Source organism: Oncorhynchus mykiss, chromosome 28 (assembly GCF_013265735.2).
Source record: "Oncorhynchus mykiss isolate Arlee chromosome 28, USDA_OmykA_1.1, whole genome shotgun sequence".
NCBI classification, from domain to species: domain Eukaryota; kingdom Metazoa; phylum Chordata; class Actinopteri; order Salmoniformes; family Salmonidae; genus Oncorhynchus; species Oncorhynchus mykiss.
This window is the reverse complement of record NC_048592.1, coordinates 12,389,282-12,533,460: the sequence shown is the minus strand read 5'-3', so window position 1 is coordinate 12,533,460 and position 144,179 is coordinate 12,389,282. Positions and strand designations below refer to the sequence as shown.

General features: G+C 42.2%; 2 protein-coding genes across 2 annotated transcripts; one reads left to right on the top strand and one right to left on the bottom strand.

The window, feature by feature from the left end:
• Nucleotides 1-17,942: 17,942 nt before the first annotated feature.
• On the top strand, nucleotides 17,943-22,781 carry myl13 (myosin, light chain 13). The gene is made up of 6 exons (XM_021589161.2): nucleotides 17,943-18,176; nucleotides 20,731-20,758; nucleotides 21,455-21,604; nucleotides 21,872-22,045; nucleotides 22,301-22,378; nucleotides 22,490-22,781. The coding sequence occupies exons 1-6, from the start codon at nucleotides 18,075-18,077 to the stop codon at nucleotides 22,516-22,518; spliced, it is 561 nt and encodes a 186-aa protein (XP_021444836.1). The 5' UTR covers nucleotides 17,943-18,074; the 3' UTR covers nucleotides 22,519-22,781.
• A 7,967-nt stretch (nucleotides 22,782-30,748) lies between these two features.
• On the bottom strand, nucleotides 30,749-111,174 carry LOC110508566 (corticotropin-releasing factor receptor 2-like). Its single transcript, XM_021589160.2, has 12 exons — nucleotides 110,842-111,174; nucleotides 110,611-110,730; nucleotides 58,493-58,578; nucleotides 50,444-50,550; nucleotides 49,899-50,016; nucleotides 49,632-49,785; nucleotides 43,877-43,937; nucleotides 42,831-42,903; nucleotides 42,586-42,671; nucleotides 37,673-37,808; nucleotides 36,088-36,129; nucleotides 30,749-35,365 (listed from the first exon to the last, which is right to left on the bottom strand). Exons 1-12 carry the CDS (start codon nucleotides 110,960-110,962, stop codon nucleotides 35,225-35,227), a joined length of 1,245 nt encoding a protein of 414 aa, XP_021444835.1. The 5' UTR covers nucleotides 110,963-111,174; the 3' UTR covers nucleotides 30,749-35,224.
• Nucleotides 111,175-144,179: the final 33,005 nt, after the last annotated feature.

The window sequence follows — 144,179 nt, the reverse complement described above, 5'->3', positions numbered from 1 at the left end:
GCCATGGGGCGGACAGAACATGTAGCAGTTTTACAGCTAATTTCCTGCTATTCTTAATATGTTATTATGGGGTGGAAACAAAATGTTGCAGTTTTTTAAAATGAATTTCATGCAATTCTACCCATTTTGCCATGACTTATGCCATGTTCATATGATATCAGGGCCCCTGGGCACATGCCCTGTATTCCTGGTCATTAATTTGGCCATGATTACTACCAGGTGTAGATAACTGGCTAGACTAAACAACAATAAAATAATTGCTGACATAGGCTAATTGAGTGACTGTCAGTGACATTACAAGAGAAAAACTGCTGATGCACTACTAAAATTTTGAAATTGCACATAGTGTCATGCCACATAGTGGCCAAAAAAGTGCCCCCGCCCCCAAAGCGTCCGTTGCTTTTCTGGTTGCTTGGCTCTATTTTACCTTGTAGCAGTTGCGAAGGAAGGAGGACACGGGCAGTTAAAGTTCTATTTCACCTCATAAACGTTCGCTAAGTCCAAGCAAAATTATTACCTCAGAATTGCTCTCCAAGGACAGTGTTTTTGACGGTGATAACCTGCTGACTACCTGCTGCTTCAGAGGACCGAAAAGACTGGAAAGAGAACACTCTTTCTTTACCATACATTTGTCTTTATATAAGTAACCCCATGCCGTACAAATGTAATGTAACCGTGACATTCAAACGAGGCTGCAAAGAAAACTAATGGGACTGTAGTGACTGTGTTGACTTCAAAATCTAGGGTGTGTACTACGTTTCTATTCAAGCATTGATCGACATGGTAATGGCTCTATAGTATTGGAGAAAAGTTGGAAAAAACTGACCCTCCGTTACATTGTGACGTGTCATGCCGTAACGTACAGCATGCATAAAGCAACTATTTCTGTCTTACAATCTATCTCCATCAGGTATAGCACTTCTCTCATTGTTTATAAACAAGAAATGGACAGTAACGGGGATAAGGGGGGGATACCTAGTCATTTTTTGCGTCATCACTGTAAGCGATCGTCACTCTCAAAGCCGCTGCTAACTTCTGAAGATCACTTTAGCACCGCCCTAAAAACCCGATTCAAATTCGACACAAACCTTCAAATAGGTATGTAATGACACATTATATAAACTCTTTAGTGTTTTATTTACATTTTAGAGGTGATAAGGTGATAAGTTGGACAGATCGAGTGAAAAAATAGCGTTTTCCCACACATCTCCTCTCCTTCTCTCTACCACGCATTAGTTTCGCTTCCCCACCCGCCATTTTTAAAAAGATCCGAAGGAGCTCATTGCCTTCTTCAGTCATGCAGAAACAGGCAGCGTGGAGGTCTCGGCATGAATTCTGTTGGAAAGGGGAGAAATTGTGCTTTACAATGGTATTGACATTACAGTTGATCTGGAAGTATTATGTATGTTTTTTGGGCGCTAAAATAAGGTCAATTGTACGGACCAAGGCGATGTACAAAAGTGAGTGAGTTTACGTTAAATATTGTTAAAGAGGAAGGAATAATTTCTAGCTGTTGACGCTGGCTAGCTAGCTAGCAGGCATGCCAGACAGTTTTATTTAGCTAACGTTAGCTAGCTAGCTACTGTAACTGTTGGTTTGCACTTCAATGGCATCCCTCAAGGAGATTTTATTTTGTCTTTAAAACCAGGCGAAGTACTATGAAGGCACCACTGATCTCGACAAGAGGAGCAACATTCAGAGAAATTCACAATTCAGGGTAACGTTAAGCAGTTAACTACTATTAGATAACTGGACAGATATAGTATTTAGAAAAGTATTTAGTCAGCCACCAATTGTGCAAGTTCTCCCACTTAAAAAGATGAGAGAGGCCTGTAATTTTCATCATAGGTACACTTCAACTATGACAGACAAAATGAGAAAAAAAATCCAGAAAATCACATTGTAGGATTTTTAATGAATTTATTTGCAAATTATGGTGGAAAATAAGTATTTGGTCACCTACAAACAAGCTTTCAAGATTTCTGGCTCTCACAGACCTTCTTTAAGGGACTCCTCTGTCCTCCACTCGTTACCTGTATTAATGGCACCTGTTTGAACTTGTTATCAGTATAAAAGACACCTGTCCACGACCTCAAACAGTCACACTCCAAACTCCACTATGGCCAAGACCAAAGAGCTGTGAAAGGACACCAGAAACAAAATTGTAGACCTGCACCAGGCTGGGAAGACTGAATTTGCAATAGGTAAGCAGCTTGGTTTGAAGAAATTAACTGTGGGATCAATTATTAGGAAATGGAAGAAATACAAGACCACTGATAATCTCCCTCGATCTGGGGCTCCATGCAAGATCTCACCCCGTGGGGTCAAAATGATCACAAGAACGGTAAGCAAAAATCCCAGAACCACACGGGGGGACCTAGTGAATGACCTGCAGAGAGCTGGGACCAAAGTAACAAAGCCTACCATCAGTAACACACTACGCCGCCAGGGACTCAAATTCTGCAGTGGCCTAGCCAGTCTCCAGATCTCAACCCCATAGAAAATCTTTGGAGGGAGTTAAACGTCTGTGTTGCTCAGCAACAGCCCCAAAACATCACTGCTCTAGAGGAGATCTGCATGGAGGAATGGGCATAAATACCAGCAACAGTGTGTGAAAACCTTGTGAAGCATTACAGAAAACATTTGACCTCTGTCATTGCCAACAATGGGTATATAACAAAGTATGGAGATAAACTTTTGTTATTGTCCAAATACTTGTTTTCCACCATAATTTGCAAATTAATAAATTAAAAATCCTACAATGTGATTTTCTGGATTTTTTTTCTCATTTTGTCTGTCATAGTTGAAGTGTACCTATGATGAGAATTACAGGCCTCTCTCATCTTTTTAAGTGGGAGAACTTGCACAATTGGTGGCTGACTAAATACTTTTTGCCCCACTGTAGCTATGTACAACCAGTTTTCAACTACCATTTTTCATCTAGGTAGTTGGTCATTTACATGTTGCTAGCTATACATATAGTTCAGTTGAGGCTGATGAGGGGAGGATGGCTCTAATAATGTCTAGAAAGGTGTCAAACGCGTAGTTTCAATGTGATACCATTTAATTGCAAAAGTCACTGAAGCTGGAGACTTAAATCTCCCTCACTAAATATAAGCATCAGCTGTCAGAGCAGCTTACCTATCACTGCACCTGTACACAGCCCTTCTGTAAATAGCCCACCCAATTGCCTCATCCCCATATGGTTATTTTTTTGCTCTTTTGCACACCAGTATCTCTACTTGCACATCATCTGCACATCTATCACTCCAGTGTTAATGCTCAATTGTCATTATTTCGCCACTATGGCCTATTTATTGCCTTACCTCCCTAATCGTACTACATTTGCACACACTGTACATATACTTTTCTATTGTGTTATTGGCTGTATGTTTGTTTATCCCATATGTAACTGTTGTTTTTGTCGCACTGCTTTGCTTTATCTTGGCGAGGTTGTAGGTGTAAATGAGAAGTTAAACCTGATCAATCAAATGGATAGGTGTAAGCAATTATGGTGATTTAAAATGCTCTTCACTAGGTTTCTTCACTAGACAGACACAGAGAGAGAGGAAGAGGAAGAAAGAAAGGATACAAGGGAGAGAGGGAGAGAGAGGTGGAAACAGAGTGGAAGACAGACAGAGAGAGAGATGGAGAGAGAGAAACAGAGAGAGAGAAAGCCAGCAGTGCAAATGTACTTGGACTTGAGTATTTCAACAACTCCCCTTACAACTTGACAGGCAATCATATGTACCTACGGGGGAAGGATGGCCAGCCACACAGGAGGGTGATTTTTACTAAGGAGAAGGGGGGTTGTGCTGACCGAGATGCATGCTGGCCGTTTCGAAGTTAAGCATATGATTGCAAAAATCAACCTACACTTCTTCTGACAGGGGATTGTCAATGAGGTGGAAAGCTGGGCAAATGTAAACCTGTTGTTTATCAATCACATTCTATTATATCTGAAATTATTATGATTTAAAAAAAAATTCACATCAGAGAGCACACAATGTTTCAATTTGTCACTTTTTGCTTAAAGGTCAGTACCCTGTCTAGTTAGGTCAGTAAAGGAAGAGTACATGCTTTACTCTAAATTCCCTTCTGTAGCACATTAAAAGTAGTGCTTGGAACCAATAATAGATTTTAGTTTTGTTTGATACCCATTAAGGACGAGACTGGCGAAGCCACCTCCAAGGCGATGGTGGACAGCTTCAACACTCACGGGTCTCCTGAGGTCATCTTGAGTGACCGTTGTCATGAACGCTGGATTGAATGTTATAGGATTATATTCTGTCACCAATGGTTTGTTTTATTTATTTTCTAGCTTTTTGTTCATGGTACATAATAGGACATGTTTCAATATCTTACATTGTCAATAGATATTGCTTTCCTACCCCCTCCTCCAGGTTTAGTGAATGGAACAAACAGACTCTCAAGACCGCCATGGGCAAGACCCTTGATTTGTACCAGGAAGGGTGGGAGAACAATCTGAATGTAATTATTTTTGCACACAACAGCAGCATCCAGGCCTCTGTATGGACGGGAGCCGCAGCTGTTGACTGAGGTAAACAATGCACTTGTATATGCAATTTATTGCATACACTGTAGTCTTTCAAATTTGTGACCTGGTGTTTGTCTATTGCTATTTTTGTATAACGTACTTTCAGATCACTAAAGCTCCACCTGATGTGATGGAAGTTGTCGAAACAGATCAGAAAGCCTTTGAGGACCACCTTCAGGCACGGACTGAGAAGGATGTGGAGGTTTTTTATCAGATAAAAGCTTGAGCTTTGGTTGACATTTGAGAAAGTAAGCTTTGATTGACATTTGAGAAAGCAAGAAATGGTAGTTATGTTGAGCTTATAAAAATGTATCTCTTTGATTTACCTCTCCAAATGACTTTAAGACCATCGACTCTCCGAGCCCCCCAGGAGGTATCCCATCCACCAGAACCAGTGAGTTTGGATCAGTCTGATTCTCTGTGCTCTGAGTCGGAGGGGTACCAGCATGAGGTAGGCTATACCTTCCAAAAGTACATATCTCCCATTTATAACACTGCGCTAATCCATCACATTTTTTCACAGTAAAGTGTTACCTGTGTGTTTGCTTGTTTACATCTCCTACCCTGTTCCCTTTAACTCTGCTCCTGTTCTCCAGGACCGAGGGGTTCTGCCCAACGCCCAGATGTGGATCCACCTCATGTCCTCCATTACCAACCACCCTCCAACTTTTCATTACATCATCTACAGCTACTGTTATTGTCAAGTTGTCATTATCTGCTAAGAATGTTTCTTTGCTCTATTATACTGGCCACACAATATGTGAGACACACAGATTAACCAAAAACACTAGCACTGCAAACATTCAGAACAAAGGGAGCAGTATTGCCTAGACTTTGCCGTCTCCCTCTTCAAGTCCCACTTCTGAGGCTCAAGGCACAAGGAGAGACCCAGATTTTATTTATTTATTTATTTTACCTTTATTTAACCAGGTAGGCAAGTTGAGAACAAGTTCTCATTTACAATTGTGACCTGGCCATGCAGGCACAGGAGATGCAGACACAGGAGGCAGATGGTTGGAGTCTTACAATGTTTATTAACCCAAAAAGGGGTTTAAAAAGGGCAAGAGAATGGTTGTGTACAGGCAAAAGGTCAAAACCAGTTCAGAGTCCAATTGGTACCGAAGTCCAGGCAGATTCAAGGTCAGGGCAGGCAGGATGATCAGGCAGGCGGGAAAGTAGTCCAGAGTCAGGCAGTGGTCAAAACCGGGAAGACTAGCAAAAGAGAATAGAAAATGAGTATGGGGAAAAACACTCTGGTTGACTTGACTAAACATACAAGACGAACTGGCACAGAGAGACATGGATAAATACACTGGAGAAAATAAGCAACACCTGGAGGGGGTGGAGACGAGACAATCACAGGGACAGGTGAAACAGATCAGGGCGTGAGAGTACTCCCCCCCTCCTCCCAGGGACACATACCTGGCTGACCGGGGTGTCGGCGGTGGAAATCGGCGATGAGGGCCGGGTCCACAATGTCTTTAGCAGAACCCAGCACCTCTCCTCCGGGCCATAACCCCCCCAGTCAACCAGGTACTGGAATCCCCTGCCCCGTGGTCGAACCCTCAGGAGGCGTCTCACTGTATACGCTGGATGGCCATCGATTACCCGGGAGGGATGGTAGGGCCTGGAAACAGAAGACAAAGGACAGTGAGACACGGGCTTAATTCTAGTTTGCGGGACTCTACCTGCAGGGGCAGGTCCCGAGTGGGAAGCCATAAACTCTGCCCAATGTGTTAGTGGGGAGATGGGGTCCGGCAATGGTACCTGGAGTTGGTCTTGAGAATAGCCGCCCTGGCTCTTCTCCAGGTACGACGACAGAGGCGGACAAACATCCAGTACACTGACCTCCTGCTCCTGTTCTGGGAAGAGTGGAGGCTGATACCCCATGGAGCACTCGAAAGGGGAGAGTCCTGTGGCAGAACAGGGAATTTCCGGGCATACTCCACCCAGACCAGTTGATGGCTCCAGGTAGTGGGGTTTGGTTGAGACCAGGCATCTCAAGGTGGTTGCCAGGTCTTAGTTGGTTCGCTCTGACTGACCCTTGGTTTTGGGATTGAATCCGGATGACAGGCTGGCCGATGACCCAATAAGGGTGCAGAATGCCTTCGCATTGCGCCTCGCGAACCAGGTTCTCAATAGCCTAATCCACAGTGGCAGCAAGGCATGAGGTAGGGAGAATGGTTTCAGAGGTCAAGGGTGTGGCAGAGGAACTGTATAAGCGGGAGAGAGCGTCAGGCTTCACATTTTTTACCCTGGGTGGTTGGAAATGGTGAAGTTGACTCTGGTAAACAACAGGGCCCACAGGGCCTGCCTGGAGTTGGGGCACTTGGCTCTACGGAGATATTCCAAGTTTTTATGGTCGGTCCAGACCAAGAATGGCTGTTCTGCTCCTTCCAGCCAGTGCCTCCACTCTTCCAACGCCATCTTAACCCGCCAGGAGTTCTAGGTTGCCTACATGGAGACCATTTGGAAAGTACCTTGGGAGAGGTGAGTGCCGAGAGGGGGGCCGCCAGGTGCTGTAATCCCGAATTAAACGGAGGTAGAAGTTAGCAAAACCAAGAAACCGTTGCAACTGCATCCTGGACGTTGGTTGAGGCCAATCCACCACTGCTTTCAATATTCCAGGATCCATCTGAACATTGCCCTCAGCAATGACATATCCCAGAAAGGTGATAGTAGAGCGGTGGAACTCACACTTATTGGCTTTCACAAACAATTGGTTCTCTAGGAGGCGCTGAAGGAACTGTCTGACATGAAGTACATGTTCTTGGGCAGATCGGGAAAAAAACTGCATGTCGTGAAGGTAAACAAACACAAAACGGTTTAGCATGTCCCGGAGCACATAGTTGACCAAAGGCGTTGGTGAGTCCAAACAGCATGACATGGTACTCACAATGTCCACTGGCTGTGTTGAAGGCTGTCTTCCACCTGTCCCCCTCGCGTATCCGAACCAGGTGGTAGGCATTCTGAAGGTCCAACTTGGAAAACATGGTGGCCCCCTGGAGAGGTTCAAACGCAGAGGAGAGGAGAGGCAGGGGGTAACGATTTTAGTCAATGCATGGATGCAGGATCTTGTCCTTCTTCTCCACAAAGAAAAACCCTGTGCCGGTAGGAGATGCAGATGGATGGACGGCCCCTGTGGCCAGAGACTCCTCTATGTACTCCTCCATAGCTTTGGTCTCTGGTCCAGACAGAGAATACAACCGACCCCGAGGTGGTGTTGTACCTGGGAGAAGATCAATGGCACAATCATAAGGACGGTGCGGGGGAAGGGATGTAGCACGTGCCTTACTGAACGCTTCCAGGAGGTCATGGTATTCAGTGGGAATAGCGGAGACTTCCACAGTCTTGCTAACATCCTGAGGAAAACGACTTGGGGAAGGCTGTGCTGCTTGAAGGCAGTGGGAATGGCAAAATGGGCTCCAACTCAGGATGGAGCTTGTGGTCCAGTCAATCACAGGATTGGGCTTTTGGAGCCAAGAAAATCCCAAAACAACCGGAACATGGGGAGATGCAATGAGGAGGAATTGTACGGTCTCACTGTGGTTACCAGAAATCCTTAATTGAATGGGCACAGTTCTATGGGTGACTTCCCCTATAGAGTGGCCATCCAGTGCCCTAGCATCTATGGGCACAGAGAGAGGCTGAGTGGGAATACCAAGCTCCAAAGCAATAGTTGCATCCATAAAACTTTCATCAGCCCCAGAGTCAATGAGCACTTGAAGAGACTTAGATTGGTCTCCCCACAGCACAAAAAAGGGTGTGCGGGTGATGGGAATGAAGGAACTCCCAGTCTGACTCACCATAGTACTGGTACCCACTAAAGACAAGGGTTTCCTTATAGGGCAGGTAGCTATAAAATGTCCTGCCCCTCCACAGTGCAGACAACAGTTACTATTCATCCTCCGTGATCTTTCCCCAACTGATAACCTAGGTCTTCCCAACTGCATAGGCTCAGGAGTATCCAACAAACCCGTCGTAGATTCACGAGAGGGCTTGGGTGGCTTCGAATCCTCTCGGAAAAGCTGCTTTCCGGATTCCCTCAAAGGAGAATGAGCCATAGCGGGTGCACAAGGGTGCCTGAGACCAGACCTCCTCTCACTCTTAGGCGTCTATCAATTTGAATGGTTATGGCGATAAGGGAGTCGAGGTCCACCGGCAATTCCCAAGCAGCTAGCTCATCCTTATAATCCAGATAATCCGTGCAGAAAAGTATCGAAAAGAGACTCCGGATTCCAGGCACTCTCGGCGGCCAACGTGCAAAAATCAATCTGTCAATCTCGTAAATGGGTAAATGCCCATTGTAAGACATTGCAAATGGACAGCCGTGCACCAGGTTACCTGAACGGGTTACCAGTAGCACATTTTTTTTTGTAATGCCTTTAGGGGAAGGCAAGGGGTCCATGGCCGGGTAGGGAGAACCCCCCCCCCCCCCCCCCCCCCCCCCCCCACCACCACCACCACCTGTGCCCATCCTATAGAGGGCACCCCTGGTCCTTTTGGTTGTTTTTCAAAAAATATTTTAAAAAATCGACAGAGTCCCACTTCTCTCTCTCATTACACCAAATTCTTACTTCCTATGACTTTCTATGATCATACATGACAAATAGACCTTCTAGGTTGATTCAGGACTTAACATAGTGGTATATATAATTTGGTTAGTATAAATGCCATTTGGACATGGTTTACTGACTTTCGGGTTCGGAAGCTGACTTCCTATGATCATATATGGCAAATGGACATAACATCCTGATTTTCAATACTTATGTATGGCATTTGGACATTTCTTATGCCATTTGGCCATGGTTCACTGACTTTTCGGTTTCGGAAGCTGACATCCCATGATCATATATTGCAAATGGACAAAACATAGGCCTTATGGACAAACTCAATAAAATAAGACAGATGTATGTTCATATGGTTATTACATATGTATAACTGACAAAAAACTAATAATTGAAAAATGGTCCAGAAAGCACTTTTGTAGAGGGGGTTGTATTTTTTTTTAAGTATTAGATTTTCAAAATTTAACCCTTGGGTCTTGACTTTGTGACCATGTGCCATATGAAAATCTACGGTAGAGCACGCTCGTCATCTTTTGGATTTTTGGGGTATGACACTTGGCATCTGCCATGTTCCACTTGACATATGGTTTGGATGAACTGCAGTCCATTTGAATGGTATTTGCGATTGTGTATATTGTTCGCCCAATGGCGAATAAGTTGGCATTCATTTTTGTCCATTTCATGGGGGTCTTCCGTTCGACATTAACGCAATAATATATGCTATCTTCAATCGGTCTGAAGGAAACAAAGATGGCTGTAGCTCAAAAATAAGTGAGCACTGAGAAAGAAAACCCCTGCAGGTACCAGGATTCCCCAAATATCGCTCCGGAGGCGGTAAGCAGGGTTCTCGGGGAGCCGGGATAGGCTGTACAAACTCACCACAGATAGGGAAAAAATTACTGGGTGATTGGGGTTTTTCAGAGGTGGTAGGCAGCCTTTGAGCTAACTCCCTGATTTGTTCCATAATTGCCTTTAACCCATGGCCGTGGCGTACATCAAGGAACTGAGCCCTTCCAAAAGGACCTGAAACAACTCCTCATGTCTCCCAATGGTGGCTCCCTGCAGGGAGACAGCGTGGCGGAGCTGGTCCACGTCTGCTGGGTCTGTCATGGCCAGTTCGTACTATCAAGGCACAAGGCGAGACCCAGATGCAGACACAGGAGGCAGATGGTTGGAGTCTTACAATGTTTATTAATCCAAAAAGGAGTAGGCAAGAGAATGGTCTTGTACAGCCAAAAGGTCAAAACCTGTTCAGAGACCAATATGTATGGAAGGGCAGGCAGATTCAAGGTCAGGGCAGGCAGCATGATCAGGCAGGCGGGAAAGTAGTCCAGAGTCAGGCAGTGGTCAAAACCTGGAAGACTAGCAAAAGTGAATAGAAAATTAGTACGGAGAAAAAAACACGCTGGTTGACTTGACTAAACATACAAGATGGACTGGCACAGAGAGACAGGAAACACAGGGATAAATGCACTGGGGAAAATAAACAACACCTGGAGGAGGTGGAGACAATCATAGGGACAGGTGAAACAGATCAGGGTGTGACAATAATCTTAAAAATTGCCAAATTGGTTTTCACAGCTGTTTCACAAGGTGTTCATTATTGTAAGTTGTAATGTATCCTTTGATGGTATTTACAGTGCCTTGCGAAAGTATTCGGCCCCCTTGAACTTTGCGAACTTTTGCCACATTTCAGGCTTCAAACATAAAGATATAAAACTGTATTTTTTTGTGAAGAATCAACAACAAGTGGGACACAACCATGAAGTGGAACGACATTTATTGGATATTTCAAACTTTTCTAACAAATCAAAAACTGAAAAATTGGGCGTGCAAAATTATTCAGCCCCCTTAAGTTAATACTTTGTAGCGCCACCTTTTGCTGCGATTACGTCAAGTCGCGTTAAGTCGCTTGGGGTATGTCTCTATCAGTTTTGCACATCGAGAGACTGACATTTTTTCCCATTCCTCCTTGCAAAACTGCTCGAGCTCAGTGAGGTTGGATGGAGAGCATTTGTGAACAGCAGTTTTCAGTTCTTTCCACAGATTCTCGATTGGATTCAGGTCTGGACTTTGACTTGGCCATTCTAACACCTGGATATGTTTATTTTTGAACCATTCCATTGTAGATTTTGCTTTATGTTTTGGATCATTGTCTTGTTGGAAGACAAATCTCCGTCCCAGTCTCAGGTCTTTTGCAGACTCCATCAGGTTTTCTTCCAGAATGGTCCTGTATTTGGCTCCATCCATCTTCCCATCAATTTTAACCATCTTCCCTGTCCCTGCTGAAGAAAAGCAGGCCCAAACCATGATGCTGCCACCACCATGTTTGACAGTGGGGATGGTGTGTTCAGCTGTGTTGCTTTTACGCCAAACATAACGTTTTGCATTGTTGCCAAAAAGTTCAATTTTGGTTTCATCTGACCAGAGCACCTTCTTCCACATGTTTGGTGTGTCTCCCAGGTGGCTTGTGGCAAACTTTAAACGACACTTTTTATGGATATCTTTAAGAAATGGCTTTCTTCTTGCCACTCTTCCATAAAGGCCAGATTTGTGCAATATACATTGTTGTCCTATGGACAGAGTCTCCCACCTCACCTGTAGATCTCTGCAGTTCATCCAGAGTGATCATGGGCCTCTTGGCTGCATCTCTGATCAGTCTTCTCCTTGTATGAGCTGAAAGTTTAGAGGGACGGCCAGGTCTTGGTAGATTTGCAGTGGTCTGATACTCCTTCCATTTCAATATTATCGCTTGCACAGTGCTCCTTGGGATGTTTAAAGCTTGGGAAATCTTTTTGTATCCAAATCCGGCTTTAAACTTCTTCACAACAGTATCTCGGACCTGCCTGGTGTGTTCCTTGTTCTTCATGATGCTCTCTGCGCTTTTAACGGACCTCTGAGACTATCACAGTGCAGGTGCATTTATACGGAGACTAGATTACACACAGGTGGATTGTATTTATCCTCATTAGTCATTTAGGTCAACATTGGATCATTCAGAGATCCTCACTGAACTTCTGGAGAGAGTTTGCTGCACTGAAAGTAAAGGGGCTGAATAATTTTGCACGCCCAATTTTTCAGTTTTTGAATTTGTTAAAAGAGTTTGAAATATCCAATAAATGTCGTTCCACTTCATGATTGTGTCCCACTTGTTGATTCTTCACAAAAAAATACAGTTTTATATCTTTATGTTTAAAGCCTGAAATGTGGCAAAAGGTCGCAAAGTTCAAGGGGGCCGAATACTTTCGCAAGGCACTGTATATTTATTTGTTCAACATTATTCATTGTATCCTAGGATCTACAATATGTATCTACAACATATATATTCAGCCACAAGGGTGTACTAATGAGGAGGACTTACTGAAATAATATTATTTCAGTGTAGATAAGGGAAGGCCAGGTTAAAATAAAAACATTACAGCCAGACAATCTGGTGTATGAATCAGGTGGATTTACATAAGAATGGAGTGACAATTAGCTGACTTTTTGATCTGTAAGGTAAGTAACTTTGTGTCAAGCAGATTACAAGCAGATTGCCATTTCCGAAATGAAGCAACATTAAAGACATGTTTTTCTTATGTTGTAATGTTACCAAGGTACCCAAAAGTAGTTTGAAGTAAAGGTTTCATTTTATTAGCTAAACGAAACTTGTTTAAACAGCAAAATTATCACGGAGATCAGCCTTGTTTGCATAGCGATGATGAAAATAACATAATTTAGGCTGTAATGATATCCAAAATTTGAATCATTAGGTCATCACACCGTTGATATAGCAACGGACACTAATAGTTCATTAAATCCCATTGTGAAGCAGAGGGGGACACTTTTTGGCTGGGGGACATTATTTGGCATGACAGGCCCCCTAGCTGCTGCTTATATCCAGGGCCGGCCCTGGCAATCAAGGAACCACTTTGGCTTCAATCAGAGCCCTCAACTAGAAGGATCTGAGCACAGCGAGAATAGCTGCTGAGTTTCTAGGGCTCTCAGGCAAGGGTTGTGCAGGTGGTCTTTGTTTTGACATTTAATGTAGATTCAAGTTTGTTCAAGTGATGGCATTGTAAGATTGAATAGAGCTCTTGTAAAGTTTTCTTCAGATACTTTCTCCAATAATTATAATGAGGGGGTCATTTAATCACACTTTCATTTATTCAACAGCTTTCATTCATATAAAATTGTACAGCTTGTTCTTCATCTGTCACACAGAAAGTAAGTGGGTGTTGACTCCATCTCACATATTTAACTTTTTAGCCAAAGGAGGGCACTGTGGTCCCGTTTTTCCTGGTGACAGTTTGACAGTGTGGCGCTTGCCTCATAGTAGCAGGTTCATGTTCAGTGAATGTTTTTTTCTATTCAGTGCTGCTCTCTGTTGTATGGTTTGAAATGCTCATAATTACCAGACAATGTAATGTACATACCATACAATTCACTGTTGTCAGGGAGTTTAAAATGGGGATTTTTTTTATTAAAGAAAACATTTCTTCTTCATATGTAAATCTAATCAGGAATCCTGAGGTCTAGTCCTATCACTGAATGCATAATAACCCCATATTATTCGACTTCAATGGTCAGAGAGGAATAGAGGGGAAAAGAGACTATCAGACCTGAGCACAGAGTTCCTGTAGAAAGCATAAACTGACTGTACAAAAGATTAGACTGACCAGGTGAATCCAGGTGAAAGATATGATCCCTTATTGATGTCACCTGTTAAATCCTCTTCAAGCAGTGTAGATGAAGGGGAGGAGACAGGTTAAAAAAAGATTGTTAAGCCTTGAGACAATTGAGACATGGATTGTGAATGTATGCGATTCAGAGGGTGAAGGGGCAAGAATAAAGATGTAAGTGCCTTTGAACAGGTATGGTAGCAGGTGCCAGGCGCACGGCTTTGAGTGTGTCAAGAACTGCAAACCTGTGCTCCCGAGTGGCGCAGTGGTCTAAGGCACTGCATCTCTGTGCTAGCTGTGTCACTAGAGATTCTGGGTTCATGTCCAGGCTCTGTCTCAGCCGGAAGCGACCCAGGAGACCCATGGGGTGGCGCACAATTGGCCAAGCATCGTCTGGGTTAGGGGAGAGTTTGGTCAGCCGGGATGTCCTTGTCCCATTGCGCACTAGTGACTCCTGTGGCGGGCCAGGTGCAGTGCACGCTGACACGGTAGCCAGGTGTATGGTTTTTCCACAGACACATTGGTGCGGCTGGCTTCCGGTTTAATTGAGCATTGTGTCAAGAAGCAGTACGGCTTGGTTGGGTTGTGTTTCGGAGGACGCACGGCTCTCGACCTTCGCCTCTCCTGTACGGGAGTTGCAGTGATGAGACAAAACTGTAACTACCAATTGGATACCACAAAATTGGGGAGAAAAAAAGTGGAAAGAAAAAAGAACTGCAAACACCCGTGTGTTTCAAGAATGGTCCGCAAACCAAAGGACATCCAGCCAACTTGACACAACTGTGGGAAGCATTGGAGTCAACATGTGCCACTATCCCTGTGGAACGCTTTCGACACCACTTTCGACGTCCATGCCACAACAAATTGAGGCTGTTCTACGGCAACGTGGGTGCAACTCAATATTAGGGAGGTGTTTTATACAGTATGCCTGATAGAAACGTACTTCCAAATGTCTGATTGTCTTAGGGATGTGGACTGGAGACAATTTACAGCTCAGATGAAGCGTCAGACAAATTTGCTGGGAGAACATAAGGTACAAAATTGAATGGCTGAATGGATTCTGTAGCCTTTGTTTTAGTATGCTCTACCTTGTGTTACCATCCAACCCTTACTTTGTTAATTAAAGTAAGATTCAAAAGGATCAACACAAATCTATGTAGCCCGTGTTAGTTTCTGTTTTCTCGATCCAAACTGAGACCCTAACTTCAATTCATTTCTTAATAAAAGTACAGTAGCATGATAAGCACATTTGCTATTTTCAGATATCACAGCACACTGCTAAAAGACAATGCCTTTTAGAAAACTATAAAGTGATCCGGTATTAGGTAACTGTCTCTATTTAGACAACCGTTAGACCGTTGAGCTGGCCCTTAATAGTTTTACATTCTTTAAGTGACAGCATACAAGATTGCTTTCAATACTGCAGGTCTTCAGCAAATACATATTGTATATGATATACATTCATCCATGCTATGTTGTAACAATAAATGTGAATAACTTGTGAGTTCCATCAAAACAGTCCTATAGGAGAGGCCGATGGCAATTGGTACATTGCAATTGGAACACCTTGAATTACTCCAATCAGAAACAAGCAAATCCAAATACAAGACCACACTGACAAATAAATATACAAGAAAGTTAATAAACTCAGAAAGTAATATTTGTTCAGCTTGTTGGGTTAAACCTATAACATCCCTCAGGATGTGAAATTACTTTTTGTGTAATACTCTATCCTTTATTTTGAAATATGCTTCTTTATTTTATTTGTTTCTCTTTCAGTAAAGGACAATACACAGAGGAGCTGAGCCTTGAACCATGAGTCAGTTGTTTCTATGAGCACTGAAAGACCAATTTGGAGGAACAATTTTTCCAGAGGTAAATGCCAACCACATAAGGACATTCATTGTCATCAACATAACATTCATTCTGAACATGATGCGGTTGCACATGTGAAGGTTACAAAAAGTTCACTGAAAGTTGATCAATCTTAACTATTACCATTAAATTGCCACAGTAGGATTGCACATGATGACTATGATTCCATTATAGATGCCACCCACTAGTGTACTGCAAACTGTGCTCGTACCATCATTTCTTAGAAACTACTATCTGATTGGAGACTTGTTCAACATTATTCAGCAATGCATGTGTACAACATGCTACAGCAAGGCAAATTGAATTGTCTTTAAAAGTTTGTCAGCGCTATTGACCATTGTGACTCTCAATATACAAACATGTAAAACATGAGTTTCACATGAGTAAAATTAGTTTATTTCACTTAAATAGTTCTTCAGAAAATGTGGATTTCCGGTGTAGGAAAGCTCTAATTAGCCAGTCTCGTCCTGGCCATTTAACTATTATGCAAATTATTATTCTGTACAATAATCAACTCTCTTCCTCCCTGAGAAGAGGGCTACCCACATCCTGAACTTGGACAGAATTATAGCCTGGCGTGCAGCAGGGCAGAAACCTAATTTGAGTCTTCTGAATTTCCCTGATAAATGTGTGCTACACTCTTTAAAAAAAACATGTTACCTAGAACCTAAAATGGTTATTTGGCTGTCTCCATAGGCAAACCCTTTGAAGAAACCTTTTTTGTTCCAGGTGAAACCTTTTTTGGTTCCATGTAGAACCCGTTCCACAGAGGGTTCTACATGGAACCCAAAAGGGTTCAACCTGGAACCAAAAATGGTTATCCTATGGGGACAGCTAAATAACCCTTTTGGAAGAGTGTACAGTTGTTAATATACAGTGTACATTTCATAAATGAATGAATCTTGTGATTCCCTACTGGATTAAAGGAACGTTACTGTGTCTCATTCTCTTGTAATTGGATCCAACCAGTAAAGTCCAAACTAAGTGTATGTGTCTATACTTACTTATGACTTTAGCTTGCTAAACTAAACTGCCCCCGTTACAGCTGCACTGAAGGTTGCTTTGCTTTGTTTGGGGGTCAAATAACAATTGGCGTTGTAAATCGTCTGGAGCCTTTCCAAGGTACATACCATAGCGAACAACGGGCAGGCACCAAAATAGCAATCATGACAGGACCTGAATGTTTTACAAGCTTCCCATGGGGTGGACATACTGGGATGGTTGCATTAGCTGTCTTCAATGACAATCACCTGATATAATGTTCATGGGATGGCAGTTAGAGCTATGCAGGGCTTGATACATTTATAACCTGACTGACACACTGAGTTTCCATCTGTCTCTCTATGTAGGTTGACACTCATTGACTGGCTGGGGTTCTGTTCAAGTGCAAGTGCAACCAGCAATGACAATACTAGAGTTCATTACATCATTACATCATTTAGCAGACGCTCCTGAGGGCATACATCTTCATACTGGTCCCCCGTGAGAATCAAACCATGCTCTACCAACTGAGCCACATGGGACAGTTCATCATCAGTGTATAATGTTTGGCACAACAATGCAACGATTAATTATCAACGTTAAATTATATTTCATATTCACATTTTTATGGGTTATCACAACTGGTGTTAATGAAATCAGCAGTGTTGGCCTTAAAGGGTCAAGCAGCAGTTGCTGCATACATTTTTTTTGGAGGTCCATAAACTGCCATCTGAAAAGTCCAGCCGAAGAGAAATGTATATGCCGTCAGGCCCGCAGAGTGACTATTCAAATGTCTCTCCCCTCTGTCACTAACACTCTGTAAATCCCTGCAGATAGGAACATCTGTCCCATAAATATATAGTAATCTCACAGACCCGCCATGCTTGCCCGCACACATGTCCTCCGGTCCTGTCCTATCCTTGGGAGACAATACTCAGTCATTAGACAATATTTAATCTGAGTGTCGAGTATTTGCAGGGTATCATCAATATTACTATGGCAGGATCATTTGAGTCGCATTCACCGTCTGTTTCTCAGATGGTCACCTGCCCTCAGTGAACACCTTTAGCTCAAAGAACTGGTAGATCAAAGCACTTGCAACACTGTGATGAACTTTTAAACAGACCGGAACACATAAATGGACTCAATAGAAATCGCTGGATTCAAGGATGAGGATCCAGGCGCGGGAATTCTATCCAAATTGGTTTCCTAGTAGCCTTCTTGATGATATGCATCCGCAGCCTGTTGTAGGTCTTAAATAGAAGCACAAAGCATGGCCTTTTATAGTAGTCCCCCTATTGTTGGCAGCATTGCAGTCAGGGAGGGGGTGAAGAAAGAATAAAGGGTCCCAGACACTCCAGGACACCTCTACCCAGTGTGTGTTAGCAGTGTCATTCCTCCTGTGTGCCCTGAGTATAGTCGTGCATCGCAATGGCGCCCAAGAAGAAGGAAGAGCCCAAAGAAGCACCCAAACCCAAGGCCCCAGAGCCTGAGCCAGTCAAGATCCCGGAGTTTAACCCCACAGAAGTCGTGGTACAGAAGAACTCCTATTTTCACTGGTTTGCATGAAGGGAATATGGAAAATATAATGAGCTTTGGATGTGGGTGTTGGATGGGGGAAACATCAACATAACAATGTTTTTATTTGATTATTTGTTATCTTTGAACGTGTTTAAAATGATTTGTTTTATTAGGGATTTATTTAAGACTAAAAAGGTGTGTTACTCGTGTATTTGTTAGATGCTAAAATTGTAACTGGGCTATCCTACAGCACATAATTTCACTATCATTTGGGTGAGGTTCCATTCTTTTCATATTCATCAAATTGATAAGAAAAATGTAATACTGTTAATCTCAACATCAAGCCATCTATCCACTTGAGGACAAAATGGACCTTTCAAGGATATGGTAATAACAGTTTGGTCTTCCATTGATAGTCATCTGTGTTTTTCAAGAACATCAGAGACACCGTGTGACGTGAACAGTGCAGTGCATGCAAATAGGAGTCCTACAGTTTAGCCGTTTGGACAAGGTCCAATGCAGCCATTTTTAAGTCACTATCAAAAAATGTCTGTGTAACAATTAAGTATCTTACTAACCAAGTTACCATCCACAGTGTTTCATGTGAATGAAGTCACCGTAGATAAAATAAAATAATAAAATAAAAAAACCCAGCTATGATGGAAACAGGTAGTTTCGGCACAATTTTGAAAATGCCGACAGGTCATTTGTTCGTTTGACATGGTGGGATCTTTTTGCGTAGGTAAAATGTATTATGCGAGAAATGGTGGTGGAAATGCTTTTATGTGCAAATATTGATATAATAACCATCATACCAAAGTAAACTTGGAGTCACGCGATGGTATAGTGTGTGGTCAAACCACTATGACTAGGGAAACCATGCAGCTTATTAGGATACAGATTAGATACGTTATGATGAACTTCACAGGGTGGAGAAAGTACATGGTAATGAGTTTGATGCTCATTTTCAATAAATAGCGAGGGTCATATTCTGGTGACATGATGATTGATGCTTGACTGCCGTTTGACAAATAAACATATTCTTGTTCTTATCCATAATTAACTCACCATGTAGACCACCCTATATCTGCGAACTGTCGGCTATTTGACGCAGCAGTTTTTGCGACAAAACTATCGGTAGAGTTGAACATATGATGGAAACACATTGAACTTTAGATTTTAATTCGGTACATGAAAACATAAGCAAAAAATAATATATTGTGTGCACTATTTCATCACTCACTGACTTTTCCGCAACAAGTCAGTTGCGGAAAAGGCGCATATCTTCTTCATGCGGATTTTAGAATAGTCTCATGAAGATCTGTCGCCAATTGGATGGAAACCTAGCTAGTGTGACTGTTTTCAATTAAAATGCCCAAAAAACAAATCTAAATGCTTCTTAGCAAAGAGTGGTTGGACGGAGTGGGTAGGGGAAAATTGAACTAGCTGTTATTGGTATAGAGGTTTGGAACTCTCTTTCTTATTGGTCTAGTAACTAATTTACCACCTGGTGATGTCAAAAGTCAGGCCAAAACATTTCAGGCAGTCATTTCAAACAGCTCTTACACTAAAAGGGAATTATCATAATTGTCACAATTTCACAGTACTATTCCAACCTCATATTGTGGAAATATATATAAAATCAAGTTTTTTACTTTAAAGATAAGATAATACGAGTAGCATGACAGATTGAAGAGGAACAATGATAATTAACATGACAGGCAAATATCTACATGCATTTCAAGACCTTTATAGAGCATGTTATCTTCATACTACTATTTACATCGTCACAAGTCCCATTATTTTGTACTTAAGCAACAGTAGCTTGAACTTGATGGAGCTTAAAGTTGGGAGAATATTGGCTTACACAAGGCAAAGTTTGTTTCTTGCTGACTCTGGCCTCTTCTATATAAGTAAACATTTTCATGGTTGAGGGAACAGCTGTATTATGTAGTGAGGTTAAAACCACTCAATGTGATTTTAATTATGGCCATGCATAGCAGACCACCCAAATCGGAATGCCTTATTTGTGCACAAAAATAAGAAAGAAGTGCAAAGATAAATATATATATTTCTAACCAAGGCCAAATATTTTAAAACATGCAAAAATGTGGGATTTGAAAATATTTTCGCACAACATACACAATAGGAAAATCGTCAAGAGCGTTTACGATGGTGAACAAGTGCAAGAGGGACGTTCCTTTCCTATCTTCATTACATGAAGGATATCAAATGAATATACATAGGATTTTAATACAGTTTTAGGTTAGACCTTTGACATTGTTCAGATAACCTGAAAGGTTGGTGAAGCACAATTACATTTTCATGTCCTTCTCCGCCTATACTCCTCCATTTTCCATTCACTTTACATTTAGGTTCATTCCGAGTGGGGGATACTACTACCATCAAGGCCAAAGAGTCATGCCTTATGTATTTAACCTCCATTTTTTTAAAGTCATTTTCACTGTTGCTCACAACATGCAGTTAACTATGTTGTTGGCCATTTTAAATCACTACTTTGTGTCCACATCCTGAACCAAAATGTTATTTTTGTTTTTCCTTTCAGCTTGAATTCACTCCTGAGCAGATTGAGGGTAAGATTGAGATTGTAGTTACAGTTGTGACCTGGAATGGTACACTTATTATAATAGAGGTTGTTTTGGGGTTGTATTTTAGTATTTTTGAACATGAGAATACCAAGAAGTGCCTCATACAGTTGAGATGACTAATTGGAGACTATTGGCATTTTGATAGGCTGAGAGCTTGTTCTCTAGTCATTAGCAAATTAAATTGATGGTTTGTGGAAGTGTTCTGAGTGCAACGATATCAATTTACATTAATTTACAGTGGTGTGTGACAGATGACAACAATGATAACTTTTCTCTATTGACAGTATAGTGCAAGAGATAGGTCCTCGTAGCTCAGTTGGTAGATCACGGTGCTTAAATTGCCACGATGGTGGGTTCAATTCCCAGGACCACCCACATGCAAAATGTGTTCATGCATGACTGTAAGTTGCTTTGGATATAAGTGTCTGCTAAATGGCTTATATTACATACAGGAAAAAAAGTTATATATTGAAAGCAGGAGGCAATCCCCCTTTGATTTCCTCACCACATCAACACGTGGCGGCACACTGTTAGCATACCACAGATTGTGGCATTTCCAGCCTCTCCTCAAAGTGAGACCTGCCTGCTTTTAGGGCCCTGCCAGACACTCACTGCACTCGGAAAGTTAAGCGGAACAGATTTTAGACACACAGTGATACTTTCGTGTTGCTCTCTCCACAGATTTCAAGGATGCTTTCCAGCTGTTTGACAGGACACCACTCAATGAGATGAAAATCACATACGGACAGTGTGGCGATGTGATCAGGGCACTGGGGCAGAACCCTACCAACGCTGAAATCACGTACGTCCTTGGAAAGCCCAAGGCTGAGGGTATGTCCACGCAACAATCTATGATCAGTTTTATATTAGTGTTTTTTTTTTAAATAAAAACATACTGCTCAGTTTGCTTTCTTCGATGTTTCATCAATAAGCTTTTAACATTTAGCTATTATTACTTTTTATATTTGAAATTTAATAGAGGTAATCATACATTTAATATGTATTCTTTTAATTCAATCTAAGTCAATGTTATACATTTCTAACCCCTGTGTTGGTGATGTTGTGGACGGTCTCAATGACTTGTTGTTTCATACAAAGAGATGGCGACAAAGATGCTGGACTTCGACAGCTTCCTGCCAATCCACCAACACATCTGCAAAGCCAAGGACCGCGGCACATATGAGGATTTTGTTGAGGGTCTGAGGGTATTCGACAAACTGGGCGATGGCACAGTCATGGGTGCTGAGCTCAGGCACGTCCTGGCTTCACTAGGTGATTCCAACGCCTCAGACATCTTTAACATACACCATACAATAATACAAACAAAAATAGTTTGACCTTGCCATGTCCCACAATGTATGTGCTGTAAACAAGTCTTTATTGTCATACCGTTGACAACGTTAGAAGAGTTGGCTGAAGCACATTCATTATTGGACCAGGCTAAAGTAGGCTATAAAGGTTTTAGGGTAGACTCAAGTTCAACTGTATTATAAAAGGGAATTAAACTGTATTGTTGATTGGTTTAAGGTGAGAAGATGAAGGAGGATGAGGTTGAGCAGCTCATGACAAACCAGGAGGACGCCAACGGCTGTGTAAACTACGAAGGTTAAGAAATGATACCCTCTTCTTGCTATCGTTGACTAAACATTCCAAAACATAGCTTTTAAATCAATCAAGATTTCTGTATGTAACTCCCTCGTCTATTTTTCCTCTCAGATTTTGTAAAACACGTCATGGCATCTTAAAAAGGCTGCCAAGACAACCGATAGTTGAAGACGGGGGATTGTTCATATCTTTATGGAAAGTCCACACCATGTCCCTGATACCATGTGCTCATCTCATGTGCTCATCCAATTGGATTACAATTCCATCAGGTGACGGGACCAATTAACTTAAACTAATTGTTCATTGTTTTCATTTGCTCCCCATCTTGTTCACTCAAATAACAAATGTGATTGTACTATTCATTTGTGGATCAAAACGTGTGATTAAACAGAATGATTCATTATTGTAGTATTGTGCAATACTGTACTTCCGAATTTTACCTATCGTAACTGATGTTCATTAGTCGTATTTTCCTTGCCATGTGACGGTATACTGTACTGGGGTCTAAAGTCAATGCAGCCTCATGTAGCCTACATCCAATAGAGGGTGTCATTGGTCTAACTAATATACTTCACCAAACAATCCGCTCACAGTGATACATGAAAAGAAAGTGCTAAAAAATGAAATACAGAAAAGGAACAGGGAAACTCCGTGTGGAGGTCCTTCATAATCATACATCAACAATGACAATTCTTCATACTGCATCAAGTTAAGCTTCATGAACAATCTTAGGAAATCTTTATGGCGAAAAGAGATGGACTCAGTTGGACATGTGTGCTCTGACATGTAATATATTTCATTCACACACAGTCAGTAGCCATCGTAGTCTCTCTATCACGTACATTCACATTCCAGGCAGACACCATGTTCCACCTTTTCATGTCTCCATTCTTCTCTTCTTTGGTTTATCAAACCACACAACCTGTGCCACCTTAATGATGCCACTTGATGTTCCTGGTTGCAGACACAAGAGGGCAGACATGTATCAAGTACTGAAAGAAAAATGACTATTAATATGTCAGAGAAATATATATATAATATATATAATATATTATCAGGATGAATAAGAGCTTCATTTCAAGTATGAACTGTAAAAAAAATCAAGCCAGTTTATAAAAAGTAAAGAGTTTGTTTTAAATATTCCAATGTAGTGTATGTATAGGCCTACATTATAATAACTGGCTTCTTACCTTCCACAAATAGATTAAGCCCGTGGTCTGAAAACCATAGACCTTTCAGCATCTGTGTTTGGTTTGTTTAACTGATTGTTCTCAGCAGGAAAACACGCCATAATCACCTGGTATTACAAATCGGATTTAAGATGATTGGATAACTGTCCAGTTACAGATCAGTAGGTCCACATCAGTCACCAGTGTCCACATGATGTCCCCCCCCCCCCCCCCCCCCAATATTTCCATTTCAGTATACATTGTAACTTATTTACCTTTCGTGTGGATAGCGTCTTGCTAATTTGATTATCTGACTCCTAGGAAGAGTACTGTAGAGTGAACAGCAGTCTCTCAACTCATTGTCCTAATGTACTGTAGCACTTCGGACATGTTGTTTTAGCCCCAGTCCCCATGGCTCAACCCCAGGAAGACCCCCTGAATGCTGCTCTCTGTAATAACTAACATTGAGATTCATTAAGCCTGAATGACTTGATAGACAAACCTGCTCTGGATGGGACATCTCCCGTCACTCGTTTCGTGGAGGTACTATACGTTGTGAACCAAATACTGCTCTATAGCACATATAGTACAGTGTGCTACTATGACCTTAGTCATGACGTTGGCCTGGGGGGTAGGTTTATGACAGTCATAAATACCTCTTCCCCCCTGTTTCCTCTCTCTACCCTACTGATGTGACATTTGAAAACCCCTTGGTTAACATAGAGATTCTGGGAGCATCAGAAGGTGGGGGGTAATGAACTATATTCTGGTAATCCGACCAATTGAACATATGCGGTGGTACTTAATGAATATGATGTCGGTTCGGTCGTCATCTGAGACATTCTTATCAATGATAAGATGACATGAACTCTACAGTGGAAAGTCTGCACATTGTATTTATCGGATTCACATGGAATTAACATGTTCAATTTAAATGTTTGAATATAAAATTATTGGTGAAGAGATGAAATGTAACTTTAGCTTCCAAATGAGAGATTTGGGTTTTCATAAGGTTAGGGCTCTGCTCAATCAGTGGCCCACCCCTGTGAAGAGACATGGGTTATAAAACGTTTCAAACACGCCCTCCTCTCCCTGCCTATATAAAGCCTTGACGACAATATAACCTCCTGTTCCAAGTACGTGAGGTCTGCAGCCTCTGCGTTAAAAGGACTAACATGTCAACTACAGAACTAAGCCAACCTCAGCGTGAGCTTTGGTTGGGAATGGTATGAACTTTGAACTCTTATTCACTACAGAAGTGATACCTCCTAGCCGTTGAGTTAGCAACAGCAGCTGCAAATGTGGTCTAGGAAAGAACAGACAGAGTATCCCGTCTACCACACAGCGACGTTACTACAAAGTATTCAACTGACCACCAGAGACATTCTTCAAAGGACAAAGGACTCGGTTTGGCAACACGGCCTTCCATCTACCACCAACCTACCGAAGCGCAGCTCAGAGTAAATATTTATTGCATTTTCCTTTTCCAAATGGGCGGTAATTTAGAATGCATAAGATACTGTATTTACAATAGCACAGCTTCTCCCTTTGTCCCTCAGTCTTCCTGCTCTTTCACTCAAACCCAGCCCCTTTTCTTTGTGTAACCAGCTGTCATATCTGTTCCGCCCGCCAGGGAAGTTTTCCTTTATGACGTAATTTGTAATCAAGTGATGATTAATTATGTGTATGTGTAATTCTGTGTGATTAGTTTGGTATTTAGTAAATAAATTAAACCCAATTTTGTATTGCTGATTCAACTTGTTAGCTAGGGTTCGTGAAGATAACCAAGAATTTACAACTTTCAGATGAGGCTGAATAAAGGTGACGATTAATATTGACTGCTATTGATGTAAAATATTACTAGGTCTTTAAGAGTTTATTCAGAAGATAACATCTCTATAAATATTATTTTTCGTGGTGCCCCAACTCTCTAGTTAATTACATTTACATGATTAGCTCAATCAGGTAATATTAATTATGGAGAAAGGATTTTATAGAATAGCATGTCATATCACTTAATACGGCATAGCCAAAGACACGACACCTTTATACTGACTACTATTGTAGTGTTACAGCTACAGATGTCACATCTTAATTTGAGCAAGTTAGTTTGGGCTCCTGAGTGGTGTAGTGGTCTAAGGCACTGCATCTCAATTCTAGAGGCATCACTACAGACCCTGGTTCAATCCTGGGCTGTATCACAACTGGATTTGGCCAGGGTAGGCTGTCATTGGAAAATAAGAATTTGTTCTTAGCTGACCGGCCTAGTCAAATAAAGGTAAACATCATCACAACCTTTTCTAATTTTATCAACGGCCACCACCAAATCTCCTTTCACTACCACAGAACAATGATCACAAACTACTGTAGTTTGAAAGCATTTGTGTCTCACCATGCATATGTCCAGTTGGATTGCTATTCCATTACGTGACAGGACCAACTAACTTCAACAAACTGTTAATTGTTTTCAATTGTTCCCCTTCTTGTTGACTCAAATAATACATTATTGTACATCCCAACTGTTCATTTGTGGATCAAAACTTGCAATTAAGCATAATTATTCATTATTCTTTAGACAAACCTGCTCTGGATGTGAGCTTTTCCTGGAGGCACATTGTGAACCAAATACTGCTACTGTATATAGCACGTACAGTATACTGTGCCACTCTGACTTTTATACTGACTACTACTGTACTGTTACAGCTACAGATGTAGGATCTTAATTTGAGCCAGTTTGCTACAGCAGGAAAATAATTCTGCAGCAACAGGAAATGGGGGTTATTATATGTATTAAAATGAATGGAATTTTTTTAGGGGGTGATACATTTTTCGTTAGGGCAAATCAAGTCTGACATTTCAAAGTGGAAATGACAAACTTTTTAAAACTGTTTAAAACTGTCTGTTTAAAACTCAAATACACTACAAGTTGGCATGTCCTGTTGGGCAAGAAAATCGTCAGAAACAAAAGAGTGATCAAATTAAGATCTGTATGACTACAATTGTACTGCTACTATCATCATCATCATCACAACCTCTTCTACTTTTACAATTGCCACCAACAAATCTCCTTTCAATACCATAGAACAATGATCACAAACTACTGTAGGTTGAAGGCATTTGTGTCTCACCATGCATGTGTCTGTATGTTCATGCAGGCATGTGGCTGTGTGTGTCTAAAGCGATTGGATGATTGGGGGTCTTTGTGGTCACTTTTATATGAATTTTAATTCTAGCTGAAAATCCAGATCCAGATTTATTTAAATGCTGGGAGGTTAACTTAATTAGTATTGGTTGTTAACTGCGCATATTAAATAATGAATTTAACCTAAGGCAATTCAATCAAACTGGTCAAAGCAATGTTTGTGCGGTATCATTGTTTACAATCTGCACTACTGCTGATGCACACACACTTGTTCTTCTGAAATCTGGTAGTAGTAGTCATACATTTTTACCGTACCCACAAATTATATTTGGCTTAGGTGAAAACTAGCATGTTGTTGAGTAAAATGTTTGTTACATTTGTACAGGCCACATTTCAAGTTATATTCCAATGTTTTCCCTGTCTCCTTTTTCATCATCTCCAACCTTGCAATTGAAAAGGCTTTGGAAAAATGTAACACGAATAGACTGGTAGAAGACTTGATGTGTAGCTATATCAGTGTAAGTTAACTCAAATCATTATTCACACATCATGTGATTTAACAAGTGATTTTGGGACCTATTTACAGTCTAAAATTAAGTACAGTGGCTTGTGAAAGTATTCACCCCCTTGGCATTTTTCCTATTTGTGGTTTGTATCGTTTGATTTACACAACATGCCTACCACTTTGAAGATGCAACATATGTTTTATTGTGAAATAAACAAGAAATAAGACACAAAAAAACAGAAAACTTGAGCGTGCATAATTCCCCCCCCCCCCCCCCCCCCCCCCACACTTCATAGAGCCACCTTTTGCGGCAATTACAGCTGCAAATCACTTGGGGTATGTCTCTATAAGCTTGGCAATCTAGACACTGGGATTTTGCCCATTCTTCAAGGCAAAACTGCTCCAGCTCCTTCAAGTTGGATGGGTTCCACTGGTGTACAGCAATCTTTAAGTCATACCACAGATTCACAACTGGATTGAAGTCTGGGTTTTGACTAGGCCATTCCAAGACATTTAAATGTTTCCCCTTAAACCACTCGAATGTTGCTTTAGCAGTATGCTTAGGGTCATTGTCCTGCTGGAAGGTGAACCTCTGTCCCAGTCTCAAATCTCCGGAAGACTGAAACAGTTTTCCCTCAAGAATGTCCCTGTATTTAGCTCCATCCATCATTCGTTCAATTCTGACCAGTTTCCCAGTCCCTGCCCATGAAAAACATCCCACAGCATGTTGCTGCCACCACCATGCTTCACTGTGAGGATGGTGTTCTCGGGGTGATGAGAGGTGTTGGGTTTGTGCAGACATAGCGTTTTCCTTGATGGCCAAAAAGCTCAATTTTAGTCTCATCTGACCAGAGTACCTTCTTCCATATGTTTGGAGAGTCTCCCACATGCCTTTTGGCGAACACCAAATTACTTTGCTTATTTTTTTCTTTAAGCAATGGCTTTTTTTCTACCCACTCTTCCGTAAAGCCCAGCTCTGTGGAGTGTATGACTTAAAGTGATCCTATGGACAGATACTCCAATCTCCGCTGTGGAGCTTTGCTGTTCCTTCAGAGTTATCTTTGGTCTCTTTGTTGCCTCTCTGATTAATGCCCTCTTTGCCTGGTCCATGAGTTTTGGTAGGCAGCCCTCTCTTGGCAGGTTTGTTGTGGTGTCATATTTTTTCCATTTTTAAATAGTGGATTTAATGGTGCTTTTTTGGGATGTTCAAACTTTTAGATTTTTTTTTTATAACCCAACCCTGATCTGTACTTCTCCACAACTTTGTCCCTGACCTGTTTGGAGAGGTCTTTGGTCTTCATGGTGCCGCTGGCTTGTTGGTGCCCCTTGCTTAGTGGTGTTGCAGACTCTGGGGCCTATCAGAACAGGTGAATATATACTGAGATCATGTGACAGATCATGTGACACTTAGATTGCACACAGGTGGACTTTATATAAGTAATTATGTGACTTCTGAAGGTAATTGGTTGCACCAGATTTTATTTACGAGCTTCATAGCAAAGGGGGAGAATATATATATACCACTTTTCCATTTTTTGAAACAAGTAATATTTCTCATTTCACTTCACCAATTTGGACTATTTTATGTATGTCCGTTACATGCAATCAACATTTAAAAATCCATTTGATTTACAGGTTGTAATGCAACAAAATAGGAAAAAAATCGAGCGGGATGAATACTTTTGCAAGGCACTGTGTCATAACCCTTTCTTCCCTTACCACTTCTTGCTCCACCAAAATGGTTGATACGCTCCCTCTCCTGACCTTGTTTGGCTATCTTTTCCTCTCTCACCTGAGAAACATTTATAGATCATCAACATCATCATTTCATTTCCCCAGTATCTTGCATCATACAGTTGAAGTCTGAAGTTTACATACACCTTCGCCAAATATATTTAAACTCAGTTATTCACAATTCCTGACAGTTAATCCAAGTAAAAATTCCCTGTCTTAGGTCAGTTAGGATCACCACTTTATTTTCAGAATGTGAAATATCAGAATAATAGTAAAGAGTGATTTATTTCAGCTATTATTTCTTTCATCAAATTCCCAGTGGGTCAGAAGTTTACATACACTCAATTAGTATTTGGTAGCATTGCCTTTAAATTGTTTAACTTGGGTCAAGCGTTTCGAGTAACTGTCCACAAGCTTCCCACAATAAGTTGGGTGAATTTTGGCCCATTCCTCCTGACAACACTCGTGTAACTTAGTCAGGTTTGTAGGCTGTGTGTGTGCTCACACACACTTTTTCAGTTCTGCCCAAAAATCCTCTATATGATTGAGGTCAGGGCTTTGTGATTTCCACTCCAATACCTTGACTTTGTTGTCCTTAAGCCATTTTGCTACAACTTTGGAATTGTGCTTGGGGTCATTGTCCATTTGGAAGACCCATTTGCGACCAAGCTTTAACTTCCTAACTGATGCCTTGAGATGTTGCTTCATTATATCCACATCATTTTCACCCTCCCACAACATGATGCTGCCACCCCCGTGTTTCATGGTTGGGATGGTGTTCTTTGGCTTGCAAGCCTCCCCCATTTTTCATCCAAACATAACAATGGTCATTATGACCAAACAGTTCTATTTTTGTTTCATCAGACCAGAGGACATTTCTCCAAAAAGTATGATCTTTGTCCCAATGTGCAGTTGCAATCCTCCAGCATCTTCACAAGGTCCTTTGCTGTTGTTCTGGGATTGATTTGCACTTTTTGCACCAAAATACATTAATCTTTAGGAGACAGAATGGGTCTCCTTCCTGAGCGGTATCACGGCTGTGTGGTCCCATGGTGTTTATACTTGGGTACTATTGTTTGTACAGATGAACGTGGTACTTTCAGCCATTTGGAAATTGCTCCCAAGGATGAACCAGACTTGTGGAAGTATACCATTTTCTTTCTGAGGTCTTGGCTGATTTCTTTAGATTTTCCCATGATGTCAAGTAAAGAGGCACTGATTGTGAAGGTAGGCCTTGAAATACATCCACAGGTACACCTACAATTGTGTCAAATGATGTCAATCAGCCTATCAGAAGCTTCTAAAGCCATGACATCATTTTCTGGAATTTTCCAATCGGTTTTAAAGCACTGTCAACTTAGTGTAACGTCTGACCACTGGAATTGTGATACAGTGAATTATAAGTGAAATAATCTGCCTGTAAACAATTGTTGGAAAAATTACTTGTGTCATGCACAAAGTAGATGTCCTAACGAACTTGCCAAAACTATATTGTTAACAAGAAATTTGTGGAGTGGATGAAAAACACATTTTAATGACTCCAACCTAAGTGTATGTAAACTTCCGACTTCAACTGTATATGATTTTTTTGCGTAACCAATGTTATTAATCTGAAATGTTGCTCCAGAAGACATTGAGCTGATTGAAGGTCCTAAGCATCCTCAGATAAGCTTCATTCATGTAGATATTTAGGGCAACTTTTTCTATCTGCACAACTCATAATAGTAGCCAAAATGATCGGTTAAGAGATGCGTTGTTGATGCCCCTTCGCTCCACTTTAAGCGAAAGTGACTATCAAGGCATGAGGCCAGACCCAGATGCAGACACAGGAGGCAGATGGTTGGAGTCTTACAATTTTTATTAATCCAAAAAGGGGTAGACAAGAGAATGGCTGTGTACAGGCAAAAGGTCAAAACCATTTCAGAGTCCAATAGGTACCGAAGGGAAGGCAGATTCAAGGTCAGGGCAGGCAGGCAGGATGATCAGGCAGGCGGGAAAGTCGTCCAGAGTCAGGCAGTTGTCAAAACCGGGAATCATAACATACAGTATGTGAAAAATTTTACTCACCATGCAGTTATGACATCATTTATTATTAGCCAAGTTAATGATTGGTGAAATGCGACTGAAAATAGTCACAGGGAACTTGAGGGACATATTACAAGTTGTAGGAGGACCCAGGAGGATATGCAGCTATAGCCCGAGAGGCACATCAGATCCACAAAACACCTTTTAATCGTCTGTCAAGCAGCAGGAGCATTAATTGTCACAATAAGCCTTTATTTGCTTGAATCAGAGATGCAGCTAATTGTTAGGGCTATATAACTCACAGTGAGTACAGTGAGAGTGCTGCTACACCTCATTCCATCCAACTACAGTAAGAATAGTAGGAAACCCAATCCACATATACAGTCTATTATTTAACATGGCACTCTTCCTTAGGCCATCTTCAGATACTCCAATGAGTCTAGCATCTGCATGTAAGGTTAGCATGCCATGGAGTCAGTGTAGCCAGCATCCTTCATCATTCAAATATTTATTATATTCAATAGTTTTAATGGCAGTCTGTGGTTAGAGATGTTAAGTCGTTATTAAGCCCTTATTGGGTCAAAGAGATTCTAATCCAAATTGAGCACTGGTATAATGAAATAGAATGAATGCAATGCACAAAATGCAATCCTTCTCATTGTCTCCTCAGTGAATACTGATTATTGAATGAGTCTGACTAAGTCTGGAAATGCTGGACAAGATTGTTAGTAGCAGCTTTACAAACCAGAGAGAATATTTATTTCAAATCTGAAGATTTTACCACATGTACTTGTATAAATGCATATCAATCACACATATCAGTACAACAATGAATGTAGAAACATAGTTTTTGCTCTTTACACAATGTTTTTCTATAAGGCAACATTGGTATTTCAACAAAAAGCCAAAATGCATTATGTACATTAATACGGCATTCATTCAAACCGACATAAGTGAATAGAAGTATGAAAAAGGTTGGAAAAAGTGCACTGACAACAAGTAAACACGTTTCACATCTTTGGTGAATATTACATTTTGAATGAATTAATCATGAAAAATAAAAAATAAAGTTTCAATCTCAAGTTTTAGTTGGATTTCCATTGGTGAATTTAAAACTCTGCTTACCTTTTACTAACATTCATGGGAGTGCTGTATGTCCAGAATTGTGATGGCTTCAATAGACTAAACACATCATGGAAAGTACAATTTAAACTGTAAAATGAGAGATGGTGATACAAACAAGTAAAATAACATATTCATACCTTTCTATGATTGCTTTGGACGGTTGTAGGTATTCATGTAACCTGAATGCTCAGAATTTTCTTAATGAATTACTACGGTCACTAACAGTAAAAGAGAAAAAAAAACATATTTACTTCATAAAATGTGTACAAATACTGTATTAATTACAATATACAACAAACTTTAAAATAGTTTATGTACAGTACAGCTTAACACTTTTGTTATACATGTTTTATCGCACTCTTTGAAGATTTTATCTTATTTTTTAGACCTTCTCAACTAGAACCGCTAGATATGATTAAAACAGCTCCAATGTAAACATTCAACTTGGAGGCACCTCCCAAACATAAATAACAAAATGATGTTCAACCAACAGGGTTTAGTGTTTTAGGACGAGAGAAGAGCTCAAATATTTACAGTTTTTCACATACAGTAGTTTATTGGCAATTTATTTAGATCTTGGGACTGTTTGCGTGAAAGCTATTTGCTTGAAAAGTTGATGGTATTTAAGAGAGGAATTGCGCATATGGAGTGAGTCACATTAATGAAAATGTAACACAGGAAACTGGTACAAAGCCAACTCTTTCAGAAAATTATACATAAAGCAATCAAGGGGTGCAAACTCTAATGGACATGACAGGTTCATCATTTATTCTATGGTACCACATTATTTTCACAGTAATTGTTGAATGGTGAGGAGAAAAATAACTGACCTTCCAGAAGTAAATCTTTCATTACAAGCAATTTGCTAAAATATAATTGGCTATTCTACAACATAAATGTGGGTCTAGTCCAATTTCAATGCCAGGAAAATGTGTAAAGCAATAATTAATTCTGACTGTCACTGAGCCGTACCTACGTTATATTTAAAAACAGCAACTCTCAACAGATGTTATATATTTTAATTTGAGCATCTTGCTTACTATACACTCCCAAAGTATAGTTTTTTGTACTTTTACCCCTTCTTGGTGGTTACAGTCTTGTCCAATCGCTGCAACTCCCCTACGGACTCAGGAAAGGCGAAGGTTGAGAGCCATGCATCCTCCGAAACATGACCCTGTCAAGCCGGATCGCTTCTCGACACACTGTTCGCTTAACCTGGAAGCCAGCTGCACCAATGAGTCGGAGGAAACATCATCCAGCTGGCAACCAATGTCAGCTTGCAGGCAACCAATGTCAGCTTGCAGGCACCCGGCCTGCCACATGGAGTCGCTAGAGCACGATGGGACAAGGAAATCCCTGCCAGCCAAACATTCCACTATCCCGGACAACACTAGGCAATTGTGTGCCGCCTCAATTGGCCCAGTATCGTCCGGGTTAGTGGGTGCCTGCAAGCTGACATTGGTCGCCAGCTGGGTGATGTTTCCTCTGACTCACGGCCAGCTGTGACACAGCCTGGGACCAAACCCAGGTCTGTGGTGATGCTTCAAGCACTGCGATGCAGTGCCTTAGACCGCTGCACAACTTGGGAGAGCTGTATACTCTCAAAGTAACTCAACTGTGAGGTACATGGTTGCTTATAAACCTAAATAGATTTATACAATGCATTAAACAAATACCCCAGATCAGTGAGCTTGTACTCAATACCCATCTAATTGCATAATTTCTACAATTCCACATTTTAAGAACTTAATTCCCTGGGTGCATGGGTTCTACTGTTCTATTTTCCTGAATAAAAAGGCATGCCTATGTGTCTGGAAATTGTATTATACTGCAGGGGGGGCCTGGAGGGAGATGAGGATAACACCCATGCAGGTCAGCCTGTCGGTCAGTCACCAGGGCAGAGCTTGGCATGTTGACCTGAACAGAGCAAAGCATTAAGGAAGCCAAATGAAGATCTCACTAATCAGGCTCTATCTCTCTCTGGCTCCTCGACCCAACAGTTTAGTACTGACACTGATTAAGTATGGCACATTGGGATTTGAAAGAGAGAAAATAACTATGTGAAAAGGATTTCATGTATCCACAATGTACTGTACCTTTAAATTACTCCTATTTCTCTTGACTTGGGACAGCTGTGTCATTGCGTGGACTGAAGTCAGGGTCTGTTCAGTGTTTAAATAAGTGTTATGTAAAAGTCTCAGAATCACAGTCCCATCTCCATTATTTACATAATAAGATAATGGATATAATCTGAACTCAAACCCAGTGAAAGATAGCTTTGATTTATGATTACTCATCCAAATAAGAGCTGCCTTAGGGTTTTTTCTACAGAAGAGAGAAAAACAGATCATTGATGTTGTACTGCTCAAAGGCGTTTGAGAATGATTGGCAGGGAACAATCTTAAAATAAATGAGCCTGAAAACATTTATACAATAGAATAGCTCTTAGGGTGACATTTTGACGACGCAAAAAAAGTGGTGCTGACGACAAACCGAACGATATCACTTGGAGTCTGCACGTTCCTTATTACCTTGGTGATTAACAGTATCATTTGATCGCTCTCATTGCATCTCGAGCTCAGCCTGCAACAGACACAGAACGCATTTTCATCCCGTGTCTGCTCTGTTTATGCACATTCCTGCTTATCCCTGCCCTCTCATAGACATGAAACAATGAAAGGTTATAGAAATAAATGCTGCTACAAGTATAGTAGAGTACTGAGAGTGATTAGGGTCTCTTTTGACATTAACGTGGCTTTTTTTTTTGCCTCGTCAGGATTGGTCCTTGACAGGTCGACATTCCTGACCTATTAAAATCCAACCTGGTGTAATACAGTATGAAAACATCTATTAATGCATTGCCAGTAAGACTCTGACTCTGCAATCACTTCACAAAGTTCATTTGGAGAGGCGGCATTGCCCATCTGTTCTGAATTTACATCTCTGCCACACGTCCAAGGAGGTTGTGTTACAGTACTGTAATTTCGGAAATCCTAATAGTCTCTTCCTCAAAGCCCTCTGTATCTGTCCTTATGCAGCTGGGGTAAGAAATACAGGAAATAGACAACATTTATGGAGAGGTGCTTCAAGACAAGTCTCTTCCCTAGAAAAAAAATGACATTTCCAAAGGGGACCTTTGGATTTGGTCAAACGGCTGTGGTCTGTTTTATACTATGGAAGCTGATCCTGGTGGGTGAGGTGGGGAGGGACATGGCACGTGCCACGCGCACTCTCAGGGCATGGTTGTCCTGCCAACGATGCCATCTTTTCCTGGCTGCTGAGCGCACCTGGACGATGACAATGAAATACTGTATTAGTGGTGGGCAGCCAGTCTATCTGGTAGGACACACGATATCTAGGGTACAGGAAATCTCTTGAACTTGAATTGACATATTTTATTGAACCTTTATTTAACTAGGTAAGGTCAGTTAAAGAACAAATTCTTATTTACAATGACGGCCTACCCAGGCCAAACCCTCCCCTAACGCGGACGACGCTAGGCCAATTGTGCGCCGCCTTATGGGGCTCCCGAACACGGCCCTCTGTGACAGTACCACGCATCTAGCACTGTGATGCAGTCACTTAGACCGCTACGCCACTCGGTCAACAAACAATTGTTACAAAACGGTACAGAACCACACATTTCAGATACAGTGAATAGCTTCTAAAGTATCCACAGTAGACTTCAATCAGTGTCTTTCATTTCATGTGTATATATCAACGAAAGCTTCATAGATGCAGTTGAGAACAGCAGAAGAGGGAGGTAGCCACATTATTCACAACCCTATTTTATGGCACGTGAATGAATTTCAGCAATGACGGACCACTAAAGTAAGGAGGAAATAGGTCTAGAAAAATAGAGCGCATCTTCATTAACGTTTGTTAAAAGAAAATAGCCTGCAGGATAATGATGGTAAAAGTAGGGTCTCAAGGACTTTCTGTCCACTGCCTCTCATAACGGTCCGCCACACAGCGAAGCCCACGAGTGAAAAGACCATTGTTGACTAACCTCGCCATTAAGAAAGCAGTAGAATACTGAGACAAAGAACCCCTGGAAAACAAGACAGAACAATGTTAGAATGTACATAATGTAACTTCATATGTAAAATCTGTTTTCATAGATCTTTATTAATTCAGTCAAATAAGGATGTACAATAATCAATTCACTCAAATACGGGTGAAGTCACTCATATAGGGATGTACAATATTGGACAATAATCACTTATTGGTCAGATATTTTATAGTGAGTCCAAATAATCAGATTGCCACTCAAGGTGGGCTAGCAATAGGCATTCTTTTCAGAGTCAAAGTGTGATTCAAGTAATAAAAATGCCACTAACTGCAAAGTGGGTGTTTACCAGTGGCGGTCAGTGACGTTTTTTGTTTTTCATGAGCATGGCCTTATTTCTATGAAAGCATTGGATGACTGTCATTCATATCCATTTCTCCAGTTCAATGTAACAGTGATAGGTTTAGGCTACTACATAATAATAGTACTCTAATTTTCCTTATACCCATCATGAGGTTGCTCCAACCTAGCCTATGAATGAACGTTTACAATGTACAGTAGGTGCACATAGGTTGAGAGAACAATTTGAGGTGACAGATGATATACTGTAGGGTATAATCATTAGCCCAACAGTTGCAAATGAGAGTTTCAATTGAACAAATTCAGGTATGTTTATCCCCGTTTTGATCCTTTTGCTTGTGCTTAAGAAAATTTTCAACAGAATCGGCAGAATGAATACATCCCTGATCACCCGTAAACACAGTTCACTTTCAGAGCAGCCATATTCTTTTCCTTCTCGCATCTATGCTCTCTCCTCTCACCTTTTCCCTTCGCTTGTGGACTTCAACACACAACACATTAGGCTAAAAAAGCTTTCCAAGCCAAACCATATCATAACCGCTACACACAGCCTAAAGTAGTTGTCAACGTATTAGCTAATGTAAAGTCAACATAGCATATGGAACTAACGGTTAGTAAACCCGCTACAATCATGCAGTAACGTTACAGTGTACAGTCAGTAAACTGGTGTTTACAACATATTTTCTGCCACAATGAGTAACTTGTATAGATATGGGGAAAAAAAGCAATTGAATCGATGATTCACAAACGTATGAGAACAATTATGCACTGCACTTCACATTCAGGGCAGTCTGTATTTCACATTTCAACATAGCAATAATAGAAGTACTGATTCATGATGGAAAAGCCTTTTAAGAATAGTCTAAAACTGACCCTTATTCTCTACACACCTTCACTGAGCACCATTAACACATACAGTACCTGCTCCCCACCCACTCAGCCTTGCAGTGTGGAGCAAAGATTTACACTGAGAATACTCAATGTGGACAAACTCACACCCACATACATTCTCCTGACAGCTCAGAAGACTTGATAGTAAGGCAACGAGGGACAGGTTTGCAAAGTCTTACATTAGTACAAAGGGTCCTTCTTCCACAGGCTATAAAACCTCAAATGAACAGCATATTAAAGCTAAAGAAAATTATAAAGATTTAAAAGGTTCAAGAGTTGTGTGTTCTTGGGAAGGAGCAACTTGGTAAAGAAAAAAAAGACTCCATGATCTTACCTGAAATGATTGTAGAAATGAATTGAAATAAATAAAAACTATTTGCGAGATGTCATCCTCTCCGGGATTCACAAAAAACAGCATGTAGGTGATACCCAGCAGAGGCAGTAGCACTAATGTCGCTTTTACTGCTTTTCTGTGAAGGAAATAACAGAAAAACAGCAGTACTCCAATTTAGTTACAAAGGAAATTGGTGAAAGTGTTTGCTTCTAAAGGGAAGATGTGTAAATGTTTCAATGTACGTACACTACCGGTCAAACGTTTTGGAACACCTACTCATTCACGGGTGTTTCTTATTTTTTTTTACTATTTTCTACATTGTAGAATAATAGTGAATGCATCAAAACTATGAAATAACACATACGGAATCACATAGTAACGAAAAAAAGTGTTAAACAAATATATTTTATATTTGAGATTCTTCAGATAGCCACCCTTTGCATTGATGACAGCTTTACACACTCTTGGCATTCTCTCAACCAGCTTCATGAGGTACTCACCTGGAATGCATTTCAATTAACAGGTGTGCCTTCTTAAAAGTTAATTTGTGGAATTTCTTTCCTTCTTAATGCATTTGAGCCAATCAGTTGTGTTGTGACAAGGTAGGGGGGTATTCAGAAGATAGCCCTATTTGGTAAAATACAAAGTCCATATCATGGCAAGAACAGTTCAAATAAGCAAAGAGAAACAACAGTCCATCATCACTTTAAGACATGAAGGTCAGTCAATACAGAACATTTCAAGATCTTTGGAAGTTTCTTCAAGTGAAGTTGCAAAAACCATCAAGCACTATGATGAAACTATGATGAGGATCGCCACAGGAATGGAAGACCCAGAGTTACTTCTGCTGCAGAGGATAAGTTCATTAGAGTTACCAGCCTCAGAAGTTGCAGCCCAAATAAATGCTTCATAGAGTTCAAGTAACAGACACATCAACATCAACTGTTCAGAGGAGACTGTGTGAATCAGGCCTTCATGGGTGAATTTCTCCAAGAAACCACTACTAAAGGAAGGGCCAAGAAACAATGGACATTCGTCCGGTGGAAATGTGTTCTTTGGTCTGGAGTCTGTCACGCCCTAATCTGTTTCACCTGTCTTTGTGATTGTCTCCACCCACCTCCAGGTGTCACCCGTTTTTTCCCATTAGTCCCTGGATATTTATTCCAGTGTTCCGTGTTTGTCTGTTGCCAGTTCGTCTTGTCAAGTCAACAGCGTGTTTTTCTGTGCGCCTGCTTTTTCTTATCCCTCTTTTGCTAGTCCTCCTGGTTTTGACCCTTGCCTGCCTTGACTCTGAACCCACTGGTCTGACCATACTGCCTGCCCTGACCTCGTGCCTGCCTGCCACTCTGTACCTCCTGGACTCTGACCTTGTTTATAATCTTTTGCCTGTCCATGACCATTCTCTTGCTTGCCCGTTGGATTATAATAAATATCAGAGACGCGAACCATCTGCCTCCCATGTCTGCATCTGGGTCTTGCCCTGTTTGGAGATTTTTGGTTCCAACCGCCGTGTCTTTGTGAGACGTGGGTGAACGGATGATCTCTGCATGTGTATTTCCCACCGTGAAGCATGGAAGAGGAGGTGTTATGGTGTGGGGGTGCTTTGCTGGTGACACTGTCTGTGATTTACTTAGAATTCAAGGCACACTTAACTTCTTGACACTACCCATCCCATTAGCGGAATCATTCTCGCCAGCAACCGCTGAATAGCATAGCGCCACAGTCAAATAATATTACTCAAAAATATTAATCTTCATGAAATCACAAGTGCAATATTGCAAAACACAGCTTAGCCTTTTGTTAATCCACCTGTCGTCTCAGATCTTTAAATTATGCTTTACAGCGAAAGCAATCCAAGCATTTGTGTTAGTTTATCGATAGCAGAACAAAACATTATGTACACTAAAGCATTAAGTAGCTAGGTCCTGAAAATCAGAAAAGCAATCAAATTAATAGTTTACCTTTGATGATCTTTGGATGTTTTCACTCACGAGACTCCCAGGTACACAACAAATGTTCCTTTTGTTCTATAAAGATTATTTTTATGCCCAAAATACCTCCGTTTGTTTTTCGCGTTATGTTCAGAAATCCACAGGAAAGAGCGGTCAACACAAAGCAGATGAAAATTCCAAATAATATCCATATTGTCCACAGAAACATGTCAAACGTTTTTTATAATCAATCCTCAGGTCGTTTTTAAAATATATATTCAATAAAATATCAACCGGGTGTGTAGGTTTTTCAATAACACCTGGAGAAACAATGGCCGCTTTACTCTGTAGCGCAAAACTCGCTCTAAGAGCCCCCACCTATCCACTTACACAATGTGATCTTTCATGCTAATTTTTCAAAATAAAAGCCTGAAACTATGTCTAAAGACTGTTAACACCTTAGGGAAGCCATGGAAAAAGGAATATGGTTGATATCCCTTTAAATGGAGGATAGGCATGCATAGGAACAGAAAGGTTTCAAAATAAGAGGCACTTCCTGATTGGATTTTCTTCAGGTTTTCGCCTGCAATATCAGTTCTGTTATACTCACAGACAATATTTTTACAGTTTTGGAAACTTTAGAGTGTTTTCTATCCTAATCTGACAATTATATGCATATTCTAGTTTCTGGGGCTGAGAAATAGGCAGTTTCAAATGGGTAAGTTTTTTAGCCAAAAACGAAAATATTGTTAAACAGCATGGCTACCACAGCATTTTGCCACTGGTTTGGGCTTAATGGTACTATCATTTGTTTTTCAACAGGTCAATGACCCAACACACCTCCAGGCTGTGTAAGGAGTATTTTACCAAGAAGGAGAGTGATGGAGTGCTGCATCAGATGACCTGGCCTCCAAAATCCCCGACCTCAACCAAACTGAGGAGGTTTAGAATGAGTCGGACCGCAGAGTGAAGGAAAAGCAGGCAACAAGTGCTCAGCATATGTGGGAACTCCTTCAAGACTGTTGGAAAAGCATTCCAGGTGAAGCTGGTTGAGAGAATGCCAAGAGTGTGCAAAGCTGTCATCAACGCAAAGGGTGGCTATTTGAAGAATCTCAAATATAAAAATGTATTTGTTTAACACTTTTTTTTGGTTACTACAAGATTCCATATGTGTGTTTTCATAGTTTTGATGTCTTCACTATTATTCTACAATGTAGAAAATAGTCAAAATAAAGAAAAATGTTCTAAGACTTTGGACCAGTAGTATATGACACTATAAAATAGCACTCCAAGACCTAAATTGTATTTTTGGAGATTGTTTGCTCACAAAGGATGTTGATAAATGACCCCAAACAATGAATATCTTAGATAAACATTCATAGCTAGTAAAGTTAGAACCCCATCCTATAAGACTACTTCCTCACTAGGCTCCTTCTATCAGATCAACTAGGAGGGAGATGTACAATATTGGAAAATATCACCTATTGGTCAGATATTTTATAGTGAGTCCACATAATCAGATTGCCACTCAAGGAGTGCTAGCAATAGGTTTTTGTTTCAGAGTGAAAATGTGATAAATAAAATAAAAATGCAGATTTCTTAAAACTGGGCTTGACTCCAGCAGGTTGATGATAGAAAGGGGTTTATTGCTTAGGGTTTTGTGGCCAAAACAAAAATCTGACAATATAAGAGGTCCATTTGAGTATCAGGTTGAAAATGGAAAATCTCTCTGGGACACAGTCTTTCATTCCTCATTTCCTCGAATTACGATGGGATTTTAGGTCATCTACCTTAGCAGTGAAGTAGCTGATGGCTCTGTTTACACATCAAATAGCACCTATTGTATGACATAAATCCACTGTTTGACTTTGAGTAGGGAACCCAATGTCAGCAATATCAGCATTGGAGTGACAGAGGCCTATTCTACAGGACAGAGGTCTGCAGGCTTTGCTGGGAATTGAGATGTCCCCTTTTGAGTGTTCAAATAATCCACTATGAATAAAAGCTTCAATGTGAATGGAGGACGAGGAAAGTTGTTCCAGGAATAAGATACGCAAGGTTATTCTCACTGCGCAACATCAGCAGATCATTAGTGAAGAAAAAGAGGGGTTCTATTTCAAACAGAAACGATCGTCATGGAAAATGGTGTGTGTGTGTGTGTATGTGTGTGTGTGTGTGTGTGTGTGTGTGTGTGTGTGGGGGGGGGGCATATCTTCAAAGGAATGTTATGCAATGATGCGTGCAAGTCGAGTACAGATTGAGGTGATTCACCCCGTATAAAGCAGCTGACCTTATTATCACTTCGTTGAGTAGGAGGGATTTGTTAAACAAATGCCCCATTAATTGCTCCATCAACTGTGAATGTTGAGGGGAGGTTGTAATGACTGCAATATCTGTGGGTTGGCAGTCTCACATCACGATACAATGTACCAGACCGAGGACGAAGACCATGTTGTTTGAAATGTTATCTTGTCACCTTCATTAAAACGTTTGCGTATGGAGCAACCAAACAGTGAGCGGACGTTCCCTTATTATCTATGCATTAGTGTAACTCTTAGTGAATCCTATAGTGTAAGGCATTGGTTTAGGTCAGGTGGGTTTTTTTCTTATTTTTTTCCCCAGACTGTCTTCAAGGCACCAGCATCAGAGGGAATAACAACATGTTAGAAAACCAGATACGGGTGTTCTGTGGTGATAACGTTCTTGGAAAGATGTTATTTAACGTTTATTTAACTAGGCAAGTCAGTTAAGAACAAATTCTGGGCCAATTGCGCCGCCCTATGGGACTCAAACTGGAATCAAACTTGTGCGCCGCCCTATGGGACTCAAAGCCTGGAATCAAACTGAGAAGCAGTGACTTAAACCGCTGCGCCACTCGGGAGCCTCCCCCCCCCACCCCGAGTGAATATTAAATGGAGGTCAAGTAATCTTATTATGGCATGCGATATTTCAAATAACAACCCCACAGGAGTAGTGACTCACCTGTACTGTATAGTTTCTGATGTGGTAGAAGCTCTCAACTTGGTCATAAGGATTCTTACTATGTTGAAGAGGAAAACGAAGTTTATCTAGCAGAGAACAGAGATGGAAAACTTTCATTAAGAGTTCATTATGTAGAACATGATGTTTTAGTAATGAACAAATAACTAAAGGAAGTGAAATTTGTTGCGGTTGCATTAGGGCAGCTAAGACATAAAACAGTGAGAGACAATGGTCTTGTTACCTACCAAAAGCACAAGGATGACCGGCCCTTGATAAATGTAGTCAATATACTTTCCAGGTTCTTTCCCAAACCAGCATCTATTGACACACATTAAAATAATGGCTTTTTGAAGTGTTTGCATATTAAACAACATCATTTGTATGAATCTGTATTCCATTATTAGCTAAACAATGTTGGTGCATTATCAAGACTTTCCAGAGTTTCCAAGTTAGAAATTGCTATAATTGAAATTAAATTGGAGATGAAATGTACTCTTTTGGGTAGCCAAGGAGTGCCTTGATAATAGTGGCATAAACATCACGGTCAAAACATATACAACATGACCTTCAACTACTGAACTGAAGTCGGACTTTATTCTATTCAAAAGGACAGCAATTGCATTTTCAAATAAACTGAACTATCAATGGCCTTTTCATAACCTCTTTAGATGACGTAAATGATCCTCTTGTAAATGTTACAGTGCATGCCCCTTTGACACCTACAACACATTAAATTGCTGATTCACCTTGAATTCGTACAGGTAGTGGCGCCACAATACTAAAAGGATTCAAGTCCTACACTGTACTACAAAGGGTATGAGACATATTTCAAGGTTTATCTGTGATTAACAAATGTACAAATGGCATACATGTGCAGGTGTAGGATCTTAATTTGATCACCCTGTTGCAGCTTTTCTGCAATGCAGGACATTTTAAACATGTAGTTTTAAAAAGTGTAGTTTTCATTTCCACTTTGAAATGTCAGACTTGATTTTCCCTTATGAAAATTGTATCAATCTGTATTGAAATGTCCATTAATTATGGACATAATAATAATAATCAACATGTCTTGTTGCTAAAGGGTCATTTTTCTGCTGTAGCAAACTGGCTCAAATTAAGATTCTACAACGGTATAGGTTTATTTGCACTCTATCAAAGGTCATTAACCTTCACCTTTGATGGACTGTCAGCTTTTAAAATGGTTAGTCAGATACAACAAAATACCTACAACACAAACAATTCATGAATGCTTGAGATTTCATTGTTGTTTAAATTGAAATTGTGCACTTACTGTTCATTTTCATTATAAAGCTTCCCAATGGCCCAAGCAACAATAATAGGACATGGAATGCCTGAAAGAAATAGAAAAATGAATTGACATATTTGCCAATATTGTGAAAGTCGGTGCTAACCCTGCTCCAGAGCAATGTATCTTAGCCCAGGGATAAAGAGGCTGTTAGCCCTGAGCTGTGCAGTGTAAACTAGGCTAATTAGAATCAGACTGCTGCATTTAGAAGCTATTACAGAGATGAAATAAAGGGATCCATTGAGGCCAGTTGGATCCTTCCAGTTCTACTTTGATCTGGCTTAAGGACTTATTATCTTGCTGGTCCCCAGTGTTGGACAGATAAAGTGAAATCTGTTCTACTTCCTACATTTCTTAATAAGTGATCATTAAAGGATCTGAAGAAGCTGGGCACTGATGACATTGATAACTTTTATAACTGGCTGGAGTGGATCTACTTAAAAACGTTATTATGTGTTCATTATCTCCTAGAAGACCAACAGGTAAACTCCATGACCCAATTAGTATTTAACTTAAACTAACCACCCTGACTACTCAAAACAACGTTTTTTAATATTTGTTAGTACAAAGAACAAAATCCACCAAAGCAATTCCTCTCTGTGAAGGAGAAAATATTTAATTAGCTTTTTGTTTACTTGATTTACTGGATTATTAAGAGGATGGCAGTAATCCGTTTCAAATTCACTTCAAAATGAACCTCTCGAGAACCCCAAAAAAATACTATGACGCGAAAAGACTACATGAAACGCATGACAATTTGATCTTTTCACCAACTGACCTAGACAACGCATAGTTGTTATAATCAACAAAAAGAGAAGATAGTCTATGTTAAGGTTACCCACATGCCAGACGTACTTATTAGAAATGATGATGCTCGAGAGTAAGAACCACATCTAGTCACTGTAATGTCTGAAATGAGAGATCAAACTTCAATGTTGTAAATAGGATTCCACTTCAAAAGGTGAGACCTGCGCTTGAAAACCACTTGATCATCAGTGGAAACTGTGATGGACTGAGTAAATTACCGAAGGGTGTACTCAAGGACATCCCTAAAACCAAAACATCAGGCTACAATATTAATTTGTAACAGATAGACACTGAGTGTATAAAACATTAAGAACACCTGCTCATTCCTCGACATAGACTGACCAGGTGAATCCAGGTGAAGGATATGATCCCTTATTGATGTCACTTGTTAAATATACTTCAATCAGTGTAGATGAAGGGGAGGAGACAGGTTAAAGATTTTGAAGCCTTGAGACAATTGAGACATGGATTGTGTATGTGTGCCATTCAGTGTGAATCGGCAAGACAAAATATTCAAGTGCTTTATGGTTGTAGGTGCCAGGCACATCAGTTTATTTCAAGAACTACAACGCTGCTGAGTTTTTCCTGTGTGCATCAAGAATGGTCCACCACCCAAACAACATCCAGCCAACTTGACACATCTCTGGAAACTATTGGAATCAACATGGTCCAACATCCCTGTTGAACACTTTCGACAACTTGCAGAGTCCATGCCACAACGAATTAAGGTTATTCTGAGGGTAAACTCAATATTTGGAAGATGTTCTATATTGTGTAGATAGCACCAACTGACTGTGCAAGGTTATTTACTTATACACAATAAAGACATCTTCTTGAAGGTACAAAACCAACTCCTTCGGTCATCCCACGGCTGACACCAATACATTCCACTGCAATACATCCCACTGCTGACACCAATACATCCCACGGCTGACACCAATACATCCCACTGCGGACACCAATACATCCCACTGCTGACACCAATACATCCCACTGCAATACATCCCACTGCTGACACCAATACATCCCACGGCTGACACCAATACATCCCACTGCGGACACCAATACATCCAACTGCTGACACCAATACATCCCACTGCTGACACCAATACATCCCACGGCTGACACCAATACATTCCACTGCAATACATCCCACTGCTGACACCAATACATCCCACTGCTGAAATCTATGTACCTCCCACTTGTGAAACCAATGGACTGTAACAATTCCACATCCCCTCCACTACACACCTGAATTAACAAGTGTGAGTGAACAACCTTTGGTTAATTCCATTTTGAGGCAAAGATGAGATTTCTAATAACTATACTGGGTGTGTTACTATACGGTACTATATCCTATACCCTAATAACTATACTGGGTGTGTTACTATACGGTACTATATCCTATACCCTAATAACTATACTGGGTGTGTTACTATACTGTACCCTATACCCTAATAACTATACTGGGTGTGTTACTATACTGTACCCTATACTCTAATAACTATACTGGGTGTGTTACTATACTGTACCCTATACTCTAATAACTATACTGGGTGTGTTACTATACTGTACCCTATACCCTAATAACTATACTGGGTGTGTTACTATACTGTACCCTATACTCTAATAACTATACTGGGTGTGTTACTATACTGTACCCTATACCCTAATAACTATACTGGGTGTGTTACTATACTGTACCCTATACCCTAATAACTATACTGGGTGTGTTACTATACTGTACCCTATACTCTAATAACTATACTGGGTGTGTTACTATACTGTACCCTATACTCTAATAACTATACTGGGTGTGTTACTATACTGTACCCTATACTCTAATAACTATACTGGGTGTGTTACTATACTGTACCCTATACTCTAATAACTATACTGGGTGTGTTACTATACTGTACCCTATACTCTAATAACTATACTGGGTGTGTTACTATACTGTACCCTATACCCTAATAACTATACTGGGTGTGTTACTATACTGTACCCTATACTCTAATAACTATACTGGGTGTGTTACTATACTGTACCCTATACTCTAATAACTATACTGGGTGTGTTACTATACTATACCCTATACTCTAATAACTATACTGGGTGTGTTACTATACTGTACCCTATACTCTAATAACTATACTGGGTGTGTTACTATACTGTACCCTATACTCTAATAACTATACTGGGTGTGTTACTATACTGTACCCTATACTCTAATAACTATACTGGGTGTGTTACTATACTGTACCCTATACTCTAATAACTATACTGGGTGTGTTACTATACTGTACCCTATACTCTAATAACTATACTGGGTGTGTTACTATACTGTACCCTATACTCTAATAACTATACTGGGTGTGTTACTATACTGTACCCTATACTCTAATAACTATACTGGGTGTGTTACTATACTGTACCCTATACTCTAATAACTATACTGGGTGTGTTACTATACTGTACCCTATACTCTAATAACTATACTGGGTGTGTTACTATACGGTACTATATCCTATACCCCAATAACTATACTGGGTGTGTTACTATACTGTACCCTATACTCTAATAACTATACTGGGTGTGTTACTATACTGTACCCTATACTCTAATTACTATACTGGGTGTGCTACTATACGGTACTATATCCTATACCCCAATAACTATACTGGGTGTGTTACTATACTGTACTATATCCTGTACCCCAATAACTATACTGGATGTGTTACTATACTGTACTATATCCTGTACCCCAATAACTATACTGGATGTGTTACTATACTGTACTATATCCTATACCCTAGAGTACAATATGTTCAAAGGACTCACATAAATGTGACCTATATACAGATCCATCCAGATATATGTTTTATGCCATTGCATACATAGTCCTACATTGCATGTTATATAAAGAAAACGTCAAAAAGGCTCAGCAGTGAGCTGAGCTGAGCTGAGCTGAAGCGTGCTCCAGTGCAGTTTCAGGAGCCTCTCCATTGTGGGAGTTTCTAACATGCAATGTGCTTTCACTAACATCACTCTAGGTGAGTGTGGATAATTATGTGGTGATGACTGGGGGCATCTGCTGCCTGTCCCATTAAGCTCTCGCTCAATTGCAGGCCTGAACTGATGTACAACCACCTCGGACTTCCCCGCACTCCAATAGCATTTTCTCTTTTCTTAAAATTAGACACTTCTGTTAATCTCACAAAATGCTTTGTGGGGAATGAAGGGTTGTTTTGCTAATATTTAGCTACATTGTCTAAGTTTGTCTACTCAAGCATGCACTGTAGCATTCAAGCTTTGTGATGTGGAGTGAATTAATAAGAACACTACACAAACTAGTGTAGATCACTCCATAGATCAACAACTTTCAGTTAATAACTCAGGGGTTAAGGGGCAGGTTTACAAAAATATGCAGCGATATGCCATCCCATCTGGTTTGCGCTTTGTGGTACCATGCTTCTGTAAGACTTGACGCTGGTAGAGACGAGAAGCAGGTACAGGGAGTGAACATTTAACGGCAACCAACATGGAACAGGACAGGACAGCGTCTGGACATGAACACATAACGCCATTAATGCAGACACAGGGAACAAACGGAGGAGGAGACAGTTATAGACGAGGCAATCAACAAAGGGAAGGAGTCCAGGTGAGTCCAATGAGCGCTGCCGCACATAATGATGGTGACAGGTGTGCGTAATGAAGGGCAGCCTGGCGCACTCAAGTGCCAGAGAGAAGGAGTGGGAGAAGGCGTGACAGCTTCACCATAGGGATAGTGCCAGGTTTCATCCAGATGTGACCTTGGCATTCAGGCCAAATAGTTATATCTTGGTTTCATCAGTCCAAAGAATCTTGTTTTTCATGGTCTGAGAGTCCTTTAGGTGCCTTTTGGCAAGCTCCAAGCGGGCTGTCATGTGCCATTTACTGAGGAGTGGGTTCCGTCTGGCAACTGTACCATAAAGGTCAGATTGTTGTCCTTCTGGAAGGTTCTCCCATCTACACAGAGGAACTCTGGAGCTCTGTCAGAGTGACCATCAGGTTCTTGGTCACCTCCCTGACCAAGTCCGTTCTCTACCGATTGCTCAGTTTGGCCGGGCGACCAGTTATAGGAAGAGTATTGGCAGTTTAAAACTTCTTCCATTTAAGAATGATGGAGGCCACTGTGTTCTTGGGGACCTTCAATTCTGCAGAAATGTTTTGATACCCTTCCCCAGATCTGTGCTTCGACACAATCCTGTCTCGGAGCTCTACGGACAATTCCTTCGACCACATGGCTTGGTTTTTGCTCTGACATGCACTTTCAACTGTGAGACCTTATATATAGACAGGTGTGTGCCTTTCCAAATCATGTCCAATCAATTGAATTTACCACAGGTGGACTTCAATCAAGTTGTAGAAACAGCTCAAGGATGATGAATGGAAACCGGATGCACCTGAGCTCAATTTCGAGTCTCATAGCAAAGGGTCTGAATACTTATGTAAATAAGGTATTTCTGTTTTGTAGTTTTAAGAAATTTGCAAACATTTATAAAAACCTGTTTTCACTCTGTTATTATGGGGTATTGTGTGTAGATTGATGAGGATTTTTTGATTTAATACATTTTAGAACAAGACTAACATAACAAAATCATTTTTTTTACCAGACTGTCATAATGGCTCATTGAGGTGCCAATATGATTGACAGATTGACAAAATAGGGAAAATAACGATTACCATTTCATGTTTCATATTTAGACAGTGTTAATGCTGCTGTGTGTATGGCTGCTATCAAGAGTTTTATGATTGATATTAAATCCAATCAATATGTATTGGTCACATACACATATTTAGCAGATGTTATTGCGAGTGTAGTGAAATTCTTGTGTTCCTAGCTTGTGTTCCTATCAGTCACATGTCATAGTTTGACATGTACAGTACTTACACCAGCCAATGAACAAGAAGACCCATTTTTTTAGCTTGTCTGTAGAATAAGTCATCACAATGGCTGTGTGAAGGTAGCATCCTTCAACAAACATCCAGAAAAAATTGGTCACCACAAAATAGTTATATATCGTTGTTATAAGGCGACACCAAGGCTGTAGAAAGACATAAAAACAAAACGAGTTAGGTGTTAGTGCAATGAAAAGCTTAACATTCATGTGAATTGTAAAAAAATAAAAATACACAATTAATATGTAACAAATGTTACCTCATTACTCTCATGCACATTGTGGTCAATCAACTGAAGTAGGAACCACATAACATTCCTCAAAATGAAGGTTGTTATCAAGTTCCAGTGGATTATGTTTCGAAGGCATCTTATGCTCCTAGAAATATACAGAACATTAGAAATTTGAAAAAACAACAACAATGCTTGAAGTTACAATATTCCAATCAAAAACATATTCCTCCGGTTGGGGACAACATGTTATTCTTGAGTACAATTTACTTGATCGATGATATATATTAGACCTTTTTTAGATTAACAAGCATCAAAACACAGTTTACATACAAAGACACACAACAACAACAACAAAAAAATCAATAATCTGGATTAAATATATGATTAGTGAAGATTTTGAGATGTACTCAACATACTTGTGTTTTCAACATACTTGTGTTTTCACCTCTTCATTTTACATTGAATGTGTTAATGGAGGGCAATCCTGCAGTTCAAATAAATGTTGCTCGTTGTTTTGTAAGAGGTCACATGTACCGCAAATTCACTTAGAAGGGTACCATTTCTGTACTTGCCTTAAGCATAAGAAGAGAACGAAGGCCACGACAAGAGCTCCCACAGAAATACAGTGGCCTAGGTAGTTGATGATCAGAGCAATCTTATAGTGCATTGGGTATTTCCTCTGAGGAGAGAATATCACAAGTTCTGCTTCAAAATTGCAAAAGGCAAAACATTATTAATACAAAATTATACAGGTAACTGCACCTTGGTATAGATTCTACAAGTGTCTGAGACTCTATTGGAGGGATTGCAACACCATACTTCCACGAGAAATTCCATAATTCTGTGTTTTGTTGATGGTGGTGGAAAACGCCTGTCTCAGGCGCCGGGTTGAGATCTGGTGACCGAGACGGCCATGGCAGATGGTTTACGTTGTTTTTATGCTCATCAAACCATTCAGTGACCACTCGTGCCCTGTGGATGGGGGCATTGTCATCCTATGGGTGCATTGCTATGGTAGCCAAAATAATGCCCAAAGTAATTGACTGCCCAGCATTTTTATACATGACCCAAAGCATGATGGGATGTTAATTGCATAATTAATTTAGGAACCGGTATGGAAGCACCAGCTTTCAGAGTACCTCATTTACTTGTGTTTCCATTATTTTGGCAGTTACCTGTACATACACGTTGACAGAGACATGCATTTGCAATGCACAATTCACCTTCAAAAGATATCAATAAAACTAAATATGGAAATGTGGAACATTCTGATAAATTACCTACTTCAGCTGACTGGATGAGTAACAATGAACAAACATTCCAAAAAGATAGGATTTGATTTGTTTCCAATTTTTTTTGTGAATTTCATAAATCAGAGCTTTGTATGTTGAGCTAATATTTGAAGTAGCTGCTTTAGAAACATAAAAAGAGAGTAGCTAAATCAAATCAAAGCGCTACTAAGGTACACAATAGTACATTTTGGTAGATAGAAGGTGCTCTTTGGTAAAATGGGTAAATTGGTCATTAAAAAGAAAGGAGGACCAAGGCACTCTTCATATAATTAAGTAACATGCCTTTATTAGTATGGCATGCTCAATAGAAACAAAGCTTTCAAAAAAACGACGTGTTTTCGGCTGAATGGCCTTCGTCAGGGAGTACAAAAAAAAGGAATACAATGTCCTCTTTTGAACAGCTTTTCAATTAGCCCTAATTGGAAGAGGGAGTGGTTACACAATTGATTGCACACACCTAGTAAGCAATACTATGCACATTAAAAGGTGAAATACTGTAGCTATGTTATCATAAAAAGACAACTCCAAGCTAGAAGTATCAGAACACTTAGAAAGGTAGTTCTAACCTTAAATATGACTGGGAGAAGTGTCAAGAATAAGTAAGCAATATATTCCATAGTACACTAAAACACAGCAAAACATGAACAACAACAGTCTAAACATAGCTGAGGGCAATTGAGCAAAATGTCCACTAGAAGACAGCAAATGGACCCATCACGACCCTACAGGAAGGGTGAGAAATCCATATCTTCATTTAAATCAGGGTATTTAGTGGCCTGTAGTTTGTAAATCCATATCTTCATCTAAACCAGCGTATTTAGTGGCCTGTAGTTTGTAAATCCATATCTTCATTTAAACCAGGGTATTTAGTGGCCTGTAGTTTGTAAATCCATATCTTCATCTAAACCAGCGTATTTAGTGGCCTGTAGTTTGTAAATCCATATCTTCATTTAAACCAGGGTATTTAGTGGCCTGTAGTTTCTAAATCCAAATCTTCATTTAAACCAGGGTATTTAGTGGCCTGTAGTTTGTAAATCCAAAAACTTTCCCTTTGGTTTAACTGTTTAAGACGGTCCACTTTTCTAATAGAGGCCGGGATATGATCAATACCCATAGCTTGTAGGGAGGCAGGGTTGCCATGGTGTAAGGACTTGTAGTGCCTTGCCATGGTGTAGGGACTTGTAGTGCCTTGCCATGGTGTAGGGACTTGTAGTGCCTTGCCATGGTGTAGGGACTTGTAGTGCCTTGCCATGGTGTAGGGACTTGTAGTGCCTTGCCATGGGGTAGGGACTTGTAGTGCCTTGCCATGGTGTAGGGACTTGTAGTGCCTTGCCATGGTGTAGGGACTTGTAGTGCCTTGCCATGGTGTAAGGACTTGTAGTGCCTTGCCATGGTGTAAGGACTTGTAGTGCCTTGCCATGGTGTAGGGACTTGTAGTGCCTTGCCATGGGGTAGTCTTCATTGCCTACCCGTGTGGCATACTTGTGTTCCGCTAAGCGGTCTTGAAGGTGTCTCTTTGTCCGTCCAATGTAGAACACCTTGCACTGTGGACATTCCAATCTATAGATGACATGAGTGGTTTTACAGTTAATGAAATGCTTGACGTAATACTCCATTTTGTAAGCTGTGTCAACAAAATACTTCTTGGTTTCAGGACCGTATTTTTAAACAGGTCAAAGGGTGTGCCATGGGTGCTACAGCCCTTCCTACGCTGGTTTGTACTTGGGTAAATGGGTAAATGACTTCATTTTGGATCCTTCTAATAACCATTTCTTTGACCGGATTATATGGTGGGGACGATATATTGATGTTGTTTGCCTGTTTTGGTCCGGCTCTGAAGATGAACTTATTTCCTTCCACCAATACCTTAACAGCATCAACCCTAACATCAAACTAACTATGGAGTACAGCAAGGATAACATTCATTTTTGGACCTCGACATTTTCATTTTTACTAAAGGTTGTTTGCACACATCAATCTTTAGGAAGCCTACAGATGGGAATACCATTCTGAGGGCAGACAGGTTTCACCCCAAAAGGCTTAAAGAAAACATTCCATATGGCCAATTCCAAAGAGTCTGCAGAATTTGCAGGTATAAGGGCTGGATTACTTGACAGAGAGAACTTGTTGCGAAGGGGAGTGTCTCGTGATACAGGACCACAAACCCAAGGGCTCTTTTAAATGTAACCATTGCAACCATTGCAGAAATATTGCACAGAAGAAGTATTTTGTTGACACAGCTTCCGAAGCTTCCGAGTATTACGTCAAGCATTTCATTAACTGTAAAACCACTCATGTCATCTATAGATTGGAATGTCCACAGTGCAAGGTGTTCTACATTGGACGGACAAAGAGACACCTTCAAGACCGCTTAGCGGAACACAAGTATGCCACACGGGTAGGTAATGAAGACTACCCCATGGCTAAGGACTACAAGTCCCTACACCATGGCAAGGCACTACAAGTCCCTACACCATGGAAAGGCACTACAAGTCCTTACACCATGGCAACCCTGCCTCCCTACAAGCTATGGGTATTGATCATATCCCGGCCTCTATTAGAAAAGGAGACCGTCTTAAACAGTTAAACCAAAGGGAAAGTTTTTTGGATTTACAAACTACAGGCCACTAAATACCCTGGTTTAAATGAAGATATGGATTTACAAACTACAGGCCACTAAATACCCTGGTTTAAATGAAGATATGGATTTACAAACTACAGGCCACTAAATACCCTGGTTTAAATGAAGATATGGATTTACAAACTACAGGCCACTAAATACCCTGGTTTAAATGAAGATATGGATTTACAAACTACAGGCCACTAAATACCCTGGTTTAAATGAAGATATGGATTTACAAACTACAGGCCACTAAATACCCTGGTTTAAATGAAGATATGGATTTCTCATCCTTCCTGTAGGGTCTTGATGTGTCCATTTGCTGTCATCTAGTGGACATTTTGCTCAATTGCCCTCAGCTATGTTTAGACTGTTGTTGTTCATGTTTTGCTGTGTTTTAGTGTACTATGGAATATATTGCTTACTTATTCTTGACACTTCTCCCAGTCACATTTAAGGTTAGAACTACCTTTTAGTGTTCTGATACTTCTAGTTTGGAGTTGTATTTTTATGATAACATAGCTACAGTATTTCACCTTTTAATGTGCATAGTATTGCCTACTAGGTGTGTCCAATCAATTGTGTAACCACTCCCTCTTCCAATTAGGGCTAATTGAAAAGCTGTTCAAAAGAGGACATTGTATTCCTTTTTTTTGTACTCCCTGACGAAGGCCATTCAGCCGAAACGCATTGTTTTTTTGAAAGCTTTGTTTCCATTGAGCATGCCATACTAATAAAGGCATTTTAAGTATTTATAAAGCCCTTCTTACATCAGTTGATATATCAAAGTGCTGTACAGAAACCCAGCCTCAAACCCCAAACAGCAAGCAGTGCAGGTGTAGAAGCACTAATGTCATTAACCAATTGGAGGAGAGGGGGGGGGGGGCAGTCTAGAGCCAGTTGCCCTGTACACACTCACCTTAAGTTTGACTGTATTCTTAAAAACTGATGGAAATTTGTCTCTAAACAAGTGGATTATTTATCTTTAGGCTCCCCTGATGGTGTATCTACAGTATATATAAAAAGTTTATAGCTGAAACTTAATTAGACTATATACACACTACCATTAAAAATTTTGGGGTCACTTAAAAATGTCCTTGATGTCCTTAATGTCCTTAATTTAAAAAAACACTTACTTAACCTGGTTTTAACTAGAAAAGTCAGTTGAGAATTCTTATTTACAATGACAGCCTCCCGGGGAACAGTGGGTTAACTGCCTTGTTCAGAGGCAGAATGACAGATTACCTTGTCTGCTCGGGGATTCAATCCATTAACCTTTCGGTTACTGGCCCAACACTCTAACCACTAGGCTACCTTCAGCCACATACATGAAATGAGTTGCAAAAAGAATAGGAAATATAGTCAAGGCGTTGACGAGGTTATAAATAATAATTGCGTCCTTCAAACTTTGCTTTCTTCAAAGAATCCTCCATTTGCAGCAAGTACAGCCTTGCAGATCTTTGGCATTCTAGTTGTCAATTTGTTGAGGTAATCTGAAGAGATTTCACCCCATGCTTCCTGAAGCACCTTCCACAAATTGGATTGGCTTGATGGGCACTTCTTACGTACCATACGGTCAAGCTGCTCCCACACAGCTCAATAGAGTTGAGATCCGGTGACTGTGCTGGACACTCCCTTATAGACAGAATACCAGTTGACTGCTTGCCTAAATAGTTCTTGCATAGTTTGGAGCTGTGCTTTGGGCCATTGTCCTGTTAAGCGCAGTCCACAGGGTATGGCATGGCGTTGCAAAATGGAGTGATAGCCATCCTTCTTCAAGATCCCTTTTACCATATACAAATCTCACACTTTAACACTACCAAAGCACCCCCAGACCTCCACCATGCTTGACAGATGGCATCAAGCACTCCTTCCTCCAGCATCTTAATTTTTTCTGCGTCTGACGAATGTTCATCTTTGTGATCCGAACACCTCAAACAAAGATTTGTCTGTCTATAACACTTTTCTCAAATCTTCCTCTGTCCAGTGTCCGTGTTATTTTGCCCATCTTAATCTTTTCTTTTTATTGGCCAATCAGAGATATGGCTTTTTCTTTGCAACTCTGCCTAGGCGGCCAGCATCCCGGAGTCGCCTCCTCACTGTTGACATTGAGACTGGTGTTTTCCGGGTACTATTTAATGAAGCTGCCAGTTGTGGACTTGTGAGGCATCTGTTTCTCAAACTAGACACTCTAATGTACTTGTGCTCTTGCTCAGTTGTGCACCAGGGCCTTCCACTCCTCTTTCTATTCTGGTTAGAGCCCGTTTGCGCTGTTCTGTGAAGGGAGTAGTACACAGCGTTGTATGAGATCTTCAGTTTCTTGGCAATTTCTCGCATGGAATAGCCTTCATTACTCAGAACAAGAATAGACTGATGAGTTTCAGAAGAAAGTTCTTTGTTTCTGGCCATTTTGAGCCTGTAATCAAACCCACAAATGCTGATGCTCCAGATACTCAACTAGTCTAAAGAAAGCCAGGTTTATTGCTTCTTTAATCAGGACAACAGTTTTCAGCTGTGCTAACATAATTGCAAAAGGGTTTTCTAATGATCAATTAGCCTTTTAAAATGATAAACTTGGATTAACTAACACAATGTGCAATTGGAACACAGGAGTGATGGTTGCTGATAATGGGCCTCTGTACTCCTATGTAGATATTCCATAAAAATAAAAAATCTGCCGTTTCCAGCTACAATAGTAATTTACAACATTAACAATGTCTATACTGTATTTCTGATCAATTTGATGTTATTTTAACGGACAAAAAAATAGCTTTTCTTTCAAAAACAAGGACATTTCTAAATTACCCCAAACTTTTGAATGGTAGTGTACAGTACCAGTCAAAAGTTTGGACACACCTTCAAGGGATGTTCTTTATTTTTACTATTTTCTACATTGTGGAATAATAGTGAAGACATCAAAACTGTGAAATAACACACATGGAATCATGTAGTAACCAAAAAAGTGACAACCAAATCAAAATATATTGTATATTTGAGATTCTTCAAATAGCTACCCTTTGCCTTGATGACAGCTTTACTCACTCTTGGCATTCTCTCAACCAGCTTCATGAGGTTGTCACCTGGAACGCATTTCAAATAACAGGTGTGCATTCGTAAAAGTTAATTTGTGGAATTTCTTTCCTTCTTAATGCGTTTGAGCCAATCAGTTGTGTTATGACAAGGTAAGGGGTGGTATACAGAAGACAGCCCTTTTGGGTAAAAGCTCAAGTCCATTTTATGGCAAGAACAGTTCAAATAAGCAAAGAGAAACGACAGTCCATCATTACTTTAAGGCATGGTTTAAGGTCAGTCAATGCGGAAAATGTCAAGAACTTTGAAAGTTTCTTCAAGTGCAGTCGCAACAAAACAGGCTCTCATGAGGACCGCCACAGGAAAGGAAGACCCAGAGTTACCTCTGCTGCAGAGAATAGGTTCATTAGAGTTGACGGCACCACAGAAATTGTAGCCCAAATAAATGATTCACAGAGTTCAAGTAAGAGACACATCTCAACATCAACTGGTCAGAGGAGACTGTGGGAATCAGGCCTTCATGGTCAAATGAAGGCCTGATTCAAGAAACCACTACTAAAGGACACCAATAATAAGAAGAGACTTGCTTGGGCCAAGAAACATGAGCAATGGGTATTAGACTGGTGGAAATCTGTCCTTTGGTCTGATGAGGTCTTTTTGAGATGCAGAGTAGGGGAATGGATGATCTCTGCATGTGTGGTTCCCACCGTGAAGCATGAAGGAGGAGGTGTGATGGTGTCGGGGTGCTTTGCTGGTGACACTGTGTGTGATTTATTTAGAATTCAAGGCACACTTAATCAGCATGGCTACCACAGCATTCTGCAGCAATACGCCATCCCATCTGGTTTGCGATAGTGGGACAGTCATGTGTCCCACTGTGTCCCACAGGACAATGACCCAACACACCTTCAGGCTGTGTAAGGGCTATTTTACCAAGACGGAGAGTGATGGAAAGCTGCATCAGATTACCAAGCCTCCATAATCACCTGACCTCAACCCAATGATATGATTGGAGTTTGACCACAGAGTGAAGGAAAAGAGGCCAAGATGTGCTCAGCATATGTGGGAACTCCTTCAAGACTGTTGGAAAAGCATTCCAGGTGAAGCTGGTTGAGAGAATGCCAAGAGAACACCAAGAGTTTGAAAACCTGTCATCAAGGCAAAGGGTGGCAACTTTGAAGAATATATTTTGATTTGTTTAACACTTTTTTGGTATGACATGAATCCATATGTGTTACTTCATAGTTTCAATGTCTTCACTATTATTATACAATGTAGAAAATAGTAAAAAAATAAACTTTTGACTGGTACTGCATACATACATACACGGTTGACGTTTGCAAACACTTAGGTTGGAGTCATTAAAACTCGTTTTTCAACCACTCCACAAATTTCTTCTTTACAGACATATATTTCACTTATAATTCACTGTATCACAATTCCAGTTGACTGTGCCTTTAAACAGCATGGAAAATTCCAGAAAATGATGTCATGGCTCTAGAAGCTTCTAATTGACATCATTTGAGTCAATTGGAGGAGGTGTACCTGTGGATGTATTTCATGGCCTACTTTCAAACTCACTGCCTCTTTGCTTGACATTGTTGGAAAACCAAAAGAAATCAGCTTAAACCTCAGAAAAAAATTGGAGACCTTGATCTGCATGCAAAAGTCCTACCAACCTTCTCCTCCAAAATAGGTTCACAACTGGAGTAGTTGCTCTTCAGAGCCCACGTTCCATTATCGATGCATTCTCTGTATGCGCTCCCTGCGAAAAGAGGAGCGAGAGGATTGTAAACTTATGGTCACATTACTTATGGGATACAATGTAAGTAAAAGTACATTCAACGGAGTTAACAGAAAGAGTGTGGGTGTGTGGTTAAAATCGATGGGGAAGCCACGGGACCGCTTCCCCAATTATCACAACCTCTGTTGTCGTAATTGCATTGTTTGCTCTATAAGCCATTAGAAATGCTTTTATAGGGCATCGTAATAGCCAATATAAGACCGATAAGCCATAGCCTACATCGTTTCACAGACACAGTTCCAAAAGACAAGTGTCACACAGCGCCAGAATAAATTCAACCATAGACGTTTGTCAAATTATCAAATTTAAAACTGGACATACACTATATATACACAAAAGTATGTGGACACCCTTCACATGAGTGGATTTGGTTATTTCAGCCACAACCCATTGCTGACAGGTGTATACAATCCAGCACACTGCCATGCAATCTCCATAGACAAAAATTGCCAATAGAATGGTCTTACTGAAGAGCTCAGGGACATTCAACATGGCAATGTCATTGGATGCCACCTTTTCAACAAGTCAGTTCATAACATTTCTGCTCTGCTAGAGCTGCCCCGGTCTACTGTAAGTGCTGTTATTGTGAAGTGGAAACATCTATGAGCAACAACCGCTCAGCTGCGAAGTGGTAGGCCATACAAGAATCCTGAAGCTCGTAGCATGCAGAAAGGAGGAATAATTGTCTGAGGCTGTTTTTCATAGTTCGGGCTTGGTCCCTTAGTTCCAGTCAAGGGAAATCTTAATGCTACGGCATACAGCATTCTAGACGATTCCGTGCTTCCAACTTTGTGGCAACAGTTTGGGGAAGGCCCTTTCCTGTTTCAGCATGACAGTGCCCCCATGCACAATGTGAGGTCCGTACAGAAATGCTTTGTCGAGATTGGTGTGGAAGAACTTGACAGAGCCCTTATCTCAACCCCATCGAACACCTGTGGGATGAATTGGAATGCTGACTGCGAGCCAGGCCTAATCGCCCAACATCAGTGCCCAACCTCACTATTGCTCTTGTGGCTAAATGGAAGCCCCTGCAGCAATGTTCCAACATCTAGTGGAAAGCCTGAGTGGAGGCTGTTATAGCAGCAAAGGGGGGACCAAATCCATATTAATGCCCATGATTTTGGAATTAGATGTTAGACAAGCAGGTGTCCACATACTTTCGGTCATGTAGTGTATGTCCTGTTTAAGTACACAAATAAAAATGTAACAAACACTTAAAATGACCAACACAGCATGGTCCAATGTAAGTTAAAGTTAGTTGGCAAAGTTCATATCACCATCGGTATCCTCAAGATGTCATAACTTCCTAAAATACTTTTCCGGAGCAGCAAGATTAAAATTGCCAAATGCGAAATTTGTAGGCTAACTACAGGTAGAAGCCCCCGGAAGAGTGCGCAACGCTCATTAAATTGTTTTTAATCGTAGCTAAAGTTTGTATTGCTACTGATTCAGTGACATGGTCAGCCTTTACTGCTTGGACTGCAAGTTTTTGTCCCGGTTTCCTGTTAAGTAGTAGTTAGCTGCTAGACATCAAGGGAATGGAGCAGGCTAACACTACCAGTGCTAGCCCACTGGTGTTTTTATCCACAGCTGGGCACAAATGCTTCAGGTGTGAGATGATTTTCACACAATCACAAGTTAGAGATAAGGTGGAACTGGAAATTGGACGGGGAATTGTCTGCCCTAAATGCACCACCATCTAGTATCTTAGGGAAGAGCTCCTCCGGCTGTTAGCTCGGCTCAGAGAAAAAAGAAGACCTGCTTTCAAAGTACACCGACCTTGCTGTATCCCAGGCAAATCAAATCTCGGTTTTAAATGCCTCCTATAGAAAATCTGTCTAAGTTGGGCGGCGTTGATCTGTCCCAATCCAACAGACAACTCTGCGGCCAATGGGAGACTGGACACCTGCAAGGCGTAGGACATCGGGGAGGCAGTCTGGCCACCCATCTATCCGAGAAGATCCGATCCGGCTATCAAACAGCTTTGCCCCGCTTGAGACGGACCTACCAACCCCAAGAATCAGCACAGATCCTGGATGTATACCAACAGCTGGTGGCTACCACAGTTTAACAGGTAATTTCCCTATCAGAATCCATCACTGTGGGCAGCTCGATGGTGAGAGATTTTGGCCTGCCTATGGTCTGTGGACCGACCGAGGTCCACTGTCACCCAGAAGCAGTGACAATGATGTCAACTCTCTCCTGCCCACGGTTCTGGCCAACTACTCCAAGGGACTCAGGACGTTTCAGCCTTACTATTTGCCCAAAATGAGTGCCTGAAGAAACTTTGCAATGATTTTAGTGACAACTTTGATTTGCTGTGGGAGCAACCAGCACTTTTTAAAAGAGACGGATTCACCCTAACCACCGGGGTTCCAGAATTATTTCCAGCAATATTGCAAACTGTTTTAGAGACTGATAGACAGGATATGGTAGTGTTCCAGTTCTCCCTGTAAAAATAAGCAACAGGGGACTTGGAAACCATATCAACTTCTATACAAATGACACTATGGTTATCGTGAGTAACCTAATTTACAGTGGGGCAAAATAGTATTTAGGCAGCCACCAATTGTGCAAGTTCTCCTAATTAAAAAGATGAGAGGCCTGTAATTTTCATCATAGGTACACTTCAACTATGACAGACAAAATTAGAAGAAAAAAATCCAGAAAATCACATTGTAGGATTTTTTTATTCATTTATTTGCAAATTATGGTGGAAAATAACTATTTGGTCAATAAGAAAAGTTTATCTCAATACTTTGTTATATACCCTTTGTTGGCAATGACAAGAGGTCAAATGTTTTCTGTAAGTCTTCACAAGGTTTTCACACACTGTTGCTGGTATTTTGGCCCATTCCTCCATGCAGATCTCCTCTAGAGCAGTGATGTTTTGGGGCTTTCATCTCCCTCCAAAGATTTTCTATGGGGTTGAGATCTGGAGACTGGCTAGGCCACTCCAGGACCTTGAAATGCTTCTTACGAAGCCACTCCTTCGTTGCCCGGGCGGTGTGTTTGGGATCATTGTCATGCTGAAAGATCCAGCCATGTTTCATCTTCAATGCCCTTGCTGATGGTAGGCTTTGTTACTTTGGTCCCAGCTCTCTGCAGGACATTCACTGTGTGACTGTTTGAGGTTGTGGACAGGTGTCTTTTATACAGAAAACAAGTTCAAACAGATGCCATTAATACAGGTAACGAGTGGAGGACAGAGCAGCCTCTTAAAGAAGAAGTTACAGGTCTGTGAGAGCCAGAATTATTGCTTGTTTGTAGGTGACCAAATACTTATTTTCCAACATAATTTGCAAATAAAATCATGAAAAATCCTACAATGTGATTTTCTGGATTTGTTTTTCTCATTTTGTCTGTCATAGTTTAAGTGTACCTATGATGAAAATTACAGGCATCTCTCATCTTTTTAAGTGGGAGAACTTGCACAATTGGTGGTTGACTAAATACATTTTTGCCCCACTGTATGTTCTTTTAACTCCACCTTCTAGTGAGCTTAAACAAACGTTCATCTCTGTCCATTCTGATAGATTGAAGACTGTCAGAAAATGTGGTTGTCATGTTAATAATGTCATTGGTTACATCTAGGCAGAGTGGCCTACACTCATTGAATATAGCACTTTTAAATTATAGGTTTCATGAGTGATTGCTCTTTCTCGTGAATGTAAAACCTTTCTCGAAATGATTGCATGTTTCTCACTGAAACATGGCTGCCTTCCGACTATAGTACCGCTCTTATTGAACCCTCACCCTGGACTACACCGTTTCATACTCTATCAGAAAATGGGAAAAGGGTGTGGGGACAGCCTGTATTTTTCCTAATGCTCTCAACTATAAGGACATTATTTAATTTGGCAACTTTGGGTCTTTTAAGCATCATGGTATACTGTTTAAATGTCAGCCACCAGTGCTGGCCATAGCCATGTATAGGCCTCCAAAGCACTGCCCCACTTTCTATACTGATTTATCTGAACTATTGTCTTTGAAAACTATGATAAAAACATTGTGTTGGGCGATTTTAATATTCCTGTTGACAAAGAGACGGACTCCGAGGCAATTTAATTTCTGAATATTTTGAGCTCTATGGATTTTATCCAACATGTTACTGGGCCCAAAAGCACTTTCTATTGAAATATCCACTATTGTTGATGTTGCTTTATTTGATCACCACTGTGTAATTCTTACTACCTTGTTGCCCATAGCAGAGGGTAATACTGAACGCATTATTAAGAAACACTATCTTACCTCTGATGTTGCTACATATTTTATTGAGTGTATGAACAATGCCCCATCACCTATTCTGCATTCCTCTTGTAATGATTTAGTTGATAACTTTAATAGCAAATGGAGGGCAAACATTGATGCTATAGCTCCAGTAAAGTTTTTTTTTTAAAGGCCAAATCCAAACAGGGAGCCCCTTAGATGAGTGAGGAAACTAATAAATTAAACAGAAATTGCAGAAAGGCAGAGAGGAAGTGGAGAAAGTCAAAGTTGCAGGTCCATTTTGATATTCTGAGAGAGCATCTTGCCATATATAACAAGGTAATTTGAAATGCCATATATGCTCATTTTTCTCACTTGATCACTAATAATCAGAAGAATTAGAGAGTGCTCTTCTCGACCATTTATGGCCCCACAAGCCTATGTGAACTTTCCTCCACATTTCCTCCACATCTATAATGTGATGAGTTTGCGGCATATTTCAGAGATAAGGTAACAAACGTGATGCTGGGTATCAGTCAAGCAAGACCAGATGAGAAGTTTGATATGTGCCTTACTCTTCTTGGTTGACACAGATGTGCTCGGGAAAGTGATATTAAGAAAGCCTTTGGTCAACTGCAAAACATACATAATGCTGCAGCATGGGTACTGACCAAGACCAGACGGAGAGCACACATTGCACTGGTTTTAAGGTCTCTGCACTGGCTGCCTGTGAGTTTTAGAATTTAGTTTAAGATTATTCTATTGGTTTTTAAATCAATCCACATTGTGCACCCCAATACATGTCAGACATGCTTTTAATTTATGCCAGAGAACCTGGGGGGGGGGGCTACACAGTGGACATTTTCAAAATAAATCTTAAAAACACTATTTTTCCTTAGGGTGCCTTTTTTGTCATTTTTTTATTTAAAAAAAATGGAGCTTTTTATCCTCTTGTTTGTTGCATAGTAAATATTACATTTTTGTTTTCATTGTTTTTTTCTTTTTTTTTCTTGTGAAGCACACTGTTGCATTCCATGTCTGAAATGTGCTGTGTAAATAAAGCTTGATTTGATTTGATGTTAACCTGTGGTAACCCCAAGATGTTCATTAAAACAACGCACACTAACTATTGATTCAGGACCACGGAGAGTTACTGCAGAGCGTAGCCTCCCACCTCTGCTATTTGTCAGCACCACCAGCTGGACAGTGCCTCTCTGCGAAGGTAGGTTTGAATGCTTTTCAGAATGGAAAATGACCTTTCAGCTGATGCACTTGTAACATGGATGGTGAGCACCTGTTTCAGGCGCTTGCATACCTCAGGTAAAGTGGTGGTCAGGTAATATTTCACTAATAATTGCAGCTGCTCACCGGGTGGTTTGTGGAAGGAGGTATCAGCGTAGACTACCTGCAGCTAATTTTTAAACCTCCGGTGGTCAAGGACAGGGTACGTTTGGATCAGCTGTGTGAAATCTCTGTCAGGAAACCCCTCTTGCTGTGAGTACACGGGAATTTACTCATGATCAAGAAAACAAAAGAAGTTGAGGCTCGTCATATCAGCAAACCTCTAGGTCATGTGTAGTATGATTCCATCAAGTATTTCCAAGTACAGTCATCAGTATCTGTTCAGGAGGCCTGGGTCGTTGTCCGCGTTGTCCCTGCTCAGTCATCCCAGTCACAGTCATCCCATTTGTCATACTGTATATCCCTTGGAACTTCACATCACTTCTGATGGCTTTTGATGGATTCAGTGTACTATCAACCCGTACACATGAATGCCTTACATCAAGAGATTTGGTCTGTAGGGTCTGAAACAGTGGTTCTGTGAGTCCAATTTTTTTTAAATACATGTTTCAGAGCACTGCTCTGGGTAATTGAATCTTTATCCCAGAAGGGCTCAGTTACTGTATGATCCGATCAAAAACAATGTTCAATGATCTCTGGCCTTCGTTCATAGCATGCACTGCTCTAATCCTGGTTCCCAAATGGTATTGTCAACCTCAGTAATCATGGATGTCTTTTTGCATGACCGGGTAAAAAAGTTATGAAAACTGTCAATAAATATTAAAAAAAAAACATTTAGTCTTGAATACTGGTTGTCCCCAGCGCTTAAACCAGGTTTAGTTTGTGAGCATAACACTGAATGAATAGGGCATATTGTCAGTGGGTTTTCACGAGCAACAGAACCCCACCTTGCTGCCCACTATACATTTGTATTTTTTTATTGAACTAGGCAAGTCAGTTAAGATAAAAATATGATTTGCCTACCCCGGCCAAACCCTATCCCGGACAGAACTGGGCCAATTGTCCGCTGCCTTATGGGACTCACAATCACGGCCGGTTGTGATACAGCCTGGAATCGAACCAAATCAAATCGTATTAGTCACATGCACCGCATACAACAGGTGAACCTTAGTGAAGGTCAACCTTAGTGAAATGCTTACTTATGAGCCCCTAACCAACAGTGCACTTTCAAAAAAAGATGGATAAGAATAAGAGAAAAGTAACAAGTCATTTAAAGAGCAGCAGTAAAATACCAATAGCGAGACTATATACTGTATACCGATACAGAATCAATGTGCGTCGGCACCGGTTAGTTGAGGTACTATGTACATGTAGGTAGAATTATTAAAGTGACTATGCATAGATGACAACAGAGAGTAGCAGTGGTGTAATGGGGAGGGGGGAGCAATGCAAGTAGTCTGGGCAGCCATTTGACTACACGTTCAGGAGTATTGTGGCTTGGGGATAGAAGCGGTTTAGAAGCCTCTTGGACCTAGACGTGGAGCGCTGTTACCGCTTGCCGTGCGGTAGCAGAGAGCACAGTCTAGGACTAGGGTGGCTGGAGTCTGACCATTTTATTGCAGGAAGCTTGGCCCCAGTGATGTACTGGGCCGTTCGCACTACCCTCTGTAATGCCTTGAGGTCGGAGGCCAATTAGTTGTCATACCAGGCAGTGATGTAACCGGTCAGGATGCTCTTGATGGTGCAGCTGTTGAACCTTTTGAGGATCTGAGGACCCATGCCATATCTTTTCAATCTACTGAGGGGGAGTAGGTTTTGTCGTGCCCTCTTCACAAATGTCTTGGTGTGCTTGGACCATTTTAGTTTGTTGGTGATGTGGAACCCAAGGAACATGAAGCTCTCAACCTGCTCCACTGCAACCCCGTCGATGAGAATCGGGGCGTGCTCAGTCCTTTTTTCCCCCCCTGTAGTCCACAATCATCTCCTTTGTCTTGATCACGTTCAAGGAGAGGTTGGTCTCTGACCTACTCACTATAGGCCGTCTCGTCGTTGTCGGTGATCAGGACTACCACTGTTGTGTCAATGTCAAATTTAATGATGGTGATGGAGCGTGTCTGGCCGTGCAGTCATAAGTGCACAGGGACTACAGGAGGGGACTGAGCACGCACCCCTGGGTGGCCCCTGTGTTGAGGATCACCATGGAGGATGTGTTGTTATCTACCCTTACCACCTGGGGGTGGCCCGTCAGGAAGTCCAGGATCCAGTTGCAGAGGGAGGTGTTTAGTCCCAGGGTCCTTAGCTAATTGACGAGCTTTGAGGGCACTACGGTGTTGAACTCTGAGCTGTAGGCAATGAATAGTATTCTCACATAGATCTTCCTTTTGTCCAGGTGGGAAAGGGCTGTGTGGAGTGTAATAGAGATTGCATCATCTGTGGATCTGTTGGGGTGGCATGCACATTGGAGTGGGTCTAGGGTTTCTGGAATGATTGTGTTGATGTGAGCCATGACCAGCCATTCAAAGCACTTCATGGCTACAGATGTGAGTGCAACGGGTCGGTAGTCATTTAAGCAGGTTACCTTAGTGTTCCTGGGCACAGGAACTATGGTGGTCTGCTTAAAACATGTTGGTATTACAGACTCGGACAGGGAGAGGTTGAAAATATCAGTGAAGACACTTGCCAGATGGTCAGCGCATGCTCACAGTACACGTCCTGGTAATCCGTGAATGTTGACCTGTTTGAAAAGGTCTTCACATCGGCTTCTGGAACAGCTGGTGCTCTCATGCATGTTTCAGTGTTATTGCCTCGAAGCGAGCATAGAAGTAGTTTAGCTCGTCTGGAAGGCTCGTGTCACTAGGCAGCTCTCGGCTGGGCTTCCCTTTGTAGTCTGTAATGGTTTGCAATCCCTACCACATCCGACGAGCGTCAGAGCCGTTGTAGTACGATTCGGTCTTAATCCTGTATTGACGCTTTGACTGTTTGATGGTTCATCGGAGGGCATAGCGGTATTTCTTATAAGCTTCCGGGTTAGAGTCCCACACCTTGAAATTGGCAGCTCTAGCCTTTAGCTCAGTAAGAATGCTGCCTGTAATCCATGGTTTCTAGTTGGGGTATGTACGTACGGTCACTGTGGGGACAACATCATCGATGCACCTATTGATGAAGCCAGTGACTGATGTAGTGTTCTCCTCAATGCCATCGGAGGAATCCCGGAACATTTTCCAGTCTGTGCTAGCAAAATAGTCCTGTAGCTTAGCATCTGCTTCATCTGACCACTTTTTTTATTGAACTAGGGTCTGTAGCCCATGCACTTTCAACATTTAGATAAAGTGTTTGCCCTTTCCATTGCGTTAACGATAAAGGATTGGTTGATTTCCAGTTAAGTATGCGTTTTTCAAATCGCCCCGTAGCACTCACATCTGTAGCCATGAAATGCGTTGAAAGGCTAGTCATGGCTCACATTAACAGCATCATCCCAGACACCCTGGACCCACTCCAATTTGCATACCACCTCAACAGATCACGCAATCTCTATTGCGCCCACACTGCCCTCTCTCACCTGGATAAGAGAAACACCTATGTGAGTATTTTGTTCATTGACTACAGTTCAGCTTTCAACACCATATTGCCCTCATCATTAAACTCAAGACCCTGGGACTGAACACCTCCCTCTGCAACTAGAACCAAGACTTCCTGATGGGTCGCCCCTAGGTGGTGAAAGTAGACAACAAATCCGCCACGCTGACCCTCAACACAGAGGCCCCTCAGGGTTGTGTGTTTTAATCCCCTCCTGTACTGCCTGTTCACCCACAACTGTGTGGCCGTGCACAACTCCAACACCATCATTAAGTTTGTTGACGACAGTGGTACAGTTCACTCTTACAAAAAAGGGTTATTTGCGGAGGAATAGGGTTTCACCAAGAACAGTTTTGATCAGAATAAACATTTTTGGAAGAAAGGGTTCTTTGATGATTCATTGCAAGGCAAAAAAGGCATCTACATAGAACCATAGATAATATTTCCCAGCATGCTCCATTTTTCTGGGGATATCTGTATTTTTGCATGTACTTTGATTAGTTGATTAAAAACTAATCCAATCTGTTTGTAATTGGATTTACTGCCCCCGTTACTGAGATGGTTGTTCCAGTTTAGATGACCGAGGTAGTCTCAGTATATGCTGGCTGGATTCCAACAGGAATTACACATCACTTTGCAAGCCAGAATAATGTGACTTGCAGGCCTGATGTTGCCTATAAACTAGGAGACTCCTAACACCACTGTGTTAGGGTATATAGTAACTAGGCCCTCAAAGAAAGGCCTTATGATATATGTAATGAATTGTCATAAATAATTACATTTTAAAGGTTAGTAAGGTTAAAAAGGTGGGTTCTACCCGTTCATATAGGGTTCTAGGAAGTAGAACCGTTCATAGACGATTCTAGGAAGAACCTTAAGATAACATATGGAATTGTTTTAAGATGGTCATACTATGGATCATTTAGTTGTTTGATTTTTAGGACCCCTTTAGGTATAGAAAAAAGTATTGATTGTAACGGTTCTCTTGGGGTGAAGTAGAGGCGGACCAAAACGCAGCGTGATTATATTGATTCATGTTTAATAAACAAAGATAAACATGAACACTACAAAACAATAAACGTGGAAAACCAAAAACAGCACTGTCTAGTGCAAAACACAGAGACAGGAACAATCACCCACAAACACACAGTGAAACCCAGGCTACCTAAGTATGATTCTCAATCAGAGACAACTAATGACACCTGCCTCTGATTGAGAACCATACTAGGCCGAAACATAGAAATACCCCAAACCTAGAAAAACAAACAGACTGCCCACCCAACTCACGCCCTGACCATACTAAATAAATACAAAACAAAGGAAATAAAGGTCAGAACGTGACATTGATTTGGTTATTTACTACTAAAGTCCACAGAAACACAATCAATAAAAGTCATAAATGTCAAAAAAGGACAGTTAAAAAATAAATAATAAGAAACAATGTTTTGAAGTTGATGTCCTATATCTAGGAGATATTAAAAAATAAACTCAGGGAAAATATACTGTATATACAGTGGGGAGAACAAGTATTTGATACACTGCCGATTTTGCAGGTTTTCCTACTTACAAAGCATGTCTGTCATTTTTATCATAGGTACACTTCAACTGTGAGAGGGAATCTAAAACAAAAATCCAGAAAATCTCATTGTATGATTTTAAGTAATGAATTTGCATTTTATTGCATGACATAAGTATTTGATACATCAGAAAAGCAGAACTTAATATTTGGTACAGAAACCTTTGTTTTCAATTACAGAGATCATACGTTTCCTGTAGTTCTTGACCAGGTTTGCACACACTGCAGCAGGGATTTTGGCCCACTCCTCCATACAGACCTTCTCCAGATCCTTCAGGTTTCGGGGCTGTCACTGGGCAATACGGACTTTCAGCTCCCTCCAAAGATTTTCTATTGGGTTCAGGTCTGGAGACTGGCTAGGCCACTCCAGGACCTTGAGATGCTTCTTACGGAGCCACTCCTTAGTTGTCCTGGCTGTGTGTTTTGGGTCGTTGTCATTCTGGAAGACCCACCCACAACCCATCTTCAATGCTCTTACTGAGGGAAGGAGGTTGTTGGCCAAGATCTCGCGATACATGGCCCCAACCATCCTCCCCTCAATATGGTGCAGTCGTCCTGTCCCCTTTGCAGAAAAGCAAAAAAAAAAAAAAAAAAGGAATGATGTTTCCACCTCCATGCTTCACGGTTGGGAAGCTCTATTTTTGTCTCATCAGACCACATGACCTCCCATTCCTCCTCTGGATCATCCAGATGGTCATTGGCAAACTTTAGATGGGCCTGGACATGCGCTGGCTTGAGCAGGGGGACCTTGCGTGCGCTGCAGGATTTTAATCCATGACGGCATAGTGTGTTACTAATGGTTTTCTTTGAGACTGTGGTCCCAGCTCTCTTCAGGTCATTGACCAGGTCCTGCCGTGTAGTTCTGGGCTGATCCCTCACCTTCCTCATGATCATTGATGCCCCACGAGGTGAGATCTTGAATGGAGCCCCAGACCGAGAATGATTGACCGTCATCTTGAACTTCTTCCATTTTCAATTAATTGCGCCAACAGTTGTTGCCTTCTCACCAAGCTGCTTGCCTATTGTCTTGTAGCCCATCCCAGCCTTGTGCAGGTCTACAATTGTATCCCTGATGTCCTTACACAGCTCTCTGGTCTTGGCCATTGTGGGGAGGTTGGAGTCTGTTTGATTGAGTGTGTGGACAGGTGTCTTTTATACAGGTAACGAATTCAAACAGGTGCAGTTAATTCAGGTAATGAGTGGAGAACATGAGGGCTTCTTAAAGAAAAACGAACAGGTCTGTGAGAGCCAGAATTCTTACTGGTTGGTAGGTGATCAAATACTTATGTCATGCAATAAAATGCTAATTTAATTACTTAAAAATCATACAACGTAATTTTCTGGATTTTTGTTTTAGATTCCGTCTCTCACAGTTGAAGTGTACCTATGATAAAAAATGACAGACTTTGTAAGTAGGAAAACCTGCTAAATTGGCAGTGTACCAAATACTTGTTCTCCCCACTGTATATATAATATTTGTACACATCTAACCCATTTTCTTCGGTAGACACAAAACTACCTTCATACTTTTATTTGTTTTTTAAACCGGTACTGGTTACCTTCAGATGAGTCCCGTGACACTTGAGGGGTGTTGTAGAGAAAAACGGAGAACACCGTCATGTCTGAAAATCTCCCCTTTCCAACATTAGTTTCTGGCCCAAATGGTTTGGACGCTATCAAACAGAAGTTGGCACACCGACGGTACTGACTTCAGATGAGTCTTTTGACACTTGTGGAGGACGGAGAGCAAAACGGAGAACACCCTCGTGTTTCTGAGAGTTTGTAGGTCAAACCGTTCGGACACTACAGTCGTTTACGTGACAAGATTTTCGGGATGTCTCATGGTCTGTCAAACAGTGCTCTAGCTCTGCCACCTTTCACAGCGGATGCGGAAGTGCGACACTGGCGGATGAAGTGGATTGAGATGCATCCAATGCAAAAAAAAAACAGATATCTCTAACTTACACTGATGGATTTTTATGGGGATTTATTTTTTTGGGCCCTCAGATCCTCAAAAGGTTCCACAGCTGCATCATTGAGAGCTTCTTGACTGCTTGGCATCCGACCTCAAGGCGCTACAAAGGGTAGTGCGTATGTCCCAGTAAATCACTGGGGCTGAGTTTCCTGCCATCCAGGACCTCAATACCAGGCAGTGTCAGAGGAAGGCCCTAAAAACTACTTTGACTTGCTGTTTATTATCTATCCTGTTGCCTAGTCACTTTACCCCTACCTATATGTACATATCTACCTCAATTACCTTGTACCCATCTATATAGCCATCATGACTCATTGATTCCTCACACTTTTATCCTTGTATTATTTTAGCAGACACTCTCATCCAGAGCAATTTACAGTAGTGAGTGCATACATTTTCATACGGATCCCCATGGGAATCAAACCCTCAACCCTGGCATTGCAAGCACCATGCTCTACCAACTGACCTACACGGGACTACTACATTGTTGGGAAGGGCCCGTAAGTGAGCATTTCACTGTTAGTCGACACCGGTTGTGTACGAAGCATGTGAGAAATACAATTTGATTTGATTTGATTCTTTGAATTTAGTCTTGCCATCTGTGTTGAGTTCAATATTACATAATAATCATTAATGTGCTGTATTTAAGTTAAGTAGATAATAGTAACACAACTATCATTAATGTGTAGTAGCAGTTATTTAGTTTATAATAGTGATACAACAATAATACTTCATTTATTAGGTAAATAATAGATAATAATTACTACAAGTGACATAACGCCATGTAAGTTGATAATAGTTACACAACAGTCTTTCACTTAGTGCTCTCCTGTGAGCCGAGAAAAGATTGTTACCTCATCCCTCAGTTCAAAGTTTACCACTTGAAAAACAATTCTGCCACTCTTGACACTTTAGGAATAACAATGTTCATTCATGAAACTGGATTTGCAAAGCCTCTTAATCCTCCAGTTAATACATTAGCATATCTTTAAAACCTCTTACTGTAGCTAATTGACTTTGAACTGTTTTCCTTCTGCATTTCCACATTTTCTACATTTCAATGTACTTTTTTTATATCCTTGATACTTCATGAATTTGATTTATTTTTATAATCCTCTTAAAGCTGCAATATGTAACCTTTTTGGTAACTGGACCAAATTCACATAGAAATGTGTGGTATAGATCATTGAAAGCAAGTCTTAAAAAGCGGTAGATATGTTCTGTGTGCACTATTTCTATGCTTCCCGTTCTTAAGTTTTGTTTTTAGTCTTTCACTTTCGGTTTTGTACACCAGCTTCAAACAGCTGAAAGTACTATATTTTCACAGCGGTTTAGATGGTACAATTATTCTCTACACTATACTTGTTTGTTTTGTCACATAAAAATAAATTAGGGCAAACTATTAGAATATTAGCAACCATGAAATGGCTTAGCGATTTCTGCATAGTGCATCTTTAATGATTTGCATGTCCATTTAATTAAAATATATCCGTAAATTTCAAATGAACCAGGTATCAGTTGCTCTTGTATACAGTACTGGCACATTATTTTCTTTTCAACAGTTTGCTGCTGTATGATTGTCTCTCTTTTGTATAACAAGTTATACAAAATCATGATGTATACAACTACCATATTCATATGGTAATGAATGAAAAATGCAAAAATTGGGAATATTCACTGACCTTTTTATACAATTATTGGCAAGATGATAGAATAGAGGAGCAGGGTTAGATGAGTAAGTGGACAAGAGTGACAGTGGGGATGAATAGGGACAATCAGAAGTACCGTGCAATCTGGTTTATTACCTTTCCGGCGCTTCATGTTACAGCTAACATGTATGCAAAACCAGGTATCACACTACTAGTTAGCCCAGGTTAAATCAAATTGGTCTGAGTTCAATGGCATTTCCTAATCAACAGTAAGACCTCCACTCAAAATCCCAAAGTGTATTTAGCAGTGAATGTATATTTAACAATAAAGAATCAACAAGAAACATGGTTTGTTTGAATGCAGAGGACACCTTCAGTTAAATCATTTGGAACAAACAGACAACATGAGTCCCATGAGAAAGGGCAAAACAATCACTGACATGACCAAACCAAACACATTAAGCCTGTTCATTTGACCTTTTTCAACAAAACTAACTGGACATGTTCATTGCTCCACTGACAGAGACATTTTATACAGCAGCTTCTGATGCTGCTACTCACATCTAAGGCCAAGTAATGCATAGTACTGTAGGGGACGGCAAATACCTTGTTTCACAGATGACAGCTTGACTGAATACATTTTGAGTATAATTTCAGGACATTGACTCTCCCTAAAGATTCATCCCCCTCTGTACTTAGAAACTCGAGAGTTGACAAAGTACATCCAAATTAATTGGGTGGCACTCTGGGAATAGTCTAATACTTTCCCAGCAATACAGGCAGCCTCGTACGGTAGCTCAAACACCCTCAGTCCTACACTTGTAAGACAATGAGAATTTTCCCAGATAGTATGATATTAACACAGAGAAATAGTAACTGTCTTTGTAAAGTATACTCTTTCAGTGAACAAATGAGGGATTGGGAGTAGGTTCAGATGCTTGTGCCTGTGAGCTATTCCACTGAGTCAGCAGTAATTGGAAGCATTGGTGCAGGGAAAGAGTACAGATCTCTGACTAACCATCTGTACATTACACATGATGAAGCTAAGTTAATCAGATATCTGTTTCTCTTTCCAAAGCATGGTATTAGAGGTAGTTTCAGTGCTTCATTTCAGCTTGGTAAGGGGGAACTAAGATGTCTGTGTATACTTTTAATCATGTAGTGTATGTGGACACCTGCTTGTCGAACAACTACTTCCAAAATCATGGGCATTAATATGGAGTTGGTCTCCCCTTTGCTGCTCTAACAGCTTCCACTCATCTGGGAATGCTTTCCACTAGATGTTGGAGCATTGATCCGGGGACTTGTTTCCATTCAGCCACAAGCTTTTGTGAGGTCGAGCAATGATGAGTGATTAGGCCTGGCTCGCAGTCAGCGTTCCAATTCATCTCAAAGGCGTTCGATGGGGTTAAGGTCAGGGCTCTGTACAGGCCAGTCAAGTTCTTCCACACCGATCTCGACAAAGCATTTCTGTATGGAACTCGCTTTGTGCACGGGGGCATTGTCATGCTGTAACAGGAAAGGGCTTTCCCCAAACTGTTGCCACAAAGTTGGAAGCACAGAATCATCTAGAATGTCATTGTACGCTGTAGCGTTAAGATTTCCCTACACTGGAACTAACAGGCCTAATCCAAACCATAAAAAACAGCCCCAGACCATTATTCCTACTCCCACCAAAATTGTAAGTTGGCACTATAGATTTGGGCAGGTAGTGTTCTCCTGGCATCCGCCAAAACCCATATTTGTCCGTCAGACTGCCAGATTGTGAAGCATGAATAATCACTCCAGAGAACGCGTTTCCACTGCTCCGGAGTCCAATGGCGGCAAGCTTTCTATCACTCCAGCCTACACTTGGCATTGCGCATGGTGATCTTACACTTGTGTGCGGCTACTCGTCCCCTGAAACCCATTTCATGAAGCTCCCGACTAACAGTTCTTATGCTGACGTGGCTTCCAGAGGCAGTTTGGAAACGAGGAAAGTGTTGCAAACGAAGAAAGACGATTTTTACACGCTTCAGTACTCGGCGGTCCCGTTCTGTGAGCTTGTGTGGCCTACTTCGCAGCAGAGCCGTTGTTGCTCTGCACTTACAGTTGACAGGGCAGAAATTTGGCAAACTGACTTGGTGCTACGTTAAAAGTCACTGAGCGCTACAGTAAGGCCATTCTACTGCCAATGTTTGACTATGGAGATTCCATGGTTGTGTGCTCGTATTTATACACTTGTCAGCATCGGGTGTGGCTGAAATAGCCGAATCCATTAATTTGAAGGGGTGTCCACATACTTTTGTATATATAGTGTGTGTTGCTTACAGTGTTGGAGGAGGTTACACAAAGTTTGAAGAGACTCCAGCAGGTTGTAGAATTCCATACCCCCTTTTAACTGCTAGTGATCAAAAACGAATGAAAACATAATAATCTCTAATAAAAAGGTATTTTGCAAGTACCTCAGTATGATCAGTGTGCAGATTCAACGTCAAACAGTTCTCAATTCCTGCCCCACAGCCGATGACTGATGGCTATCAAAGAATTTTGTGTTTGATACACAGGACAGGGCAGATGTTATTTGTTTACAATAGTACAAATAGTGTATTCAATACAACGTGAAAGTATATTTTGTTTAATCCCAAAATGTTTTACCATTTTGGGATTAAACTATAAAATATGTGCACTGTTAATACAATAGCAAGAGTGTTTTTATCACATTTGTATCAGTCCTTCGCATGACAGTAGGCAGTACTTTGGCCATTGTCTAACGCAATAGTATCGTTGACATTGACTCATGAGTTCTAAAAAAGGAACAGCCTAAGGACACACTTGGCAGAGCACTGTTTATCTTCTCAGCATTATATTTTATTGGTTTAATTTCAGTAGGCATCTGCTGAAATGCAGGAGTCACTGATTTCAGCTGATTGAAGAAACTCTAAAAATACATACACAAATAGAACATCAACATTTATTTGTCACGTGCTTACTTACAGGCTCTAACCAACAATGCAGAAACGGTATTAGGTGAACAATAGATAAGTAAAGAAATAAAAACAGTAAAAAAGACTTAAAAATAACAGTAGCGAGGCTATAACAGTAGCGATGCTATAACAGTAGCGATGCTATAACAGTAGCGATGCTATAACAGTAGCGAGGCTATAACAGTAGCGATGCTATAACAGTAGCGATGCTATAACAGTAGCGATGCTATAACAGTAGCGAGGCTATAAACAGTAGCGAGGCTATTACAGTAGCGATGCTATTACAGTAGCGAGGCTATAACAGTAGTGAGGCTATAACAGTAGCGAGGCTATAACAGTAGCGAGGCTATATACAGTAGCGAGGCTATATACAGTAGCGAGGCTATATACAGTAGCGAGGCTATAAACAGTAGCGAGGCTATAAACAGTAGTGAGGCTATATACAGTAGCGAGGCTATAACAGTAGCGAGGCTATAACAGTAGCGAGGCTATAACAGTAGCGAGGCTATATACAGTAGCGAGGCTATATACAGTAGCGAGGCTATAACAGTAGCGAGGCTATATACAGTAGCGAGGCTATAACAGTAGCGAGGCTATAACAGTAGCGATGCTATAACAGTAGCGAGGCTATAACAGTAGCGAGGCTATATACAGTAGCGAGACTATATACAGTAGCGAGGCTATATACAGTAGCGAGGCTATAACAGTAGCGAGGCTATAACAGTAGCGAGGCTATATACAGTAGCGAGGCTATAACAGTAGCGAGGCTATAACAGTAGCGAGGCTATAACAGTAGCGAGGCTATATACAGTAGCGAGGCTATAACAGTAGCGAGGCTATAACAGTAGCGAGGCTATATACAGTAGCGAGGCTATAACAGTAGCGATGCTATTACAGTAGCGATGCTATAACAGTAGCGAGGCTATAAACAGTAGCGAGGCTATAACAGTAGCGAGGCTATAACAGTAGCGAGGCTATAACAGTAGCGAGGCTATAACAGTAGCGAGGCTATATACAGTAGCGAGGCTATAACAGTAGCGATGCTATTACAGTAGCGATGCTATAACAGTAGCGAGGCTATAAACAGTAGCGATGCTATTACAGTAGCGATGCTATAACAGTAGCGAGGCTATATACAGTAGCGAGGCTATAACAGTAGCGAGGCTATAACAGTAGCGAGGCTATATACAGTAGCGAGGCTATAACAGTAGCGAGGCTATAACAGTAGCGAGGCTATAACAGTAGCGAGGCTATATACAGTAGCGAGGCTATAACAGTAGCGATGCTATTACAGTAGCGATGCTATAACAGTAGCGAGGCTATAAACAGTAGCGATGCTATAACAGTAGCGATGCTATAACAGTAGCGAGACTATAACAGTAGCGAGACTATAACAGTAGCGAGGCTATAACAGTAGCGAGGCTATATACAGTAGCGAGGCTATATACAGTAGCGAGGCTATAACAGTAGCGAGGCTATAACAGTAGCGATGCTATAACAGTAGCGAGGCTATAACAGTAGCGAGGCTATAAACAGGCACCGGTTAGTCAGGCTGATTGAGGTAGTATGTACATGTAGATATGGTAAAGTGACTATGCATATATGATAAACAGAGAGTAGCAGTGGCGTGAAAGAGGGTTTGGTGGGTGGTGGGTGGCGGGACACATTGCAGATAGCCCAGTTAGCCAATCAAATTATATTTATTTATAAAGCCCTTCTTACATCAGCTGATCTCAAAGTGATTTACAGAAACCCAGCCTAAATCCCCAAAACAGCAAGCAATGCAGGTGTAGAAGCACGGTGGCTAGGAAAAACTCCTTAGAAAGGCCAGAACCTAGGAAGAAACTTAGAGTGGAACCAGGCTATGAGGGGTGGCTAGTCCTCTTCTGGCTGTGCCGGGTGGCGATAACAGAACATGGCCAAGATGTTCAAATGTTCATAGATGACCAGCAGGGTCAAATAATAATAATCACAATGGTTGTCGAGGGTGCAACAGGTCAGCACCTCAGGAGTAAATGGCAGTTGGCTTTTCATAGCCGATCATTCAGAGTATCTCTACCGCTCCTGCTGTCTCTGGAGAGTTGAAAACAGCAGGTCTGGGACAGGTAGCACGTCCGGTGAACAGGTCCCCAATGTGCGGGGGCACTGGTTGGTCGGGCCAATTGAGGTAGTATGTGCATGAATGTATAGTTAAAGTGAGGCTTATAGCAAGACAAGAGTATATTTGAGGCCACAACGTAATATGGTAGGCCCTTTTCATCTTCGGGCCACTGAGCAACACACAAAAAGCATTTGTCTCTTTGGAAAAGTGCCCAGAGTGAGTGCATTTGGTGATCAAATGAAATTGACTTCTTTATCCTCTGACCCAGAATCTTCACCGTGATGACATGACGAGTGAGATTCTTAAAGGGGTAGCTGTACAATTCTGGAGAAATACAGCACTTGTGTGTATATACAGTATTTAGATATTTACACAATTCAATACACTCATAAATGAGCAAATGTATGCATTATTTCACTCTTATTGTAATTATTATAGGTAATATTCCATAGAAATCTGGAAAGTTACTTTAAAGGCTAGTAATTTCTGCATTATATCTCATCTAAAAGTTCCTCCAAAACGACAGACGCTGCTGTGTACAGCAGCTTGGTGGAGAGCATCCTCACATTCAATATGACAGTCTGGTATGGTAATCTGAGCATGAGGAGCAAAAGCAAACTGTCCGGAATAGTAAACACAGCCAGCAAAATAATTGGTCGACCACAGGCACCTTTGAGCATTCTGTTCCACAAGGCAACCAAGAAGAAGACACTGGCTGTCGTTGGCCACCCCCTCCCACCCTCTACACCCTCAGTTTGAGAGGCTTCCCTCTGGCCGGCACTTTAGAATGCCCATGGCCAAGAAGAATGTGTTCAAACATTCAATCGTTCCTTGTGCTGTTGGACTACTAAATGCAAAGTAAATTGTATCGGTATATGTACAGTGGCAAGAAAAAAGTATTTGAACCCTTTGGAATTATCTGCATTACTGCATAAATTGTTCATAAAATTAGATCTGATCTTCATCTCAGTCACAAAGACAGACAAACACAGACTGCTTTTAAACTAATAAACACACAAATTATTGTATTTTTCTTGTCTATATTGAATACATAATTTAAACATTCAGTGTAGGTTGGGAAAAGTATGTGAACTCCTAGGCTAATGACTTCTACAAAAGCTAATTGGAGTCAGGAGTCGGCTCACCTGGAGTACAATCATTGAGAAATGATTGGAGATTGGTTAGAGCTGCCGTGCCATATAAAAAAAACTCACAAAATTTGAGTTTGCTATTCACAAGAAGCATTGTGAACCATGCCTCGAACAAAAGAGATCTCAGAAGACCTAAGATTAAGAATTGTTGACTTGTATCATGCTGGAAAGGGTTACAAAAGTAACTTGAAAAGCCTTGATGTTCATCAGTCCACGGTAAGACAAATTGTCTATAAATGGAGAAAGTTCAGCACTGTTGCTACTCTCCCTAGGAGTGGCCGTCCTGCAAAGACGACTGCAATAGCACAGCGCAGAATGCTCAATGAGGTCAAGAAAAATCTTAGAGCGTCAAAGACTTCCCTGGAACATGCGAACATCTCTGTTGACGAGTCTACGATACGTAAAACACCGAACAATAATGGTTTTCATGGGAGGACACCACGGAAGAAGTCACTGCTGTCCAAAAAAATACATTGATGCAAGTCTGAAGTCCGCAAAATAGCATCTGGATGTTCCACAGCGCTACTGGCAAAATATACTGTGGACAGATGAAACTAAAGTTGAGTTGTTTGGAAGGACCACACAACACTATGTGTGGGGGGAAAAAGGCACAGCACACCAATATCAAAACCTCATCCCAGCTGTAAAGTATGGTGAAGGAAGCATCATGGTTTGGAGCTGCTTTGCTGCCTCAGGGCCTGGACAGTTTTCTATCATCATCAAGATTATCAAGACATTTTGCAGGAGAATGTAAGGCTATCTGTCCGCCAATTGAAGCTCAACAGAAGTTGGGTGATGCAACAGGACAACGACCCAGAACACGGAAGTAAATCAACAACAGAATGGCTTCAACAGAAGAAAATACGCCTTCTGGAGTGGCCCAGTTAGAGTCCTAAACTCAACCTGACCTTGGGATGCTGTGGCATGATCTCAAGAGAGCGGTTCACACCAGACATCCCAAGAATGTTGCTGAACTGAAACAATTGTGCAAGTCTGATCCGCAACTACAGAAAACTTTGGTTGAGGTTATTGCTGACAAAGTAGGGTCAACCAGTTATTATAACCAAAGGTTCACATACTTTTCCCATCCTGCACTGTGAATATTTACACAGTGTGTTCAATAAAGACATGAAAACATATCATTGTTTGTGTGTTATTAGTTTAAGCAGACTGTGACCAATTTATGCAGAGGTCCAGAACATTCCAAAGGGTTCACATACTTTTTCTTCCCACTGTACCTATCTATCTAGTGCAGTTGGTCGTTTGTGAGTGAGTGTATTAAATAATTCCCATGTATATTATCTTCTTATTTGACCAGATATGATCTCCCATGAGATTATATTCTACTCTACTAAATGAGAGCATTGCCCGATCAGTCAAGAACCACTGCTAGACAGGCACATTGAATGTGACTGTGAATGTGACTGTACTATTCGCCATTGGTGCATATGTGATTCCTGCCTTGTCCTGGATATTAGCACAACTAGGTTAAGACTATTTACACATACTGCTCAGCGTTCAACATCATTGTGCCCTCAAAGCTCATCAATAAGCTAAGGACCCCGGGGCTAAACACCTCCCGCTGCAACTGGATCCTGGACATCCTGACGGGCCACCCCCAGGTGGTAAGGGTAGGCAGCTACACGTCTGCCACGCTGATCCTCAACGCTGGGGCCTCTCAGGGATGTGTGGTCAGTCCCCTCCTGTACTCCCTGTTCACTCATGACTGCACGGCCAGGCATGACTCCAACACCATCATTAAATTTGCAGATGACACAACAGTGCTAGGCCTGATCACCGACAACAACGAGACAGCCTATAATGAATAGGTCAGAGACCTGGCCGTGTGGTGCCAGGACAACAACGTAACCAAGACTAAGGAGATGATTGTGGACTACAGGAAAAAAAGGACTGAGCATGCCCCCATTCTCATCGACGGGGCTGCAGTGGAGCAGGTTGAAAGCTTCAAGTTCCTTGGTGTCCACATCACCAACAAACTAACATGGTCCAAGCACACCAAAACAGTCATGAAGCAGGCACGACAAAACCTATTCCCCTCAAGAGATTTGGCATGGTCCTCCAATCCTCAAAAGATTCTACAGCTGCACCATCGAGAGCATCCTGATTGGTTGCATCACTGCCTGGTATGGCAACTGTTCGGCATCCGACCGCAAGGCACGACAGAACGGCCCAGTACATCACTGGGGCCAATGTCCAAGAGGCTTCTAAACAGCTTCTACCCCCAAGCCATAAGACTCCTGAACATCTAGTCAAATGCCTCCCCAAGATCTTTGCATTGCCCCCCTCGTCCACATCACTGCCACTCTCTTTTGTCATCTTAATCATGAATAACTCTACCTACAAGTACAGTACATTCTACCTCAACTAACCAGTGCCCCCGCACATTGACTCCTTACCGGCACCCCCTTGTATATATTGTTATTTTTTAGTTCTGCTCTTTAATTACTTGTTACTTTTATCTCTTATTCTTATCCATATTATTATTATATATTTTTTAACTGAACTGTTGGTTAAGGGCTTGTAGGTAAGCATTTCACTGTAAGGTCTACCTACACCTGTTGTATTCGGCGCATGTGACTAATACAATTTGATTTGATATTTGCATGAGAATAAAGAAGTAAGGAAAGCATGAATACATAAAGGATGGATAAAACTCTGCTATTTCAGACTGTACCTGGAAGTCAAAAAAGAAATACGTCTTGTAAGTGTGAAAAAGGTACAGTATGTGAGCCATACTGTACAATGACAAACACAATAAGGTATGCAGTTGAACACAATCTGTACATTAACACCACCAAATGAACAGTAAATATAATTTTACTTGGGGGAGAGCTGACTGTCAATCTGTCTCAACATCTGTCTCTGTAAGATGACACATCAAATCACTTCATGTTGCTCCACATGCAAAACCGGAGCATGTGGAGGAATGAATGAATTGCAAACACTGTTAAACCGCTGCATTAAGTAAAGGTTGCATGTCTGTATGGACATAAATTGATAAGACTACTGACTATGCCATATACATCTAGTTATATTGAATCTAGTCTTGCAGTTGTTGATTTAGAGTTAATGTGGCAATCGGCAGTAGAAACAATAACAAAGCATACTCCCCACCCTTATTTCGGTAAAAAACGGAGGTATGGGGCTGGAGAAATGAGAACCACTCTTAAATTGATAGACAGAGCGATGATGCAAGGACTGAGCATCCATGATATAAAAATTTGTTGTAACCATGTTATGAGGCTATATAGTGTTTGTTTATATATATTTTGTTTGCAAACATCGGAGTAAAGCAAGCTTATATTTTGGGTTCTGATGGGTACGGCAGTTGGACTAAATTCATAAGGCATTGAAATTATATTCTTCAAGAATCAATGGGTACATATCATTCATTTATAAGTTGAAAAATGAATATTTCAACTGCTGACTGCCTCTTTCATGAACATAATTGTAATAAATGACAGGTTCATTTGAGGTGCTTAGTACAGTCCAACTCCTGTAGAGAGATGGCTGGGGGACAATCACACTGCCACTCAGGCTAGGCTGGCTGGCTGACCCCCTAAAAAAAGGTTATTGAAAAAAGGTTATTTTGAGTGAACATTGCACATCCCTTCTACATCAATATATCAGTCATCTCTGACAGTTTGTAATTTTGTGGACGGGATAAGGGTGATCTTTAAAAAGCAACAAAACATCTCCCAGATGGAACTGTGAATTGCAATTGAACTCCAGGCTAAGCCAAGATTTCAAAGTAACCACTGTCATGTTGACATTATATTGCAAAGGATAAGGAACTCATCTGTTTAGAGATTAGCACAAATAAATAAAGCCTGAACCCCTAGTAATTTGGGTTTCAGGAACAGTTGGTGGATGAATATGGCATTTGGAGACATTGTTTCTCTGTCAGGTGCAATCTAAATGAAAAGTGACAATTTGAGCAGGCAGGATGCCATTTTGAGAAGAAAGGAGAATCAGAACTGACCTACTTCTCTCTTGTGAACACACTAAGGCTACTGGGGGTTATCGTAAAAAATAAAAATGCAATTCCTCTGTGTGGAAGTCGACAGGAAATCATTTTAGAGTGTACAAAAATGGTGTGAAGAGATTGTTCCGCTGACAAAATACCAAAAATCTCTCTTTGGTTAAACAAAAGAGGACAGGGACTGTGGATTTCACCGTAGGGATGAAAAAGCATATTCTACAGCAAATTCACTCACACATCCTACGGGTGTAAAATGCAAAATGGGAACAATAGTAGACATGAACAGCACGTCATTTTTTGTTTGTTATTTCTCATATTAATTGATCAGTCAGGATAACTAACTACTAACTAGCATCCAATTACTTAGTTAACACAGAAAACAATCAGGTGCAGCGCTAGTTCATACAGGTATCCCTAGTATTGGCTTCAGCGATGCCTCAGCTGACGTCACACCAACCATATTCTACAAACACTTCCTATCTTAATAAGGTAGTCTTTTTAGCTGATCAGTTTTACTCACTCATTCTCTGCTGCCTCTACTGCTGTTGGTTACTCGACAGTAAGGGGTTGCATTTTTTTCTTGCATCCAACCACCACCCTAAGCCACCACCTGTTGGTTCTGTGTTTCCTTCCTGCAGGGGAATTGGTACATTGTACCTTGCTCACTACCTGTGTCATGAGATGCTCATCACAGGCATTTAACAGAGTCCCTTGTGAAATGGTGTGAAGCCAATTACTTAGAACTGTATGCACTGTAGACCAAGGAGCTAGTGGTAGATTTTAGGAAAAATAAAGATGTTTTTAATCCCACTTCTATTAATTGTGAAATTAGCAGTGTTGACTCTTATAAGTACTTGGGTGTAATTGTGGACAACAAACTTAACTGGAAGGAGAATTATCAGTGTCTACAAAACTGGCCAATCCAGACTGTACTTCTTAAGTACTGTGAAAGGCCGTACCTATTCACTGACGAAATCCTGGGCGGGACAGAACGAAATGAGACGCAGAGATGTAACTTCAACAAAAAGAAGGAAACTGTATTGGGAGTTCTTCTTTCAACTCTCCAAGGGACCGTACAAACAAAGGCCAGGGTAATGGCTATCAAACAAAACCCCCCCAAAAAAACGAATAGTTGGTACCACACGCCAATCCAACAGCTTGAGCCAAACCAGGCATCCTAATGTCCTTGAATTCACCATAGTCTCCTGCTCATAATCACTCTTCAGTCAGGTCCTTAAGATAGCACCATCAATAATCAGTCAATAATCAGTCAATTGGCCTCAGCTGAGCTCATCAGTAGTGGCTATACTGTGGCTATACTCCCCCCCCCCCCCAAGCCAGACCCAGGGGGGCTCGCGCCAGCCAGACATACCAGGAGAAAGAAAGCGCATCCGCGTTACCGTGTCGTTTTCCGAGCTTGTGAACAACCTCGAATTTCAACGGCTGCAGTGCTAGGAACAACCTGGTTATCCTGCTATTGTTGTCCCGCTGTCCCGCCATCCACTTGAAGGGGGCGTGGTTGGTGACCAGGTGGAAACTTCTCCCCAGGAGGTAGTACCTCAGATACCCTAGCGCCCATTTAATCTCCAGCACCTCTCCCTCCACAGTAGCATAGTTTCACTCCCTTGGGGACAGCTTACGGCTGATATACACAAGGGGGTGTTCCTCCTCCACCTCCCCCTGCAACAATACGGCCCCTATCCATGTGTCTGATGCGTCTGTGAATACAGTAAAAGGCATGTTAAAGTCTGGCATCCTCAAAACAGGGTTCATGAATAACACAGTCTTAAGTTCATCAAAAGCTTTTTCGGCCCTGTCGGTCCATACCACCCACACTGGTTCTGGATATTCGGGTCAGGTCGGTCAGTGGCGCTGCTATGGTGGAATAGTTTGGTATGAAGTGCCGATAGTATCCTGTCAGTCCCAGGAAGGCACGCACCACCTTCTTGTTAGCGGGCCTGGGCCACTCCCGCACCGCCTGTGTTTTCTCCTTTTGGGGTTAGATGAGGCCACTGCCGATAGTGTACCACAAGTATTCGGCTTTGTTTAAGCCTATGTGGCACTTTTTAGGATTGGCCCTAAGCCTCCAGGCTCGCCAACACAGCTCGTACCTTGTTTAGGTGGTTGTCCCAGTCCTCCGTGTGTGTGATGACATCGTCAATTTAGGCGGTTGCGTAAGCTTAATGGTGTCTAAGCACGGTATCCATCAGTCGTTGGACCTTTGCTGCCGCTCTATGTAGACCAAACGGCATCCGGACGTATTGGCAGAGCTCCTCCGGCATGGCAAAGGCGGTCTTGTGACAATCCTCCGGGGCTAATGGGACTTAGCCCTTTGTTAGGTCTAAGGTGGAAATGTACTTGGCTTTCCCTAACCTCTCTATTGGCTCGTTGATGCGTGGTATGGTGTAGGCATCGAATCGGGAGATAGCATTTAGGGCCCTGAAGTCCTTACAACACCGCGTTGATGCATCAGATTTGGGCACCAGCACGACTGGGCTAGACCAGGCACTTGTGGACGGCTCCACCACACCTAGTCGTACCATTTCTCCCACTGCGGCATGTGCCATCTTGCTCCTAGCTTTGGGGATTCTATACGGCCTTAAACATACTTTGGCCCTGGGGTCTGTCCTGATATGGTGCTGGATCAGGTTAGTGCTACCTGGAATGGGCGAGAAAACTCACCTGCTTTGTCTGACCAACACCGTTAGGTCCTGTTCCTGTTGTGCCGTTAACTTGGTTCCCATGGGGACTTCCACTGGCGTCGCCATATAATACCTGCGCCTCCCTCTTGTGGTACAACTTCAACAGTTGACATGGTAAATCTTCGCGGCTCGGCACCGCCCGGGCTGCCTAACCGGGTGGGTCACCAGGGACACCTGATCTAACACCTTATTGGGACCCTGCCATTGTGCTAGGAGTTTGTGTTGCGGAGTTGGCACTAACAAGAGGACCTTGTCTCCTGTTTTGAAAGTGTGGTGTTGGGTTGTCTAGTTATAGGACAGTGACTGCGCAGCCTGGGCTCACTCCATGTGCTCGTTAACCACCGGCCATATAGCAGCCATCCTATCCTGCATCAGGACTACGTGATCAATGAACGAGCGGTAGGGACATGGTTGGTTCTCTCAGGCTTCTTTTGCTAAATCCAAAATGCCTCTGCATGGTCACCCGCACAACAACTCGAAGGGGGGACAACCCGGTAGAGGCTTGAGGAACTTCGCGCAGGGCAAAAATAAGGTGTGTCCCTATTTTTCCCGTACTTATCCACTACACGTTTTAACATGGTCTTGATGGTTTTATTCAGCCTCTCACACAGTCCGTCCGTCTGGGGGTGATAAACACTCGTTCTAATCTGCTCTACACTGTATAGCTTAGATAGGTCTTTCATGAGCCACAACATAAAGGGAGTGCCTTGATCTGTTAAAATAGTTGAGGGTAATCCTACTCGCAAAAACAACATGACCAGCTCCTTGGCTATGCCTTTCATCGCCATGGTGCGTAATGGAATAGCCTCGGGATATTTGGTCGCGTAGTCCACTACTACGAGGATGCATTGGTGTCCTCGGGCAGACCATGGCAGCGGCCCCACTAGGTCCATGGCAATCCGTTCAAATGCCGTTTCTATAATGGGAAGAGGTATCAGGGGATTGCAAAAATGGGACTTGGGGTCCGTACATTGACACCTGTCGCATGACCTGCAATATTTGGCTACATCTCTCGTCAGCCCCGGCCAGTAGAACCGGGTGAGTACCCTCTCAGCCGTTTTCTCCCATCCTAAATGTGCGCCCAAGACATGGGACTGGGCAAAGTGCAGCGCAGTGTCTTGACATGACTTCGGTACTACCAATAGTTCAAACTCCCCACCCCTTCTCCTACATACCCAATATGATAGGCCGTTACATATTGCAAAATATGGGAAACGTAACTCACCCTCATCATGTAGCCTCTTCCCATCAATAACTGCCACTTTGGCCATAAGCCTTAGCACCTCCGGATCTCACTGTTGGGCCGTGCCAAACAGACCCATAAGGTCTTCGGAAAGGGACACTGCTGTAGCCATCGGACGGGGTGGGGGGGGCGATCTATGCGCCGTCGTTGGTCTTCATTTCAAACCATGGCCAGGACTTCTCTGGTGTGGACTCGGCGAAGATCTGTCGAAGCCGTTCTCTTTCCTCTTGCCTTCCTATCCTCGTCTGCCTGGCTGGATCCCTCTTCGCCTTGGCCTCTTCCTCCTCCAGCTTCTCCTGTTCCTAGTAGACCGTCTAATCACCCCGTGTGGTTTACTTTCTTTCCCCAGAGTTTATGGCGGGCAACCAGGTTATGTGCCAGGCCCATGCGGTGCTGTGAGCTCCTCTTCTCTTGTCGGCCCCTCTCATGCTTCTCCGCATTGGCCCAAAACCAGTGGAAGAGTGGGCAGTCACGACCGAGGAGGATGGGAACTGACAAGTTCGGTGACAGTCTCATCACCATAGTGACCTTTCCCACAGATGTGGTCATCTTTACTTGGGCCCGGGGGTACTCCTGGACGTCTCAGTGTATGCATGATACCTTCACTTCCCCTTTGAGCACTGTCCAGTCGTCCTATATATCCATTTGGCTGAGGGAGATCATGCTGCCGGAGTCCAGGAAATGTTTCAGGTCCGCCTATTCTCACCAGAACACGCTGGGCGGGGGCCGTCTCTGCCTGCCAGCAGGGCGCTTGACGAGGAATGTCCCTTGCCTGAGTGGAACCGGGGCTCGGGTTAGGGGACTTGGTGGGCATGGGCTCATCCGTTTTCGGGCAGTGTCGTGAGATGTCTCCTAGGGTTTGACATTGAAAACACCGGACCATGCGGGCTACAGGTTCATGTCTCATTCTCTCCCTCTCTGGTGGCAGCTTCTCTCTCTTCCTCTCCACTCGTAGTAGGGCTTCTTGTGCCGGCTTCCCACACCTACCGGCCTCTACAAGGGACTCTGTAGCCTTACAGGTCTCAATAGCCCTGACTAGGGCATCCATTGTCTGGGGGTTGCACTGGCTTACTGTTCTTAGTAAGGTCAGAGGCAGCTCTCTCAAGCACTTGTCGAACTTGATTGTCTCCAGTAGTTCGGCTATGGACCGAGCAGACCCCAGCTAGCCTTTCACTAGGCGGACTAACTGGAACGTCCTCTAGGTGATTCGTCATCCCTGTAGGTCCACCCGTAGAACCTCTGGTTATACCGAGCCCTCACTAACCTGTATTTTGTAGTTTCTTTATTTGTAGTGTAGCACACATGAATGCTCCTTCCATTATTGAGGTCAAGATGAGTATGTCATGTATAGATTTGCACAGACAACATGCTGATATTCATACAGTTGTGAGGACAATGAGCTCACAGCATGATCAACATAGTCTAGAATCACTGCAATAAGTCACTGTACATACACACAATATTTTGTGAACACCCACCCTTAAAAGTCTGTTTAACTTTTATTTTATTTAGATAAAGAAAAACAATCTGATAGTAGGGGACAAACTGTATACCTTCACAGGTTACGTATTGGCTTGACTTGGTGATGCAATAAGATTCAAATATAGATCCCTCAGACGCCTATTAGAGTCCAAAATGTGTACGGACAGCAGTGGTCTAGAATAGTGGCTTTCATATTTTTCGAATTCTCAGCTTGGCTCAACCAATTTCTCCAACTGTCAACACATTCAAATCAGTAGACATATATGCGGAGCCACATTGGTTAGGAATTTTGGGGAGGTGCGTTGTCGGGAGGTGCGTACCCAGCAGATTGTGGTCTCAAAGCAGCGTAGCTATGTCACAATGGGACGCAAGAATATAGTGTCTAGGCGTCCGGAGAGATAATGAAATAAAATGTTTTGAAGTTCTTTCTATCGTGTGTCCACTGACCCTACAAATTGGTCTTTGGAGAATGCACTGTCATGAAAACACAGATGTACGTATTCAGTGTGATCGCTCCACTTCCAATTCCCCAAGGCATTCCTCTCAGTGCAACAAGAAAGCACTGTTTAAAAAACATCAGCATGTGTCGGGTCCAATTGATGCCACCCAAAAACTGCTGGTTTGTAGAGATCGTGTGCATTCAACCAGAACCCAAACACACAACATAAAGTTTTCCGTTGTTGTGGAGATTTTAAAATAATTAAATACTTTCGTGCATGAAAACACAGCCTAATTAAATGAGCTATTGCACAATGTAATAAAGGAAATACCACATCATGGAGGGCTATAAAGTAATGAGTCAGACTTGCCCCGAGCCTATATCCAATACAGAAAAATGCATTTATTTTCGAGTAAGAGCTAGCGTTGATTCATTATCTCAAACGATGTTTCAATTACCAAACTCTCCCCAACTCATTCAGAGATGGGCTATGTTATACTGAACAAAAATATAATTGCAACATGTAAAGTGTTGGTCCCATGTTTCATGAGTTGAATTAAAATATCCCAGAAATGTTCCATACACAAAAAGCTTACTCACTCAAATGGTGTACATACATTTGTTTACATCCCTGTAAGTGAGCATTTCTCCTTTACCAAGATGATCCATCCAAATGACAGGTTTGGCATATCAAGAAGCTGATTAAACAGCATGGTCATTACACAGGTGCACCTTGTACTGGGGACAAATAAAGACCAGTCTAAACTGTGGAGTTGTGTCACACAACACAATGCCACATACTGTACGTCTCACGTTTTGAGGGAGTGTGCAATTGGCATGCTGACTGCAAGAATGTCCACTAGAGCTGTTTCCAGAGAATAGAATGTTAATTTGTCCACCAAAAGCCACCGCCATCGTTTTATAGAATTTGTCAGTACGTCCAGCATGATAATGTTTCTGCATTGTAATGCACTGTACATCTGTACATCAGTACACAATTCCTGGAAGCTGAACATTTCCCAGTTCTTCCATGGCCTGCATACTCGCCAGACATGTCACCCATTGAGCTGTTTGAGATGCTCTGGATTGACTTGTATGACAGCGTGTTCCAGTTAACACCAATATCCAGCAACTTTGCACAGCCATTGAATAAGAGTGGGACAACAATCCACAGGTCACAATCAACAGCCTGATCAACTCTATGCGAAGGAGATGCGTCATGCTGCATCAGGCAAACGTTGGTCACACCAGATTAAAAACAAAAAAATCTGATCCACACCCCTATTTTTTTTATTGTTTAAGGTATCTGCATATCTGCATTCATAGTCATGTGAAATCCATAGATTAGGGCCTAATGCATTTATTTCAAATGACTGATTTCCTTATGAACACTAACTCAGTAAAATCTTTGAAATTGTTGCATTTATATTTTTGTTCAGTGTAGTTCCTAAAAGGCAGACAATAAAGTCAAAGGCTCTGTAAGATATCCAGTGACATCAACACAATTAGATTCAGTCTTGAGAAATAGAAATGTTCTCGGTCCTTGTAATTCTGGGATGTTTGTATTTGTGATATCAATGGCAAAGAGATTACATTTCAGCAGAATTACTTGGAGCATTTCTGGGAAGGTGTTGGGAATCTCACTGCATGTGATTAGCTATTTGAAACCCAAAGTCCAGCAAACAACACCACAATAGGCATGCTGTGAACCACACAGTCGATATACAAAGCCCCAATTTCAAGTCTTCAAAAAACAACTTCACACCAGAGCCACCCGGTACTTTTGTATACTTTTTAGACAGTAGTTATAAAAGTAGCCATCATGAGCCAAAAGTGTTCCCTGTAAATTGCATACTACGTCACATACAGTACCAGTCAAAAGTTTGGACAAACCTACTCATTCAAGGGTTTTTCTTTATTTGTACTATTTTCTACATTGTAGAATAATAGTGAAGACATCAAAACTATGAAATAACACATATGGAATCAAGTATTAACCAAAAAAAGTGTTAAACAAAAACAATACATATGATATTTTAGATTCCTTTGATGACAGCTTTGCACACTCTGGGCATTTTCTCAACCAGCTTCACCTGGAATGCTATTCCAACAGTCTTGAAGGTTTTACCACATATGTGACCCGTTTCAACTAGGCATACTTCACAGGAGATCTGTTTGAACGTAAACTTTAAAAACAAATCTAAATTCGGTCTTTTGGGCAGAAATGCCTTCTCCAACATGTGAACTTCCATGTGCCTTAACAACAAACTTGTATGCCATCTGTAAATACAAATTAAATTGTAAAATTAAGAGCCTAGTTGGTTAAGCCACAGAAAAGGTAAGCAACCTTCCCCCTAGCCATGCTTGGTTGAGATATAAGTTTGGATTGGTCTGCCATATAGCACGCTTCTGTCTATTTGAGTTGGTCAGTGTTGCGTAGTATAACTAACAAGGCTCCACTATGCAAGTATCCATTTCAATAGAATGTCACTGCAACAACTGTTTCAGAGCACTCTCATCTTAGTGTACCAGGGTGCAGAATAACTGATGAATGTATTATTTCATAGTTTTGATGTCTTCACTATTTTTCTACAATGTAGAATATAGTAAAAAATAACAAAAACCCTTGAATGAGTAAGTGTGTCCAAACTTTTGACTGGTACTGTATGTGCAGATACTGTGTTCACCACGTCATTGCTCTCGCTCTCTGGTGTGTCCACTGAACCGTTGGGCCCTGCAACCTAATTGGATAACGCTGGCAGGACTCTTGTTAGGTGTCACTCAAATGCAAGGGGCTGAAGCTCATTGGTTAGAATTTAAATTCTTAGAGGCTGGCCCACGTGGGGAGGAAATGGAGGGGAAATGGAGCAACAGAGCTTCAAGATAACAGTCACTTTCAAACTAGGGATGTTGTGGCTAATTGAGATAATACAATCATTCTGCTCATAAATGATGCATATATGAACTACACATTGACACATCCAGCCCAAAGCGAGAGGTTTAAAAAAACAATTCCTTAGTCACGAAAGTACTGGAGCATATCTTTACGAAATTGCTGCCTTGTGATGGCCACTAAAAAAGGGACAAACCTTGGGAGCCTGGAGAAGTGTTGGGCAACACTAAGCTGTTTCACAGCTGTGTCTTATAAGCTTCCCATTCCCCTTCATGTTCCCAAAGCACATTAAGAAACACGATTACACTTGGGCAAGGATTCAAATATCCTCATGTGTGTTGTCTAAAGCTCCCACCTCGGGCTTCAAACAAACACAGGGCCAGGGTTGGCCACAGCTGAGATGATGTCCGTATCTGGGACAAACTTTTTTAGACGGTTTACCAGGCCTCAAGCACCATGGGTGACCATTCAAAAGCTGAGATGAGCTAAGTCATCAGTAGTTTCAATAGAAACAGCCTCTACCATAATTGTCAAAATTCTACTCTATTCAAATCGCTTTCTTTGTCTTACACCTACAGTACATGTTCCGTTGCTAGGCTTCTGTTCCATCTATTCTATCAACGCATTCACTTGAGAAATAACTGCTTGCCTTTTCCTCCTTTGTAAATAATTCACACATTATTTGTGTAGCGTCTGTCGGAATACTTTCATTTAACCATTCCACCGGGAGCAATTTAAATATGGTGGATTATTTTATTATGAACAAGCTGTTATTTACGTGAATAAATCATGGCCTCAAAGTACCACCAGAATCCATTGAAGCCTCAAAGTTGGAGAGCAGCATTCTCAGAGAAGCCTCCATACTTTCACATGAAACTAAGACAAAGTCAAAGATGTGGAAATATGGAAGGTGAAAATGTAATGTATGTTATCTTAGGGGTCTTGAACAGCACTATTGTTTGATAATTTAATTTATTTTAGAGTATATTATTTAATTCAATTAATCAGATTGAAATTACCTTTGGGAAAAATGCAGAAAAAATAGATCAAATCCTCATAGACAAATTCTAAACTTAGACAAGGTCATTTAATTGTCTTGAATGTACTGTACTGTCGAGCTTATTAAGATAAAACCCTGTCATATTTTTTTTTAAACTAGCAGATCAATGTGAAGAATGTGGGTGGCACATGTCCCTTTAAACAATGATTATGTTGTGATTTTTTAATTCAGTCACTGAGTAGATTTAGAAGGGAAAATTATTGATACCAACTGGTTCTGACAACACCGAGGGCCCTGTCCAAAAACAACCCCTAGCCTATCAGGGGGAAAGGTGGAGCTATTACCATATTGCTTGAACCTATATCAGATCCTTTCAGATCTTTGTGAGTCCAGGCACTAGGGATAATTTGTCTGTTAAACCAAAGAAATCAATAGCTGATTTGTTACAACCTCGAATTCAAGGAAACAAGCCGACATACACATATTTTTTGTTTTAAAATACCAATCGGCTACATGATCAAGATTATGACAAAGTCATCCTAAAACTACAATCGTGTAGGGTGAGATTTCATTCAATGGTGGATGAGTGACTTTCTATGTGGATACAAACTGGTTGGAGACTGATTTATTATTTTTGTAGATTTCATCTTCAACTGACCACTGATACAACCATACATGAACAGCCCTACTTCCTGTTCTCTTCCAACATTAACAAACATCTGACCGATCAGAATAGAGCAAAGTAGTTGCTCGGTAGATCATCAACTATCATTTCAAACAACTGATTCACCATATTTTAGAACTACTAAATAAGAACATTTAAACAAAATACTTCTCCAGTACTGCTGGTTGGGGGTGAAAACATCCGGCCTACTTAAGGGTCAGGTGGGTCAATGTCCAATGGCCAGAGCCGGGCAGATGGGTCCTGGCGAGGGGCCTGATGAGGGGCTTTGTGAGGCACAGGCGGCTCCAGGGGCGGCTCATGTAAGTAGCGTTCCCGTGTCTCAGAGGGCCTTGAGGGCTTAAAGGGTAAGGAACCTGATAAGGCTGTCAGGGTTGGAGGTCAAGGAAGTTTTCCACAGGCTATTTCATTCCATGTCAGGGTACAGGTGATGTGTACGGCCTAAAAAGGTTGTAGTGGATCACTTAGATTGGTCCAGTAGGTACCTGATCCTGTATTTTACACCAGGGTCCTCTTCTGTAGATCCAAGGCACTCCATTACCTCAAAGGAACCCTTCAAGTGTGGTGAAAGCTTCTGACGTGCTGCCGTAGGGTCGTTAAGCCACACAAGATCTCCTGGGTTGCAGGGAATGTGCCTGACATTGATGTCATAGTTGGATTTTTGTTGAAAGTGAGAATGCACAAGGACTGTAACTTTCTTCGATCACGTCTGCCTTCAACTTGATTTTGTAATTCCTGCCTTTAGTTTGTTGACACACACTAGGCACGCTGTTTGATGGCATTGCAGCGCCTGTGCAAATACGATGTTTGATTATGCCTGTTTGACCCTGGCCTGTGTACTTGTGAGAAGCAATTTCGGTGACTACGCTTGAGCAGAAGACAGGCTAGTCATATCTATCTTCACAGGAGGTGCAGCAACATCCAGGGAAGGTGATGTGGTACAGTATGTCTTCCACAACTGAGGTTTCAAGAGATGAGACGGCATGATACTCCCCCAGGTGTTGGCCAGTATGTAGCTCAATGTTGTCCTCCGTTGAGTTCACCACACGCACCACAGTCCTGCCATTTTGAACTTGGCTTAGTGTGTGGGCCACAACACCATCACGGTTTGTGTTGGGCATGAGATGGCACAGGAGATGCAGCCATATATAGCCGTGATGATGTTCTTACTACTAGCAGAAATCCGTATTGAAGTCAGCACTGAGACATTGCAGCAAGCAGCAACTTAATGTTCTTTTGGGAGTAGAATAGAGGTCGACCGATTTATTATTTTTCAACACTGATACCAATACCGATTATTGGAGGACCAAAAAAGTCGCTACCGATTTATCAGCCGATTTTTTTTAATGTATTTATTTGTAATAATGACAACTACAACAATACTGAATTAACACTTTTATTTTAACTTAATATAATACATCAATCAAATCAATTTAGCCTCAAATAAATAATGGGTTTAAATAATGAAAAAACAAAGTGTTGGAGAAGAAAGTAAAAGTGCAATATGTGCCATGTAAAAAAGCTAACGTTTAAGTTCCTTGCTCAGAACATGAGAAAATATCAAAGCTGGCGATTCCTTTTAACATGAGTCTTCAATATTCCCAGGTAATAAGTTTTAGGTTGAGGTTATTATAGGAATTATAGGACTATTTCTCTCTATACCGTTTGTATTTCATATACCTTTGACTATTGGATGTTCTTATAGGCACTTTAGTATTGCCAGTGTAACAGTATTGCTTCAGTCCCGCTCCTCACCCCTACCTGGGCTCGAACCAGGAACACATCGACCACAGCCACCCTCGAAGCATCGTTACCCATCGCTACACAAAAGCAGCGGTCCTTGCAGAGCAAGTGGAACAACTACTTCAAGTCTCAGAGCGAGTGATGTTTGAAACGCTATTAGCGCGCACCCCACAGCTAGCCATTTCACATCTGTTACACCAGCCTACTCTCGGTAGTTGATAGGCTTGAAGTCATAGTAGTTGATAGGCTTGAAGTTAAAATAAATTCATGTTAGCAAGCAATATTAACTAAATATGCTGGTTTAAAAATATGTACTTGTGTATTGATTTTAAGAAAGGTGTTGATGTTTATGGTTAGGTACACATTGGTGCAACGACAGGGATTTTTTCACGAATGCGCTAGTTAAATCACCCGTTTGGCGAAGTAGGCTATGATTCAATGATAAATTAACAGGCACCGCATTGATTATAAGCAACGCAGGACAAGCTAAATAAACTAGTAATATCATCAACCATGTGTAGATAACTAGTGATTATGTTAAGATTGATTGTTTTTTATAAGATACATTTAATGCTAGCTAGCACCTTACCTTGGCTCCTTGTTGCACCCGCATGCATAACAGGTAGTCAGCCTGCCACTCAGTCTCCTCGTGGAGTGCAATGTACTCGGCCATGATCGGTGTCCAAAAATGCTGATTACCGATTGTTATGAAAACTTGAAATCGACCCTCATTAATTGGCCATTCTGATTAATTGGTCGACCTCTAGAGTAAAGGTAGCTCCATCTTCCACAATAACAGCTGTCCTTAAAAAAAAATAAAAATAATAAATTGAACTAGTCATTTAAGAACAAATTCTTATTTACAACGATGCTGGGCCAGGCCAATTGTGCGCTGCCCTATGGGGCAGCGCACAATTGATGGCTTCCACAGAAGGACTCCCAATCACAGCCAGATGTGATGCAGCCTGGATTCAAACCAGGGACTGCAGTGATTCCTCTTGCACTGAGATGCAGTGCTTTAGACCACTGCACCACCCAGGAGCACCGAGTGGTGCAGTCATTGCCGATATCCAATAGGGCATGGTGCTGTCGCAGTAAATTTCAACCCAGTATCACTGGATGGTGGGCCCCTGTGACAACTTAAAACTCATACTGGTGTAGTTCTTTCCCTTTGCGAATGACTACTGACAAAGTCCTAAGAATGTCCAAACATTTTCCATTGACAGAGCGAGCGAGCACAAAGGATGTCTCCATGGGGCACTTTTTCAGCTGGATGTAAAGTTCTGCATTCCTCACTGATGATGGAAATGGTCGATCCTGTGTCAAGAAGTGCAGACACTTCCATTCCCTCAAGCATGCCAATAATGTTAGCTGAAACACCTTCTGTGGAAGCCATCTTGTCACCTAACTTTTTGTTTTTGTTTATTGTTGGGTGTCAACAGGGGAGCACTAGCTGAAGTTTGCTCCTTAAAGACAGCGAGTCTTTAAGAAACTGAAAAGTGAAATGACAACATTGAACAGTGAAACATCATATTTGCATATTGAAGATCTAATAATGAAAAAAAAATGCTGTTTTGAATTTGGTCAATTTGTGTGGAAGAAGTGGGAAAACAATTGTTATCCATCAATAATGATAAGCCACCAGATGGCTACAACCTAGATGAGAAACTATTGAGAATGGTAGCAGACTGTATTGCCACCCCTATTTGCTATGTTTTTAACCAATGCCTAAAGGAGTGTGTCCCCACAGGAGTGGATGGAAGCTAAAGTAATTCCACTACTTAAAAACAGTGAAGCACCCTTTGCCGAATCTAACAGCCACCCAATCTGTTTTCTGCCTGTTCTTAGTAAACCGATGGAGAAAATTGTGTTAAACAAATACAATTTTTCAAAGAACACATTAACTGCTGATTTTCAGCATGCATATAGGAAGGACACTCAACTTGTAATGCACTGACTCAGATGACTGATGATTGGCTAAAATAAATGAAAAACAAGATGATAGTTACAGCTGTATTGTTAGATTTCAGTGCAGACTAATGTTATTGTTCATGATTTGTTATTGAAAAAACTCACTTGTTATGGCTTTAAATCACCTGCCATCACATGGTACTCTTCAAAAGTAGCTTCTCTCACATCGGATATGTACAGTGCGGTATCTCTTAGGCCAGTTGCATTGGGCCGTTACTCTTCTCTATTTTTACAAATGATTTGCTACTTGTCTTAAAAGAAGCTAAAAGGACTATGTATGCTGATGATTGCATACTCTACACATCATCACTTACAGTCAGTGCGCTCACTGAGACTCTTAGCAAGGAGTTACAGTCGGTGTCAGAATGGGTCTAACAATGAACTGGTCTTAAATACATATCAAAACCAAAAGCATTGTATTCGGTTCCAAGCGTTCTCTTGACCTAAACCTCAACTAGAGTTCTGCATAAAGGGTGTGACCATTGAACAAATTGAAGAAGCTGAACTCCTAGGAGTAACATTGAATGGTTCGGTTATCATGGTCAAGTCATATTTACAAAGTTGTTGAGCTGGGGAAGCTGGGGAGAGGCACTGTATGTCTGATATGTGTCAAAAAACCTCTCCCCCTCCTGTGTTTTGTGGTTGCAGTTTGGGAAGACCTCCAGAAATACAGAAGTGATGTCAGAAGTGATGTTTAAGCCCTTACCCGGATCCTAGGGCAAGCATTTACATGTGTCTGAAAGAATGGAAGATAGTTTGGTCTTTACAATGGAGTAGGTCTTCTGAAACATTGGTGAAAGGCTGTCCCAGTAGATAAATGTTGCATCAGCTAGACATGTGGGAAAAACGGAGGCTAGCACAGGGTCCAACTCCATATATGGCAGATTTCACATAGCCTGCACAGTCACTTCAAAGCGACGAGACCAGTAAGCAAACGACTCAGTGCCATCTCCCTGAAAAGCTGGTGGTAGGTCCATTTTCAGGCACCCTGAGAAGAGATTTGGGACTACAGAGTCATTTGCATTGTCCAAAGATCCAGCTTGATTAGCATTAGGCAGAGGTTTGGGGTCATTGTTAGCATTGTTCAGAGAGATTCAGTTTCAGACATGTTGTTCCAAGAAAGTAACAAAAAGTTCAGAAAACAAAAAACTGTGTCTATGTCGAGGAAATTATAAATTGGGTATTGATAGAGTTAATACTGTGCATGTTGCTTACAATACTTTTTATTCAGCTGGCAACAAGGACCCAGCCCCCGAAGCGACTCTTATCAACTGTATGCAAAGATTCCTCTGTGTTGTTTTAGGAATGTCTCATTATCTCTCCAACCCCCATTGTCACACCTCTGAGAAGCAGAGGTTCTGTTGTCTTTACAGGCCTGCAGGTCTGATATCTGACTGGAGGATAACTTTACAATGCTTTTTTTCAACAATTCAGATTTTGAATCCAAACAACTCAGATTTTGTAAACGGGTCTTATGTTCATTTCATTGTCTCTCTTTTATTCCTGAACGGCTGTGGTCAGATACTCACTCTCTTTCCTTCTTTGTTTCTCCCTTTCCAATGAGCTATGAGCCTTGGCTCAAGCCACGGTTTCTCTCTCTCTCTCTCTCTCTCTCTCTCCCTCTCTGATCATGCTCAGAATGATTCCTTGTAATGCTTGTTAATGGTTTGTAACTAAAGCTGTATGCCTTGTATGTGAATCCATTCATGTTCAAAAGTCATTAAATAACACTTGCATTTAGAATTCCATTCACAAACATTTCTTGACAACCTATTACTGTAACTCAACTGTAGTCTCTTGCATATTCGTATTCACCCTTTATCTTATCAGATGTACTTCTTAATAGACCTTGTCAAATGAATTGCATAGTCTTATCATGGGGTTTCCCAAACTCGGGCCTGCCCCCCTATGTCCAGAATCTGCTATAATGACATTAATAAAAGATGCATTCATTTCTGTTTGCAACACAATAGGATTTCTCCATTACATTTGGGGATAAAAATAAAAAACAAACGCAGAAAATCCTTTCATTTGAGACTAGCAACTCTTCATTCATTATTGGGGAGAAAAAAAATATTAATTTAAAATATGACAGTCTCTTCCTCCAGGAGTAATACTATTCTTTGGGAGATCTCTGTGTTTGCTGAGTGCTGAAGGAGGATTTGGTGAACCTCATCAGCCTGTGGAGTCCTGACACTATACGGTGGATTGTCAGCACTCACTATGTCATTGTTCAGTGTTGAAGTACAGGGTGCTGGCAGTGTTACTGTACATGGAGACTGTGGCAGTGTTTAGTATTCAGTGTTTACTGTTAAAGTACAGTGAAACTGGCAGTATTCAGAATTCCGCGTTCAGCGGTCAGCACCGGGAGACTGGTGCTGATTAGACAGCCAATCCCATAAGTCAGATTGTGTGGCCAGGGAAGCCCGTGAAGCATTACAACACACCTCGACCCGGATTTACTTACTGACAAGTGGAGGGAGAGAGAGGAGAGCAGGGTACCTTTGGAGTACAGTCACAATAAGTGTCAAATTATAGCAAATAATTTGCTTAAGTGGCAAAAAATTAAACAGCCACCCAAGTGAGACGTGCCTTGTTGGTACCTACGAGGTAGAATGGTCCGATGTAGGTTTACATCAATTCACATTCATTCAAATGTAATACACGGCAAACTATAGATTCCAGTCAGTTTTTTGAGGACACAAGTCTCCATCACATTTGCGATTTACCAAATGCTAAAAATTATTATCGTAATTGACTTGAATCTTTAGCATACCAGGTTATTAATAGTGATGGAGGAAAAATCACAACAGTAGAGTATCACAATATTATTGTTGCCGATTTTTATATCGATATTCTGACTCCAAGTATAGATTCATACAAAAAAATATGTAGTTAATGTTAGCTAGCTAGACGACAGTATCTGAGCCAAAATGCTGTTATTTCTCATACTTTAGCCTGTTCTCCTATTTATTTTTAAATGGCGAGCAAACTTGTTTTCTGAACTTTTACTTCCATGATCAAAACTCATTTTGTTCACGCTGACTCTTAATTGCTAGCAGCTGAAGTAATCAGCAGCACTTCATTGGTACAATCTTGAGAGTTTGGGTTTGCTCTTTAAAAGGTTATGAACCCTATAAGACACAGCAGATTCTTTGCCTCACTGGACACACATAAAAGGGGCAAAGCGTTGGGTGGAACGATGGGTTTGGCAGGGGAGAGGAAAGATGATTCACTCTAACTAACCAGTTACACACATTCCAGTTTTGATTTCACTGAATTTGACAAAGCACATGAGGCAACAAAGGAGTGGCCTGAAAGTAAATGGGGCTCCTGGGGGAGGTCACACGATTGTGACACCAAAGTGTTCATATATTTGTCTCTCTAGAGGTCACGGGAACATCCAGTGCCCTAGAGGCTGGACAGCTACTGAATGACACGGTGTAATGGTTTTCCTCCTCTTCGTCTGAAGACGAGGTGTAGTATGGATGGGCCCAAGATGCGACGTGGTAAGTGTTCATGATGTTTATTTTAAAGACAAACTGAACACTAAAATACAAAAACAATAACGTAACGTGAATAACCGAAAACAGTACCGTGTGGTGAACAAACACAGACACGGAAACAAACACCCACAAACAAACAGTGAAACCCAGGCTACCTAAGTATGATTCTCAATCAGAGACAACTAATGACACCTGCCTCTGATTGAGAACCATACTAGGCCGAAACATAGAAATCCCGAAATCACAGAAAAACAAACATAGACTGCCCACCCCAACTCACGCCCTGACCATACTAAATAACGACAAAACAAAGGAAATAAAGGTCAGAACGTGACACACGGTTGTGACACGCAAGGGACAGACAATGAAGGACATTTGAGCACACTCAACAACTCCTTCCAAACAGCCTGGTGAAGCATGTTTTAAATAAGCCATGGAATTGTATGAATACTCACAGAAAAGAAGGGACAGAGGAATTTTAAGAATTTATAAACCTCTTAAAGAGTTGACATTAATATTTATACATTCTAAAAGTAAAGGAAGGAAGCCATTTACTGTACAGCAGTGCCAAGGGAAACATCTGATTTGAGTTCAATTGTTGCCATAACCAACTCACGTAACCCAGGCATTGGGCCCACTAAACTGTTCACTTGAGTGCAATAAGGTCAAACTCAAGACTTGACAGTCACAGTAGTATCTTTAGAACTGGAAAAGATTATGTGAGGCCAGGCATACAGTATATTCAAGTAAGCATTTCACTGTTTAGTCTACCCTGTTGTTTAGAAGAATGTGACAAATAAACTTGATTTGATTCCATCTTCACAGTAACAATTCAATGACCTGAATTTGAACTCAAATTCTACTTTGCAGGCCTACAGTAACTCCATGTCTGATATTGTTCAAAGTACTGTTATCTCAAGGAGACAATCTCTCAGTGAATAGAAATCATTATGACTTCCATATGCCGTATGTGTGTATGGAGCATCTACAGTGACAGAATATGTATCGTTTATATCAAGGCATTTTTTGCTTAATCTTGACCTATTTAAAGCCAGATACAGTTAAGAAGTGTGTTAACGTGGTGTAATCACAAAAAGTTAACACCTAGGAGTGTCGAAGTTGTTATTGGTCTGCACAACGCGTCTAACAGAAATAGTTAGGCATAAATTAGCAGTCATTAAAGTTATTTTTAAAGTAGAACTGTACAGTTCCTGATTTTAAAGTTGTGTCTTTAGGCAAGGCATATCAAAATAAATATAATGCAAGTCTCTATCGTGGATTAAATATACAGGTAAATGCTAAAATAAAGGAAACACTTGAGTTAATGAGGATACAAAGTATATTGAAAGCAGGTGCTAATTAAGCAATTAAAATTCCATCATGCTTAAGGTGATGTATAAAAATGTCCGGTTGCCCATTATTTTGGCTACCATGGCAAGAAGAAAAGATCTCAGTGACTTTGAAAGAGAGGTGTGTGTGTGTGTGTGTGTGTGTGTGTGTGTGTGTTGTCTCAGTCAGCAGATCTCAACCCATTTGAACACTGAATGGGGCAGCGTCCCTCCAATAGAGTTCCAGACATATGTAGAATCTATTCCAAGGCGCATTGAAACTGTTCTAGCGCATTGTGGTGGCCTAACGCCCTATTAAGGCACTTTATGTTGGTGTTTTCTTTATTTTGGCTGTGGATAGTGATATTAATGGCCCATGTTGTGTCTTTGGACAAAACATATTAGGAGTACTGTTGTAAGCAATGATGTAGTGGTAAAAAAAATAGGTGGGTAAACACTGATCGCCATTTGCGGTGAGTAAAGTAACCCTCCCCATATTTTCAACGATATCTCTAGCATGTTTAACATGAATCTAGGAAATACATTAATCCACACGCACTGATTTTGTTCCCTACAGTCTCTGAGCTTGAATATCTGTATTGCTAGGACTCTCAAGATGGTGAAAGAATGGGACTGTAATATCACCCAGATATTGCAAAGATTATTACTCGCCATTTGAGCACACTGAATTTCTTGTCTTTTAGTTTCTTGTCTTTAAAGGCTGTAATGGCTGGCTTTTTCTTTTCTATTAAAAGCATTATTTAGTAACTTTGTGACAAGAGCATTTTAGGGAATAAATGTAAAAAGGTACAGTATTGAGACAAAGAAACCACACACGCAGCATCTCTCCATACCCAAAAGCTTTTAACAGCCTAACGCCGACAGAGATGGTCGCCTCGCTTCAGGTCCTTAGGAAATGATGGTCCTTAGGAAGCTATGCAGTTTTTGTTTTTAATGTATTATTTCTTACATTGTTAGCCCAGAAAATCTCAAGTGTTATTTTATATAGCCGGGAAGAACTATTGGATATAAAAGTGATGTCAACTAACCAACATTAAGGACCAGGAATACGTCTTTCCCGAAGCGGATCCTTTGTTCGGACCTCCACCCTGGACATGGGATCTTACTCCAGAGGCCGACCCAAAACAATGCGGTCGCAGCAGGAGAGGCAGACGGAGCGGCCTACTGGTCAGACTCAGAGGGCGAGCATACCATCCACCACTTCCGAGCATATTACTCGCCAATGTCCAATTTCTAGATAACAAGGTGGCCGAAATTAGGGCACGAGTTGCCTTCCAGAGAGACATCAGAGATTGTAACCGTCTCCGTTTCACGGAAACATGGCTCACTCGGGGTATCGGTACAGCCACCTGGTTTCGTCATGCATCGCGCCGACAGAAACAGACATCTCTCTGGTAAGAAGAAGGGCGGGGTGTATGCCTTACGATTTAACGACTCATTGTGTAATCAACAACATACAGGAACTCAAGTCATTTTGTTCACCTGACCTAGAATTCCTTACAATCAAATTATCTTCCAAGAGAATTCTCCTCGATTACAGTCACGGCCGTGTATATCCCCGCCCCCCAAGCAGATAGTCACTGGACTCTATGTAAACTGGAAACCAAACATCCTGAGGCTGCATTTATTATAGCTGGGAATTGTAAACCTTCTTAGTGATAGGAGTTCCGCTTGCGGGAAAACTTCTGGTGAAACTGGAGGCGCGCAATTCAAACAAATAATCATAAATATTATGGATTTTAAACACTTACGTACATATAAGTGTCTTATATTCGCTGAATGCTTAAATTATTGTTAATCAAACTACTGATTTACAGTACCTATTACAGCGAAAACATGCCATGTGATTGTTTGAGGACGGCGCCCCAAATCAAAATATTTTTCCACCGGCACAGGTTTCATAAATTCACATATAACGATTAAATATTCACTTACCTTTTGAAAATCTTCCTCTGATTTGTCATCCAAAGGGTCCCAGCTATAACATGTAGTGTAGTTTTGTTAGATAAAATCCTTCTTGTTGCTCCATTTTGTTGCTCCCAGCCTATTGACAGAAACTAAAACAGGAAATGCCCGTGCTCAGGTCTATCCAACGCTGGTCTGACAAATCGGATTCCTCGCTTCAAGATTGCTTCGATCACGTGGACTGGGATATGTTCTGGATAGCCTCAGACAATAACATTGCTGTATACGCTGACTCGGTGAGCGAGTTTATTAGCAAGCGCATCGGAGATGTGGTACCTACTGTGACTATTCAAACCTTTCCTAACCAGAAACTGTTGATTGATGGCAGCTTTCGCCCAAAACTCAAAGCGTGAAACACCTCTTTTAATCATGGCCGAATACAAACAGTGCAGCTTCACAACGCAAAGCAATCAAACAGGCAAAGCGTCAGTATAGAGAGAAAGTAGAGTAATAATTCAACGGCTCAAACACGACACGTATGTGGCAGGGTCTACAGTCAATCACGGATTACAAAAAGAAAACCAGCACAGTCTCTGACATTGATGTCTTGCTCCCAGACAAATTAAAAAACTTCTTTGCTCGCTTTGAGGACAATACAGTGCCACCGACATGGCCCGCTACCAAAGCCTGTGGGTTCTCCTTCTCCGTGGCCAACGTGAGTAAAACATTTAAATTTGTTAAGCCTCGCAAGGCTACCGGCCCAGACGGCATCCCTAGCCACGTCCTCAGAGCTTGCACAGACCAGCTGGCTGGTGTGTTTACGGATATATTCAATCAATCCCTATCCCAGGAAAGCTAAGGTAACTGAGCTAAATGACTATCGCCCCGTTGCACTCACTTCTGTCATCATGAAGTGCTTGAGAGACAAGTCAAGGATCATATTAACTCCACCCTACCTGATGCTCTAGACCCACTCCAATTTGCTTACCGCCCCAATAGGTCCACTGACGATGCAATCGCCATCACACTGCACACTGCCCTATCCCATCTGGACAAGAGGATTACCTATGTAAAAATGCTGTTCATTGACTACAGCTCAGCATTTAACACCATAGTACCCTCCAAACTCGTCATTAAGCTTGAGACCCTCGGTCTCGACTCCGCCCTGTGCAACTGGGTCCTGGACTTTCTGACGAGCCGCCCCCAGGTGGTGAAGGTAGGAAACAGCATCTCCACCCCGCTGATCCTCAACACTGGGGCCCCACAATGGTGCGTTCTCAGCCCTCTCCTGTACTACCTGTTCACCCATGACTGCGTGGGCATGCACGCTTCCAACTCAATCATCAAGTTTGCAGAGGACACTACAGTGGTGGGCTTGATTACCAACAACAACGGCAGGTATCCTAGTGGTTAGAGCGTTGGCCAGTAACCAAAAGGTTGCTAGATCGAATCCCTGAGCTGACAAGGTAAAAATCTGTCGTTCTGCCCCTGAACAAGGCCGTTAACCCATTGTTCCTATGCCGTCATTGTAAATAATAATTTGTTCTTAACTGACTTGCCTAGTTAAATAAAAGGTTAAATGAAGAAAGAAAAAAACTATGAGACGGCCTACATGGAGGAGGTGAGGGCCCTCGGAGTGTGGTGTCAGGAAAATAACCTCTCACTCAATGTCAACAAAACAAAGGAGATGATTGTGGACTTCAGGAAACAGCAAAGGCAGCACCTCCACATCGACAGGACAGTAGTGGAGACAGTGGAACATTTGAAGTTCCTCGGCATACACACCATCGTGTTCATTTCAATAGAGGGCCTAATGTGACAGACTGGATTCAAATCTTGGTTTCCTGCACACCACAAAGATGTTTAACCTGCAGATCCAAAACTTAGGCATTAGCTTGCAGAGCCTGCACAAGATCTCCTGGGCCCGGTTTCCCGATAGCGATGGAATTTAGGCTTATGAGGGTTTCAAAGATGCATCTTTCCTACAATGGCCGAAGACGTAACATGCGTTTTCCAAAACACCACGCAGAGAGAACGTTGGCCACGTGCGTCGTTGAGGCATGTGTTGATACTGATAGGATCGAAAGAAAGACAGCACTGCTCTCAGAACAGCTTTCTCCATTCAAATCTTACCTTAACATTAGAATTATTCCACAATACAGACGACGGATCAGCTCCTAAAAAGATATCCTCATCTACGGCTGCAAATATTGGGGGTGGTTATTATAATGCTTACTCTATAATAATGCACTAAATCAAGATTTGGCACATTATTGAGCACATGTTGTAACACATCATGAAATACTCTGAACAAAAATATGAATGTAACATGCAACAATCTCAAAGGTTTTACTCAGTCCAAACCATGCTCAATGGGTGACATATCTGGTGAGTATGCAGGCCATGGAAGAACCGGGACATTTTCAGCTTCCAGGAAATGTTTACAGATCCTTGCAACATGGGGCTATGCATTATCATGCGGAAACATGGGGTGATAGAGGCGGATGAATGGCACAACAATGGGCCTCAGGATCTCGTCATGGTTTCTCTGTGCATTCAAATTGCCATTGATGCAACTGTGTTCATTGTCCGTAGCTTATGCCTGCCCATACCATAACCCCACCACCACCTCTGTTCATAATGTTGACATCAGTAAATCGCTCGCCCACACGACGCCATACACGCAGTCTGCCATCTGCCCGGTACTGCGTTGGTGAGGACGACGGGCAAGCAGATGTGCTTCCGTGAGACAGTTTTTGGCAGTTTGTTCAGAAATTCTTCGGTTGTGCAAAGCCACAGTTTTATCAGCTATCGGGGTGGCTGGTCTGAGCGGATCCCACAGGTGAAAAAGCCAGATATGGAGGTCCTGGGCTGGAGTGGTTACACGTGGTCTGCGGTTGTGAGGCCAGTTGGTCGTACTGCCTATTTCTCTAAAACGACATTGGAAGCGGCTTATGGTAGAGAAATTAACATTAAATGATCTGGAAACAGCTCTGATGGACATTCCTGCAGTCAGCATGTCAACTGCACGCTCCCTCAAAACTTGAGACATCTGTGCCATTGTGTTTTGTGACAAAACTGCACATTTTAGAGTGGCCTTTTATTGTCCCCAGCACAAGGTGCACCTGTGTAATGATCATGCTGTTTAATCAGCTTCTTGATATGCCACACCTGTCAGGTGAATGGATTATCTTGGCAGCAGAGAAATGCTCACGGACAGGGATTTGAGAGAAATAAGAAGCTTGTGCTTATGGACATTTCTGGGATCTTTTATTTCAGCTCATGAAATGTGGGACTAACATTTTGTATGTTGCATGTATATTTTTTCCCCGGTGGATATTGAGGTAAAATTACAGACATTAGCTTACAAAAGCAAAATGTTTACTCAATTGAATGAATGTCAAATTGATTTAAATAGTATTGAATGATATAGACCTACAGTATATAGCCTATACTGTAGACTATTTAAACAACATGACAAAAAGTATGTGGACATCTGCTCGTTGAACATCTCATTCCAAAATGATGGGCATTAATATGGAGTTGGTCCCCCTTTACTGCTGTAACAGCCTCCACTCTTCTGGGAATGCTTTCCACTAGATGCTGGAACATTGATGCAGGGACCTGCTTCCATTCAACCACAAGAGCATTAGTGAGGTCTCTCAGAGATGTTGGGCGATTAGACCTGGCTCACAGTAAGTGTTCAAATTCATCTTAAAGGTGTTCGATGTGGTTCAGATCAGGGCTCTGTGCAGGCCAGTCAAGTTCTTCCACACCGATCTCAACAAACCATTTCTTTATAAACCTCACTTTGTGCACGGGGAATTGTCATTCTGAAACAGGAAAGGGCCTTCCCCAACTGTTGCCACAAAGTTGGAAGCACAAAATCGTCTAGATTGTCATCGTATGCTGTAGCGTTAAGATTTCCCTTCACTGGAACTCAGGAGCCTGAACAATGAAAAACCGCCTCAGACCACTATTCCTCATCCACCAAACTTTACAGCTCATACAATGCATTCGGGCAGGTAGCGTTCTGGAAATCGCCAAACCCAGTTTCGTCAGTCGGACTACCGGATGGTGAAGAGATACAGTGCATTCGGAAAGTTTTCAGACCCTTTGACCTTTTCCACATTTTGTTGTGTTACAGTCCCATTCTAAAATTGATCAAATAGTATTTTACCTCATCAATAGACAATACCCCATAATGACAAAAGTAAAACAGGTTTCTAAACATTTTTGCAAACATATGAAAAATAAAAAACTTAAGTATCACAATTACACAAGCATTCAGACCCTTTACTCAGTACTTTGTTGAAGCACCTTTGGCACCGATTAAGCCTCAAGTCCTCATGGGTATGACACTACAAGTTTGGCACGAGTTTCTCCAATTCTTCTCTTTGGCACACTAGTTTCTCCCATTCTTCTCTGCAGATCCTCTCAAGCTCTGTCAGGTTTGATGGGGAGCATTGCTGGGCTCTGGCTGGGCCACTCAAGGAAGTTCAGAGACTTGTCCCGAAACCACTCCTGTGTTGTCTTGGCTGTATGCTTAGGTTGTTGTCCTGTTGGAAGGTGAGTGTTCACCTCAGTATGAGGTCTTGAGTGCTCTGGAGCATCAAGGATCTCACTGTACTTTGCGCCGTTCATCTTTCCCTTGATCCTGACCAGTCTCCCAGTCCGTGCTGCTGAAAAACATTCCCACAACAGGATGCTAACGCCACCATGCTTCACCGAAGGGATCGTGCCAGGTTTCGTCCAGACATGACACTTGGCATTCAGGCCAACGAGTTCAATCTTGGTTTCATCAGACCAAAGAATCTTAGTTCTCATGGTCTGAGAGACTTTAGGTGACTTTTGGTAAACACCAAGTGGGCTGTCAGGTGCCTTTTACTGAGGAGTGGCTTCCGACTGTCCGCTCTACCATAAAGTCCTGATTGGTGGAGTGCTGCAGAGATGGTTGTCCATTTAGCAGGTTCTCCCATCTCCACAGAGGAACACTGGAGCTCTGTCAGAGTGACCATCGGGTTCTTGGTCACCTTCCTGACCAAGGCCCTTCTCCATCGATTGCTCAGTTTGGCTGGGCGGCCAGCTCTAGGAAGAGTAATGGTAGTTACAAACTTTTTCCATTTAAGAATGATGGAGGCCCCTGTGTTTTTGGGGACCTTCAATGCTGCAGACATTTTTTGGTAACCTTCCCCAGATCTGTGTCTTGACACAATCCTGTCTTGGACTTCTAAGGACGATTCCTTCGACCTCATGGCTTGGGTTTTGAAAGATATGCACTTTCAACTGTGGGACCTTATATTGACAGGTGTGCCTTTCCAAATCATGTCCAATCAATTGAATTTTCCACAGGTGTATTCCAATCAAGCTGTAGAAACATCTCAAGGATGATAAATGGAAGCAGGATGCATCTGAGCTCAATTTCGAGTCTCATAGCAAAGGTTCTGAATTCCTTTGTAAATAAGATATTTCTGTTTTTATTTTATACATTTATTAACATTTCTAAAAAACTGTTTTCGCTTTGTCATTATGGGGTATTGTGTGTAGATTGATGAGGGATTTATTTGATTTTATCCATTTTAGAGTAAGGCTGTAACGTAACAAAATGTGGAGTCTGAAAACTTTCCGAATGCACTGTATATTACCAATGCTTACCATATGACAGATAAGATCCAAGTTTGAAGTTTTAATGTCACGTGCACAAGTACAGTTCAAATATGTTGTTTTTTGCATTCGTTAGCTCAAATCACCCCGTCAGACTTCATAAATAAGCAATATGTCTATCACTATCCCCAGCTCTGGAGTTGACAGCTCCACCATCATCTGTGATCTATTATTTTCATTGTGACATCTGCCACTATTATTTAATTAGCGACTCTCATCAATAACTACTCTTCGGGATGTGAACAATGACGCATCGAGTGACACAGGTGTTTCTCTACATTATCAATCAGTCTGCTGTTCACCCATGTGTAATAATCCATCTTGAGAAATGAATGAAAGATGAATGAATGAATGGATGTTTGCAGGTCAAGTACGGTGATGAAAACCGAGTCTACCAAAAGCACAGGGCAGGCCAAAACAGAGAGGAAAGATAGTGTTGCTTATTTTGACATTGTTGATCATGTGTCATAACAGGATGGTTCTGGTAGACATAACTGGACTCAGTATTCAATATAAAAATAACATAAATTGGATCAAATCACACTGGATTTGATTTCAGATTTCCGTTCAAATTTATACTGGGTGTATTACAAAATTATTAGAATATGACAATTCATTTCAATACAGTGTTTCCTGTTAAAGAATGTGTTACTATATCATCACACATCTTGGTAGAGCAATTGGAGAAAACTGCATGAATAAATGTATTCGCATTTGCAAAAATGGTGCTTGAGTCTTCTGACTCTATTCCAGCTACCCACGTGAAAACTAAATATGATATTATTACTCTACCTAGAATTAGACGATTGGTTTCGATTGCTGTTTAGAGTTACTGCCCAATATATGATCTGCAACATTACCACCAGAAAAGTATCGCCAACCAATTACACATGGACAGCGACAACCCCCATAAACATAAACGGTGGGAAAAAAACGTTAACAGAATTAAATGGTTTAATGTCTTACTTGTTGTGTTGTACTTCACCCCATTGATGTACTCTGGACAGGGTCTCTCCACCATCCGTCCGGTGTTGCTCTTTGGCCAACATGTTCCAATCTCATCCGTTGTGGCATTGCAATACAAACCTTTAAATAAATAATAAGACGTTTAAATAATGATAATTATTCGTCAAAGTTGTCAAGAAAGAGCATTAGCCTAACCATTGATGACCGTGTCAAAATCACCCCAAATCGTACCGTCAAAATCCATCAAAGAGAACGATGCGTTTTCATAGAAACTGTCTTGAAATGAATCCATCACACTGCAGTTTGGGTCTCCAAACTCCCCAAAGATGATTTGGTAAATGGTAGCATCCATGGTTAATTGATACGTTAAATCAAATAATTTTAAACTGGGATTGAAGTCCAAGAGGTTCCCTACACGAAGCCCACTACAGTATGTGCATGTGTTTCATCCAAGCTATAACGGAAAGAAAGAGTGTGCCCTTTCAAACCCATGGAAAACGTCTCGTCCAACTAGTGCACTCAGAAGTGACTCCAAGTGCTCGAGCGCTTCTATCTCTCTCCTACTCGCACCGCTCCCTGTACAATCAGATTGACACACCGAGCCTCAGCCTATTTATACACATTCATCATCCCTCTATGGAATTATGCAACAATTATGAAAGTAAGTTAAATTAATACCAAAAATACTTTAATTGAACCATTGTCCATCTGTTCTGTCTCTTGCAGCCGTTGTGTGAGTTCTGTATCTTGCAGCCGTTATCTAATTTTGTGAATAACAATCTGGTAAGCAAACTACTGATCCAATGTACTGTTGAGACGAATGGGGGCTGGAAACAATATTTTCATTTTTTTCCCTCATAAATGTTGAAGTAAAAATATTAGTTATTTTCTGTAGGTAGGTAGGGAGAGAGCTACAGAGATGAAGATTAAAACGGGTTATAGATAGCCTACTGCTGCGTTTGCGTGCTAGTCAGGAACTAGGAAACTTTGAAATGTCCTACGTGCTAACTGTTTGTAGTTATACACGTGCCAAGTTCAACCAGTTAGCAAATTGAACATTTCCTAGTTCTGACTTGCACGTGAACGCGCCATACGTCTGAGACTTGCTGTGAGTGACTAAAATGTGGCTTTAAATAGCCTTCAGTGGCATGTAGCCTAGATAATACAGTATATAAATACCCACTGTATGTAGGGTACATCCAAAACACAGACGATTTAACATTTCTAATGTGTTTTACAAATGGAAATTGAGGACAATGGTTTTAAAGTAACCACAGTCAGGTTTCCTCTCTGCACCCCTTCAAAGGGACCATGTCTAATCTTGTATTCCTTTACAAATTAGATACTTTTTCCAACAGTAGTTGGTCAGACATCTGTCACAATAGCTTTTCCATACCCCTGAGTTAAGGCAGGAATTCCCTAATATAATATTATCCATCCAGATGGAAAAGGGGAAAGTTGGCCTATCTATTTTTTGGTGGATTAAGAAGCTGTTTAATTGATAAAGTAAATGGTATAGCCTATTCCCAGGCTATAACATGAATTTAAAAAACGGTTATGAAGTTGTATGGAAAATGTACCTCAAACATACTTTTTAACACGTGACTTTTGATCGAACTTTGATATCGTTTTTGATAGCTTTTGATAAATGTCCTGTAAAGCCACACTTTTCCCAATGCTTTCTGTGATACCCACGTGTGTATCCCTATTATGTCATCACAGACTAGTGATCTGTTTATGTGTTCAATTAGACTCCTGACCTTTATCAAAAATCTATCCCACAGCGTTGTTGAATACTCATTCCTGATTGGCTAGAATCAGAATCATTCTAGAAAGGGGATTTAGTAAGGGATAAATGCTGACGTTCTGTACGCAGCGGGGCGAGGCTAAAGTTTAATCTACTACCCTAGAGCAGGACTCTGTGCTAAACTTTTAAAGCCTACCAGCTATGGAATTAGACTGGCGTATCATTATCACCGCGATGATGATAATGATTATTATTCATTTACATGTTTATGCTCCATATTCCATCTGGCTGATGAAGGAAGCAGATAAGTAAACAAATCGGTAAATAACAGAATCGTGCTGACTGCACATTCAATTTATGAACCTATGGGACAGTAATCACGTATTGGCTGTGAGACTATATCATGTGCTTCTGCTGTGGAAGGTTCAGACTGGTTTTAAAGGAAGTCTTCAAAATTCAGAAAGAAGACCGTCTTTAAGATGCTGAACTTTGGCTTAATCTTTACACTCCACTCTCAATTGTTTGCGCAGCAGGGGCATCACATATCAGTTAACTACATGCGAGACTTAATAATGGCCTGCTATTTCCTAGGCATTTCCTTGAGAGTTATTTAACTGCCAAGTGAACGCTAATTTGAGTTCGACAGCGTTATTCCCTGAATTCAAAACAGTGAATCAAGAAGGCTTTATGCATATTGACTGATATGGCTTTACAGAAAATAAAGTGGCTGTGGCGTAAGACAATTATCTTTCCGTTTTAATGGGCCTAATACCAATGCATTTGATTGCTTTTTCAAGAGCATGTTGGAGTAAAAATAATTCGTTTTGAACTTCTGTCTCCTCAAAAGGATTTTGGTCTGTAAACTTTGGGACCATAGGCTAGACCTGCAGTCATCACATCTTTGCATCCTTTCATGTAGGCTGTGCAGGTCCAATAAAATATGAATTATCTGTGCTCTAATGGAGTTTGGTGGCATAGTTTACAGCAGTAACTTTAGAAGCCTACCTTGTTCTACACATTTTTGTTCCTACTGAAGTACGTTAAAGGTAAACCCGTCCTGGGCTTTCTGTTTCAGAAGTCTTGAAGTGAAGATGAGGGACATCACATCAGGGTTGCAACGTGGATCAAAAGACTAGCAAATAGGAGAACAATGGATGCCAGAGTTGTCTTGAGACCTCAAGGCTCTCAACAAGGCCTGTAAGGCTTTCACCTCTCATGTACTGAAGCTGGAAGCTTCTAGAATTGCTTATTGATGCAGTATTTTTGCTGATAAGTATTGACTGCATGTGAATAAGTGCAGTTCGATCTGGTTTGTGATCTGAGAGATTGTAGCACATCATGTTATGATGTCTTTTTTGTTCATAGCATCATATTTTCAGATGCAGACTGCATTTACCCATTAACCCACTACACAGCCATGGACAATCTACAACAGGTTACTTGAATGTGTTGACTTGTCACACCCTGGTCAAAGTATTTTGTGTTTATCTTTATTTATTTGGTCAGGCCAGGGTGTGGCATGGGTTTTTGTATGTGGTGTGTATGTGTGGGGATTGTAGCTAGTGGGGTGTTCTAGCTAAGTCTATGGCTGTCTGAAGTGGTTCTCAATCAGAGGCAGGTGTTTATCGTTGTCTCTGATTGGGAACCATATTTAGGCAGCCATATTCTTTGAGTTTGTCGTGGGTGATTGTCCTTAGTGTCCTGATGTCATTGTTCTGTGTTAGGATACACAAGTATAGGCTGTTTCGGGTTTTGTTAAGTTTATTGTTTTGGTAGTGTTTGTGTTTAGTGTGTTAATTCATTAAACATGGATTGCAATAGACACGCCGCATTTTGGTCCGACTCTCCTTCTCACGAAGAAAACCGTTACAGAATCACCCACCACAAAGGGACCAAGCAGCGTGTCAACAGGCAAGAACAGCCCAAAGTGGAGTACAGTATGGACTATACTTCTTGGGAGGAGATAGACAGGTGGGCGGTCGACCCAGGGAGAGTGCCGGAGCCCGCCTGGGATTCGATGGAGCAGTGCGCGGAAGGATATAGGAGAATGGAGTTTGCGAAGCAAGCAAGGCGGCGTGGACGGAGGCCCCATAGTCAGCCCCAAAAATTTCTTGGGGGGGGCTCAGGGAGAGTGTGGCAGAGTCAGGAGCCAGACCTGAGCCAACTCTCCCTGTTTATCGTGAGGAGCCAAGGAGGAGACCAGAGCCGGTGTTGGAGGTGAGCGAAACAGAGACTGTGAAGGAGTTAATGGGGAAATTGGAGGAGAGAGAAATGAGGGAGTTGCTGTGTTGGTGTTTTAAACATGGAATTCGCCCGACGGAGCGTGTCGGGGATTTGATGGCACCTGGGTCAGCGCTCCATACTCGTCCTGAGGTGCGTGTTAGTCGGCTGGTTAAGATGGTGCCAGTCTCACGTACCAGGCCTCCTGTGCACCTCCCTAGCCTTGCACGTCCTGTGCCAGCACCGCTCTCAAGATCTCCAGTACGCCTTCACAGTCTAACCCATCCTGTGCCACCTCCACACCCCAGCCCTCCGGTAGCAGCTCCCCGCATCAGGCTTCCTGTGCGTGTTCTCGGCCCAGTACCACCAGTGCCAGCACCACGCATCAGGCCTACAGTGCGCCTCGCCTGTCCAGCGCTGTCGGAGCCCTCCTCCTCTCCAGCGCTGTCGGAGTCTCCCGCCTGTTTAGCGCTGTTAGAGCCTTCCTTCTCTACAGCGCTGCCGGAGACTCCCGCCTGTTCAGAACTGCCAGTTAGCATAGAGCTGCCAGTTAGCATAGAGCTGCCAGTTAGCATAGAGCTGCCAGTTAGCATAGAGCTGCCAGTTAGCATAGAGCTGCCAGTTAGCATAGAGCTGCCAGTCTGCAAGGAGCTGCCAGTCTGCAAGGAGCCGCCAGAGCTGCCAGTCTGCAAGGAGCCGCCAGAGCTGCCAGTTAGCATGGAGCAGCCAGGGCCGCCAGTCAGCATGGAGCAGCCAGGGCCGCCAGTCAGCATGGAGCAGCCAGGGCCGCCAGTCAGCATGGAGCAGCCAGTCAGCATGGAGCAGCCAGTCAGCATGGAGCAGCCAGAGCAGCCAGTCAGCATGGAGCAGCCAGAGCTGCCAGTCAGCATGGAGCAGCCAGTCAGCATGAAGCAGCCAGAGCTGCCAGTCATCATGGAGCAGCCAGTCAGCATGGAGCAGCCAGAGCTGCCAGTCGACCAGACTCTTCCAGATCTGCCAGTCGACCAGACTCTTCCAGATCTGCCAGTCGACCAGACTCTTCCAGATCCGCCAGTCGACCAGACTCTTCCAGATCCGCCAGTCGACCAGACTCTTCCAGATCCGCCAGTCGACCAGACTCTTCCAGATCCGCCAGTCGACCAGACTCTTCCAGATCCGCCAGTCGACCAGACTCTTCCAGATCCGCCAGTCGACCAGACTCTTCCAGATCTGCCAGTCGACCAGACTCTTCCAGATCTGCCAGTCGACCAGACTCTTCCAGATCTGCCAGTCGACCAGACTCTTCCAGATCTGCCAGTCGACCAGACTCTTCAAGATCTGCCAGTCGACCAGACTCTTCAAGATCTGCCAGTCGACCAGACTCTTCAAGATCTGCCAGTCGACCAGACTCTTCAAGATCTGCCAGTCGACCAGACTCTTCAAGATCTGCCAGTCGACCAGACTCTTCCAGATCTGCCAGTCGACCAGACTCTTCCAGATCTGCCAGTCAGCCAGGATCTGCCAGTCAGCCAGGATCTGCCGAAACCACCAGCCAGCCAGGTAGATTCATCAACCTGCCTGAGCTTCCTCTCACTCCTGAGCTTCCTCTCACTCCTGAGCTTCCCCTCTGTCCCGAGCTGCCTCAGTCCCGAGCTGCCCCTCAGTCCCGATCTGCTCCTCAGTCCAGTGGGGTTCTGGGTGAGGACTACTAGGCCATGGTCGGCGGCGAGGGTGGACTATCCAGGGACGCGAGGAGAAGGGACTAAGACATTGATTGAGTGGGGTCCACGTCCCGCGCCGGAGCCGCCACCATGGACAGACGCCCACCCGGACCCTCCCTATTGTTTTGAGGTGCGTTCGGGAGTCCGCACCTTAGGGGGGGGGGGTTCTGTCACACCCTGGTCAAAGTATTTTGTGTTTATCTTTATTTATTTGGTCAGGCCAGGGTGTGGCATGGGTTTTTGTATGTGGTGTGTATGTGTGGGGATTGTAGCTAGTGGGGTGTTCTAGCTAAGTCTATGGCTGTCTGAAGTGGTTCTCAATCAGAGGCAGGTGTTTATCGTTGTCTCTGATTGGGAACCATATTTAGGCAGCCATATTCTTTGAGTTTGTCGTGGGTGATTGTCCTTAGTGTCCTGATGTCATTGTTCTGTGTTAGGATACACAAGTATAGGCTGTTTCGGGTTTTGTTAAGTTTATTGTTTTGGTAGTGTTTGTGTTTAGTGTGTTAATTCATTAAACATGGATTGCAATAGACACGCCGCATTTTGGTCCGACTCTCCTTCTCACGAAGAAAACCGTTACATGACTTTCTGGTAGCTTTTGTATCCTCACTCCTTACTCTTTATATGTCATCATAAAAGTGAGGACAACCAAATATATTAGCAATATAATAATATATTCTTCCTTCTGAAGTCAACTTGTCTGACCTAATTTTAAACACTGACTATCATTTCTGCAAGCCCAGTTCAACCATGTTTGTGCTGGTTCAAAGAGACAAGTTTGCTTTAATTGTCTGAATGACAAAGACAGAGTCTGCCAGGCCCGGCAGACAGGGAAAAAGCTGCAGACTCTCCCTCAGTGAGGTGTTGCTCAGAGCAATGGCACAAGGAGCTGGAAAAACAGATTGCGGGAAAAAAGAGTGGGAGCGTGCAGGATGTAAGAAGAAGCAGCTGAAGGAGTTATTGTCATTGTTTGGTATCACTTGGCTTAATGTCAGATACTATAATTGGAAAATGCTCTATTTTTTTCCTGCCGTATGTTAGTTTATTGTTCGCTTCACAGTCCTTAATCTCTTTTGTAATGGACATCTACTGGTAGAATCTCTCTGAAAGCAAGATTTTGTTTTATCATGATACATCTGGTCTCACGTTTTAGACTTGATCTGAAATAAGCAGGGCGAGGGAGCTGTTAGTTTGCAATGATAGTGAGAATACAGGAGCAGAAGCTGCCTGTTTCAAATAATCACGACGAGGCAGGAGTGATGATGAAATGTTCTGTAGCTAGGGTGACCACATTTAAAATACCCCCAGGTACTGGAGCGCAATACAAATTGAAACAATGTCATCATTTCTCAAAATTTGTACCAGTGGTTTTTGCCCACAAGTGTAGCCTATTGATATTAATCCTCCAATTGCAATGTTTGTCTATGCCCACACATATTGTCTCGAAAAGGTTATATTTTTAATACCCTCAAACGTAAAGTTAGGCAAATGTAATTTCAAAATAGGCCACTGTCAGTCGTAAATGATAATTAAACACATTTTACCTGTGAAACTTCCAAACTGCATCTGCATGCCAATCATTTGATCTCAATGGATTTCATGGGAATATGGATTCAGATCTTCTTGAATTACTGTTTCCTGGGCAGAACAGATGGTGTTAACAAACTAAATCCTGTATTTAGTTTCAATCCAAACACATTCTGCCTAGTGGCGCACGCCGTCGTTACATTCTCTTTTTTGTTTTTTACTATTCAACTAACCATTGTAAAATGGTAGTTAGGTGATTTTTGTTGTTGTTGTCTAACAGTAATGTTATACCATACTACTATATTTGGTTCTGTTATGTAGAATACGAATGAATCATTATGAGTTCTTCCAAGACATTCATTAGCCTTTGATGTAACTTTACTAAACAGGCACAGTTGTGAGAAGTGGTGGTGTGACGATCTGGTGGCTCAGGCAGCACTGCTCCTGCTCCACCGAAGGAGCTATTTGAAGCGTACCTAGCGTACCTAGCGTACCTAGCCTATTCTTTTACCTTGCACAATATTTTCTGTTGAAGAAATGAGATACCATGACATGTGGGGCTGCTATATAAATCTGGGAGTATGTGGCCAAGTAAACATTTCTTGTGGGTCTCAGGGAATGTAAAACCGTTAGTTAGGGAGACTTAAAATAGGATTGAATGAAGTAGCAGTGAATATGTTGAATGAGCAACTCATGAATGAGTTTGCTCACAAGTCCGATAAAATTACCTTATCTTCAGGGGTGCAACTTTCACTGGAGACGGGGGTCATGATACCCCACATTCATAAATTGCATTCCCCCTTCCCCCCTCCAGTTTTATCATTGCGCTGTGATACCAAAAATGGCATCTGTGTGCTTTAGGAATATGCGGACACCACAGAGCGGGCGGACATGCTGTGTAAATGCAAAGCTTCTGAAAGACTGGCTGAACCAGCATGGGAGCGTTGAACAGAGGCAGCTGCTGTCAGTGTGTAAAGCAAGCAGAGCAGAAACCGGCTACTCTTTTGTTGACTGATGTAGCTGGCAAGGTAACTGCTGTTTAATTTAACAAAAAAAATGTAGACTAATGTTTATTCCAAGTGCTGAGCTAGTGTATAACTGACATGTAATGTTAGCTAATGTTTCATCCCCTCTTGAATTAAGGTGAATTAATTATCTAGCTAGTAGCTATAACAGCCAGTTCAGCTCTAGCTCAGATAGTAATAATAGGAGCCACGTCAAATCACTATCTAACAGCTGTTGTTTGTATGGAAATGTTTTGTAGCCTTTTTTAACTGTTTCACAGAAGTACATATAAATGAACGTAGTTAGCTTTCGCCAGTTGATGTACCGTTAAAGAGAGAGCTAGCCAGATTTGGATACAAAAAGATTTCCCAAGCTTTAAACATCCCAAGGAGCACTGTGCAAGCGATAATACTGAAATGGAAGGAGTATCAGACCACTGCAAATCTACCAAGACCTGGCCGCCCCTCTAAACTTTCAGCTCATACAAGGAGAAGACTGATCAGAGATGCAGCCAAGAGGCCCATGATCACTCTGGATGAACTGCAGAGATCTACAGCTGAGGTGGGAGACTCTGTCCATAGGACAACAATCAGTCGTGTATTGGACAAATCTGGCCTTTATGGAAGAGTGGCAAGAAGAAAGCCATTTCTTAAAGATATCCATAAAAAGTGTTGTTTAAAGTTTGCCACAAGCCATCTGGGAGACACACCAAACATGTGGAAGAAGGTGCTCTGGTCAGATGAAACCAAAGTTGAACTTTTTGGCAACAATGCAAAACGTTATGTTTGGCGTAAAAGCAACACAGCTGAACACACCATCCCCACTGTCAAACATGGTGGTGGCAGCATCATGGTTTGGGCCTGCTTTTCAGGGACAGGGAAGATGGTTAAAATTGATGGGAAGATGGATGGAGCCAAATACAGGACCATTCTGGAAGAAAACCTGATGGAGTCTGCAAAAGACCTGAGACTGGGACGGAGATTTGTCTTCCAACAAGACAATGATCCAAAACATAAAGCAAAATCTACAATGGAATGGTTCAAAAATAAACATATCCAGGTGTTAGAATGGCCAAGTCAAAGTCCAGACCTGAATCCAATCGAGAATCTGTGGAAAGAACTGAAAACTGCTGTTCACAAATGCTCTCCATCCAACCTCACTGAGCTCGAGCTGTTTTGCAAGGAGGAATGGGAAAAAAATTCAGTCTCTCAATGTGCAAAACTGATAGAGACATACCCCCAAGCGACTTACAGCTGTAATCGCAGCAAAAGGTGGCGCTACAAAGTATTAACTTAAGGGGGCTGAATAATTTTGCACGCCCAATTTTTCAGTTTTTGATTTGTTAAAAAAGTTTGAAATATCCAATAAATGTCGTTCCACTTCATGATTTTGTCCCACTTGTTGTTGATTCTTCACAAAAAAATACAGTTTTATATCTTTATGTTTGAAGCCTGAAATGTGGCAAAAGGTCGCAAAGTTCAAGGGGGCCGAATACTTTCGCAAGGCACTTTAATTATTTGTCATTCCTCATCTTAGGAGGATCAGATGTTGACGGTTCTCAGCAGGGTCAGCCAGCCAGGGAAGGCTAGTCTGTGACGGAGCATAGGTACATTTTTGCAGATCCAGCACTTTATTCTCTCATTGCAGCAAACACTGGACAAGCCAGATGCTTCAAAGATTGAAACTATTTTAAGGTAGTCTGACAAACCTTCGTAGTTGAGGAGGAAGACCTGGTAGAAGCTATTGATGATGATGAATGGATACAGATGTGTTTGAATGTCCAGTCATGTTCATATAATCTCAGGCATAAATTACTGCAGTTTAAGACCATCCATAGAACTTACTATATGCCAGTGAAACTGAATATCATGCACTCAGAAATGTCTGTCACGACCGTCTTCCTGGAAATGACTGGACCAAAGCGCAGCGTAATGAGCGTACATTTCTTTTTATTTGAAATGAATGTTGCCAATAAAACAAGGAAACGACCGTGAAGCTTAACTTGGGCAATCATGCTACTAACAAAGTCAACTACCCACAAATGCGAAAGGAAAAAAGGCTGCCTAAGTATGATTCCCAATCAGAGACAATGAAAGACAGCTGCCTCTGATTGAGAACCACCAGGCCAAACACAAAGAAATAAAGAAAACATAGAAATAAAGAAACTAGAATGCCCACCCTAGTCACACCCTGGCCTAACCAAAATAGAGAATAAAAACCTCTCTATGGCCAGGGCATGACAGTACACCCCCCCCCCCCCCCAAAGGTGCGGACTCCGGCAGCAAAACCTGACTCTAAAGGGGAGGGTCCGGGTGGGCATCCCTTACGGCGGTGCTTCTGGTGCAGGACGTAGACCCCCTCCGCTTCTGGCTCCCCCCCACTTTGGTGGTGCTTCTGGTGCGGGGACACTCGCCGCCAACCCTGGACTGGGAATCCTCGTTGCGGGCCCCGGACTGGGGACCCTCGCCGCGGGCCCCGGACTGGGGACCCTGGTTGCGGGGCCCAGACTGGGGACCCTGGTTGCGGGGCCCAGACTGTGGACCCTGGTTGGGCGCCCCGGACTGGGGACCCTCGTTGCGGGCCCCGGACTGGGGAGCCTCGCTGCGGGCCCCGGACTGGGAACCCTCGTTGCGGGCCCAGGACTGGGGACCGTCGCTGGAGGCCCCCAACTGGCCCGTGGAGCAGGCACAGGATGAACCAGGCTGGGGAGACCTACTGTAGGTCTGGTCCTTGGAGGAGGCACAGGATGAACCAGGCTGGGGAGACCTACTGGAGGCCTAGTCCTTGGAGGAGGCACAGGATGAACCGGGCCGTGGGGGAGCGCTGGAGACCTGTTGCGTATCCCAGGCTGAATGCCCACCTTAGCACGTCACCTTCCCAGCGCAGGCACAGGTCGAACCGGGCTGTGGGGGAGCACTGGAGATCTGGTCCTTAACACTTACACCTCTCTTCTTGGCTGAATGTCCACTTTATCCCGGCACGGGCGGAGCGCAGGCATAGGACGCACTGAGCAGTCACAGCGCACCGGAGACACAGTGCGCAGAGCCGGCGCAGGATACCCTGGGCAGAAACGGTGCACTGGAGACCAAGCACGCTGAGCTACCACAATCTGCCCTGGCTGGATGCCCACTCTAACATGGCACTTGCGGAAAGCTGGCATATAGTGCACCAGGCTATGAGAGTGCACTGGAGACACTGTGCGATTTACCGCATAACACGGTGCCTGACCAGTACCACGCTCCTTACGGTAAGCACAGGGAGTTGGCTCAGGTCTATACCCTGACTCTGCCACTCTCCCCGTGTGCCTCCCCCAATTTATGGGGGAGAGCTGCCTCTCTCTGCTCTGTTTGTGGTTTGTGGTCTGCTCCGTTTGTGGGCCGTTTGTGGTGGGTAGTTCTGTCATGACCGTCTTCCTGGAAATGACTGGACCAAAGCGCAGCGTGATGAGCGTACATTTCTTTTTATTTGAAATGAATGTCGCCAACAAAACAAGGAAACGACCGTAAAGCTTAACTTGGGCAGTCATGCCACTAACAAAGTCAACTACCCACAAATGCGAAAGGAAAAAAGGCTGCCTAAGTATGATTCCCAATCAGAGACAACGATAGACAGCTGCCTCTGATTGAGAACCACACCGGTCAAACACAAAGAAATAGAAAACATAGAAATAAAGAAACTAGAATGCCCACCCTAGTCACACCCTGACCTAACCAAAATAGAATTCAGCCACCCTGGTCTAACCAATAAAAACCTCTATGGCCAGGGTGTGACAACGTCATTCCTCTGCTTGAGGTGTAAATCACAAAAGGGGACATATTTGCATATGTTATGGTCTTGTGAAGGCTGGCTGAATTCTGGTAGAATATGTATTTTATCTCAGCATGTCTACAGATTCTCCCTTCTCCTTGTTTTTGCTTGCTTCTAAATGTTGATACTGGAGACTGTTATCAAACAAAACTGTGTAACCAAGCATCTAAGAAAAACATTGCTATTAATTGGAAGGTTGGTAAGCCGTCATTGTAAATAAGAATTTGTTCTTTACTGACTTGCCTAGTTAAATAAAGGTAAAAAAATAAATACAAATAATATCCTCACACAACGTCACAATGGATGGCAGAAATGTCAAGTTATGTATCACTAGATTTGACTTATTACAAGATTAAGGGTATACTGGGCAACTTTCATAAAGTGGGGGGGACACTTCTAAACCCCAGGGGTCTGAGGGTCCTCCCCCAGATTTTTGGGGGGCATCTAAAGCTAATTTCCTACATTTCTACACAATCCAATACGACCCATGGCCCTTCTAGCTGTCTCTATTTAGAACAACAAAAAGTAACTGCAATAAAATGTACCGATGATTACCACCTGAGATTATTGTCACTGCCGTGTATATTCCCCCCCAAGCCGACAGCGCTCTCAAGGAACTACACTGGACTTTGTGCAAACTGGAAACCACATATCCCAAGAAAGCATTTATTGTAACTGGGGACGTTAATAAAGGAAATCTGAAGATAATGCTCCCGAAATCTAGCAACACATCTCCTGTGTTATATGCAGAGAAAACAAGCTTGACCGTTGCTACATTCCCTTCCAGGACAGCTACAAGACACTCCTATGGGCAAATTAAATCATGCCTCCATCCTGCTTCTCCCCGCCTATAGGAAGAAATTTAAGCAGGAAGCACCCGCGGTAAGGACTGATCATCATTGGTGTCACGCACTGGCCATAGAGAGGCTTTTATTCTCTATTTTGGTTAGGCCAGGGTGTGACTAGGGTGGGCATTCCATGTTCATTTTTCGATGCTTTTGGATTTCTTTGTTGTTTGGCCGGGTGTGGTTCTCAATCAGAGGTAGCTGTCTATCGTTGTCTCTGATTGAGAACCATACTTAGGTAGCTTTTTCCCACTGGGTTTTGTGGGTAGTTCATTTCTGTTTAGTATGTGCTGCACCTGACGGAGCTGTTTCGGTTGTCTCTTTGTTGTTTTGTTTTTTAGTGTTCAGTTTCGAATAAAAATGATGAACACGTACCATGCTGCGCTTTGGTCCTCACCTTCTTCCACCAACGGCCGTTACAATTGGTCTGACCAATCGGAATCTATGCTTCAAGATTGTTTTGATCACGCGGATTGGGAAATGTTCCATGTCGCCTCTGGGAATAGTACAATTTGAACTTTTCCAAACCAAACACAGTGGATAAATGTCAGCATTAGTGTAAAACTGAAAATGCAAACCACTGCATTTAACCACGGCAAGGTAACTGGGAACATGGACATGTACACTAAGACCAGCTATGACCTCCGAAAGGCAATCAGAGGCATAACGATAGTGCAGAGACAAAGTGGAGTCATGATTCAACAGCTCAGACACAAGACGCATGTGGCAGGGACTACAGATAATAATGGATTATAAAGGGAAAGCCAGCCATGCTGCGGACACTGACTTCTCGCTCCCGGAGAAGCTAAACACCTTCTTCACCTGCTTCAAGGAAAACAACACCAAGCTGCAGACGTGGGCCCCCGCCGTTCACGTGGACTGTGTGTTCTCGATCTCCATGGCCGACGTGAGTAAGACATTTAAGCGTGTTAACCCTCGCAAGAATGCCGACCCAGACAGCATCCCAAGCCCGAAGAGTATGTGCAGACCAGCTGGCTGTTGTCTCCTCTTGTTTCAAAATGTCCACCATTTCCTGTACCCAAGAAAGCGAAGGTGACTGAACTAAATGACTATCAAAGCTGAGACCGGGAGACTGATAAAAGCTTCGATCTCCAGGCAATCGGACTGTTAAACACTCATCACTAGTCGGCTTTTGCCCAGCACCCTGCCCTGAACCTTAGAGACTGCTGCCCTTTGTTGAAGGTGAACCTTCACCCCAGTCTAAGGTCCTGAGCACTCTGCACCAGGTTTTCATCAAGGATCTCTCTATACTTTTCTCCATTAATCTTTCCCTCAATCCTTACTAGTCTCCCAGTCCCTGCCGCTGAGAAAAGGATGCCACCACCATGCTTCACCGTAGGGATGGTGCTAGGTTTCTTCCAGATGTGACGCTTGGTATTAAGGCCAAAGAGTTCAATCTTGCTTTCATCAGAGCAGAGAATCTTGTTTCTCATGGTCTGAGAATCTTTAGCTGCCTTTTGGCAAACTCCAAGCGGGCTGTCATGTGCAAAAATGTCTAAAAACCCTTTTGCGCTTTTTCATTATTAGGTATTGTGTGTAGATTGCTGAGGATTTTATTTATTTAATCCATTTTAGAAGGCTGTAACGTAACAAAATGTGGAAAAAGTTGAGGGGTCTGAATACTTTCCAAAGGCACATTACATTGTTGAATATTCCTTTCTGATTGGCTTGAAGGGTATTCTAGTGTACATTATTTCCCTATAACGCATGGTTATTTTGCACAGTAGAATTCAATGGCTATAGTTCATTTTTACATGTTTTGTTTTGAGGTGCTTGTGAAAGCAAAAGTCAAATTGAAAACAGTGTTGGTGTTGTTGGGTTCGCTTTTCATAATAGCAAGCTAGGACTGATGGTTTGGTTAGCTAAACCAACAAGTCTGTTAGTTCGGATACCATGACAACTACTGTCGCTTTAGAACACACCTTCCACATCGTTCGTTATTTTCTATAGAACGCATAGCCCCTCGTTGATTATCCCTTGCATGTTGTGCAAGGAGGCCAGACTATTCCCGTATTCCCTAAAAGAATGCTGCAGCTGCACCTATTATTTCCGCTGTTCAAAGAAAATGTGTTTATCGCACAAAATAATTGTTGGGGTCTCCTCACATCATTATGGAGCTTGTCGAATTTCATGCTCGCAAATGAACACCAAGTGTACGTAAAACCTCACACATCCAATGCTTTGGAGTAAGTGCTGCTCAAGTATCTTAATGGGTATGACTGAGAAAGTGGATGTGATTATTTATACTAGCTAATTATGCCAATACACATCCTCGAGTTCAGTTATCTGCTTTGGCTTAAGCAGTGCTTGTCATTCAAAATCAGCCCATTGTGCACACAAATGAGTGTTACTTTTGGCTGGTTGCATGATGAAGCTACATTTTGGTATGCACTCTGACTGAGCAGCACTCTAATTCTTCAGTAAATAAATGAAGTAAAGTAATTAACAGGCTGGAAAGAACAAACACTCATTGTGTTCCTCAGTTTCATTAATATTTTACATTACCTGTGACATTGTAGAGAGTGGAGAGAGCCTCACAGTATTTCTGTAGAAGTGCAAGCAGAGAGAGCTGGGAGAGCTGCTCAGACAATGTACTGGGCTGGATAGAAGAAGAAAAAAGTATTTTAGAGTGCAATGTTAGCAATTTGAATAATGATGCAAATAGGCTTTTTTAATCAGCTAAATGCAGAATTATTTTGATAAATATTTAAAATCTGGCATCAAATCTGCTATTACATGAACAATGTTAACAAAGTGATACTGTCACACACTGATCTGTTTCACCTGCCTTGTGCTTGTCTCCACCCCCCACCAGGTGTGTACTTATACCTGCATTTTCTGTTTGTTTGTTGCCATTTTCCCCATTTCACCTGTTCTTAAGTTTTGTTTTCCAGTCTTCCTGGTTTTGACCTTTCTGCCTGTCCTGACCCTGAGCCCGTCTGCCGTTCTGTCCCTGATTGACTCTGCCTTGCGTTACGACCATCTGCCTGCCCTCGACCTGCCCTTTGCCTGTCCATTTGTTATAATAAATATTCTGTGAATCGTACTATCCGCCTCCTGTGTTTGCATCTGGGTCATATCCTGAGTCGTGATAGTACGAACTGGCCATGACTGACCCAGCAGACTCGGACCAGCTCTGCAACGCTGTCTCCTCACAAGGAGCAACCATTGGAAGACATGAGGAGTTACTACATAACCTCATGGAAGGATTCCACACCTTGTGGGAACACCATGACCATGCCGTCAGTGCATTGTTGGAACAATTCCGCGGACTATCTATTAGGCAGCAAGCCACAATGGAAACCTCCCAGACTCTCAGTAACCCAGCTACCAACGGTGCTTCTCTCCAACCTACCCCTGCTTCCCGAGAACCCCGCTTACCTCCTCCGTAGTGCTACGCTGGGGAGCACGGGAAACTGCCTGCCGTTTCTCTCCCAGTGCTCCCTCATTTTCCAGCTGCAGCCCTCTTCGTTTCCTTCGGACCGACAGCGTATCTTGTAATGCTGATGTCCAGGTCGGGCATTCGCCTAGACTACGGCGCTGTGGAAACAACAATCCACCGTTTGCCTTAGTCTGGAGGATTTTGTTGGGGATGTAAGGAAGATGTCCGACTTTCCGTTGTCTGGGAGAGAAGATACTTCAACTGCGTCAAGACTCCCATAGTGTGGCAGACTACGCAGTAGACTTTCGCACTTTAGTCACCGAGAGTGCCTGGAACCTGGAATCTCAGCACGTTCCTTCATGCATAATCGGAGGGAATTAAGGACAAGCTCGCAGCCCGGGAGCTGCCTTTGGACCTTGACTGTCTCATAGCCTTGACCATAAGGATTGATGGGCAACTATGGGAACGCAGTAGGGAGGGATGTGCCTGTCCACGGTTTTCCCCTTGCCTCTGAAGAACCCCGGAAATCCCCGATGCCTGCATTCCCGAGAGAATTCGATTTCACTTGAGTTCCCTCAGAAATCATTGAAGACTGTCGACTTGCCTCCAGCGCACATGCAGCTGGGCAGGGCTAGATTGTCCCCTGAGGATCCTTTACGCAGACTGAGCTCTAAAAGCTGTCTGTGTTGTAGAACTTCAGGACATTACATTTCCACCTGTCCAGTAAAAAGCCCCGGCTCATCAGTAGGTACGAGTACGCTGGAGGGCCATACAGGGAGTCTCCCAGCTCCTATTACTCATACTTCTCTCCATCCCATACTGTTGTGGGGTGACCAGTTTAAATCTCTTCGGGTGCTCATGGACTCTGGGGCTGGCGAGAGCTTTATGGATACCCAGCTCCGACACCAGGGTAGTATCTCCACACAACTCCTCTCCGTTCCCATGGGCGCCAGAGCATTGGACAGATGCTCTATTGTCAGGGTCACTTGCAGTACGATTCCTATCAACTTGCGAGTGTCAAGGAATCACAGTGCGGTTCCTGTTCATTGAATCTCCTCATGCACCTGTTGTGTTGGGATTGTAGTGACTTCAGAGGCACAATCCCCTGACCAACTGGGCTAGGGGTTCTATCCTGGTTTGGAGCCCGTTCTGCCATGTGCATTGCCTCAAGGTGGCGTAGCCCCTGGACTCTCCTCCTGCGGACTTGGGTAAAGCCTTTGATCTCTCCACTGTTCCTGCGGAGTATCAGGACCTCCGCACCACATCTCTTCCTCCACATCGACCCTATGAATGCGCCATTGACCTCCTCCCTGGCACTACATCGCATCAGGGGTGGTTTTATTCCCTGTCTGGTCCGGAGACCAGGACCATGGAAGGGTACATTGAGGACTCTCTGGGGGCAGGGTTCATTCGTCCTTTTTTGTCCACTGCTGGTGCAGGGTTCTTCTTTGTTAAGAAGAAGGACAAGACCCTGCGCCCGTGTATGGACTACCAGGGCCTTAATGACATCACGGTAAAGAACCGTTACCCACTACCACTCCTAGGCTTTCAAGCTTCTCTAAGGTGCGACTATATTCTCAGAGTTGGACCTTCGGAATGCCTACCATCTGGTTCGGATACGGGAAGGAAGCAAATGGAAGAACAACATAGTACCTGCTAGCTATGTTAGCTGTATCTGGTTATGCCATTCAGACTGACCAACGCTCCCGTGGTGTTCCAGGCTTGGGTCAAATATGTGCTCCATGACATTTTGAACCGGTTCGTGTTTGTCTACCTTGACGACATCCTTGTCTTTTCCCATTTGGTTTAGGAGCATGTGCTCCACTTCCGACAAGTCCTCCAGTGCCTACTGGAGAACCAGTTGTTTGTCAAGGTGGAGAAGTTGGAATTTCATTGCTCCGCTATCTCCTTTCTGGGATACGTCATCGCTGCCGGGAACATTCAGATGGATCCAGACATGGTGAAAGCGGTGGTGGAGTGTCCCCAACCCATATCCAGAGTGCAGCTGCAACGTTTCCTGGGATTTGCTCATTTCTACCACCGCTTCATCCGGGGCTACAGCACCCTGGCTTTCCTCCTTCTCTGCACTCACCTCATCCAACGTTGCGTCCACGTGGTCCCCAGCTGCTGACCGGGTGTTTTCGAATCTTAAGCATCGGTTCCCTACAGCCCCCATCTTAACCCATCTGGACCCGTCCCGTCAGTTTGTGGTGGAGGTTGATGCCTCGAACGTTGGAGTTGGGGCTGTCCTGTCCCAGCGTTCTACCCAGAACCAAAAGCTGCATCCCATTGCTTTCCTTTCCCATCGTCTTAATCCCGCAGAGAGGAACTATGACATTTGTACCCGGGAACTTCTTGCAATCAAGATGGCATTGGAGGAATGGAGACACTGGCTAGAAGGGGCGGAATATCCATTCCTAGTGTGGACTGACCACAAGAATCTGCAATATCTCCGCACCACCAAGCGCCTCAACTCAAGGCAGGCTCGCTGGGCTCTGTTGTTCACTCATTTCAATTTCACCGTCTCCTACTGCCCTGGGTGCAAGAATCTCTCGCTTGCATAGCTCCTCTGTTATTACGTCTGACCCAGAGACAATACTCCCTGCCTCCAGTCTAGCAGCGACACTCATCTGGTGTATTGAGGGCCTGGCCCGCAAAGCACAGCGTTCCTAGCCGGACCCCGGGGGGTGTCCCAGATTCTTCCCGGTTCCCGGTCCTGGAATAGGCTCATTCCGCTAAGCTAACCTATCATCTTGGCTCATGCCGGACCCTGGCCTTCCTCTGATAATTTTTTTTTTGGCCCACTATGGTTTCTGATGTATCTGCATTCGTCGCTGCACACACTGTGTGTGCTCAGAATAAGACTCCGCCGCAAGCTCCTGCCGGCTTCCTTCAACCACTCCCTGTTCCTCATTGCCCCTGGTCCCATATATCCCTGGACTTTGTCACTGGTCTCTCTCCATTTGATGACAACACCACCATCATTACGGTGTTAGGTTTTCCAAAGCTGCCCATTTCATCCCCCTTCCCAAGTTACCTTCAGTCAAGGAGACGGCCCAACTCATGGTACAGCACATCTTCCAACACCTTCCAGTTCCTGTCCCGATTCTGGAAGGTGTTCTGCACACTCATTGGGTTGGCTGCCAGCCTGTTCTCCGGGTTTCATCCTCAATCTAACGGCCTGTCGGAGTGTGCCAATCTCAACCTGGAGTCAACTCTTCAGTGCCTCGCCTCGGCCAAACCCACCACCTGGAGCCAGCAACTTGTGTGGGTGGTGTACACCCGGAACACATTTCCCTGCTCGGCCACTGGTCTCTCGCCTTTTGAGTGCTTCGTGGGTTATCAGCCCCCGCCTTTCCATAAGCAAGAGGAAGAGGTCAACATACCCTCGGCCCAGTTGTTCGTCTGCCACTGTCGGTGTACCTGGAAGAGAGCCCGCCACCGGACCCCAGCTCCCCACTATTGTCTCGGTCAGAAGTTATGGCTCTCCACTCGGGATCTGTCCCTCCTGGTGGAGTCATGTAAACTTTCCCCCCGCTTTATTGGCCTTTTCCCCATCTCTAATGTCCTTAGCCCCACTGCTGTTCGTCTTCTGTTGCCCAGCACCCGCCATATACATCCCACTTTCCATGAGTCTAGGATTAAACCTCTGTCTCACAGCCCTTTGTCTCCTGTTTCTCGTTCGTCTTGTTATGTCAGGTTATGTCAGGTTACCAGCGTTTTCCCCGTTTCTCCTGTTTTCATGTTTTGTTTTCTAGTCTTCATGGTTTGGAATTTTCTGCCTGTCCTGACCCTGAGCCCACCTGCCGTTCTGTCCCTAATTGACTCTGCCTTGGATTACGAAACTCTGCATGCCCTCAACCTGCCCTTCGTTATAATAAATATTCAGAGAATCGCACTATCCGCCTCCTGTGTCTGCATCTGGGTCATATCCTGAGTTGTGATAGATACCTAGCCATGGTAAATAACCTTACGGAAAAAAGCACATGAATTTCACGTGATCTTATGTGAAGTTTATGTGATTAACATGTGGCAACATGTAGTAGCAACATGTAATAGCAACATGAAACTACACGTGAAAACATTTGAGCACGTGAAATAAATGTGACAACATGGGGATTCACATGTGAGGTGAAAACATGTTATTCTCCTCACATGTGAAAAAGTGGTTTAACATGTGAACAACAAACTTCACGTCTCTTGTTTTCACATGTGAAAATGTCAGTTCAACATGTGAAAACAACTATTTTACATGTGATAATGTGATTTCACATGTGTTTTTGTAAGGGAAGTATTGATATGGTATGGGGGAATTAAGGTAAGTGGTACGCTGTTCACCTAAAATAGTGTTAAAATCTTGATCACTTAGTTCTGACCATTCAATATAACCCCAAATGCGATTTGAATTTACATTCTCTGGATTTTGAGCGCACTGATCTTTCTGCTAAGCCACGAAGTCTGTAGTTTTCTCAGAAGTCCCCTACACATTCATTACCTATAATACATCTCAGCATCACTCTGGATCATTGCTACTAATTTCCACGACGCATACAAAGCCCTCCCTCGCCCTCCTTTCGGCATATCTGGCCATGACTCCATTTTGTTGCTCCCAGCCTATTGACAGAAACTAAACAAGGAAACGCCCGTGCTCAGGTCTGTTCAACGCTGGTCCGACCAATCTGATTCCACGCTTCAAGATTGCTTCGATCACTTGTACTGGAATATGCTCCGGATAGCATCGGACAATAACATTGATGTATACGCTGATTCGGTGAGTGAGTTTATTAGTAAGTGCATCGGTGATGTGGTACCCACTATTAAATCCTTCCCCAACCAGAAACCGTGGATTGATGGCAGCATTCTTGCTAAACTGAAAGCGCGAACCACTGCTTTTAATCATGGTAAGGCGACCGGAAACATGAGCGAATACAAACAGTGTAGCTATTCCCTCCGCAAGACAATCAAACAAGCTTAGCGTCAGTATAGAGACAAAGTAGAGTCACAATTCAACGGCTCAGACACGAGACGTATGTGGCAGGGTCTACAGTCAATCACGGACTACAAAAAGAAAACCAGCCCCATCGCAGACACGGATCTCTTGCTCCCAGACAAACAAAACAACTTCTTTGCTCACTTTAAGGACAATACAGTTCCACTGACACGGCCTGCTACCAAAACCTGTGGGCTCTCCTTCACCGCAGCCAACGTCAGTGAAACATTTAAACATGTTAACCCTCGCAAGGCTGCCAGCCCAGACGGCATCCCTAGCCGCATCCTCAGAGCACGCTCGGACCAGCTGGCTGGTGTGTTTTCAAACATATTCAATCAATCCCTATCCCAGTTTGCTGTCCCCACATGTTTCAAGAGGGCCACCATTGTTCCTGTTCTCAAGTAAGCTAAGGTAACTAGGCTAAACGACTATTGTCCCGTAGCACTCACTTCCGTCATCATGAAGTGCTTGAGAGACTAGTCAAGGATCATATCACCTCCACCCTACCTGACACCCTAGACCAACCAAATTTGCTTACCGCCCCAATAGGTCCACTGACGACGGTATCACAACCACGCTGCACACTGCCCTATCCCATCTGGACAAGAGGAATACCTATGTAAGAATGCTGTTCATCGATTACAGCTCAGCATTTAACACCATAGTACCCTCCAAACTCGTCATTAAGCTCGAGACCCTGGGTCTCGACCCCGCCCTGTGCAACTGGGTCCTGGACTTTCTGACGGGCCGCCCCTAGGTGGTGAGGGTAGGAAACAACATCACCACCCCGCTGATCCTCAACACTAGGGCCCCACAAGGGTGTGTTCTCAGCCCTCTCCTGTACTCCCTGTTCACTCATGACTGCGTGGCCATTCACGCCTCCAACTCAATCATAAAGTTTGCAGACGACACTACAGTGGTAGGCTTGATTACCAACAACGACGAGACGGCCTACAGGGAGGAGGTGAGGGCCCTCAGAGTGTAGTGTCAGGAAAATAACCTCACACTCAACATCAACGAAACAAAGGAGATGATCGTGGACTTCAGGAAACAGCAAAGGGAGCACCCCCCTATCCACATTGACGGGACAGTGGTGGAGAAGGTGGAAAGTTTGAAGTTCCTCTGTGTACACATCACGGACAAACTGAAATGGTCCACCCACACAGACAGCATGGTGAATAAGGTGCAACAGCACCTCTTCAACCTCAGGAGGCTGAAGAAATTTGGCTTGTCACCAATAACACTCACAAACCTTTACAGATGCACAATCGAGAGCATTCTGTATCACCGCCTGGTACGGCAACTGCTCCGCCCACAACCGTAAGACTCTCCAGAGGGTAGTGAGGTCTGCACAACTCATCACTGGGGGAAAACTACCTGCCCTCCAGGACACCTATACCACCCGATGTCACAGGAAGGCCAAAAAGATCATCAAGGACAACAACCACCCGAGAAACTGAAAAGAAAACCCTGAAAAGAAAAGCGTCCAGAAAGCGTGGTCAGTACAGGTACATCAAAGCTGGGACCGAGAAACTGAAAAACAGCTTCTATCTCAAAGCCATCAGACTGTTAAACAGCCATAAATAACATTGAGTGGCTTCTGCCAACATACAGATTCAATCTCTAGGCACTTTTATAATTAACATTTCGATGTAATAAATGTATCACTAGTCACTTAAACAAAGCCACTTTATATAATTTTCACATACCCTACATTACTCATCTCATGTACTCTATACCATCTACTGCATCTTGCCTATGTCGTTCGGCCATCGCTCATCCATATATTTATATGTACATATTCTTAATCATTCCTTTACACTTGTGTGTATAAGGTAGTTGCTGTGAAATTGTTAGATTACTTGCTACACTCGCATTAACATCTGCTAACCATGTGTATGTGACCAACAAAATTGGATTTGATTTGATTTGCAATTAACAAAAGACTGATATCTGCACTGCTATTTTAGTCATCAGTTAATCTCACTATTCTCTCATCAGTGATTTAATTTAGTTATTTCAGCGAATTGAGGGTTTTCTGTATAGATGTCTAATGTTGGTGGGGGATATTATTCTGTTTTAATGTTACTCCAGAATCACTATGATAAATATAATAGTTGGCTGGCATTTACTTTGAAGTCCAGTGTAGAAAACAGGTGAAATCAGTCAATGTCACAGACGTGGTGGCATAGCAGGAAGATCAGAATGCAGTGAACCAATAGGTTGTTAGTTCAAATCCCAGGTGAGGACATGTTGAATAATAAATATTGTATAAATAAACATACATGCAACACTCATTCAACTGTAAATACATACCACATTAACCCATTTGAACTCACATAATGCAGACCGACACACTTTTACCCTCATCATTTGCTGCTCTGTTCTTTATTTGACTCTTATTATTATATATCCTGATGCCTACTCACTTTACCTTGCTTTCTTGTGCATATCCACCTCAAATACCTCGAAACCTCTGCACATTGATATGGTACTGGTATTCTCTGTATATACTGTAGCTCTATTATTGTGTATTTTATTTTATTTCTCTTGTGTTAATATATATTTTATTTTTAATCTATATTGTTGGGAAGGGCTCATAAGCAATCATTTCACTGTACATTCTACACCAGTTGTTTTTTGTGACAAATTACATTTGATTTTTGTTTTGAACATACGCAATGTTATATGTAAATATGTTGAAAACACTGCAACTATTTTGTGACATTCTGGGGACATCCTAATGTAAAAAGTTTTATGCAGGGCATCACCTGTGAAGTAATGTGATTTTCCACATATGAAATCATGTGGTTTTTCTGTAAGGGTAGTTAGGCCTGAAGGTTAATTAAACAGTGGTTCTAATCAGAGGCGGTCAACAGTGTTTCCCTACTTTTCCCACACTCTACCCCAGGCTGGTGCAAATTGTGAGATGGACGCAACAAATAAATAGCTTTACATGTGTGGCTCCTTACCACAATCAATCAGTATGTCAAAAATAATCTCTGCTCAGAGGGCATTAGAGAGAGAGGCTAGTGGGGAAGATTAAGAATTTTCAAAATATGAGGATCAATATGAGGATCATGTCTCTGGATGAGATTCACCCTAAGCCAGCCCAAGGACCAGCCCATCAGCAGCCAGTCTCAGGACCAACCCATCAGCAACCAGCTCATCAACAGCCTCAGGAGGAGAAATATGGATGTCAAAAAATTGTGAAATTGAATGGTCTTCTTGCCCAAGGAATGAATCACTGTGAGATGCGGAAACTGGCAGATAACTTTTTCGTGCAACAATGTCTCTTGAAAACTTCCACATTATTTCCAGGATTATCCGCTTCGATAACCGAGACACTAGACCAGCTTGGCAGCAGAGATACAAGCTACAGTAGCTGCAATCAGGTCAGTATGGGAGTGGGTGGACCGCCTTCCCCTGTTTGACAACCCTGGGCCCAACGTTTCTTTTGATGCGCAGATTATGCCACTTAGGGGATGCTGCCCCTTCAGGCACTACATACCGTCTAAACCCGCAAAATATGGAATAAAGATCTGGGCTACCTGTGATGCTGCTTCATCATATGAGTGGAACTTGCAAGTGTATATGGGAAAGCCAGATGAAGGAGCCACTGAGAGAACCAAGGGATGCGGGTTGTCCTGGACGTGACACAGGGACTCCGGGGTTACAACATCACATGCAAACATTTTTTAACTTCGCACATGCTGGGACAGGAGCTCCTCAAGAGTAAGCTGTCGATGGTACGAACAGTACCAAAAAACAAGCCAGAGCTCCCACCTCAGCTGTTGAATACGCGGATCAGGCCTATCAATTCCTCTAAGTTTGTGTTCACGCCCGACATGTCCCTAGTGTCCTACGTGCCAAAGAACGGCAAAAATGTGGTACTCATGAGTATGTGCATAGAGATGGGAGAATCTGTGGCCAGGAACACAAAAAACAGAAATCATAATGGATTACAATTTCACAAAATGAGGGGTGGACAATTTAGACAAGCTGGTGACATCTCATCTTGGACATCTCGGCGTACATCACAATTGTCATCTGGATGGTGTGGAACACAGATTTGAACAGAGGGAAGCTCCAGAGAAGACGGCTCTTTCTCGAGGAGCTGGGCAAGGGATTGGTAAGACCTCAAATCCAGAGGAGGCAACAAATCCCAAGAACCCCAGCTTCTGCATCCGTCGTGAGTTATATTCAGGAGGAGGATGCTGGTGCCCCATCCGCCCGACCCACAGAACCAACAACTCCAATACCGGAAATAAGTGTGAGCGATGTTGTCGCATGTGTGTGTGTGTCTGACTCGGGCACCTTGGACTGCTGTAAGTAACTAAACTCGGCAACAAAAGAAATGTCCTTTCACTGTCAACTGCATTTATTTTCAGCATATATATTTGTATGAACACAACAAGATTCAACAACTGAGACACAAAGAAGATCCGGGCTCTTCTCTGGCCATGGCAGAGCACTGACATTCCTGTCTTGCAGGAAAGCACGCACAGAATGAGCAGTATGGCTGGTGGCATTGTCATGCTGGAGGGTCATGTCAGGATGAGCCTGCAGGAAGGGTACCACATGAGGGAGGAGGATGTCTTCCCTGTAACGCACAGCATTGAGATTGCCTGCAATGACAACAAGCTCTGTCCGATGATGCTGTGACACACCGCCCCAGACCATGATGGACCCTCCACCTCCAAATTGATCCCGCTCCAGAGTACAGGCCTCAGTGTAACGCTCATTCCTTTGACGATTAACACCAATCCGACCATCACCCCTGGTGAGACAAAACCGAGACCCATCAGTGAAGAGCACCTTTTGCCAGTCCTGTCTGGTCCAGCTACGGTGCCCATAGGCGGCGTTGTTTCCGGTGATGTCTGGTGTGTACCTGCCTTACAACAGGCCTACAAGTCCTAAGTCTAGCCTCTCTCAGCTTATTGCGGACAGTCTGAGCACTGATGGAGGGATTGTGCGTTCCTGGTGTAACTCGTGCAATTGTTGTTGCCATCCTGTACCTGTCCCGCAGGTTTTTACACCTTTATTTAACCAGGTAGGCTAGTTGAGAACAAGTTCTCATTTGCAACTGCGACCTGGCCAAGATAAAGCATAGCAATTCGACACATACAACAACACATGGAATAAACAAAACATAGTCAATAATACAGTAGAACAAAATAAAACAAAAAGTCTATACACAGTGAGTGCAAATTAGGTAATATAAGGGAGTTAAGGCAATAAATAGGCCACGGTTGCGAAGTAATTACAATATAGCAATTAAACACTGGAATGGTAGACGTGCAGAAGATGAATGTGCAAGTAGAGATACTGGGGTGCAAAGGAGCAAGATAAATAAATAAATACTGTGTGGGGATGAGGTACGTAGATAGATGGGCTGTTTACAGGTGGGCAATGTACAGGTGCAGTGATCTGTGAGCTGCTCTGACAGCTGGTGCTTAAAGCTAGTGAGGGAGATATGAGTCTCCAGCTTCAGAGATTTTTGCAGTCCGTTCCAGTCATTGGTAGCAGAGAACTGGAAGGAAAGACGACCAAAGGAGGAATTGGCTTTGGGGGTGACCAATGAAATATACCTGCTGGAGCGTGTGCTACGAGTGGGTGCTGCTATGGTGACTGTAGCCAGTGGGTTTGGTGACGAGTATGAAGCGAGGGCCAACCAACGAGAGCGTACAGGTCACAATGGTGGGTAGTGTATGGGGCTTTGGTGACAAAACGGATGGCACTGTGATAGACTGCATCCAGTTTGTTGTGTAGAATGTTGGAGGCTATTTTATAGATGACATCACCGAAGTCGAGGATCGGTAGGATGGTCAGTTTTACGAGGGTATGTTTGGCAGCATGAGTGAAGGATGCTTTGTTGTGATATAGGAAGCCAATTCTAGATTTAATTTTGGATTGGAGATGCTTAATGTGAGTCTGGAAGGAGAGTTTACAGTCTAACCAGACACCTAGGTATTTGTAGTTTTCCACTGATTCTAAGTCAGAGCCGTCCAGAGTAGTGAAGCTGGACGGGCGAGCAAGTGCAGGCAGTGATTGGTTGAATAGCATGCATTTAGTTTTACTTGTATTTAAGAGCAGTTGGAGACCACGGAAGGAGAGTTGTATGGCATTGAAGCTCATCTGGAGGTTAGCTAACACAGTGTCCAAAGAGGGGCCAGAAGTATACGGAATGGTGTCGTCTGCGTAGAGGTGTACCAGAGAATCACCAGCAGCAAGAGCAACATCATTGATGTATACAGAGAAGAGAGTTGGCCCGAGGATTGAACCCTGTGGCACCCCCATAGAATCTGCCAGAGGTCCGCACAACAGGCCCTTCGATTTGACCATAATGGTATGATGTTGTGTGATGTTCGGATGTACCGATCCTGTGCAGGTGTTGTTACACGTCGTCTGCCACTGCGAGGATGATCAACTGTGTATCCTGTCTCCCTGTAGCACTGTCTTAGGTGTCTCACAGTATGGACATTGGAGTTTATTGCCCTGGCAGTCCACATGCCTCCTTGCAGCATGCTTAAGGCACGTTCACTCAGATGAGCAGGGACCCTGGGCATCTTTATTTTGGTGTTTTTCAGAGTCAGTAGAAAGGCCTCTTTAGTGTCCTACCGTCTGTAAGCTGTTAGTGTCTTAACGACCGTTCCACAGGTGCATGTTGATTCATTGTTTATGGTTCATTGAACATGCATGGGAAACATTGTTTAAACCCTTTACAATGAAGATCTGTGAAGTTCTTTGGATTTTTACAAATTATCTTTGAAAGACAGGGTCCTGAAAAAGGGACGTTCCTTTTTTTGCTGAGTTTATGTATGTGACTGAGTGAGTGAGATGTTAGTAAAATGTGGACCCAAGAAGGACAGGAAGACACAGTACCTCATGCATCAAGTGGAAGAAATACATTTGTAACACACACAGTGAAACACTGTCGCTCATGTGGTGTGTAAAACCAGCCTTAATTTATGTTACATGGGGCTCATTTATAATTTCCATAAAATACTGTATGTAAAATTTGTCCAATTTGTTCAATGCAAAGAAATTAACATCAATAGTGATGAAAACCTTGTTTCATTTATATTTGTTCAAGATAAACATGATTTATTCCACCCATGTCTTGATTTGATTTATTGATAAATGTGATCTCGCAGAGGTAAATGGCAAATATTAACCATGTATGCTGTCTATATTGCTTGTAATTAATATAAGTCAACATCTGAGTGTTAAGTATTTTTATATAAATTGTTATGGCCCGCAAACATTGGGTGAATAACAAAAAGATGAACACAACACAAGGGTTAAACTTCTTGAATTCAACCATTATTGGGTTCAAATACACATTTAGATTTGTGAACAGCCATCCACAACAACCACAATTCGTAAGGCGCAAATAGCTAAATGAGAGAGCAGCAGTGTGATTCACATCAATGCCCTGTGTAGATATTAATAATAAGCGATATCCATATCGCCGTACTCTACACCACTGCTGTCATCCTTACCTCCAAGCATTTATTCAAGTTGGGTAATCTTTGGATGCCAACATCAGTCGCACAATTTGGAAGACATAGCTTGGACTGTAGCTTACTCCTGCTCTGTTCCTGCGATCCATCAAACCAATGTTGGTGTGTCATCATAGTGGTCTCTGACTTGTGGTCAGACTCGCTCAGGTGGAACAAACTTAAACTTGCACCTTTTTCACTGCTGATTTGAATGTCATTGAGAAAACAGAGAAGTGTCAAATATTTTTTTACGCAAGCATCCTTTCTGAATTTAAAAGTAGTCCTCAAAGTAATCATCTACTGTTTCAAAGTATCTAATCTGATTACTATATTTTTGCTGGTAACGTAACGTATTACAGTTACTGTTTTTTTGTAATCGCTTACATGTGACGACTGGTGGTCAGATATGACAGTGTGGCAACTGTGGCAGCAAGAGGGTTTACAGATGGTTGCATTTGTGTTTGTGCCAAAGCAACATCAACCTCTCTTCTATCCATCCCTCTTTGACAGGCACTAACCTAATGCTCAGATAAGACAGTGGGCAAGGGAAGCCCTAATGTTATAGCTGGAGGGCCAGCTGTGTTCTGTACAATGAATGGCCTTTTTGGAGGGAGCGGGGGACAGGACATGCTGGGGCACAGAGGAAGCTGATGGTAGGAGGGAAGCTGCAGAGTTCCTCTGGGGTTAGATTGAGACCTCTGGGGGGTTGTGGAGGAGGAAGCCATTCTAAAGACTCTGTCTACAGGGTCTACTACAGTGCAGGCCAGGGCTGTTTCACACGTAGTGGAGTCATCATAATTTACAGTCTTTCTTTGTCACATTAACACTTCTTCAGGATCGGTGGGTCCCACACGGGACAGTTTAGCTAACGTAGGCCAATCCGATTGGCATGAAGTTGTAAGTAACAAGAACATTTCCCAGGACATAGACATATCGGATATTGGCAGAAAGCTTCAATTCTTGTTAATCTAACTGCACTGTCCAATTTACAGTAGCTATTACAGTGAAAGAATACAATGCTACTGTTTCAGGAGAGTGTACATTTATGAACTTGAAAAGTTATTAATAAACCAGTTAGGCACATATGGGCAGTCTTGATACAAACTTTTGAAAAGAAATACAATGGTTCATTGGATCAGTCTTAAACTTTGCACATACACTGATGCCATCTAGTGGCCAAAATCTAAATTGCATCTAGGCTGGAATAATATATTATGGCCTTTCTCTTGCATTTGAAAGATAATGGTACAAAAAACATACAAAAAAACAGTTTTTTTTTTCTTTGTATTCGCTTTTACCAGATCTAATGTGCTATATTCTCCTACATTCATTTCACATTCTTCACATTTCGCAAACTTCAAAGTGTTTCCTTTCAAATTTGATCAAGAATATGCATATCCTTGCTTCAGGCAGTTAGATTTGGGTATGTCATTTTAGACAGACATTTAAAAAAAGGGGCGGATCCTTTAAGAGGTTTTAAGGGATTGCAATAAACAGCACAGCAATCCCAATTAGAATGCTCAATTGACTCTGCTGCTCCTGTCAAAAGTGTCAAGAAAAGAAACTCCAGTGTTGTATTTTTAGATACGCTTTGCACTCGTGTTTCATAATGGTTTCACTGCATTTTAAATCATTACCTGGATCTGGAACACACTGTTAAACACTAATTAGCCATGCACAGGTTTCACTTACGTTATATAATTAATATTTACCTTTTCATCTGAAGCCCCCAAAAATAACTTTATGAACAAAGAACTCATTGACCTTTACTTTAAAAGTGCATTGGGAAACTGTCCCCTTTTTAAAATGATTCTACTCCACCTGCAAAATGATGTAGGAAATGTCCACGATATGCCCCATAAATTCTAGAAAACCTTCCCACACAGTTCCTTAGGGAACACTTTCATTTTATTTTCCATGACGTGCGTGTGTTTGTGTGTATGTGTGTGTGTATCTGCACGTGTCCGTGTATAGCGCAATCATTGTGAGGTTTGAATACGTTACTGTATGTTATAGTTACTGTAAGTTACAGTTCTTTAAAACCATTCATAATTAGTAAGAATGAACCCCATACATGTATGTAGGCCTATAACATATATTCAATTCCGATCTGATTCAAACATGAAGTTGAGTTTTGTTGAATAATATCTGGACAGCATGCTGTCTCACAAAAGTATACTTCTCCAAACTCAAACAGAATTGCATGCCATGCAGGTAGAATAGATAAACCATGGACATGGAAATTAAAGTCACATTCTGAAGTAGAAGATCTCACTCTGAAGTAGAGGGTCAGGCAGTGGATTATCAGATAGTGATCCATGTGGTCCCTCAACATGTACCTGGTTTGTTTTCAAGTACTGAATGTGTGTATAGCAATTTAGAAGCTTAAGGTAGGAGGAATGGAATACAAATGAAGAAGAGTCAAATAATTCCAAGGCATTTTTGTACTGCCTTCAGTCAATGTAAAAGCTTAATTTCAAATAAAGTGTAACTATTGAAATGCAGGAAACTCCCAGGAAAATTAAGTTAAGAAAGTGTTGAAATACTCACATACAACAGTATCAGAAGTAACAAAATATGTGCAGCATTCATGTTGATGCTGAAATCATGTTAGGAGATGTCATAATCCAAAAAAGAGAGGCAGATCTTCCATGGTCTATGTCACACCTCAAATCTGAATCACTTACTTCTGATTGAAAGAAATCTCAATTGTATCATAGACAGAAAGGGACAAATAAAAGATGAGAAAAGATCAACCAAAAGACTGAGATATTAACTGTTGAAAAATGAATGTCCTCATGCCGCCATGTACTCTCTTGTCAGGGATCAGAATCTGATCTAACTGGCTTCTAAAAAACGTAAATAAAGATTGTTATCTCAGACATGGAGCAGAGCAAAGCTAACAGAAAGTAATAGCAGAGACAGTAAATCCTTGGGAAAAAAATAAGCTCTAGTGTAATGAGTCCATCAGATCAACTGGTGAGGCCAAATAGTTCTCTCCCATTTCTCCCAGCTTTCACCTACCACTCAGTGATCAGCTGGTCTTGGGACATTCTGCCAAAGACGACATTCCAAAGTCCAGCACACAATTTGTTAGCCTCCAGTGTTTGTCTGCTTGCTTGCTGTGTGTGTGTGTGTGTGTGTGTGTGTGTGTGTGTGTGTGTGTGTGTGTGTGTGTGTGTGTGTATGTGTGTGTGTGTGTGTGTGTGTGTGTGTGTGTGTGTGTGTGTGTGTGTGTGTGTGTGTGTGTGTGTGTGTGTGTGTGTGTGTGTGTGTGTGTGTGTGTGTGTGTGTGTGTGTGTGTGTGTGTGAGTGTGTGTGTGTGTTTGTTTCAGAGTGATTAATAACTCCAGGGGTTTCTCTTGCTGTGCGTTGAGCAGCTGAAGTGGATAAACTAATCTGGGTTTAAGGATTTGGGTTTGATTTTGTAATACAATCCATTACTACTAAACCAGTGGAAGAATCTCGCTAGAAGCTGTTTCAATAGATCACATTGTAGAGCTACATATCTTGTCTTGTAACAACATACAAACGAACAAATCATAATTAGAGACTCAAGAGACCCACCTAAATGTTGTAATCACACTAAGCAAATTGTGAATGACATCATGTTTAAAGAGCAAAGGAAGTCAATAGACAACTTCTCTGATAAAAACCCACCTATTTGATATTAGTCAGAAACATTTATTGTATTGTCAAAAATGTACTAGAAAGTGTAAATAAGATAATTTTCTCTCGTCCAAAACGGAGATTTGTGAGAATTAGGAAAAAATGGTATGTGACGGAATGAGGGGTACGTAACAGTTTTCTTTGGGTTGGGTTTATTTCAATCCTGCCCACATGCCCACCACAGCACCCAAGTAATCATCAATTCAGGAACACAGCTGCATGCGACCCGATATCCCTATTGGACCAATTAGGGATCAAATTACACAACGTACTGTACATGGGACAATATTTTAAAATGCCAATAACTCTAAATTTCAATGACTTAAAAACCTCAAACCAACTATAAATTGTAGAAATTCATATATGAATATTGAAAGCATCCAATGAGAACTAAAATATGTGAAACATGAAAATGTCCCATTTACATTGTGTAATTTATTGACAGTTCTTAACTAGACCCTGAGATAGGCTATCCAAAGTCAAACCAATTTTGCTACTGATGCACACCGGCCAGCAGAAACTAAATGGCAAAATAAGTTGGTTAGCTTATTAGACTACTTCCAGACACAAGACCTGGTTAGATTGTTTCAAGTTATCTAGAAAGAAACTGTGTACTGTTTTGGCAGAGTGAAAGTACAAAGGTTCGAACACACACACAAGAGGCACACACATCAAAGTATTTCATCAAGACCCAAATCTAATTTTCAGTCAAATTTCCTAATGCGGAGAATTGAAACAGAGGCTAAATAAGGAAGTTCAGTACCCCTTTAACCATGTTTTGAGGCTTTTCAGTGTTTGTTTACAATTGCATTGTTAACAAACAGTGGAGTACAACAAGCTTATGTCTTGGGTTCTGATAGGGTTGGACAGTTGAACTAAGCTCATGAGGCATTTCTAAGGTATATTCTTCAAGAATCAACGGATGCAGAGCATTCGGAAAGTATTCAGACCTCTTGACTTTTTCCACACTTTGTTACGTTACAGCCTTATTCTAAAATGGATTAAATCGTTTTACCCTTAATCCAGCTACACACAATACCCCATGATGACAAAGCAAAAACAGGTTTTTAGACATTTCTGCAAATGTCTGAAAAATTTAAATGCCTGAAATATTACATTTACATAAGCATTCAGGCCCTTTACTCAGT

Coding starts and splice junctions, on each gene's coding strand:
- myl13 (XM_021589161.2), top strand. CDS start 18,075: ATGGCGCCCAAGAAGAAGGAAGAGCCCAAAGAAGCACCCAAACCCAAG. Junction 18,177..20,730: donor TTAACCCCACAGAAGTCGTG/GTACAGAAGAAC, acceptor TTTTCCTTTCAG/CTTGAATTCACTCCTGAGCA. Junction 21,605..21,871: donor TGGAAAGCCCAAGGCTGAGG/GTATGTCCACGC, acceptor TTTCATACAAAG/AGATGGCGACAAAGATGCTG.
- LOC110508566 (XM_021589160.2), bottom strand. CDS start 110,962: ATGGATGCTACCATTTACCAAATCATCTTTGGGGAGTTTGGAGACCCA. Junction 58,579..110,610: donor GGTGAAGTACAACACAACAA/GTAAGACATTAA, acceptor CTCTTTTCGCAG/GGAGCGCATACAGAGAATGC. Junction 35,366..36,087: donor ACTGCTTTCTTAATGGCGAG/GTTAGTCAACAA, acceptor GTCATCGTCCAG/GTGCGCTCAGCAGCCAGGAA.